The following is a 124,255-nucleotide window of genomic DNA, read 5'->3' as shown; positions in this document are numbered from 1 at the left end:
GTTTTTAAAGTGTCAGCAAACTATAGCAGTCTTTTACAGGCACAGTGTGATATATTGGTCGGTTTTTTTTTCAGAATCATCTGCAGAACCCCCATCTGAGATTTTGGAAGCAGGGCTGAGCTATGGAGAGCAGAGGAGACCACCCCTATCCCATTCTGCCATGTTTCCTTCAGTCATGTAAACCCTCTCTTCCAACTGTAATAGTCTATTTATAATTCAGAGCTAATTCTTTTCTTTGGAAATCTAAAATTAGGGGTGGAACTGCTTGCTTTGTAGACATTGCAAACAGTATATTAAAGTTTATAGAAGAAGTTTATAGAAGAAGGAAGGCATGGCTAACCCATTATGTAGAATGCTAGATGAAATTCGAGGGCTGCTATAGACCAATGCTCATTTTCTTAAGTTGATATAAATTTGCTCCAGAAGCTGGTGGAACAGTCATTTTTTCATATGTAGCACCCCCTTACTCCACTAAAGCCAGTTAGCCCTTGTACACACGGTCGGAGATTCCGACGGAATGTGTCTGATCGGACCGTTTTGTCGGATATTCCGCCTGCGTGTGGTCTACATCGGACTGTTTCCGTCGGAGTATCCGACGGACCAAGTTTTCCAACTTGTTGGTAAAATTTTCCGACAAAATGCTCCGATCGGACATACTGCGATCATGTGTAGAGAATTCCAATGGGACAAAGTGCCATGCATGCTCAGATCAAATTCCTACACCAAAGCTATTGGCTACTAGCCTGAACGTAGCCCCGTCGTAAAGAAATAACGTCATCACGTCGGATTTTCCGACAACTTTGTCCGACCGTGTGTATGCAACAGTTTTGGACAAAATCCGATGGACAAAATCCGACGGATTTGGTTGTCGGAATCTCCGACCGTGTGTACAAGGGCTTAGGGAAGCTCAATGGTCTGGCGGGCTGACAATTCTTCTCAGGGTTGGATCCTTGACCTGTTGTGTGGTGTGAAGAACTTGCACCAGCCAATTTTAAAAGGTTTTCTTATAGTTTACAAAGGGCAGTCTTTCTTCACTGCTGTTGGATAAATGGAGCACCAGGGTAGTGATAGAAAGGTAAGTATGTGCAGTTGTGGCGGAGGGCATTAAAATGAACTTGTTCATTTGCTCTACATGGATAACATATTGCTGCTGAGTGATTACCAGGCTGGATGTTGTACAACGTCATCACGACCCTTCCTCTGTGGCCTGGCTGTTGGGAGCACACCCTCTTATGGTCCTCTGGAAACCCTATCATATACTTATGTAGTGGTCTCCCCGACTTTCAAGGGCCTTCCCAGAGCCAGGGAGAACAGACATTCCTCCTCAGGGTGCAGGTTACTAGGCATAGTGGGTGTGGTGCAAGGTGAAAAGATTGGGCACCAGTCACTTTGTGTAAAAATCAACAGAGAATTTTATTTCTCTTAACATCAATGTTTAGAGAGGATTTAGGGCACAGGACACCCTTAGACTAATGCAATAGCAATTAAGGCAAACTCTGCAGGCAAAAATAGGACTAGGCAGACAGTAATGCAGAATAAGGGCCTTTAAGCTGAATGCAGCAATTTGTATCTTGCAGCATCCACTGTTTCCTATGGCAACAAATTCTCTCACAGTATCCTACGGTAGACCTCCCAGTTTAACTCACAGTAACCCACTGTAGATTTTCCTGTTTTAACTCACAGTATCACACTTTAGATCCTTAAGCTCAGCTTGCCATCTTCCACTAGACTTCTTGGACTCTCAGCCACCCGCTGGATTTCCAAGCTTCACCCACAGCTAAACACTGTTCTTTATCTTCAAGATTTATTTATAGCTACCCGCTGTACTCCTTCAAGCTACCCACTGGCTTCCTGGATGAGTCTCTACTGAAGCTTTTCCACCACTTCACTGTCCCTGGCTAGTGAAGTGTCTGCTCTTGTACTCCTTCAGAACTTCATCCTTTCCCAACTTGCCTCTGGTAACAGGAGTGGTCATCCCTTTGTGGCAACTGCTTCTCCTTTACCTCGAACAAGGAACAGGCTCCCTTCAAGCAGAGCCTCTAACACATGTGGTTCTGCCCCAAGCTTTGGGTGTAACCTTGGCTGCTCCTCATTTGCAGAAACCTGAACTGCTGGATAGACCTTAAGTGAACCTAGCAGCCAGCATGCCTCCTGGAGAGGCCTCAGGCTTCATGCTTAGCAATAAGTACTTCTCAACACACACCCACCAAGGCCACAGCCTTGGGCAGGAAGAACCCCAATCACCTGACTCCTCCCAAATAAATAGCCTATCCCAGCATACACAGCAGTCAAAGAAACTCCTGCTGATTGGCTGAGACAACCTAGTTATTACCTGAATTCATGATAATCCATCATTCTAATGCCAAAAGCAACAGTGCCACCTATTGACAGAAGAGAGTGACTACCCCAAACTCAGACTTAGGACAGAAATCCGTGGATCAACCTACCAATTAGCCAGGCTAGTTACCACCTAGCACAACTAGACTTATTAGCAGCCCTGTTTAGGACTAGGGTGCTACACTTATGCACAGGGTGTCACTGGAATAGAAAGCTTCTTTAACCACCTTAATACAGGGTACTTACACCCCCTTCCTGCCCAGACCAATTTTCAGCTTTCAGCGCTCTTACAATTTGAATAACAATTACTCAGTCATGCAACACTGTACCCATATGAAACTTGCATCCTTTTTTTCAGACAAATAGAGCTTTCTTTTGGTGGTATTTAATCACTAGTGAGTTTTTTATTTTTTATGCTATAAATAAAAAAAGACTAAATTGTGTGAAATAAGTGTTTTTTTCTTTCTTTTTGTCATAAAATTTTACTAATTAGTAATTTTTCTTCATACATTTTGGCCAAAATTTATACTGCTACATATCTTTGGTAAAAATAACCCAAATTAGTGTATATTATTTGGTCTTTGTGAAAGTTATAGAGTCTACATACTATGGTGCCAATCACTGAAAATTGATCACATCTGATCAGGCCTTCAGTACATCAGGTGTATCTCAATACTTGAGACACTAAGGCCCCTTTCACATGGGACGGATCCATGATGATCCGCCCCGTGAACATCCGCTTGCTCAGCGGGGATCGCTCCGTTGATCCCCGCTGAGCCGCGGATGACAGGGCGGTCCCTGCACACTGTGCTGGGACCGCTCTCTCAGATCTCTGCTCTCCTCTAAGGGGGATCGGATGAACAATTTTCTCCCACAATCCTTTGCATAGGTATACAACAAATTACACCCCAAAATACATTCTGCTTCTCTTCCCGAGTATGGCTCGTGTATGTGTGAGACTTTTACACAGGCGTTCTAGGAGCATAAATGACACATCTGTCAGGGCTGGCTTAGCCCTTCCTTCTCTGGGCTGGCTGCTCAGCTGTCAGCTAATTGCCAGCTCCCATCTCTCTCCACAGTTACCAGCTGTTCCTTATCCAGCTCGTCTGACCTGCCTACTTATAGCTGTCCAGCTCACTTCATATCTGCCTTCTCCTTGGTCACATCACAAGAAACCATCTCCTGCGGTTCTGTTCAAAGACTGGATTGCTGACATCCCTTCTGGCTCCTTATCCTGCTTGCTGTTGCTCTACTTGGATCCCTGACTTCTGGCCTGGCTGATTACCCGATCTGGTTATTGAACTCTAGACTGGCTGACTACTCGATCTGGTTACTGGACTATGCTTTGACTACGCTTTCTCTATTTACGTTTTTATTTTTATTTAATAAACAAGTGTGATTTAATTGTACTTCTGTCTCGGTCTGATTCATGGTTTCTGACAACATCTCATTTCTCAACCACCCATTACACTTTTGAAGGCCCTGGAGCACCAGGACAATGATATTGCCCCCAAAATTACCGCATTTTGGAAAGCTAACACCCCAACATACAAACACACATCCCTGTTCTGTGAGGAGAGACAGATCGTGAGTTCCTAATAGCTAGGACTCACAATCTGTCATTTCCTCTAGGTCAGTCCTTTCCCCCACAGTTAGAAACACACCTAGGGAACACAATTAACCCCTTGATCAACCCCTAATGCTAACCCCTTCCATGCCAGTGACATTTGTACAGTAATCAGTGCATTTTTATAGCACCGATCACTGTATAAATGCCAATGGTCCCAAAAATGTGTCAAAAGTGTCCGATGTGTCTGCCATAATGTCGCAGTCCTGATAAAAATCGCAGAGCAACACCAATACTAGGAAAAAAATAATAATAATAAAAATGCTATAAAACTATCCCCTATTTTGTAGACGCTATAACTTTTGCGCAAACCAATCAATATACGCTTATTGCGATTTTTATTACCAAAAATATGTAGAAGAATACGTATTGGCCTAAACTGAGAAAAGATTAGCTTTTTTGAGGATATTTATTATAGCAAAAAGTACAAAATACTGTGTATTTTTTCAAAAAATTTTGTTTATAGAGCAAAAAAATAAAAACCACAGAGATGATCAAATACCACCAAAAGAAAGCTCTATTTGTGGGGAAAAAACCCATCAATTTTGCTTGGTTACAACGTCGCATGACCGCGCAATTGTCAGTTAAAACAGCGCAGTGCCAAATCGCAAAAAATGGCCCAGTCATTCAGCAGCCAAATCTTCCGGGGCTGAAGTGGTTAAAAGATACGTACATTAATGAAAAACTGTTTTTGACATTTGCACAGCCACTAAAAAAAGGGAATTTTTTTAGTAGCGATATGCTTTCAAGTATATTTAGGGGCGATTCATACTATTGCATAGCAGTAACATGCACATTTTACCATGCATTACTGCGCTGCATGGTAACACATGAAATTAGGTGTGACAAACTATGATGCAATTCAATTAAAATGACACCACAATGCAGGCTTTAGTGCAACACAACCTGCAGATGTGAACATCTGTGCATTGTGGTGAGCTGTTACTTACCATAAAATAAAAGGTGTGGTAAGGTGCACACTTATTACCATAAGATACTATGGGCAGCAGCTTGCAGTAGCTCCCAGTTTTCTAATAATAATGATTTTGATGGCTTTAAAGCTACCTGATCACTGTTAGGCCACTCTCACACTGGGGCGGGAGCGGCGTCGGCGGTGGTAAAACTGAGCTATTTTTAGCGCCGCTTTACCATAGTTTTAGCGGCGGTATTCGTTGCTAGCGGGGCAGTTTTATCCTCCTGCTAGCGGCCGAGAAAGTGTTAAAACCACCGCAAGCAGCGCTTGGCTGGCAGTATAGCCATGCTGCCCCATTGATTTCAATGGGCAGTAGCGGTGTATACACCGCTCCTTCACCGCTCCAAAGATGCTGCTAGCAGGACTTTTTTACCGTTCTGCCAGCGCACCTCTCCGGTGTGAAAGCCCTCGGGACTTTCTTATTGGAGACACAGCAGCGGCTCTTTCAGGGCGCTTTGCATGCGCTATTTTAACGTGTTGCGCGGCGACCTATATAGGGACAATGGGCGGGGTCACCGGGTGATGTCCTCGCCCATTATGATGTCACAGCCGCAGGGCTCCCCTACCCCAAAGCACCCCCCCCCCCCCGAATGTTGAGGGCACGCGCCCTGGTACGGCTCGGGGGGGGGGGCGCTCGCTTGTCCCCACCCCCTTTCCTGACCGGCCGGGTAGCGTGCTCGGATAAGGGTCTGATATGGACTTTGGGGGGGACCCCCACGCCATTTTTTCGGCACAGGGCTTCCCCTTTAAGTTCATACCAGGTGGCGAGTCCAGTGACGTGTCAATCTCGCCGCCAAATGCGGCGACATTGACCTGCGCTAGTCTGGTCTACCTGGAGCCGCGTTCAAAATGAATGGACTTTTCTCCGTGTGCGGAAAAGTCAGTTCATTTCAAAAGTCCGGCGGACTAGCACACAAACGGCCGGATTGTCCGCCGGACTCGCAGTCTTTTTTGGGGAAAAAAAAGTCCGCCGGAGCCCACACACAGGCGGATTGTCTGGCGGACTCTGGTCCGCCGGACCAAGTGCGCCAGATAGTTTGATCGTGTGTACGCGGCATTAGTGTCAAAGTCAATATTGAAGAACTTGCTTACTTTGACTGCATCCAGAGAATAGCCATTCACAGCTGGATGTTCACTCAAAATAGACAGTCCCTCTCTCACAAGGCCTAGCAGCCAACAAGGTGTTTACTCAGGAACAAGTCTCTGCCACAGACATTGTTGTAGAACATAAAAGGATACGTCTCTGCCACAGACATTGTTGTAGAACACGTAGGAAAACTAAACTTGTAGAACACTCGTGTGCTACCTGGATCTTTCAGCCAGCTTTGCGATAGCCACGAGACCAGATTCTCTTGGGTACTTCAGCTCCTCCAGGCTCTTACTAAGAAACCAATCCATACGTGGTCTTCTTCTGAAGAGTCCTCCCCTGGATAGCGTGAAGTCACTGGGTCTCTCCCAAACCGGAGACAGCACCCAAACACCTAAGAATCCTCCTTTAGTTTCCTTGCCTCGGGCTAGCCAGCCCTGAGACAACAAGATAGGTGGATCCGCACCCCAGGCCATAGCCTTCCTGGGGGCTGGTCAGGAGGACCAGGACCATGAAGTCAGTACATCCTTCTGGACCAGAACCCCGAACCACTAGACATCCACATCTTAAATGCCCTCTCCCACAAAGCACAGCAAGAGCGCCACTCCCACTGGGCGGGCTCCGAGAGAGAGTAACTTAAGCACCCAACCAGACCATAGTTCCATGCCTGAAGAGACAGTGCACCCTGTGGCCAGGCTGAACATCCCATAGTCCAGTAAGACTGATGCTGAGGTCCCAATTTAGACAACTGTACTCAAACCAAACTGCAGTTCAGGTGTAACCTTAAATTTGAAAAACACATAGCGCATGCTCTTCAGGAGCCGGCGCTACAATACAATCACCTGACACTAGTTAGTTTCCACAATCCATGACTTAACTTCACAGTTCACATAAATACGTTTTGAATTCAAACTGTAGCACTGATGTAAGTAATTTTTTTTCCACAGTAGCGTGACAATCCCTCCACCTCCGGTCTAACTAATCACTCTCACCTTATGGCATGGTCCCCTGTGCAAACAGGTGGTAATGCAAGCGGGTATGAAAAGGGTTAACATGGACCTAAACTTCTTTCACGTCTCCTTAGATCTCAGCAAGGATGCCAGGTCATGGGTAGAAAGAAAAGATCTAAGTGCTCACCACTTAAGTATAAGATTAAATTTTTGTGTTCAAACAAACTACTCACATAAAGATGATAAAAGCACAGCATTTAAAGCCGACAATTGTGTTAGTTCCGTAGGGCAGCAGCGGGTGACGTCATGTGTAGCTCCTCCCCGTACGCGTTACGTTCAAGCAAAACGCCAAACGTCACCGGATTCCTCCGCCCTTCCCTTCGTTAGCAGATGGAGGCACTTGGAGAAGGGGGTAGGAGTCCAGTGACATCGAAGTCCGTGACATCACCGGCTCTCCAACGGAACTCCCTGAAGACCCAGAAGCTGGTCGGAGAGGTGAGTACCGATCAAAAGAATTTTGATTGATCAAAAAAATTTATCGATTAATCGAGGAATTAATCTTTAATTTCCACAGCCCTAGAAATTAATAAATTATATTGAGTTTGTATACAATAAAAATACCGCAGTTTGAATGTGTTTTCACTGAAAATAGATTTGATAACGCCTAACACAAATATGCAATGTAAACAAATGCAGCTACCATTTTATTCTTTGGGGGGGAAGAAAAGTGAATTTTAGCAAGTGGGCAAAAAAAAAAAAAAAAAAAAAAAAAAAAATGTAAAATAAAAATTGCTCCGACAGCGGTTCTGAGAAACCTGCCACACCTAAAACTGTCCCTAGACATCAGGAATAGCATGTCTACCCTCCATAGTTATGCTGTGTGCAAAGTTCAAATTCTTTTAGTAAACCAGTCAGCTACGAATAAGGCCTAATAGTACAAAATACACAAACATTCATTCTATAGAATAGAAGCATTTCTTATTCTGTTTTTTTTTTTTTTTTTTAAAGCTGCTGGGATTTGTATATCTCTGCTGGACTTTCTAATGACAGTCCCAGAGCAAGTTCTCCAGAGTCACAGGGAAGGGCTGTGCGCGTGTGCAGACAATGGTTGCCAGGCAACAGCTGTGTATCATGGTGTTAGTGTACCTCCAGGGATCTGTTCTGCTGTGATTTCCTGGGAGTGCAGCACCATGTACCAAACCATGGAGATCTATATGGCCAGGAAGAAGAAAGTGCCAGATCGCTTCTTGTAAGTGCCTGCTACAGACATGAGTCCTCCATGCTTCCCTTACATTGATCTATTGATTTTATCTCTGGGTGGGAGGGGGGCTTTTCAATATCTCATTAAGGGCTACATTGAAAAAAGAAGGCCTAAGCCTGGCCGTACACACATGACAACTGTTAGGGCTTATTTACATATGTGGAGGGTGTTGATGAATATGCGTTAACATGCGTTGTGTCCACTTAATGACCAGCCATTTTCTGGCACTTTTTGTTTACATGTGAAAATCTCTTTTTTTTGTTAGAAAACTAGTTAGAACCCCCAAACATTAGATATTTTTTAAAGCGGTAGTAAACCCGCAGATTTTTTCTTTTTTTTTCCTTTAAAGAGGAAGTAAACCCTGATGGGTTTACTTCCTCTTTGATTCTCTGCAAAGGTAAAGCATAATGGGGTACTATGCATCGCACAGTAGTCCATTATGTGTCACTTACCTGACACAGGAGCCAGCGAAGTCACCGCTGTCCCCTGTAGTTCTAAGCGTCCATCTCCTTGGTGGGTCTCGCTGCTCCAGCGCTGTGATTCGCCGGAGCAGCGATGACGTCACTCCTACGCATGCGCACTGGAGCCGACACTCGCGGCATATCACCGCGATCTGCGGCTTACCCAGCGCGCCTGCGCGCCGCTGTCTATGGCGTATGCGCCGTAGACAGCGGTGGATGTCTTCAGGTAAATATCTCCTAAACCGTATAGGTTTAGGAGATATTTCTTGGACCTAAAGGTAAGCCTTAATCTAGGCTTACCTGTAGGTCAAAGTGGTTTGTAAGGGTTTACAACCACTTTAAACCTGTAAGGCAAAAAGGCATAATGAGCTAGTATGCAGCGCATACTAGCTCATTATGAAATACTTACCTTAGAACGAGGCGTCGGCAGATGATCTCGGTCCACGCCGAGGGAGCTGACATTATACTTCAGCGCGTTTCGCAGCTCCGGCACTGTGAGTGGCCAGGGCTGCGATGTCGTCACTCCCGCACATGCATGCGGGAGACTTGTTCCCGGCAAGGTCCGGCGTCTGCCGGACCTTTCAGCCCGGGAAATTCAGAGCGTATGCGCCGCTGAAGTCAGCGGCTGCACGCAAGAGGAATATCTCCTAAACCGTACAGGTTTAGGAGATATTCTTTTTATCTACAGGTAAGCCTTATTATAGGCCTTATTATAGGCTTACCTGTAGGTCAAAGTAAAAAAAAAATGACTTTGCTTTAAAAGCAGAAGCCCTAGATCACGGGGTCTCAAACTGGCGGCCCTCCAGCTGTTGCAGAACTACAAGTCCCATTATGTCTCTGCCTTCGGAAAGTCATGCTTGTAACCGTCAGCCCTGCAATGCCTCATGGGACTTTTAGTTTTGCAACAGCTGGAGGGCCACCAGTTTGGAGACCCCTACCCTAGAGAATACATTGGTGGATTTTGCAAAAAAAAAATTATGTCACATGGTATTTGCGCAGCAGTTTTTCAAATGCAGTTTTTGGTTTAAAAAAAAGAATATATTTTTTTTTTCATTTTAATGCAAAAAAAACACAAAACATAACCCAATTTCTTTGTAAAATATAAAAGATGATTGTCATTATTGTCAAAAATAATTTCTGCACTACTTTTCTGCTTCTTCCTTTGCAACATGAGAACCATATAGACTGCGATTTTAAAATCACCAAAGTCGCAAGGAAGCCGTTTCTTTGCCTTATCTTTTGCAACTTTGGCTGTAACTTCAGAGGGTTTTTTTAAGTTCAATAACATGTGTTACACTCTGTATTGTTACAAGGCAAGGCCACATGAAAGTAGCATCTAGTAGCAAGCAAGTCGCAATGCAAAGTCGTACTGGAAGTTGCACGACTTTGGGGTCGCAGCAGTGTGAACTGAGCTGTGAAGTGATATTAAAGTCATTTTTTTTCTAAAACAACAAACATGTTATATTTACATTCCTCTTCTCAGGTCCCCCCCCCCCCCCACCCCCACCGGTGCCCCTGGCCCCTGCATTCTGCTGGGTGCCCCCACAGCAAGCAGCTTGCTGTGGGGACACTTAAGCAGGCGCACTTCTGAGCCACAGCTCTGTGTGTCCATTCACACACAGAGCTGCGGCTTGGTCCCCACCCCCTCCCATCTCATGATTAGCTTATTGGCTCCCGCTGCTGCCAAAAGCCAATCAGGATTGCGAGTCCCCAGAGAGGCAAGGCTCTCATGGACATTTTTGGATGGAGAGGGAGCTCAGGTAAGTATCTGGGGGGGGGGGGATGCATGAATGTAAATGACCTTGTGCCTTTACAACCACTTTAAAAAGGATCTGTAGTCAGCAGCTACAGATACTGCCAGTTCATTTCCAGTAACGTTGGCATGTTTACTTTGGCAAGCCGGGTGTGACTCCTTTGCGGCTTCACAGCCAGCTTCACAAAACATTCCAAGGAACGTGTACACTCTTCTCCCCATGCCAAGAAAAGTGTGCACTCTGCTTCCCCTATACAGACAAGTGTGCACCCTGCTTCCTCCTTTACAGACAAGTGTGCACTCTGCCTCCCCTATACAGACAAGTGTGCACTCTGCCTCCCCTATACAGACAAGTGTGCACTCTGCTTCCCCTATACAGACAAGTGTGCACTCTGCTTCCTCCTTTACAGACAAGTGTGCACTCTGCCTCCCCTATACAGACAAGTGTGCACTCTGCTTCCCCTATATGGACAAGTGTGCACCTTGCTTCCCCTATATGGACAAGTGTGCACCTTGCTTCCCCTATACGGACAAGTGTGCACTCTGCTTCCCCTATACAGACAAGTGTGCACCCTGCTTCCCCTATATGGACAAGTGTGCACCTTGCTTCCCCTATACGGACAAGTGTGCACTCTGCTTCCTCCTATATAGACAAGTGTGCACTGCTGTACTCTGCTCAACCGACAGAAACAAATGTGCACTGCCCTCCCCTATAGAGACAAGTGTGCACGCTGCTTCCCCTCCCAAGACAAGTGCGCACCCCCCCCCCCCCCCCCAGACAAGTGCACACACTGCTTTACCTCCCAAGACAGGTCTGTAGGGACAAGTATGCACTCTGCTTCCCCTGTAGAGACAAGTGTGCACTCTACTTCCCTTGTAGAGACAAGAGTGCTCTGCTCCCCCTCCCAAGACAAGTGTGCATGCTGCTTCCTCGCCCAAGACAAGTGTGCATCCCCTCCCAAGGCAAGTGTGCACGCTGCTTTCCCTCCCAAGGCAAGTGTGCATGCTGCTTCCCCTTCCAAGACAAGTGTGCACGCTACTTCCCCTCCCAAGACAAGTGTGCATGCTGCTTCCCCTCCCAAGACAAGTGTGCACGCTGCTTCCCCTCCCAAGACAAGTGTGCATGCTGCTTCCCCTCCCAAGACAAGTGTGCACGCTGCTTCCCCTCCCAAGACAAGTGTGCACGCTGCTTCCCCTCCCAAGACAAGTGTGCATGCTGCTTCCCCTCCCAAGACAAGTGTGCACACTGCTTCCCCTCCCAAGACAAGTGTGCACGCTGCTTCCCCTCCCAAGGCAAGTGTGCACACTGCTTCCCCTCCCAAGACAAGTGTGCACACTGCTTCCCCCCACCCAAGACAAGTATGAACGCTGCTTCCTTGCCCAAGACAACTGTGCATGCTGCTTTCCCTCCCAAGACAAGTGTGCTCGCTGCTTCCCCTTCCAAGACAAGTGTGCACGCTGCTTCCCCTCCCAAGACAAGTGTGCACACTGCTTCCCCTCCCAAGGCAAGTGTGCACACTGCTTCCCCCCCCACCCAAGACAAGTGTGAACGCTGCTTCCTTGCCCAAGACAAGTGTGCATGCTGCTTCCCCTTCCAAGACAAGTGTGCACGCTGCTTCCCCTCCCAAGGCAAGTGTGCACACTGCTTCCCCTCCCAAGACAAGTGTGCACACTTCTCCCCCCCCCCCCCCCCAAGACAAGTGTGTACGCTGCTTCCCCCTCCCAAGGCAAGTGTGCACACAGCTTCCCCTCCCAAGACAAGTGTGCACACTGCTCCCCCCCCAAGACAAGTGTGTACGCTGCTTCCTCTCCCAAGACAAGTGTGCACACTGCTTCCCCCTCTCCCAAGACAAGTGTGTAGGCTGCTTCCCCTCCTCCCAAGGCAAGTGTGCACGCTGTGTCCCCTCCTCCCAAGACAAGTGTGCACGCTGCTTCCTCCCCCCAAGACAAGTGTGCACGCTGCTTCCCCCCCCCCCCCAAGACAAGTGTGCACGCTGCTCCCCCCCCCAAGACAAGTGTGCACGCTGCTTCCCCTCCCAAGACAAGTGTGCGCTCTGCTTCCCCTCCCAAGACAAGTCTTAATGCTGCTTCCCCTCCCAAGACAAGTGTGCACTCCAAATCCGACTTTGAAATTGTGCAACTTCATTTGAAATGAAAGTTGCATGGCAGTCGGACTTCAGGTGCAACTTGGCTGACACCTGTGCAACTTTATGCACAGATGTCTATTCAAGTCACACCTGAAATCACCAAAAGTAGTGGAAGAACTTTTTTTTCGAATCGGTGCGGCGCCACAAAGTCGGCATCATGCCGATTGGAACAGTTCCGTTGCCAACAATAAGGTGCTACTTGTCATGCGATTTGGACTTGTCAAATTGAATGTCAAACCGCACCAGTGTGAACGGGAGCGAAATGTGTTTTTTATGTGGGTTCCCATAGCTCTATTAGTCCTTGATCTGCTTACATTTATTACGTATTTATTTCTTTTTCTCTGTTACGCCCCTACATGCTGAACTCTGAACTCTGTCACTCATGTCTGATATGTTCTATTTGTGACCAGGCCAAACACATGCAGGATATTAGATGAAAATCTTTTTGATGTCAGCTTGGATGAAAGCAGGATGAAGAATCCACCTTTATTTCAGAAGTCGAATAATCCCCCACCACATCCGAGATCTCCAAACCGCAACAACATGCCCCACCCATACTACGCCAAGTTCATCCGAGACAATGTCAGGTTTCTGAATGAGCCGATAACCTACATGGGAACCGCCAACACCAAACACAAACAGGTAAGACTGAGGTCTGTGTGGGGTAGAAGGGGGACTTAACCACCTAAGGACCGGAAGGATTTGCCCCCTTAATGACCAGGCCATTTTTTGTGTTACGGCACTGCGTTGCTTTAACTGAAAATTGCACGGTCATAAATAAATGTATGTCCTTTTTTTTCCCCACAAAGAGAGCTTTTTTTTGGTGGTTATTTGATCATCTCTGTGGTTTTTATTTTTTGGGCTATAAACAAAAAAAGAGCGACAATTTTGAAAAAAAAAAAAATATATATATTTTTTTACTTTTCTGCTATAATAAATATCCCAAAAAAAACAAAAACAAATTTCTTCATCGGTTAAGGCCAATGTGTATTCTTCTACATATTTTTGTTAAAAAAAATCATAGGAAACATATATTGATTGGTTTACGCAAAAGTTCTAGCGTCTACAAAATAAGGGATAGATTTATTGGCATTTTTAGTATTTATTTTTTACTAGTAATGGCGGCGATCTGCGATTTTTAGTGAGACTGCGACATTGTGTCAGACACATCGGAAGCGTTTGACACCTTTTTGGGACTAGTGACATTTATACAGCGGTCAGAGCTAAAAATAGCCACTGATTACTGTATAAATGTCACTGGCAGGCAAGGGGTTAACACTAGAGGGCGATCAAGGGGTTAAGTGTGTCCTAGGGAGGTGTTTCTAACTGTGAGGGGGAGGCGACTGACAGGGAGTAGACAGATTGCCTTTCCTGATCACTAGGAACAGCAGATCTCTCTTGACTTCCCTGACAGAATGGGGGTCGGTCTGTTTACATTGATCCCCGTTCTGGCTCTCTGAGGAGCAATCGCGGGTGGCCAGCGGACATCACGGCCGCCGGTCACGTGCATCGGCTCTGGCATCACACTGCGGGCGCGCACCCCCTATATCCCTTAAAGCGGTTGCAGGGGAGCCAACCTGCCACCGTATAACGACGCCGGCTGGACATGCAAATAGTTAAAGTGTAACTCCACTTTTGTTCAGAAGAAAACATTTCCCTCTGGGTGATCTCTGTACATTGCAGGGATTTTAGCAAACTTTGTTGCAGATTTATACTTTTTGTCATTCTAAAGAAATAGCTGTGTGTGTTGTCTTTGTCCATGTTCTGAGTGAATCAGTATGGAAGTGGTTTTATAATTATCATTCAGCTGCTGCACTCGCAGGACTTTAATGAGGAAAATGGCAGGGTCTGCATCATTATAGACGTGATTTCCTATTGGGACTAGCTCACCAAAAATAACATTTTTGTTGCAGGGAATACTCAAAATCTGATTTGTATCTTAGTGCAGACTTCTGAGAAAATTAGTGAGCCGATCACACAAGCAGGAAATGATGTTTCTGGGGGACGTTTTGTACACCATCTGTGTACAGAACACCTCCAGGTTGCCATATTGCAATTCATTTTACAGAAAATTACAATGGCTGCACATTGAAAAGGAAAGGTCATTTTAATACCATTCAATTACAATATGACTTGTATCGCAATTGTATATACCATATTATTATTTTTTTTTATTATTTGCTAATTTTTGTTTCCACGAAAGTGGAGTTACTATTTAAGGTAGTACTTAGGGCTTTGTTTCAGTAAAAAAATTGCAAATGATATTTCTTCATTCATTTATGCCAAAATGTATACTGCTACCTCTCGTTGGTGAAAATAACCAAAATCAGTATATTATTTAGTTCGTAGTAAAATTAGAGTCCACAAACTATGGTATATACTGTATACTTGAAAATCAATCAATCCTGATGTACTGAGGTTCTTGAGGCCTAAAAATGCCAGGAAAGTACAAATATCCCCAAATGACCCCTTTTTGGAAGGCAGACAGTCCAAGGTATTTGGTAGGAGGCATGGTGAGTTTTTTGAAGTTGGATTTTTATTTTTCAAAATTTTGGGGAAAATGAAAAAAAATAAAAAAAATTCTCACAATTTTATTTTATTTTTAAATTTTTTTACATACTGTCACCAGTGCAGTATAGCGTAATCATAAAACTGGTGAGACGGTGATCAAGGAAACTGACTGGTGACAGTATGTGAAAAAAATATTGTTATTTCTTTTTTTTTTTATTATTATTTTTTCTATTTCTATGTTTTTTGTGCATACTATGACCAGAGCAACACAGTATTACCATAGTACCACTGTACTACTCTGGGGACGTAATCAGGATTTTTTATTTTTTTTTTACAAACTATGATTGCTGTCAGTGTAGGTAGGTCAGTGTATGTAAATGTCAGTGTAGGTAGGTCAGTCTATGTTAATGTCAGTGTATGTAAATGTCAGTGTAGGTAGGTCAGTGTATGTTAATGTCAGTGTAGGTAGGTCAGTGTAGGTAGGTCAGTGTATGGTAATGTCAGTGTATGGTAATGTCACTGTAGGTAGGTCAGTGTATGTTAATGTCAGTGTAGGTAGGTCAGTGTATGGTAATGTCAGTGTAGGTAGGTCAGTGTATGGTAATGTCAGTGTAGGTAGGTCAGTGTATGTGTAGGTCAGTCAGTGTAGGTAGGTCAGGCAAGTCAGTGTAGGTAGGTCACTACCGTTAGTGTATGTAGATCAGTGTATGTATATGTCCAGTGCAGGTAGGTCAGGCAGGTGAGTGTAGGTAGGTCAGGTAGGTAGGCCACACCCAACCCCCTCCCCGTTTCCAGCCTTGGACTTCGGGCTGAAGCCCCTGGTCCTTTTGCCACCTAGCAACGCCCCTGCAAACAGGGTAGCTTATGGGTCCCCAGAGCAGTACAATGACAGTGAGCTCCACAAGTCTAGTAACGGTCCAGTTAAAATATATTAATCACTTGACCTCCAGAAGATTTACCCCCCCCCCCTTCATGACCAGGCTATTGTTTGCTATACGGCAATGTGTTACTTTAATTGACAATTGTGTGGTCATGCAACACTGTACATCCTGTGCTTCCCCACAAATGGAGCTTTCTTTTGGTGGTATGTGATCACCTCTGCATTTTTTATTTTTTGCACCATAAACAAAAAAAGACAGACAATTCTGAAAAAAAAAAAAAAAAACTTTCTGCTATAAAACACATCCAAAAAAAGTGAAACAATCTAAATTCTTCAGGAATTTAGAGCAATATGTATTCTGCTACATAATTAAAAAAAATAAAAAATAAACCCAACAAGTGTATAGTGATTAGTTTGCACAAAAGATATAGTGTCTACAAACTATGGGATATATACTGGAATTTTTATTTATTTTTATTTTTTTATACTAGGAATGGTGATGATCAGTGATTTATAGTGGGACTGTGATATCGCAGCGGACAATCGGACACTTTGTGTGAACCAGTGTCACTAATACAGTGATCGTTGCTAAAAATATGCACTGTCACTGAACTAATGCCACTGGCTGGGAAGGGGTCAAACATCTAGGGCAATCAAAGGGTTAAATGTGTGTCTAGCCAGTGTTTTGTGTGTACTGTGAGGTACTTTCACTAATCCACTTTCACACTGAGGCGGTTTTCAGGTGTTTTAGCGCTAGAAATAGCCTCTAAATAGCGCCTGATAACCGCCCCCCGTTCTTTTTAGTGTGCCTTTTCACATTGAGGCGGTTTTCAGGCGTTTTGGCGCTAGAAATAGCCTCTAAATAGCGGCTGATATTCTTTTTAGTGTGTCTTTTCACACTGGGGCGGTGCGCTTGCGGGACGTTAGGAAAAGTCCTGCAAGCAGCATGTTTGGGGTGGTTTGGGAGAGGTGTATTTAGCGCTCCCAAAACGCCCTGCCCATTGAAAAGTGACTGAAAAGCAATACGGGTGCTTTTAACCCCTTCTTTGGTGTTAAAAAGCAACCCGCTAGCGGCCGCGGCCCCAGTGTGAAAGGGGTCTTAGGGAAGTACTTTGCAGGGAAACAAAATCCAGCACATCCCCGCTGACAGGACAGAGCTCTGTATTGTTTACATATGAAGAGCTCCATTCTGTCTCCTCGCCGATCAGCAGGTGCTGGCGGTCATCCATTGGCCGGCACACACTGATCAGCTTCTGCTGTAAATAATCGCAGCAGAAGTGGCGTGATGCGCCCCTTCCCTGGAAAAGCAGAAACATATACACATATATATACATATATATATACACACATATATATATATATATATATATATATATATATATATATATATATATATATATATATACATACATACATACATACATACATACATGTGATTCTGCACTGGGCGGCCTCCCTGTAGCAGTTAAGCTACAATAGGGCGGTCGTAACGTGTAACCACTTGCCGACCGGCGCACGCTGATATACGTCAGCGCAATGGCAGCGGTGGGCAAATGGGCGTACCTGTACGTCCCCTTTAATTGGCTGGGCTAAGGGCCGCCGTGTACAGCGTGATCATGCCCGCGGGTCCTGCGGACTCCATGTCTGCCGGTGTCACCCGATCGTGTCGTGTAAATAAGGCATTTCCCCGTTCTGCCTAGTGATATGACAGAGATCACCGCTCCCTGTCATCAGAAGCCGTGATCGGTGTCATGTCAGTGGTAGCCCATCCCCCCCAGTTAGAATCACTCCCTAGGACACACTTAAATCCTTGATCGCCACCTAGTGTTTATCCCCTTCCCTGCAAGTAACATTTACACAGTAATCAGTGCATTTGTCTAGCACTGATCGCTGTATAAATGACAATGGTCCCAAAATAGTGTCAAAAGTGTCCGTGGTGTCCGCTGCAATGTCGCAATCACGATAAAAACTGCAGATCGTCGCCATTACTATTACAAAAAAAAATGCCATAAATCTCTCCCCTATTTTGTAGACGCTATAACTTTTGTGCAAACCAATCAATAAACGCTTATTGCAATTTTTTTTTTACCAAAAATATGTAGAAAAATACATTTCGGCCTAAACTGAGGAAAAAAATCATTTTTTTTAATATTTTTTGGGGATATTTATTATAGCAAAAAGTAAAAAATATTGCTTTTTTTTTCAAAATTGACATTTTGTTTTTCTGTTTATAGCGCAAAAAATAAAAAACGCAGAGGTGATCAAATACCACCAAAAGAAAGCTCTATTTGTGGGGGAAAAAAAGGACATCAATTTTGTTTGGCTGCAATGTCGCACGGCCGCGCAATTGTCAGTTAAAGCGACGCAAAAAAGTGCCCTGGTCAGAAAGGGGGTAAATTCTTCCAGGGCTGAAGCGGTTAATATTGATAAACAGTCAGTAGGTGCCCCCGAAGCGTTTTAGGGATCTGTGAGCCTCAAAACGCACTGGATATACCTACTGACTTGTTTTTTTACTCAAGATGAATACATTTTTACTGGCCCATTTCTAGACTTCTGGCACTCTCATCCTTCACACTTTCGTCAGCTAAATAATTTGGCAAAGTAGCTGAAAAAAGGCCGGTGACATCATTGTGGTTTCTTGCAGGTTTTTCGTGATTTTTGCTTATTCCAGCTGTGATTCTGCATATTCTTTCTTTGCCCACAATGTAGAAATCCACTCGAAGGCATGGTACACACAGGTGCTGAGAGCTCTACGGGTGAAATGATTGTAACGTTAAGCTCCAGTAATTATTGTGGTCTATATCATGCTGGGATTTTGCTTGGCACGTGTGCATATTATTGGACCGTAATGCAGATTGTATGATGATTTTGGCATGTGTGTGTGTTCCTGCATCCCTGGGGTTATAATCAAAAATACATTAACATTAGTGGCGCTTATTCAAAATGAACTGTTTGCCTTGAAAGCCACATCTATAGTATTGAAGCAGAGCTGCGGACAAAAAAGCTTTAATTTTATTATATCCCTCATTAGTCAATGAGGCTATAAATCCACTTTGCCCGCTGTGTGCACAAGATGCCTTTATGTCCCCAGATATTACCTTGTAAAAGTAGCAGTGACATCATCACTGTCCTGTACATAGTCTGTGCAGAGAGGATCTGTAGGAGGGGCCCAGTAGCTCCACCCACTACAGCCATCATGCAGAAAGCTAAAGGGGGGGGTCAGAGACAAGACCAGTAACCCTGAACAAGAAGGAGAAAGAGCAGAAGTATGCAGTCTTTATTACAGGAAGCCAACGTTTCTCCATAGGTTGTGTGCGCAGGGTGTGCTGGGTGTGCCTGAGCACACCCTAAGCACCCTGTGCAGTGATAATTTCCCCTGCTTCCTGGTGCCCCCTGTCTCCCCCCCCCCTTCCACTACAGTGCTGCCAGCTTCCCTCCTCTCCTGCCGGCTGGTACGGGGGATATTTCAAGATGGAGAGTGGGGGAAGGGACCAGTAAATATTTTATTTACCGCCCCTTCCTTTTCTGAATGAACACAGTGAATGATTTGTACCGGTCGCTCCTGTGTTCATTCTTTTTTTTTTTTTTTTAAATATAAGACCCCTTTCACACTGGATCATTTTTCGGGCATTTTTCAGGTGCTTTAGCGTTAAAAAAAAAGCACCTGTAAAACACCTGAAAGAAGCCGCAACTGCAATCCCATTGTAAAAGCCCAAGTGCTTTCACACTGAGGCGCTGCGCTGGCAGGGCGTCAAAAAAAGTCCTGCAAACAGCTTCTATGCAGCGCTTTTGGAGCAGTGAATACAACGCTCCTAAAGCGGCCCTTCCCATTGAAATCAATGGGAAGCGCCTGCAAAACGCCTGAAACGCGCTATTGGCAGCAGCGTTTTGTGGGCGCTTTTAACCCTTTATTTGGTCACTAGCAGGGGTTAAAAGCGCCCCAATAACGCTCGAAAAACGCTGGTAAAGCGCTGCTAGTTTAAGCGGCGCTTTACGAGCGTTTTTCGGGCGCTGACATTGTGAAAGGGCTCTTAAAGCACTTGGGCTTTCACATTGGGATTGCAGATGAGGCTTCTTTCAAGCGCTTCACATGTGCTTTTTTTAACGCTAAAGCGCCTGAAAAACGCCCCAGTGTGAAAGGGGTGTAAGACATACGAGCAAACAACAACAGTAAATCTGCCACATCATTGGGACTAGACCCATGCAGGAGTCAGTGGCAGATGGCCATTTGGCTGCTTCCAGCATTAGTGTCATACAGCTTTAGCATGTCTGAAAGAAAGAAAAAAAAACAGGCAAACAACCTAGTGCTGTATTGGCTCCTGCTCAATTAAGGTAGCTCAGGATCAAATCTATCAGTCGAGACCCAAAGGACAATAATCCTGTGTTCATTCTTAACAGAGACATAGTAAACTATGTTTCCCATGGTTCAATTTGTGAATGAACGGGAAGCCGTTCAGCACAGAGCACTTCCCATTCATTCACTGTCCAGTGCAGCTGAGGCTGCAGAGAAAAAGACGGTGGTAGCTCTGTCCTCGGTCCCTTTCTCTTTCTCAAAAGTGAGACATCGGATGTCTGTTTAGACACTTGATATTTTACCAAAGCCCCCAATGGGGCTCAAAATATAATAAAATATAACATTGTAACATTTTTTAAAAACATTAAAATAATAAAAACAAAAACTACTTACATCAATCTCTTCCCTACCATGTATATCTGCTGATATACATGCATGTGTGTTTGTGGGGTGCACATCCTAATGCAAAAGGCTGCGCACACCAATGAGTTCCACATTGGATTATTGCACAAATCTGAGATAAATACACAAAGCACAAGACAATAGACAATATTTGCTCTACCTGAAATTCAGCTTTAGACAATTAGATTTCTCTTGTTTATCCTGGAAGAGACAAAATCGCTTGATTCTCCCATCCACACTAAGCCTCCATTATATTTGGGCAGACACAACATCCACGACTGCCTGAATACCCAAACAGTGACTGCATCTTATAGAATGCGTTCAGTTTGAAGCAGAATTGTTCACCTAGCTCAGTCAATTTTGAAGCAGACTTGTTGGGTTTATAGTTCCACCCATGAATCGACTTTTAGCCAATTCAGCTGGAATTTGCCAAAATACCAGCTGCATACTGCATGCTTGTGTGTGCCCTGTGTGTGCCCTGTGTGTGCCCTGTGTGTGCCCTGTGTGTGGTCCATCTCTTTTTCTTTCTATGTATTCTCTGACTGCTAATGGCCTGACTGTGAATGTTCTGTCTGTGTGTCTTCCAAATGTATGTTGTCTGTCCGTGTATGCACATTGTGTATGCTCTGACTGTGTGTGCTTCACTGTGTACTCTGTGTGTTCTCTGATTGCATATAATCTCTGTGTACTGGTTCTGTACATATATATTCTGCATGTGTGTGCATAGTTTATGTGCTTTGCTGTGTGTGTTCTATGTCTGCTCTGGATATGTGCATTCTATGTGTGCTCTGGATGTGTGTGTTCTATGTGTGCTCTGGATGTGTGTGTTCTATGTGTGCTCTGGATGTGTGTGTTCTATGCATGCTCTCCCTTCTCTCGGATCATTGTAATCCCTCTCTCCCTTCTCTCAGACCATTGTTATTACTCTCTCCCTTCTCCTAGACCGTTGTTATCCCTCTCTCCCTTCTCTCAGACTGTTGTTATCCATCTCTCCCTTCTCCCAGACCGTTGTTATCCCTCTCTCCCTTCTCTCAGACCGTTGTTATCCATCTCTCCCTTCTCCCAGACCGTTGTTATCCCTCTCTCCCTTCTCTCAGACCGCTGTTATCCCTCTCTCCCTTCTCTCAGACCATTGTAATCCCTCTCTCCCTTCTCTCAGACCATTGTTATCCCTCCCTCCCTTCTCTTACACCGTTATTATCCCTCTGTCCCTTCTCCCAGATCATTAATATCCCTCTCTCCCTTCTCCCAGACCAGTGTCACCCCTCTCTGCCTTCTCCCAGACCAATGTTATCCCTCTCTACCTTCTCCCAGACCGTTGTTTTCCCTCTCTTCCTTCTGCCAGATCGTAGTTATCCCCCTCTCCATTCTTTCACATCGTTATCCCTCTCTCCCTTCTCCCAGATCGTTGTTATCCCTCTCTTCCTTCTGCCAGACCGTTGTTATCCCTCTCTCCCTTCTCTCTCATCATTGTTATCCCTCTCTCCCTTCTCCCAGACTGTTGTTATTCCTCTCTCCCTTCTCCCAGACCGTTGTTATCCCTCTCTCCCTGCTCCCAGACCTTTGATATCCCTCTCTCCCTTCTCCCAGACCATTGTTATCCCTCTCTCCCTTCTCCCAGACCATTGTTATCCCTCTCTCCCTTCTCCCAGACCATTGTTATCCCTCTCTCCCTGCTCCCAGACCATTGTTATCCCTCTCTCCCTTCTCTCAGATCATTGTTATCCCTCTCTCCCTTCTCTCAGACTGTTGTTATCCATCTCTCCCTTCTCCCAGACTGTTGTTATCCCTCTCTCCCTGCTCCCAGACCATTGTTATCCCTCTCTCCCTGCTCCCAGACCATTGTTATCCCTCTCTCCCTTCTCTCAGATCATTGTTATCCCTCTCTCCCTTCTCTCAGACTGTTGTTATCCCTCTCTCCCTGCTCCCAGACCATTGTTATCCCTCTCTCCCTGCTCCCAGACCATTGTTATCCCTCTCTCCCTTCTCTCAGATCATTGTTATCCCTCTCTCCCTTCTCTCAGACTGTTGTTATCCCTCTCTACCTTCTCCCAGACTGTTGTTATTCCTCTCTCCCTTCTCTCAGACCATTGTTATTCCTCTCTGCCTTCTCTCAGTTGGTTGTTATCCCTCTCTCCCGTCTCTCAGACCATTGTTATCCCTCTCTCCCTTCTCCCAGACCGTTGTTATCCCTCTCTCCCTTCTCCCAGACCATTGTTATCCCTCTCTATCTACCTTCTCCCAGACCATTGTTATCCCTCTCTCCCTGCTCCCAGACTGTTGTTATCCCTCTCTCCCTGCTCCCAGACCATTGTTATCCCTCTCTCCCTGCTCCCAGACTGTTGTTATCCCTCTCTCCCGTCTTTCAGACCATTGTTATCCCTCTCTCCCTTCTCTCAGACTGTTGTTATCCCTCTCTCCCTTCTCCCAGACCATTGTTATCCCTCTCTCCCTGCTCCCAGACTGTTGTTATCCCTCTCTCCCGTCTTTCAGACCATTGTTATCCCTCTCTCCCTTCTCTCAGACCATTGTTATCCCTCTCTTCCTTCTGCCAGACCTATGTTATCCCGCTCTCCCTTCTCCCAGATGGTTTGCAGACATCTAGCAGCTCTTCTGATATACAGCCTCTTCTACCCGGCTGTCTGGAATTCTTTTCCTGACACTTTTCCCAAAAATGAGTTCCTCCAGTTCACTTTCCCTCACTCCCCCCCCCCCCCCCGACTTCTTCTCTGTAGACACTTCACCTTCACACAGGTGTGTCCCCCGGGATACACAAACACTACACACCCCCAGCACTGTCTCTTCACTAGTCAATGGAGATCTCCCCCTCCCAGCCAGCCCATTTACTTTTATTATACTATGGCTGTTCCTCACCAGCCGATAGTATTTACCATGCCCATCTCTGACCATCCCTCTCTAGTCCCCTTGACTCTCATCTATTTGCCTTTCCTGCCCTTCCCTCATATCAGCACAAAACCTCTTCCTCATTTATCCCTATACAGAACAGGGTCCCCCAGTTTTACTCCAGTTCTTCTCTACCCATCCCCCATCTCATACCCACCCCCACTCCCCCCCTTCCTCCCTCTCCCCTACCCCATGGTTTTCTTCCCCACCCCCCATTTTTTTCAGGAGTTAAGGAAGAATCCCAAAGCTGCACATCTTACTACTGCTGCTGCTTGTGTGGCTGGGATATTTACTGTGCCAATCCCTGCTGACCCTCTTCTCCCATTCTTCCCATGTGATTGGCACAGTACACATCCCGCTCACACAAAAAGCAGCAGTAATAAGATGCTCCACCTCGGGGTTCTTCCTTAACCTCTGCAAAGCACCAGAAGAGAGCCATAAACCCTGGAGGGGAAGATAGAGGGGGAGATGTTATTCCAGTTGTAGATTTAGCCCATTGATGGCCTGCCAGAATAGGTAGGATCTGTGACATCAGCTTCCTTGCACAGCTCTACTTGAGGAGACCATATCTGTATAACACTGTACCCTTCTGCCCCTTTACTATGTCCATTTACCCTCCCCATGTACTGTGCCCTCCTGCTTCCCCCTGTACTGTACCCTCCTCACCACTCTACTGTGCCTTCCTGCCCCCCCCTCCATACTGTGCCTTCCTGAACCCCCCCCCCCCCCCCCCCCACACACATACTATACCTTCCTGTCTCCTTCCTGTCCTCCTCCTACTGTGCCCCCCTCTACTGTACCCTCCTAGCTGCTAAATTGTGCCCTCCTGCCCCCCTGTACTGTACCCTCCTGTCCCCCCATAAGTTTGTATGTTATGTTGTGTTTCTCTCTGCTAATAATGATTTTTGTGTATTCTTAGCAAAAATATTGTTATTGATATTTTTTTAGGGGGCCCTGTCAGGTAGGCTGTATGGGGTCCTGTGATTTTTAACAGAAGCCCTGTCTGGATGTGTGTGCTCTATATAATTTCTGGATGTGTGTGTTCTATGTGTGCTCTGAATGTGCAATTACTGTGGTCTGTGTACTCCAATTAAAAAAAGCATTTCAATGAAGAGGGAAAGAAGCAGCCACACAGGTGAATGTCATATTGCACAGTTAAAGGGGTGCACACAGAGTAGAGCAGAGAGAGGTAGGTGGTGCACACAGAGTAGAACAGAGAGAGGTAGGTGGTGCACACAAAGTAGAGCAGAGAGAGGTAGGTGGTATACACAGAGTATAGTAGAGAGAGGTAGGTGGTGCACACAGAGTATAGTAGAGAGAAGTAGGTGGTGCACACAGAGTAGAGCAGAGAGAGGTAGGTGGTTCACTCATAGTAGAGCAGAGAGAGGTAGGTGGCGCACACAGAGTAGAGCAGAGAGAGGTAGGTGGTGCACACAGAGTAGAGCAGAGAGGGGTAGGTGGCGCACACAGAGTAGAGCAGAGAGAGGTAGGTGGCGCACACAGAGTAGAGCAGAGAGAGGTAGGTGGTACACACAGGGTATAGTAGAGAGAGGTAGGTGGTGCACACAGAGTAGAGCAGAGAGAGGTAGGTCATATTGCACAGTTAAAGGGGTGCACACAGAGTAGAGCAGAGAGAGGTAGGTGGTGCACACAGAGTAGAACAGAGAGAGGTAGGTGGTGCACACAGAGTAGAGCAGAGAGAGGTAGGTGGTACACACAGAGTATAGTAGAGAGAGGTAGGTGGTGCACACAGAGTATAGTAGAGAGAAGTAGGTGGTGCACACAGAGTAGAGCAGAGAGAGGTAGGTGGTGTACTCATAGTAGAGAAGAGAGAGGTAGGTGGTGCACACAGAGTAGAGCAAAGAGAGGTAGGTGGCGCACACAGAGTAGAGCAGAGAGAGGTAGGTGGCGCACACAGAGTAGAGCAGAGAGAGGTAGGTGTGCACACAGAGTAGAGCAGAGAGAGGTAGGTGGCGCACACAGAGTAGAGCAGAGAGAGGTAGGTGGTGCACACAGAGTACAGCAGAGAGAGGTAGGAGGCACACACAGAGTATAGTAGAGAGAAGTAGGTGGTGCACACAGAGTAGAGCAAAGAGAGGTAGGTGGTGCACACAGAGTAGCGTAGAGAGAGGTAGGTGGTGCACACAGAGTAGAGCAGAGAGAGGTAGGAGGCACACACACAGAGTATAGTAGAGAGAAGTAGGTGGTGCACACAGAGTAGAGCAGAGAGAGGTAGGTGGTGCACACAGAGTAGCGTAGAGAGAGGTAGGTGGTGCACACAGAGTACCGTATAGAGAGGTAGGTGGTGCACACAGAGTAGAGCAGAGAGAGGTAGGTGGTGCACACAGAGTAGCGTAGAGAGAGGTAGGTGGTGCACACAGAGTAGCGTAGACAGAGGTAGGTGGTGCACACAGAGTAGCGGAGAGGTAGGTGGTGCACACAGAATAGCGTATAGAGAGGTAGGTGGTGCACACAGAGTAGCGTAGAGAGAGGTAGGTGGAGCACACAGAGTAGCGTAGAGATAGGTAGGTGGTGCACACAGAGTAGCGTAGAGATAGGTAGGTGGTGCACACAGAGTAGCGTAGAGATAGGTAGGTGGTGCACACAGAGTAGCGTAGAGATAGGTAGGTGGTGCACACAGAGTAGCGTAGAGATAGGTAGGTGGTGTATGGGCCCTTATTGGGTGTGAAGCTGAATATCTAGCAGAACTCTTCAGGACTGCTGGCAGGAAAGAGGAGATGCACTTCTGTGAAGGAGAAGATGGAGGGGGTGCAAAGAAGCTCATGGAGCATGCTGACGGAGGATGTAAAAGCGAATGGTGCAAGAAGCCTCCAGTGCAGTGATTCTCAACCAGGGTTCCTCCAGAGGTTGCTAGGGGTCCCTTCAGCATTGGGCCATTTCTGCCTCTCAGATAAGTTCCCACCAACACCATTGATCTTTTTATCTATCTGTAAGGAGGTAATTCTTCCCAATGACCACAAGTGTAAGGACCATTCTTCCCACCGACCATCACACTAATGTATTATGAGATTTCTATTTTTTAGCAGAGGTTCCCCAAGACTGGAGAACTATTTCAAGGGTTCCTCTGTGTTGAAAAGGTTGAGAAAGGCTGCTCCAGTGCTTGGGACAGGAAAGAGAATGTTCTCTTCTCTATTTATACTTTATATATACAGGATGCTTTATATACCTTCTGTATGTTCAGTATACAGTGAAGTTAATCAATTATTAACAATTAATGATATCAGACGTAAAAGGAATTATATATAATTGTAAATAATAAAAAATAAATATAACCTTCTTGTTAAAAAAATAAATAAATAAACATAACAGAAGTTTGCTAAAATGATTCAATGTAGGGCTGGAACAGATCTGTTTGTAATCAACCATTATCAAGTGATTACACATGACGATTGATACCAGATGTTGCATCTTTTTGGTCAGTTTGTTATAGATTTAAAGTGGACTGACAGTCCTAAATGAACCCTAACCTGTTTTAGGTACTGTGCTGCCCCATACCAACTGGAAATATCAGATGTTAACCTTTCTTGGATGTAGTGCTGCTCACATGACTACATGCCAGAGCATTGGTTATGTTATCTCAGCTGCTCGGTGTTTAGGCAAAGCTGCTGGTTGGCCGGGTCTGATTGAATGGATCATCCCTAATCCTGAGTTTACATGACTAGTGATCCAGCATTAAGGGCCCATTCATACCATTTGCATTGGGCAACGTTGCCCAGTGCAGTCCTGATGCACAGACAAGGTGATTTTCCTTCTTTCCTATGGTGTCAGTTCATGACTAAGGTACCTCAGATGCAATCCTGACCCTTAAATGCTATCTGCTACCCAATCCCCCTCTTTTACCCCAACTTAAGCTTACAAGAAAAAAACATTGACACCAATGTCGGAGTAAAACATGGCCGGCCGTCTTGGCCCCTTTATTAAAACAATAAAAAAAAAAAACAAAAAAAAAAACCCTTCCTTAAAACCAGGAAACCAAAAATAATAAACAATCCACCAGAAACCACGATCCTTGGAGATCCCAATTATACATACAATATACATTTCATATCTGCATAAGTACTTACGTGGTCCCTAGCCGCACCTCACACGGTCCCAATCCACCATAACTGGCATTCCACTGGGGACTCCATACTTTAGATGGGTCCCTAATCTGATAAGCACACAGTTTGTTTAAACTGCCTCCAAAGACCCCAACCGTAATAGCATGAAACAACATACATAAGCCAAACTACTCCGATGTAGGGCGGGTGGGCGGGAACATTCTTCCCCCACGTATCTTTACCGGATGTCTGAAGTTTTTTTTTCTTCCCTCCTAAAACTTCCCATGAAGCCCCTCCCAAATGACTATCCACACCAATCCCCTAAAAGGTCCCCTTACGGCACAATTGGTAACCCTGTCACCTCTAGATTCACCTGAGTCCCATGTCATGCTAGCTCTACGCTCATTTTTATTTTATTTATTTTTTGCTTCGGGCTGTACTCACCACTGAGTTGCGGTGGTGTGCACTATAAAAATTACTACATGCAGTACTTTTCCAGAGTAGCAGAGGCGGAAGCCACCGCATCACAACACCGCTGTGTGAGTAGAACTTGATGAAATGTCACTGTTGACATTTCAATAAAGTTCTAACCAGAAAAGAAAAAAGTGCACTGTTGAGATGGCTTGAGAAGTCCTTTCTATGTTTTTATCACTGCCCGTGTGACTTTTTTTCTCCTTGGGATTATACACTCACGTGAATAAGGGGGCGGTTCCACCAGGTGATGTAGCCAGGTGGCCCCGCCCCTTGCCTATATAAGAACTGTAAAGCGCAGAGTGGGCATTCGACGGGAGGCCTCCCAGGAGGCGATATTGTTTTTATTTTTTCTATTTCTCAGGTCCAGCGGGTGCCATGATTGACAATGGATTTACTTTGAGGGACACTTTTTCTTTTTTAATAATATGGCTCGGGGGGGGGGGCACTCGCTTGTCCCACCCCCCCTTTCCTGACCTGCTGGGCTGCATGCTCGGAAAAGGGTCTGGTATGGTTTTGGGGGGCCCTACGCCGTTTTTTTTTTTATTTTGGCATGGGGTTCCCCTTAAAATCCATACCAGACCTGAAGGGCCTGGTATGGACTGGGGGGGCACCCTACACCGTTTTATTTTTTAACATTTTTCTATTGCCGGGCAACGGGCAACAATGTCATTTGTTTAGCTTATATGCTTTACTTGTGGTATACTCGCCTTCCAGTTGCTGAAAAACTAAAAGTCTCAACATAATGAGACGTTTACTCTCTTTTCACCTGAGGAGCTGCACATTACCCATAGGTGACTTAGTTGAGTTCATCCAAAGGTTTGTATTGGATTATATTAATGCTGACATAATTATTACCACCATTACTTCCCCATCTTATACAGTATCTTTAACATAATGAACATAAATAATGGGGTTGGCATCCATCCAGTAAATACACGGGAAACAAAGAAAGAATCTCATTTCATGTTGTCTTCGGGATTTTTACCAGGGTTAGTTTACTTAGGCGACAGTCCAGCTTCCTGGATCAAACAAAATATGGAGGAACAAAGATTCCAGAGGTCTTATCCTACTAAAGTTCCAGCAGCTGAGATTAGACACATCCAACTGTATGATCAACCCTACATGCTCATTTGCAGTGTTAACTAAAAATCACCAAACTAAAAGCCACAGGGCCTGGGGCAAAATACAAAATAAACCAAGAGGCTCACCTTACATTAAAGTGGCCACGCATACCAGCTTAAACACCATATCACCTGATTATTCTCAAAATGTAGGCACTCCAATGCGAAAATCAACCGTACCTTCTGTGATTGATATATGGCTTGCCTCCTCCCTCCTCTGTAACTTATTATAGGCTGAAGTGGCACATTATATTTACTGGCCAATAGGAGGATATGGGCCATGTATACTGACCAACCATGAAAGTTTTGGCGATATTTACAAAAGAGAGCGTCTAGGTAGGATGGGCATCCAAGTGTTCTGAAGATAAATCCAGACTGTAGGAAAGATATGTTTTTTTACATTTTTCAGTAGATAATGTAGAGTGAACACAAAGTTGGTAAATAAACATCAAAATCATGGTTTGTCCCTCTGACCTCTTGAGATTGGTCATGGTTTCCTCCTCTCTAGTTTACAACAGGGAAATTATGAAAAACAGAGCAACCATAAATCACTAAACTAAAAGTCACAGGGCCTGCAGCAAAATATAAAGTAAACCAAGAGGCTCAACTTACATTAAAGTGGCCAGCGTAAACTTTATATCACCTGATTATTCCCAAAACATAGGCACTCCATGCGAAAATCAACCATAACTTCTGTGATCGATATATGGCTTGCCTCCTCCCTCCTCTGTAACTTCTTATTGGCTGAAGAGGCCCCACATTATATTTACTGGTCAATAGGTGGATATGGGCCATGTACAGTATACTGACCAACCGTGTAAGTTTTGGAGATATTTACAAAAGAGAGTTTCTAGGTTGGATGGGCATCCTAGTATTCTAAAGATAAATGCAGACTGTAGGAAAGATAAGTGTTACGTTTTTCAGTAGATAATGTAAAGTGAACACGTAAAGTTGGTAAATAAAGAAATGTAAAAATGATGGTTTATCCCTCTGACCTCCTGGAAGAGATCACGGTTTCCTCCTCCGTAGTTTACAACAGCAAGATTATGAAAAACAGAGCAACCAAAAACATGGCCGCTCTCCATAGCAAAAAGTTGAGCATTATATTAAATCAAAAGTTAGACCCAACCTTACATTACAATTATCCCCTCAGAGTTTTATTGTGAGGATTAGCGTCAAGAGTAGAGCTTTTAAGAACGCAATTCACTTGCCTATATCCTTTTATGGGCTTTCCTTGCCTACTTTTATTGAAAAGTAAAGTTCCATGCACTTGGATTTCCCATACAGGAGTTTCAGCATCACATAGTATCCAAATCAAGAACTATAGCCTCATGGCTGTCTAGCAGCCCAACTTTGGCTATAGCAGCTCTCAGCCTAAAAGAACATCTAGAACACGACAGCAGCAATTGTATCTCCAGGTCTTGGCCTAGGAAGTGAAGCCGGACACAGGCCCCTAATGTGTTCATGCACCTACTGCTCGCTAGCAGCACAACAGTCTCCTCAAGAAGGTGAAGACCTTATTTCATAATGTAAGGCCTGTGCACACCTGCACACAATCAGCTGGTGCTGGTCACTATTAAATTGTAGATCCAGGGTTGGAGGCTTCACCCCTCGCACCAAGACTCTACAAAGCCTCCAGGCTCCAGGAACCATACCAGGATTTGCCAATCCTGGAGAAAGCTGAAATGCCAGTTTTTTTGCTAATGATGCATACATTATGGAGTGCCTAGGCCTGCATGGGTGTGAACCCTGGTTGACACCAAATCCTTGCTACACTCTAAAGCAGGGGTCTCAAACTGGTGGCCCTCCAGCTGTTACAAAACTACAAGTCCCATCATGCCTCTACCTGAGGGAGTCATGCTTGTAACTATAGGCTTTGCAATGCCTCATGGGACTTGTAGTTTCACAACAGCTGGAGGGCCGCCAGTTTGAGACCCCTGCTCTAAAGCAATCATAGTTCATAGTTATTTATTTGTCATTGTTTTTTGCCCAGTAGCAATCATTTAGAATAAAATGTTCACTGCCTCCTTTAGATGCGATATGCTGATGAGTATGAATAACTGATCAATTCATCCATAGTGCTGGTCACCATCAAATTGTAGATCCAGGGTTGGAGGCTTCACCCCTTTACACCAATAATCTACAAAGCCTCCAGGATCCATACCAGGATTTGCCAGTCCTGGAAAAAGCTAAAATGCCAGTTTTATGCTAATGAGGCATACATCATGGGGTCCGTCAAACTGCATGGGTGTAATCCCTGGGTGACATAAAATCCTCTCTACATGCTAAAGCAATCATAGTTTTTTTTATTTCTCATTGTTTTTTGGCCAGTAGCATTCATTTAGATTAAATTAATATTCACTGTCTCTCCTCCTCTCCCCCTGTCCTGTTTAGATGTGATATGCTGATGCTTTGGAATAACAAATCAATTCATCCAAACCAACAGCCTTAATAAGAAAAAAAAATTCTTTTTTATTTGGGTAGTGCTCACACTGTTAATGCTCACACTGTGAATGGGGAATCCCACTTGATAATTCCACTTGATAATCCAACAATATGGATTGGAGTTCTGTAAGTAAGTGGCTCTGAGACTGGTCTCCAGGCTGGAACACGAGTTGCCCTATCAAAATTGTAAGATGGCCCAATGGGTACCATTACTATTTCACTAAAGGATAAGGGGAATGAAAAAATGGTGAATCTTACCATCGGTTGCTCAGTGTATAGTAGCTGGAGATCTTCTCATTGCTACTTACAAGATAGCGTGGGAACACAAGTGTTTTTTTGCATGGAAATATGATCGGTTTTATCAAATATTGCTTAATGTATTTTTTCAACAAGACATATGCCAAAGTTTAATATAAAAAGTAAGAATATGAATTAATTAACTAATGTTTCTTTACCTGTTCCTCAAACAATAATCCTTTTGCACAGACAGAGTGGTGGCCAAGGACAGAGGAAAATGTACCACTTCACAAACCATCCTATGACTGGACAACCACCCAAAGGAGTAACTTCTGTAAACTGACCAATTCCAGCCACCAGACACGCCATGGCTGCAACCCACACAAAACCCCGCTACAAGGAATAGGTGAGTTACCCATTACCTGCCTTTTTGGGAATGTAAGGCAAATTAGAGCCACCCCAGGACACAAATTGCTGTTCAGTTTTACTGCAAGAATAATAATGCATTGCATTTCAGTTTTATCAGTTGAACTAGCACAACAAGTTATGTATTATATGCAATTTTCTGTGTACATGGGCTAAAACCCCATACACTACATTTAGTGCAAAGCTATGCATATCAAAACCACTTGTGCCTGTTGCTAGAACATCCCCCTGGTCGTCCAACTCTATCAGATAAGTCTATTGGTATGGCAATTTTGAAAAACTGGTCTACATTGCTGCCTAATGCTGCAAACTCATATTGAGGGATCATCATATTTTGTGTTTTCTGTGAAGTGGACCTTATATTATAGGACAGTACGCAGGACATTACTGTAGCTCTGGCCAATTAATGAGTTCATTTGTTACCGAAACCTAGAGGTACTTGTATGTACTTTTGGAGCCTCTAAGCCCACCAACCACTCCAAAATTTCTGGTGGTCTAATTCCTGGTAGTATTGAAGCTCTTTAACCACTTGCCTACAAGGCCGATTTTCAGCTTTCAGTGCTGTCACATTTTGAATGACAATTCTGTGGTCATGCTACACTGCACCCATATGACATTTTTATAATTTTTTCACACAAATAGAGTTGCCTTTGGTGTTGAGTAAGTACTTGCTGACTAGCCTGCAGTTATACTGTGGCAGGTTGGCACGGTTGCGCCACTCGCCATCATTGTACATCAACTGCTACAGGGAGCTCGCACCGCCGGAGCCAATGTGCCTGGCCGGTGGCCGCGATGTCCGCTGGCCACCCGCGATCACTCCTCAGAGAGCCAGAATGGGGATCTGTCAATATAAACAGACAGATCCTGACAGGGGCATAGAGAGAGATCTTCTGTTCCTGCTGATCAGGAACAGCGATCTCTCTCCTCCTCTAGTCAGTACACTGCCCCCACAGTTAGAAACACCTCCCTAGGGAACACTTAATCCCTTGATCGCCCCCTAGTGTTAACTCCTCCCCTGCCAGTGACATTTATACAGTTCTCAGTGGCTATTTATAGCTCTGATCGCTGTATAAATGTCAATGGTCCCAAAAAAGTGTCCGATCTGTCCGCTGCAATGTCACAGTCACGCTAAAAATCGCAAATTGCTGCCATTACTAGTAAAAAAAAAAATACATAATAAAAATTACATAAATCTGTCCCCTATTTTGTAGTTACATAGTACGTGAGGTTGAAAAAAGACACAAGTCCATCAAGTCCAGTGTGTGTGATTATATGTCACTATTACATTGTATATCCCTGTAAGTTGCAGTCGATCAGGTGCTTATCTAATAGTTTTTTGAAACTATTGATGCCCCTCCGCTGAAGCCACTGCCTGTAGAAGGGAATTTCACATCCTTGCCGCTATTACAACAAAGAACCCTCTACGCAGTTTAAGTTTAAACCTCTTTTCTTCTAATTTTAATTCCCTTCCGTAAAAAAGTTTGATCCCTATTGTGGGGTCACCAGTACGGTATTTGCAAATTGAAATCATATCCCCTCTCAAGCGTCTCTTCTGCAGAGAGAATAAGTTCAGTGCTCACAACCTTTCCTCCTAACTAATATCCTCCAGACCCTTTAGCTTTGTTGCCCTTCTTTGTACTCGCTCCATTTCCAGTACATCCTTCCTGAGGACTGGTGCCCAGAACTGGACAGCATATTCCAGGTATGGCCAGACCAGAGTCTTGTAGAGTGGGAGAATTATTGCTTTATCCCTGGAGTTGATCCCCTTCTTCATGCATGCCAAAATTCTATTTGCTTTGTTAGCAGCAGCTTGGCATTGCTTGCCATAGCTGAGCCTATAATCTACTAGGACCCCCAGGTCCTTTTCCATTATAGATTCCTCCAGAGGTTCACCCCCCCCCCCCCTCCAGTGTATGGATTGCATTCATATTTTTGCAACCCAAATGCATTATTTTACATTTTTCAACATTAAACCTCATTTGCCATATAGTTGCCCACCCCATTAATTTGTTCAGATCTTCTTGCAAGGTTTCCACATCCTGCGGAGAAGTTATTGCCCTGCTTATCTTGTGTGTCGTCCGCAAATACAGAGATTGAACTGTTTACCCCATCCTCCAGGTCGTTTATGAACAAATTAAGCAGGATTGGTCCCATCACAGAACCCTGGGGGACCCCACTACCCACCCCTGACCATTCCGAGTACTCCCCATTTATCACCACCCTCTGAACTCGACCTTGTAGCCAGTTTTCAATCCATATACTCACCCTATGGTCCATGCCAAGGGACCTTATTTTGTACATTAAACGTTTATGGGGAACTGTGTCAAATGCTTTTGCAAAATCCAGATTCACCATGTCTAGGGGCCTTCCTATGTCTAGATGGCAACTCACCTCCTCATAGAAGGTTAATAGATTGGTTTGGCAAGAATGATTCTTCAGGAATCCATGCTGATTACTTCTAACGATACAGTTTTCATTACTAAAATCCTGTATATAGTCCCTTATCCCCTCCAAGAGCTTGCATATTATTGACGTTAGGCTAACTGGTCTGTAATTCCCAGGGATGTATTTTGACCCTTTTTTAAATATTGGTGCTACATTGGCTTTTCTCCAATAAGCTAGTACCATTCTAGTCAGTAGACTGTCAGTAAAAATTAGGAACAATGGTCTGGCAATTACTTGACTGAGTTCCCTAAGTACCCTCGGGTGCAAGCCATCTGGTCCCGGTAATTTATTAATGTTAAGTTTCCCAAGTCTATTTTTTTAATTCTGTCCTCTGTTGGCCATGAGGGTGCTTCCTGTGATGTGTCATGAGGACAAACACTGCAGTTTTGGTTACTGAAGCCCCCCGATTCCCTCGTGACGATACCTTTGCCATCTCTCCATCCTTTGTAACCAGATGTCCTTCCTCATTCTTTGTGGGGCCAATATGGTCTGTCCTCCTTTTTTACTGTTTATATACTTAAAGAATTTCTTGGGATTTTATTTTTTTGCTCTCCTCCGCTATGTGTCTTTTGTGTTCTGTCTTAGCCACCCTAATTGCACCCTTACATTTCTTGTTGCATTCTTTATAAACTCTGAATGCTGACAATGATCCCTCAGCCTTGTATTTTTTGAAGGCCTTCTCCTCAATGTGCTTTAGTCAACCTACCACTAATCCCCCCAATACTACCCTCTGGAATATGTTCATTGCTGACTATATCTGGACTCTCTCTCCCCCCCCCGTTGCCTAGTTTAAAAACCTCTCTAACTTTTCAGGCCATCTTCACCCTGAGCCGATCACTATAACTTTTGCGCAAACCAATCAATATGTGTGGGAAAAAAAGGACATCAAGTTTGTTTGGGTACCACGCCACACAACCGTGCAATTGTCAGTTAAAGCGACGCAGTGCCGTATCGCAAAAAAGGACAAATCCTTCCAATCCTTAAGTGGTTAATCAGCACTGGGTTTTTCATTTTTTGCTAAATAAAGGAAAAAAGAATAAAAATTTGGGGGGAAAAAAAGTTTTTCATAGTTTGTTATAAGATTTTGCAAGCAGGAAATTTTTCTTCTTCACTGATGTGTGCTGATGGCCACTGATAGGCTGCACTGATGAGGCGGCACTGGTGGGCACTGATGAGGAGGCACTGATGAGGCTGCACTGAGAGGTGGCACTGAAGGGCACTGATAGGTGGCACTTATGGGCACTGATAGGTGGCATGAAAATGTGATTGAGGGAGATTTACCCACCTGAACTTCCACCTTTCTTGGAGCTCTGCCTGTCTTTTAAAGCCCCGGCCCCCTCATAATGTTTGGATAATGATTGGCTGAGAGACGCAGCCTCCCTCTGTCTGCCTGCTGCCTAGCAGTTCAGGAACAATGCCCTGCAAACCACGTGGTGAGTGTTTCCCCTCCAAGCAAGGTAAAATAGCAGCCTCCTAAGACCAGTTCTCTGCCCTGTGCATGCCCTCACTTCTCTTTACTTCCCCATCCCTAATACATGTTATTAGATGTTTACTCCAGGAGTATATCTTCACCCTGAGCCAATCACTATAACTTTTGCGCAAACCAATCAATATTTGTGGGGAAAAAAAGGACATCAAGTTTGTTTGGGTACGTACTACGCCGATTGGAAGTTTGGAAATTCTGGAGAAATGCTAAAATAATGCATTAAAATTTAACTAAACCCACTAGATTTTAGTTCACTAATGTGTAACGGAAATTTTAGTTGACTAAAACGTACTGGAGATTTTAGTAGGCTAAAATATGAATAAAACTAAAACAATCCAGATGACTAAAATAAGACTAAAACTAAAATGGCATTTTAGTAAATAGACTATGAATAAAACTAAATCGAAATTTGAAGTGAAAATGAATACTGGTTGTTTAGGGCGGCACAGTGCTGTAGTGGGTAGAACTCTCACCTAGCAGTAAAAAGGGTCGCTGGTTTGAATCCCGACCACGACACTACCTGCCTGGAGTTTGCATGTTCTCCCTGTGCCTGCGTGGGTTTCCTCTGGGTACTCTGGTTTCCTCCCACCCTCCAAAGACATGCAGGTAGGTTAATTGGCTTCTGTCCCAAATTGGCCCTAGTATATGAATGGGGACCTTGGATTGTTGGATCCTTGAGGGTAGGGACCGATGTGAGTGTGCAATGTACAGGGATGGGGACAATTGTAGACACTCACTCAGGTTGAACTGGAGGAACTGGTGTCTTTATTCAACCTTACTAACTATGTTTAGATTTTCTTTCATAAAAATAATCTTTCCAACTCCTTGAATGAGCATTCTGTTAAATTTGTCTATTTCTTCAGACCCTGTCCAATGTCCATAGGTAGCCCAGTGCAGGCAGGTGGCATCCCTGGGTGTGGCTAGCCAAGGGGTGCTGCAGAGCAGGGAGTGATGTAGCATTTCAGGATAGTTTAGTTGCTTCCAGTTTGTTGCAAAGTACAGGATCCAGATGAGGAGGGATAGCTCAGACTTTGAACCAGGTCCCTGACAAGACAGGAAGGGTAGTAGAGGTTACAGATCTCATACCCAGTAGGTTGGAGCACTGAAGGTCATCCTGTATAGTGGCAGGAATAGGACAGCGCCCTCCCCTGGAATACCCTTGCATAGGCATTCCAATTGGATGAGGACCCCACAATTATCTGTTAGCATTAACTGCCTAATTGTTTGAATCTGATATTGGAGAAGATTTTATGTTGTTGTATTTACTGCTTTCTCTTCCCTTTAAGCTACCATGACATGGTAAACACCCGCTACAAAGAGGCCTTACATATTCTTTATATGGCCTCAATCAGAATAATTTGCGGCTTATATTTGTGTTTATTATTCCTGTTAAATCACTAAAGAAATTATTAAAGAGGAAGTAAACTCTCCCACTCTGATGCTTCTTTTCATTTAGTCCATTATAATAAGTAATTATCAGACTATAGCCACTGTAACCAGCCCAAATCCCATATTACTTACTGTTTAAAGAAACTTTAAAAAAACTTGTTTCCAGGGGTTAGGCAGCTCCATCTTAAGTATTGTTTTCTGAGTCCACAGTGGAGTGTATTTCCGCCCTTACATTGAGCACTTCCTGTACTGTTAACCAAGCCTTCTCAATACAACGTTTCTATGGCAACCCTGCTTCCCTGTTCATAGCTTACTTGTTTATTTCATAGTATTTACTTGTGCCGATGTCTAATGTTTGCCTTTGTCAGACTTATCAGCTTCAGCTGATAAGACTGCAGTAATGGCCAAGTTTAGACTGTATGTGAGGTCACATGGTCACATGGTGTGTAGGAGGAAGCTCTGAGTGATTATCAGAGTTCAGTGGTGTGCCATAGGAAGTCCTGATAACAGATAGATAAGACATAGAGAGTGTGCCGTAAATCAGGGGAGATCTGGGCATGCTCAGTGACTTCATTCTACAGAACAACAAGGATTACAACAATACTAAGCAAGTAAGGAGATATCTACAAGCAGTGTTCATTAGGGTTTTTTATGCTGATTTACATGGGACAAAGTTGTGGGGGAGGGTTTACAACCACTTTAAGGTTGTTGTAACTCCTTACATATACCCACGGAAGTGACTACACAGAAATGAAGCAAATCCTACTTCATAAATTGTTTATCTGCAGCCCTTGGTCCTTTCCAATAGTTTAAAGTCTAGAAAACCACATTTCTTAGTTTCAAAATGCAGGGGGCAGGGATCTCACATCGCACTGCAGAGCAGAGAGCTGAGTGTAATCTGAGACCTTAGTGGAGGAAATGGACACACCCCCTTTACACAGTTTCATAGGGAAACATGCACAGCTGAGGCTGAAAATCACCTGCTGTGTGCTGGAGGGGAGGAAAGGGAATTGTCTGGTGTCGGCATGGACTGTCAGGAGTGACTCATGCCGATAACAGAGGTAAGGTAGAGGAGACAGAAATCACACTATTTTCTTTTTATTGAGGAAAGTACACACTATAGAAGGATATACTTAGTTACATTTTAATTTCAGTGGTTTACAACCACTTTTTACCACAAACCACAAATTTTACAGAAATTGATATGTACAAAACCAAACACCTCTCTCTCATATTTATTTTTTTTGCAAATATTATTTTTATTGTTTTGAACATCAAAAACACACATTGGGAGAGCCCCAAAACAAACAATAATAAGTAAAACAAGAAAGACAGAAGAGGTCGCAGCCTCACAAACATGCTGTACAGGTATTGGCATGGGAACATATGGATTATCAGCAAAACATGTCCTACCCACTGGCCTTGGGGGCCAAACCCTCCAGGCCAGCTCTCTCTCATAGTTCAACTTGAAATATTTCTGCCATCCAGAACTCTGACACTGGATCTCCGCCCTCCACCGCAATTCTTCTTTCCCTTTTCAGATGACGCTCTTTGAACATATCTGTCTTCACTCGCCTGGAGCTTGGGACACTATCTCTTCTATTTACTCCTCCTTGAATGCAGGGGGTTCATCTCGCTCTCACCCATACATCTCCAAATGGGAGCGAGACATGGCAGTCTCCATAGATTTAGAGGATTGGAGCAAGGCCTGGTCATCCGTAGCCAAATGTTCTTTCAACAAGGTCACCATGGAGAAGACCTATACGTTTCTCCTCCGCTGGTATCGGGTCCGGGTCTGCCTAGCTCATTCTAACCCGTCATATAGTGATCGATGCTTCGGGGCTGTGGACAGTGTGGAGACAAGATCCAAATTTGTTGATCCTGGCTTCTGGTCCAGGGTCTACAGCCTCCTCTCAACACTTTTTATGTACACTTTCACAAGGTTGCCCAGGATGCAGTTCTCCACTGCCCTTTCCCAGGCCTCTTCTCTTACCAACAGAAGTTGGCCACCTACCTTTTCATTGCCGCAAAGCATGCTATTGCCAGGGCTTGGAGAAGGCACTCTGTTGGGTTTGCAGAGGTGAAGAGCATTCTGACTACCCTCGTAAAAATGACCACTATAATTCATGACTCTCAAGCTAAATCCCTTAAAGTGTGGAACCCATGGTGGTTGTATGCTCTCTCCACTCTGCCCCCAGCCAGCTTGGGTATTCTGGACCATTCTGGAACACCATCTAACCTGCAGGTTCTGTTCTATCTTCCTGCTTAAGTCTACATCTCTTTCCCTTCTTTCTTATTTCTTGTCTTGACTGTTTCCCACCTTTTCACCTTGCTTAGTTCTGAACTTTTCTTTTTCCTCCCTCATTCTGGCTGTCCCTCTCTTTTTTTTGCTTGGGGCACTTTTCATTTTTTGCTCAAGCTTTTATCTTCATATTGTTTTACTTAATAAAAACTATTGTATCTGAAATATTTCAGCCATAGGGATTATAGGCTGGATAGGGGAAAACAAATCTCTTATTGCAACTGACTTGAAATGAACACTTCGTTATTTTTAACCTAGGCTGAAAAATTCCACAGAGTAATTCATGTTATTATTACAATAAATATTTACTGTATATATATATATATTGTAACATTGGGGTGTTTAGCTCAATTGGTAGATGCATTTTTTAGTTCACATCAGGCAGGCATTTATGGTTAAGGGCCTGGTAGCCCACGTTTATTATAAGAAAACAAAATATTAGTCCATCCAGAAATCCCACGCAGGGGTCCAAGCTTACATTAAATACACAAAAAAAACAAATGAAAATGCTAGCCCACCTGGCTACTCTTCAGCAGTAGTGCTGCTATAGGTACTTGCTCCGTCCACCAAACTGCTTGGATGCACACAGTCTTAGGCTCCTTGGACACACACAGCATCAAGCCCTTTAACACACAGCTTTGGACTCCTTGGACGCACACAGCTTCAACCCTTCAACGCACACAGCTTTGGGCTCTTTGGACGCACACAGCTTCAAGCTACTCCACTCCACCATCCCTCTCACTCTACTCCCAACATCCTTTCTTTTTATGGCCTGTCTGCAGCTGGGCACACACCCTGCTCGTTATCATCCAGACCTGGACACAGGGTTGGAGATCCCTCTTTCCTCCAATTTCACAGGGACAGAGCCTCGCTCTGTCACATATCCCCCCCCCTTTGTTTCGATCCGGAGGGAGGAACACCAGCACCCATCATGATGGTTGGAACACCTCTGTGCTGGCTGTCAGCCACGTAGGCCCAACCTTTTTCCGGGTGTGCTTCCAGGAACATTCCCCCCCTTTGTTTCGACCCAGAGGGCGGAACCCCCAAGTTACTTTTGGCACCTCTGTGCCAGATACCATTTACAGAAGTACACTCCTGTCCGACCTCACTTCTCCTAACGGGGAACTCTACCCAATGCCTCCTTTGGTGTCTCCCTCTAAGCCTTACTGTCACTCTGCTATGAGCTTTGATGCAACCTTCCCAACTTTTCTTCCGAGTGCATTTCCATAAGCACTTCCTCTCCTGAAATCTTAATGGGTTCCCATTGGTCTTTCTACCAACCCTTCTGCCTCCACGCTTCAGGTTCCCAGGTTTCCCCAAAACTTTCTCAGCAGTACTGTTCTGAGACTGTAGGGGGCCTATTTCTATAGTGTTTAGAACGGAAACCCACCTCTTATTTCTGGTACCTGACTCAGCAGTCACTAATTGATTACCAGGTTTACCTGTACCTTTGGGCCCCACATTATCATGTACCATTAACACATTATTTGGTTCATCATTGACAGACATATTCAAACCAACATTAGACCTCTCAATGTTGCACATGTCACCAATGCCTTTTTTTTCAAAATTTGCTAGGGCAGAGTCTGCAGAGGGCACACATACCAGAGGGCCACCATCACCCACAGGAACCTCACAGGACGCCACCTCCCCTGGGTTCACCCACTCTGCAGGCAGCTGTCCTACCACTTGACCCGTTCTGATGCCATCTGTATTTTTATCCACCGGAACAGGCAAGCTCTCGTCTGATCCACATACAATTTTTACCACGCTCCTGTCCCGGGGAGCTTATTAGGTTTGTCACCTAAACCAAGCACTGGACTGGGGACCCCAGTCTCTTTAACCACCCTTGTTTGAGCCCTGGTCAGGATCTCTGCTGCTTTCAGGTCCACACATGGCCCTTCCACCTCATGTGGTTTTTCTACTGGTGCAGTATACACACCCTTCACCAACTGACCAGCACCAAACTGGACCATAGCAGCAGAAATGCTTCCCATCTGGCTGTTAGGGGGTGTAACCACAGACATTTTAGGCTTATTTTCAACTTCTCCAAAGTCTGTCTCAAATATTTCTTCTGCACGTAGTCCAGCAGCATACGTAGCAGCAACTTTTAACAAAAGTAGCAAATTTAGGAATAAACCATTCCTGTCCCGTTTTGCTTTGCTCTGTACAGCCTGCCATACAGTGCTCCACCTAGTGGTACTCCGCAATACCAGACCATCAGACTGTGGAGGAGACACACTAGTATAGATTGGCTGTACATCCCAAAGTTCAAGCATCTCTTTTAATGCTTCGGTTATAAACCAGGCCCTTGATTCCAGACCTAAGTCCTTCCTGGGGTCTTTCATGACACTGGGGATACAGAGAGACTCACTTGCTGAGACTTGAAAAGTTGCGACGGTTAACGGAACCTTCTCGCAGCTGGAGGTAAACACAGCCTGGTGCTCCACCAGAGCGCTGCCAATTGCTGGACTCATACCCAACTTCTCAGGCTCAGCATCAGTGAACTGCTCCAGAACATTACCAGTGACGTCACGTTGACACTCCATGCCAACCTCAGTTTTGTGGGTCACGGACAATGTCTCTGCTGTGCCCTTATTTGGTTCATCCTGCTCACGAGGGTTAATCCCTGCAGCAGCCACCGCACCCTCAGGTACAGGCTGTTCTGCAGCCCCTCCTGCTGGCCCAGCAGAAACTGTGTCCACCTTATTTTTGTGCATAAAAGCCTTATCTATCAGGGAGATAAGATTTTCACCCCAACTATTCCAATCTATTGTATGTGAGCTCCCTTCTGCGGTACTCCTCAGCACCGATCCTTCTGCCAAAGGAGACACATAAGAACAGACTGGCTTAGTTGCAGACTCATTACACCAGTCATTGTAAATCATGTCAGACTGTGGTAGCACAGGTTGCAATACACCATATTCACCACCTTTCTCTGCTTGCATTTCATAAACCTCACACACCTTTGCATTTTTCACAGGTTGTGTTAATTCACCATTTATCTGCACATTTTTAGTACTAGCAGCTTGCACTAACACATTACCATTACACAGTACAGTTCCATTCTGTCCCACCAGAGTGACATCGCAGTTGTCCAGGGCAACCTCTGACTCCAATACATGAAGTTCCCTGGAGATTCCTGTGGACAACTGTGCTGTCTTACCACCAGTTGCTACAGGCAATGGCCCATTTTTACTAACCCCAGGTTCTTTTAGAGCAAAAGTTTTCCCAACAGCATTAAACTTTTCATTAACAGTAACACTTATAGCATTTTTCACATTTGTAGGCTGTCCTAGCCCATGGTCAACTTGAGCCTGATAGTCATTAGACACAACACTTTTAGTCATCAACACAGGTTCTATTTGGATTTTAACCCTGGCATTCCCACTATATAGGGAAAAGTCATTCTCAAGTGCACATTCAGTGGCCCCACTAACTGGGGTCACTCTCACATCGTCATGGACTCGTAACCAGTCCTTTGCTGCACTTTTACTGGCCAACTCCTCCTGGTGGCCATGGGATGAAACTACAGTAGGCATCTCCCACCATTTAGCACCCCCTGCAGGCACAACAGGAAACTTCTTGTTGCTAGGGGTGACTGCAAACATATTTTCACCGGAATCTGGGCCTACAGACAAAACTTTCTCAGCAACATTATCTCCAGCCGTATTCCACAACCTAGGGCAAGAAAACATGCCATGCCCCAGCTGGCCACATTCCAGGCATGGTACTGCACGATTTTTTCCCAAAGCGATTCTCTCCTGGTGATTCCCAGCTGGCCGGAATGCACAGGCCTCTTTGTGGGGACGCTGAACAAACCTCTACTGCAGCTCCTTTCAGGCATAAATTTCACTCCGGTTGCCATGGGAGACCGCACTCTCCCAGCAGAACTTTGCTGGCTCTCTCCAACATGATAAATTGGCTCCTCCTTAAGCCACTTTCCACGATCCTTATTAGACATAGCCCATGGTACAGAGATAGCCCGACTGGCTTCCTCTGCGTTGCTATGGGCAACCACTCCCATCCTCAGCCTTTGATCAGCCTCACTCCTTGCATATAGCATGGGCTTCTCTCTGCTGGATCCCGTCTCATGTTGTGACACATTCACATCTTTCACATTAGCTGTTTTAACTGCATCAGCTTTGCCAGAGGCAACAACAGCCCTCTTCCAGTTATGGACATCCAGCGGCTTTCCCCTTGCACTGAGGGTTGGCTTCCTTTCCTCTGTAGCTTGGTTTAGTGCTGCTAAATGCCGCTTGCACCAATCCACTGCAGATTCAAATGCTGGTGGACTCTCCATAACAGCAGTCACCTGTGCACTCATTGCACCAGTGTTGCTAGGGACAACCGCAGCCCTTTTTCTCCTTGATACACTCTGATCAGGTATGTATGGGGCTCGTTCGGGCGGTAACAACCCCTCCAACCACAAAGCTCTGTCTCTCATTTCAGCAAACCTGGCCTTTTTTAGGAGCTTTGACCGCCCCATACTTAGAGACTCCAGAACAACTTTAAACAGTCCAGGAAAATGAAAGTGTCTCTTTTAAAGCAAGTTGCTTTTCTCTTCATGCAAGCTTCCCTCACCTGCACATTGCACACACTGATTGTGCTGTCTCATGCACACAAACACAGTTCATAGCAAGAAAAATTTTTTTTTGACTTTTCATTCACAGGTACCTCACCTGCAACACGCAATGCCTTTTGCCTGGCTGCACTTCCACACACAGCCAATAGTTCCTGACTTGAACTTACTGTAGAGCAAGGACCCGGATTCCACCGTCTTGTGCCCGTATTCTCCACCACTTGTAACATTGGGGTGTTTAGCTCAATTGGTAGATGCATTTTTTAGTTCACATCAGGCAGGCATTTATGGTTAAGGGCCTGGTAGCCCACGTTTATTATAAGAAAACAAAATATTAGTCCATCCAGAAATCCCAGGGGTCCAAGCTTACATTAAATACACAAAAAATCCAAATGAAAATGCTAGCCCACCTGGCTACTCTTCAGCAGTAGTGCTGCTATAGGTACTTGCTCCGTCCACCAAACTGCTTGGACGCACAAAGTCTTAGGCTCCTTGGACGCACACAGCTTCAAGCCCTTTAACACACAGCTTTGGACTCCTTGGACGCACACAGCTTCAACCCTTCAACGCACACAGCTTTGGGCTCTTTGGACGCACACAGCTTCAAGCTACTCCACTCCACCATCCCTCTCACTCTACTCCCAACATCCTTTCATTATATGGCCTGTCTGCAGCTGGGCACACACCCTGCTCGTTATCATCCAGACCTGGACACAGGGTTGGAGATCCCTCTTTCCTCCAATTTCACAGGGACAGAGCCTCGCTCTGTCACAATATATATATATATATATATATATATACAGTGGTGTGAAAAAGTGTTTGCCCCCTTCCTCATTTCCTGTTCCTTTGCATGTTTGTCACACTTAAGTGTTTCGGAACATCAAACCAATTTAAACAATAGTCAAGGACAACACAAGTAAACACAAAATGCAATTTGTAAATGAAGGTGTTTATTATTAAAGGTGAAAAAAAATCCAAACCATCATGGCCCTGTGTGAAAAAGTGATTGCCCCCCTTGTTAAAACATACTATAACTGTGGTTGTCCACACCTGAGTTCAATTTCTCTAGCCACACCCAGGCCTGATTATTGCCACACCTGTTCACAATCAAGGCATCACTTAAATAGGAGCTGCTTGACACAGTAAGGTCCACCAGAAGATCCTTAAAAGCTACACATCATGCCTAGACCCAAAGAAATTCAGGAACAATTGAGAAAGAAAGTAATTGAGATCTATCAGTCTGGAAAGGGTTATAAAGCCATTTCCAAAGCTTTGGGAATCCAGCGAACCACAGTGAGAGCCATTATCCACAAATGGCGAAGACATGGAACAGTGGTGAACCTTCCCAGGAGTGGCCGGCTGCCCAAAATCACCCCAAGAGCGCAGCGACGACTCATCCAAGAGGTCACAAAAGACCCCACAACAACGTCCAAGGAACTGCAGGCCTCACTTGCCTCAGTTAAGGTCAGCGTTCATGCCTCCACCATCAGGAAAAGACTGGGCAAAAATGGCCTGCATGGCAGAGTTCCAAGGAGAAAACCACTGCTGAGCAAAAAGAACATCAAAGCTCGTCTCAATTTCTCCACAACACATCTTGATGATCCCCAAGACTTTTGGGACAACATTCTGTGGACCGATGAGACAAAAGTGGAACTCTTTGGAAGGTGTGTGTCCAAGTATATCTGGCGTAGAAGGAACACTGCATTTCATAAAAAGAACATTATACCAACAGTAAAATATGGTGGTGGTAGTGTGATGGTCTGGGGCTGTTTTGCTGCTTCAGGACCTGGAAGACTTGCCGTGATAAAAGGAACTATGAATTCTGCTGTCTACCAAGAGATCCTGAAGGAGAATGTCCGACCATCTGTTCGTGTACTCAAGCTGAAACGAACTTGGGTTCTGCAGCAGGACAATGATCCTAAACACACCAGCAAGTCCACCCCTGAATGGCGGAAGAAAAACAAAATGAAGACTTTGGAGTGGCCTAGCCAAAGTCCTGACCTGAATCCTATTGAGATGTTGTGGTATGACCTTAAAAAGGCCGTTCATGCTCGAAAACCCTCTAATGTAACTGAATTAGGACAATTCTGCAAAGATGAGTGGGCCAAAATTCCTCCAGGATGCTGTAAAAGCCTCATTGCACGTTATCGCAAACGCTTGGTTGCAGTTGTTGCTGCTAAGGGTGGCCCAACCAGTTATTAGGTTTAGGGGGAAATCACTTTTTCACACAGGGCCATGATGGTTTGGATGTTTTTTCACCTTTAATAATAAACACCTTCATTTACAAATTGCATTTTGTGTTTACTTGTGTTGTCCTTAACTATTGTTTAAATTGGTTTGATGTTCCGAAACACTTAAGTGTGACAAACATGCAAAGGAACAGGAAATGAGGAAGGGGGCAAACACTTTTTCACACCACTGTATATATATATAAATAATTTTCACTCTGGAGTGTGTTCTGTCTCCTTTATATCAACAGCTGTCAAGTAAAAGGCTCCATGTTTTTTTTGTTTTTTTTTCTTTAACACCTGAAATGCCTTGAAGAACCTAAAATATTGAGGAGAAGGGAAGCTGACATCTCTCTGTAGCAGTGAGGGGGTTAAATTGAGGAACTCGGCAGAAGGAAATAAAAAAAAAATCTGCCTTCCAAACTTAAATCTCATCTGACATCTGATACGTGGGTGTCTCTCTATTGGACAAAATAACAGACTTCATTCCTAAATTCTGACAATTTCTTTCGTGCATTTTGCATATTTTATAAGCCATGAGTAAAATGTTACTTGTATTGTATTGTAAAGGATAGATTGTTAATCTTATGCTGGCCATACACATAACAATAAACAAAAGATCGAGCATACTGCATATTCGCCCACTTCAAGCTGTCTTTTGCTTGAAAACAATATCAAAGTCAAAGAAAAGACCAATTTTAGTGAAAACAATTGTTTATTGATTAAATGGCTCATATATTGCATTATCTTTGAAGGTCCTCATTTATGCCATATCTTATCTTTGAAGGTCAGCATTTGTCAACCTTGGTACCCTGTAAAAGTGTGCAAAAATCTGGAGGTACCCCGTTCTAAAATGTAAAAAATGTAAATGTTATTTATTGATGGAAAAGCCGATCCTTGAATAATGCACACAACCACCTTGATTTCACATTAAAAGCCCCCCCAACACATCTTCTATTACATCAGAGGTCATCCATCATGTCAGGCTCCCCCAATCACATCAGAGTCTGCCCGTCGTGTTGGTTTCCCTTCACCAAATCAGAGACCTTTATCCATACCTCCCAAATTTTTGAGATGGGAATGAGGGACACCTAACTAGCAAACATATGTAGGCATAAGACACGCCCCGTGCCACACCCCCTTAAAGGAGAATTACCCAAAAAAAGGTTTATGAAATCTACAAGGGCTTTTTTTTTACCACTACTATTCCTTTATATTGGCTCTTAGAATTTACAAATGCAGCAATTTAGAAATTGGATGAAAGGTTTAGCTCTGGGAAACACTTTTTGAAAAATAAAAAGTACATTTTATATACAACTATATGGATTAGACCAAAATGAGGGACAAATGAGGAAGAATGAGGGACAGAGGGACATTGCTTCAAATCAGGGACAGTTGGGAGCTATGTTTATCACAGATCCCTACAGTCACCCAGCCACCCAATCACACAGTCCCCTCTTCACCTCACAGCCCTACACCTTTTGGCAGAGGCTGGGAGGTGGAGGACGTCTGGCGGAGGTGGACATCATCACCATATCAACAAATGAAGCAATGGGTCCCTAGAGTGTTATTGGTTGTACTGGTGGCCAACCCACTCCTACCTTGGCAACTCACAACCTGATCCAGGGCAAACTAGGCCCTGTGCCTGAAACACCCTAGGGGAACCCAGAAGACACCCCAGGGGGCAATAGCACCGTGGCTGAAAACAGTCACTTTTATAATCTTAAAACCACTTCAGCCCCGGGAAAGAATTTACTCCCTTCCTGACCAGGCCATTTTTGCGATACGCCACTGTGTCGCTTTAGCTGACAATTGCGCGGTCGTGCAACATTGTGCCCAAACAAAATTGATGTCCCTTTTTTCACCACAAATAGAGCTTTCTTTTGGTGGTATTGGATCATCTCTGCGTTTTTTATTTTTTGCGTTATAAACAAAAAAGGAGCGACAATTTTGAAAAATAAATATCCCAAATTTTTTTTTAAAAAATAATAATTTTCCTCAATACATATTTTTGGTAAAAAAAATCGCAATAAGCGTATATTGATTGTTTTTTTTACAAGTAATGGCGGTGATCAGCGATTTTTATCGTGACTGTGACATTGCAGTGGAACAGATCGGACACTTTTGACACTTTTTTGGGACGAGTGACATTTATACAGCGATCAGACCTAAAAATTGCCATGGATTACTGTATAAATGTCATTGGCAGGGAAGGGGGCGATCAAGGGGTTAACTGTGTTCCTTAGGTGTGTTCTAACTGTGGTGCGGGGGGGGGGATGGGACTGACTAGGGGAGGAGACCGATTGGTGTTCCTACTTAGTAGGAACACATGATCTGTCTCTACTCCCCTGAGAGAACTGGGGGTTTGTGCGGGTTCTTGCTCTGTCACGAGTGATCACGGGTGCCCAACGGTCATCACACCCGCCGGGCACACGCATCGGCTCCAGGCACACGCTGCAGGCACGCATGCCTGCTAAAGCGTCTTGAAAAGCAGACATGCAGCTACGACGGCTCGCGCAGGGGAGCCAACCTGCCGCAGTATACCTGTGGCGGCTGGTCCGGAAGCAGTTAAAGATATTTTGTAGCTTCTCCAAGCCAGTTCTTCAGTTCCAATAAGTGCCATGAAGATACCCCAGCATTTATACCACCACAGGTAGGCCAGACACCTTATTTCAGTCACCATGAAATGGGTCAAGACAGATGTTGATTGTCCAAGAACAAGATGGGGGTTGGAAATATTGAGGAACCATACCTGTACTAGCTACATAATGCCTTCCTTGGTGTGAGGAAGTCTCCACGGGTGTTAATTCCACAATTTAGATGGCTAAAGCTGTGAATTGTTGTCAAATCACTGGGATATTTAAAGAGGAAGTAAACCATGATGGGTTTACTTCCTCTTTGATTCCCTGCAAAGGTAAAACATAATGGACTACTATGCATCGCATAGTAGTCCATTATGTGTCACTTACCTGGCACAGGAGCCAGCAAAGTCACCGCTGTCCCCTTGTGTACGGAGCCTCCATCTTCTTGGTGGGTCTCGCTGCTCCGGTGCTGTCATTTGACGCCACTCACGGCACATCGCCGTTAACAGCGGCGCGATCAGTGCGCCTGCGCGTTGCTGTCTACGGCGCATGCACTGTAGACAGCGGTGCCTGTCTTTTGGCAAATATCTCCTAAACCGTGTAGGTGTAGGTTTAGGAGATATTTCTTGGACCTACACGTAAGCCTTAATCTAGGTCAAAGTGGTTTGTAAGGGTTTACAACCACTTTAAGTTATGACTGCATTATATGTGAAAGACAGGGTGTTGAAGGCCCTCAACCCATTTATTGCAATTAAGCATGAGCTTAGCTTCAGTCCAAACTCATGTTCATCCAAATACTATACCAGAGTCTCCCACGCTACCACACAAATTGTGAACAAAATTCAATAAATAATATAAATGATTGCTGCGTCTGTTGTCATGTGTTCCCACACCTAAAAATGCAATAAAAATAAATAAAACTCTGTGCAATCGAGCAAAACGAAACCATATACATAGCATAGAAATCTCTTTCAAATGCATGAATAATAAATCTGTTTTGTTTAATTGCGTGGAGATTTATTTATTTTAATTTCATGTCCATCCAAACTTGGAAGGAAACTGTCAGTACCAGGCCAGTCAGCATGGGGGATTCCCCACCCTACAGCTGCACATGCTCAAAGGGACAAGAATGATTGTGACATCACTGACCTAATTTGGTCACATGGCCATACCTAGCCAATGTTATTGGCAACATGCAAACGCAGTGGCTTGTTGTTCTTATCAAGTTTCATTGTATGCTTTTTTTACAATGACAATAAAGACTTTCTATTCCATGAGGCCTTATTGAGTCAATGATGTTACGAGCATCCCTTCCCCTTAGTGTACATGCAGCAAGGAATCCCCTACCCACAGCTGATTGGCCCAACACTGACAGCTTCCTTCTAGATTTGGACTGAACCCAAGCTCATCTCTAATTGAAAACAATTTATTAAAGATTTGATTATTATATTAACTGGAATTGCTATTTGTGTGGCCAGTAAAAAGTATTGAATGTCCCCTGATTGCAGACATCTCAAGTCTCCCGCGAGGTGCAGGAGACTCCTTCATTTCTGCGGCGGCTCCTGCACACCCGCAAGTACCTCCTGATCTCCCGGGAATGATCGGTGTGGCGGGGAACAGCTGTGATCACCGATCTCCTTTGTATCGATTTTTAGATGACAGCTGCTTCTCCTTCTCTCCCTCCTGCAGCTGTCAGCTAAAAATCGATACACAGGAGATCGGTGATCACAGCTGTCCCTCCTGCTGCACCAATCATTCACAGCTGCTCTGTGTGCTCCTCTCCCGGCCCCCTCCGTGTCCTTCTCCACCTCCCTTCTCCTCTGGCCCCCTCCATGTCCCCCCCCGTTCTCCTCTTGCCCCCCTCATCCCCCCCAGCCGGCGGGAAAGGAGGGGAGCCGGCTGCGGGGGGGACTAGTAATTGGAGACAGCGAGCGAGTTCGCTCCAGTGTCCTGTGATTACTGAGCAGAGTAAACTATGTCTCCTGTTCATTCATCTTTAGTGCTGAGAAAGGGACTGGGGAATCTGTGTCCTCAGTCCCTTTGTCTGTCTCAAATGGGAGATGTCAGGGGTCTATTTAGACCCCTGACTTCTCACCAAAGCCCCCCAAAAAATATGAAAAAAAATATTGTAAACAAATTAAAAAAAATGTAAAAATGTAAAAAAATAAAATAAAAAAACTACTGACACCACTCTCCCCTGCCCTACCATCACTGTCCACTGCCCCAACCCCCTCCCCCTTCAAAAGCATTGTGAAAAAAACAATTAAAAACTAATTAAATTGTAAAAAAATAAATTATTAAAAATAAAAAAAATACTGACACCCTCCACATACAACCCACCTCCCCACCCCCTTCCCCAGAAGCACTGCGAAAAAATATTGAAAAAGTGATCTCGCATTTGCAGACACGAAGCTCCACCTGCCTGAAATTAGTTTCTGCAGGTTGGGATGTCTTTGATTGGGTATTTAAACAATCACAGACATCTTTCTTTTTATCCTATGGTAGTCAGGCATTTTTATAGCACTGATCAATGTAATAATATCACTGGTCTCCAAAAAGTGTCATTAGGGGTCATATTTGTCCTTCGCAATGTCGCAGTCCTGCTAAAAATCGCAGTTCGCCACCATTACCAGTAAAAAGAATTAAAAAAATAAAAGTCACTAAATCTATCCCGTAGTTTGTAGACACGATAACTTTTGCGCAAACCAATCAATATACGCCTATTGCAATTTTTTTTACCAAAAATATGTAGAAGAATATATATATATATATATATATATTGGCCTAAACTGATGAATAGATTTTTTTTTTTTGGATATGTATTATAGCAGAAAGTAAAAAAAAAAAATATTTTTAGAAATTGTCTGGCATTTTTTGTTTATAGCGCAAAAAAATAAAATAACTTAGAGGTGATCAAATTCCATCAAAAGAAAGCTCTATTTCTGGGTAAAAAAGACATCAATTTTGTTTGGCTGCAGCGTCGCACGACCGCGCAATTTACAGTTAAAGCAACGCAGTGCCGTATCACAAAAAAGGGCCTGGTCATTAAGGGGGCAAATCCTTCCGGGTCTGAAGTGGTTAAAGGGGAGGGCCACCCTGAAAAACAAAAAATTTTTAAAAATTACAAAAAATCTAAAAAAAAAAAAATGAAAAAAATTTTTTTTTTTACTTACCAGAAATGCCTGTTGCTAGGCACTTTATCCTAATCTTCCTCTTCCTCCTCCGCGGAGATCTTCTGTCTTCTCTCTTCGTCGCGGCGTCTTCTGGGTAATGAGTCGCGCTGTGTTCTGGGAACTGTGTGTTCCAGAACACAGCGCGTCCCATTCAGAAAGCGCTGCGGGACTCGCGCATGCGCAGTAGCTGCGGGACTCGCGCATGCGCAGTAGGAAACGGGCAGTGAAGCCGTAAGGCTCCGCTGCCTGTTTCCCTTACAAGGGATGGCGGCGCCGGGACCCGAGAGCCGAGGGACGGGTCGGCCTCGGGCAGCCGACATCGCGGGCGCCCTGGACAGGTGAGTGTGTTTATTAAGTCAGCAGCTGCAGTGTTTGCAGCTGCTGACTTTTTTTTTTTTTTTTTTATAACCGGCCCTCCGCTTTAATGTAACTGTTAAATCTGTTAAATCGATGGGTTTTCTTCTGCTTTAGCACAAGAATAAAGATTTTTAATTCAGCCATGTTACTAGTTTTCAAAACGCATTTAAATTTAACTGTTGCCTGTTTAAAAATATGGATTCTATGCCAAACCCCAAAAAATGTTTTGGCTGAAGTTCCACCTTAAAGAGGAGGTCCAGCCTCCTACAGAAAAAATTTAAAGTCAGCAGCTACAAATACTGTAGGAGAAGGGGGTCCAAACTTCAGAGGGGCCACGACGAGGTCTCCCGGAAGTGGGAATGGGTACCTGCCAGAAACAGGTACCCGCTCCCCCTTCCCCCTCAAAAGTTGCCAAATGTGGCACCGGAGGGGGGAGGAGGCAAATAAGTGGAGCTTCCACTTTTGGGTGGAACTCCGCTTTAAGGGACCATTCACATGGGTACAGAATTCTGTACACTGTAAAAAAACTGACATATTTCTACACCCGGAGTTTTGCAGATATTGCATACAGCTGCCTGTACAAATAATGACAGGCTTTAAGCTGCTAACCGCACATCTGACATTTACATGCATACGGGGATGGATGAGCACCCCTGGACGCAAACTGCCTGGAGAGCACATTTATCCCTGTACCCAACTAAATGATTGGATGTGTGGTTTCTAGTGTATAACCAGTCTCCACATACAGACCAGTCAAGGTATCTGTCTCTCAATCCAAATCAGCTCTGGAGTATATGAGTGCATTAGACTGTAAGCTCAGGGGCAAGGACTGATGGGCTTAACATGCTTTGCAAAGTGCTAACTAGTACATTGACAATAACTTTGCCTTTCGCTTTCCACAAATAGTTTTAGTAGACATGAACTGCCAGGAATTTGTAGTATACATTAGAATATACTGTATAGTGTGGTGGCTGCTAGATAAGATATAAATAAGTGGGTGACAAGTTCAGGAACTTGTTGGCTGCTGTAGATATTATATGTTCCATAATACTAAACCCACAATCTATATATAGAAAGAGCTTTGCAGGGGCTAACATCTAGGAAACATCGCCCATGGGTCCAATGTGTTGGACATTTCTGTACTAGCATTAATAAACTTTGAAATTCTGTATTTTGAATTTTGAATTGGAAACCATGTGACCCCCCCCCCCCCCCCCCCCATTACTATATTGTGTAGCATGGCTGAAATCTTTACATACGCTGTGCACATGCATATTGACAGTAATGACACCCGTCGTAAGTTTTGGCTGCCTTTGGTGAACTTCATCTCAGACTGCTGGTTGCTTATTGTAAATCATCCCAACCATTCAGCTACAAGCCTTCCCTCACCGCTCCACTGACCAAAGGATGCAGGCTCCAGGACAGTCCATGATCTACCAAGCCTTCCCTCACCGCTCCACTGACCAAAGGATGCAGGCTCCAGGACAGTCCATGATCTACCAAGCCTTCCCTCACGGCTCCACAGACCAAAGGATGCAGGCTCCAGGACAGTCCATGATCTACCAAGCCTTCCCTCACCGCTCTACTGACCAAAGGATGAATAAGCTCTTGATTGAATGAAATGCATAACAGGAGCAGGTGGACTTTCGCTGCATTGGATGACATCAATAAACTTATTTTAGGCTTTTGAAAATTAGGCAGCCCCATCTTTGTATGTTTGCTATTGCTGTTTGTAGATCATGGACTTTCCTGGAGCCTGCATCCTTTGGTCGGTGGAGCGGTGAGGGAAGGCTTGGTAGATCATGGACTGTCCAAAGGATGGCCAAAGGATGCAGGCTCCAGGACAGTCCATGATCTACCCAGCCTTCCCTCACCGCTCTACTGACCAAAGGATGCAGGCTCCAGGACAGTCCATGATCTACCAAGCCTTTCTTCACCGCTCTACTGACCAAAGGATGCAGGCTCCAGGACAGTCCATGATCTACCAAGCCTTCCCTCACCGCTCCACCGACCAAAGGATGCAGGCTCCAGGAAAGTCCATGATCTACAAACAGCAATAGCAAACATACAAAGATGGGGCTGCCTAATTTTCAAAAGCCTGAAATAAGTTTATTAATGTCATCCAATGCAGCGAACGTCCACCTGCTCCGGTTATGCGTTTCATTCAATCAAGAGCTTATTCATAGGTGTTTATTTACTAAAGGCAAATAGACTGTGCACTCTGCAGTTGCTCCAGAGCTTAAGGTGGAGTTCCGCCTAATTTTTATTTTTTTACATACAGTCAGCAGCTACTGCAGCTGCTGACTTTTAAAATATGGACACTTACCTGTCCAGGGTGTCCGTGATGTCGGCACCCGAAGCCAATCTGTCCCTCGGCTCTCAGGTGGAGACGCCACCATTTTTGGTAAGGGAATCAGGAAGTTAAGCCTTGCAGCTTCACAGTCTGGTTCCATACTGCGCATGAGCGTGTCATGCTGCACGATCCCACTGGTCCCTGCTGTCCCCTGGGATCTGTGTGTCTCCCAGAAGACGGGGGGGGAGGGAGTGGAGGAGGCGCGGGATATGGTATAGATATCCGCGGATACTGCGGCTATCTATGCCCAGAAGTGGGAGCAAATACCTGGATTAGACAGGTATCTGCTCCCCCCTGAAAGGTGCCAAATGTGACACTGGAGGGGCGGAGGATTCCGAAAAGCCGAAGCTTCCGTTATTGGGTGGAACGCCACTTTAATAAATGAGCAGAAGCTCTGCTGACTTCCATCATCCAATCATGTGCAAGCAAATATGCTGTTTTTTATTTTTCATGCACTTGATTGGATATTCTTTGCAAAGTGAAATTTTACCTAATTTATTAAGCTCTGGAGCAGCTGCACTTGCGAAGTGCACAGTCTATTTATCTTTAGTAAATCAACCCCAATGCTTCTTCTGACACATGCGTTGTTTTGCTTTACAACGCAATGGTTGCATTAGGGCCGGTTCACACAGCGGGCGATGCGAGGCGACACGACTCACCTCGCCTCGCTCCCGCAAGTCGCCCCCGTTCTGTACAATGGAACCGTTCTGAGAGGAGCGACTCGAGTCGCTCCGACTCAGAAAAAGAAAAAAGGTTCCTGTACTACTTCTGGGCGACTTGCATTGACTTCTATACAGAAGTCCTCTGCAAGTCGCCGCTGAGGCATCTCCGACTTGCCTCGCCGCGCCTGCAGTGTGAACCGGCCCTTACTGAACTTCGTTTTTTTTATGTTGTTTTTTTATCTGGCTGTTTTAATACTAAATGCTCTTAGTAAACATCCTTATTTTGTGTCCGTTTTTTAGCTCCACTTGCATCTCCTAGAGGTAGAAACCGGTTGCCCAAACTCTTCCAGGAAGGGATTTCTTTCTTACATCAATATGATTCAAGATTAACACCCAATGAACCTATTCGAGGCAAGGTAAGTCTGTGCAAAGGTCTTCTAATGCCCCGTACACACGAGAGGACTTATGTCCGACAGACTTCCAAAGGAGTTCCGCCGGAGTTCCGACGGAGTTCTGACAGACTTTTCGGCCGAACGGACTTGGCCACACACGATCACACTAAACTCCGACGGATTCGAACGTGATGACGTACGACCCGACTCGAATAAGGAAGTTCATAGCCAGTAGCCAATAGCTGCCCTAGCGTCGGTTTTAGTCCGTCGGAGTAGCATACACACGAGCGGATTTTTCGAAGGGGACCGGGTCCGGCGGAGTTCCGTCGGGAAAATTTGAAGCATGCTTCATTTCTAAAGTCCGTCAGACTTTTGCGAAGCTAAAGTCCGTTGCAGCCCACACACGATCGGATAGTCTGACGGACTCGGTCTGACGGACTTTGGATGTTGAAAAGTCCGCTCGTGTGTACGGGGCATTATACTATAATACTTAGCCCTTTGGTCTTCCATTGCAGTAAGTTGTTAATGGGTTTTTTTTTTTTTTTTTTACTAATGGGAATTTTTGTGTGTGTGAAAATTGTGTTAATCCATCTGACCACTGTTTATTGCCCCCCCCCCCCCCCCCCCAGAACACATGGTGGGAGTTAGGTATAAGCACAGCTTTACAAGGGAACACAACAGGCTACGTCAGCCCCTTGTTGTTTTTAGCAGCATAAGCTCTTGCGTTAAAATTGTGTTTGCACAGCAAGAGTGCATTCACGTAAAATGTAGGAGCTCTGGCTGTTTTATAGAGAAGGCAGGCTCGTAATCTTGTGTCAGCTTTAAGTGACTTGCATGAGGTCAAGCTCTACCCCTCAGACACTATAAAATGAAGATTTGGGCAATTGGTGCAGCACAGGCACAGTAGTGTGTCTAATGAGTGACCTTTGATACTGGGTAAACTTTAGTCACTGCGCTGCCATACTATTAGGCCCCTTGTACACGGAGCCATTCAGTGCATCCCTCCCAGCGCTTTAGTGTGCTCAGGAGAGACAGGTGTAGTGTCTTGTCCCACTGCAGACGGCCTGTCAAAGTCTATGGCAGGCTTCAGCTGGACAGGGCTGAAAGCTGTACTGAGTGGTTTGGCTTGCAGGACACCATTGCATCTTCTACCTAGGGCCACCCCTTCAATACATTGGGAATTCCATTGAAGTGACAAGTCTGGATTACATTTTAAGGTCTGTAGGTGACTCAGTTATGGTGTAGCACCCTCCTTGATAGGTTGCTAGGATGTTTGGTAAATTTTGTTCTTTTTGGCTCCTCTGTAATTATTGGAGCAGTTCTTGATTTTTTGGTGGTTCTGGGTTTCAAAAGCTGAGTTTTTTTGCTCTCCCCTGCCTTCCAGAAAGTTCTGGAACATAGGACTGGAACAAGGCAACATTCATTTTTATGATTCTGCAGCCAGTCCCTGGGGAGGTGCACCCAGAAGATGGCTGATGAGCACATAAATAGTCTAAGCTGTAGAACAGTAGGGTGTTCCTGTCCAAGAGATTTCACTTGATCGGGAGGGAGGGGGCCAATCTGTTATTTCAAGTTGCTGTTCACCGAGGTTCTGGCTGTGGCAGAGCCAGGGGGACAACATCTGGGAGGGTATCGAACACCCTGAGATTTTAACTAAAGATCCGGTCCACACAGTTTTACTGGAAGGCACCTAGAGAAAGCTGAGTGGGCACAGCTGCTTCACTGGCCTCCTGAGTACTGCTTTGCAGCAAGATCCTAGTAACTGAGTACTATTGAGATTGCTGGTCCTCATAGTTCCTCTCCTGAGAGGTACTTACTGACCAGTCCACTTTAGTTTTGTGAAAAGACTTTGAGCTAAATAGTTCCTCTCCTGAGAGGTACATACGTTAGTCTCCTCTAGTTTCTCGAGGGAGGATTGTCTTTTAAAGCAAGCAGGGTCAAGTAGCTCCCCTCTTGAGGAGTACAGAACGATATCATATATCATATAAAAGCAAAACGTAAAGAATGAGAAGGGGTGATAAAAAAAGGGGGGGACACCAACTAAGGACAGGGCGAATATCCAAACAAAAGAACTCGCTGCTCCAGGTGAGACAGGAAGCCTAATGATATCACAGGTGCCCGCCTCGGCTCGCCTCCGCATACGATCAACACTGAAGAAATGGCTGCACTCCAAGATCCATCAAAATTCTTGTTTAATAAAGAACATCCCAAGTGTTACAGACAGTGCAAATGGTAGATGCGTTTCACACACTAACAGGTGCGCTTATTCATTACCAAATGAATAATGAACCAGTAATGAATAAGCGCACCTGTTACAGTGTGAAACACGCCTACCATTTGTACTGTCTGTAACACTTGGGATGTTCTTTATTAAACAAGAATTTTGATGGATCTTGGAGTGCAGCCATTTCTTCAGTGTTAAGGACAGGGAGCCTTTAGGTAACATCACACATTCCCCAAGGGGAAAGGGCAGAACTTAGGAGGCTCACTCTACTTAGAGATCCATGGTTTCCAGACTTTGTCTAATTTCCAAGGACACCCACGATTGATATACGTTAACTTGTAAAGGGACAGCACAGCATTAATCATGGCTTCCCAGGACAATATAGTAGGGAGGGTGGGGGATGACCATTTGCAGAGAATTTCCTTCTAGGCAAAAAAAAAAAGTAAGAGATGAAAAATTTACTATGATGGGATCTTTGCGCATCATCGGGGATCCCAAGCAGGGCCTGCTCCGGAGACACTGGGACCGATAACTGAAGCCTAAGGTTAATCAGATCAAAAATTGTCCAACCAAAAGGCATGGATCTCAGGGCACTCCCAGAACATGTGAAATAAGGAACCAAATTGAGTCTCACAGCTAACACAGTGAGGGTCTCTAACTGGGCCATTTTTGTGCTATCTCACAGGAGTATAGAATAATATACTCAATACAAAAATTTGGTCTGAATCAATTTATCTCTGGAGGAGATCACCAACTTAGGGCATTGCTCAAGACAGTCCTCTCTCCATAAATTCTGCAGTTTCTCAATCTTATGTAGCAGAATCTCTGACTTCTTCTAATGGGTCTAATGGGAATCTTCAAGGCCAAAGATAACTGACATCCTTCTTTAAGTGGTCGGTTGTGAGGTATAGTGGGTGCAAAGGTGGTAAAAGTCATTGGGCACCAGACACTTCTTGCATGTAAAGAGGTTTTATTTTTTTGACAGTCCTTTTTATATTTTGTAGGGGAAAGAGGGTTAGGGCCAGGACACCCTTAAGTAGTTGCAATTTCAAATGGCAGACTCTGAGACAATAGGAGAACAGCTGTACAGGGAAAGTCACCCTGCTGTCTCCTATGGTAACAGTACCTGCTGTCTCCTATGGTAACAGTACTTAAACAGTTCCTAACTCAAAGTAACAGTTTTCTCAGCTGTACTACAACTTCTCCTTGTAGTTCTTAAGCCCCTTGAGCTCCTGGTCTCTCACTGGACCCTCTGATTCACTAACTCTGAATCCCATGAGCTCCTCAAGGCTCCTGCAGGGAAGCGTCACCCACGCTTCCCTGCTGGTTCCCTAGCTTGGCATTTTGGATACCTTCAAGCTTCACCCCTGCTGACCGGCTAGGTCCCTAGCTTGACACACAAGGCTGCTCTGCAAGCATCACCTCCATTGGTTAGGTCCCTGACTTGATCACCGCCTGAAGTTTCCAGATTCTCTGGGAGAAAAATACTGCTCCGGTACTTGCTTCAGTTAATCACTGTGGTCCCTGGTAAAGGCGATTGGTCCCTTCGCGGCGACAGCTTCCCTTCTACCTCTGACCACTGACAGATTCTCCAGGCTGCCAGACCTGTCACTTTTGGTTTCGACTGCAAGCCGCATCCCAACCCTGCGCTGTCCTCTTACTTTTGGATAGGACCTCACACAGCCTGGCAGCCTGATGCCCCCGGGATAGGCCCAGTCTCCGGCCTAGCAGCCTGGGGCATACGACACATCCACCCACACGGCGGTCAAGGTGGCACACAAGAACCTGGATCAACTGATCCATATATATGCTCTCCCAGCAGGTCAAGGGATTCAACAAAATCCCTGCCTATTGGCTGAGATACCCCATATACCCATAACCTGACCTTGAGTTGTCCTTCTCAATCTAATACCTCCAAGTGCCCGGGCATCTGGTGGTAGAAGAGAAAAATACAACCAGGCCAAACTTAGGGAGAAGTCAATGGATCCCTAGTAATTAACTATAGTAGCTACAGTAGCTACTCCGTACAAGAAATTTGGTGAGGAGCACCCTGACTAAACCTCAGGGCCCTACACTTAGGAGAATCAGTATTGAGCAGGGTTCTTTACGTTTTTTTTCTGTTCAGCCCCCTGAATTTCCATGTGTACCCAGCAAAGGTGACCTCTAGACTGTTCTTTGTGTCAGTTTGCCTGGATTTTGATTTGTGTATATTGGCAGCCTCTGGTCACTATCATTATCTGTGCTTCTGCTATCCATAGGACAACAGTGACTGTGTTTTAATCATCATCAACCAACAGACCTCTCGAGGGTAGCACTATATTGGCAAGATGCAATGCCCTGGTAAACAGTTTTTCATAATTTCCTGTACAAACATTCAAGCAAAATTACACTGGTGTATGGCCATCTTTTCCCACCTAGAAATAAGCAGTATCCCATTTTACGTAGCTGTGGGAAGCGGTCTCAACATTCACCGAACCTAAGTCCAATATAAATAGGCCCCTAAGTCCCAGAGGTCCCTAGTGCATAGTGCAGCTGCACAGTCTGCATAAATGATATGTCCGTCCCTGCCTGAGAAAGTAGAATGCGGATTGTACTAGAGCGAATAAACATATTCTGAAGATCACAGTTTAGTTACAAGTTCAGAATTTCTCTCAATTTAGGCTGCATTCACACCTGAGCGCTTCAAATGCGTACGTTTTTACCGCGTTTTTGCCGCAATTTTGTTCAGGTCACCAATGTAAAAGGCAGAAAAACGCCTGTAATCTGCCCCAAAGAAGCTTGTGTTCCTTTTTGAGCTTAGGGCATTTTTTAGGCGTTTTGCTTGCTGCTAGGTTACAAAATGCTCAGATGTGAACAGGTGCCATTGAAATGAATGTGATTTTGCTTGTTGGGTGTTTTTCAGACGTTTTTTCGGGCGTTTACAAACATTTTATGAGCTGAAAACGCTCAGGTGTGAATGCAGCCTTAATGGCACAACTGGACACAGAAAAGTCATTATATCCCCACTTTCAGCTCTCAGACCTCGGCCTAGTGGCAGCCAATGAGGCACACAAACAGTTGGATATCTTCCAGCCCACAGCGGCACTGTCTACATGCTTGCTTTCCTCCTGGTTAATATCAGCTCTGTTTCTCTTTTTTCAGCGTCATGGAGGCTTTGTGTGGAGAGAGATAAAAACAGAGAGTGGTCCAGGCATTCCTCAGGGAACAAGGCCAGTCCTAAATGCCATAGGGTCGCATGCAGTCCAACAGCCACAAACAGAAAGAGGAAATGCAGTGGAAAGCAGTATGACCTCACCCAGTCCCGGCCTGCTTGGTTCCCAACAGATGTTGAATTCTGAAGCTCACTTATCAAAAACAGAACTGAGGGAGGCAGCCAAGACCAATCCCAACATGACAGCCAGAGAACAGAACAGCTCAAGCAGTTCTCAGACATCCAGAAGAAAGGCGCTCGCTCCCATTGGTGGATTCGTGTCCAATCAGCCAAGTGTGAACCCCAAGTGAGCGGGCCAGGGAGTTTTAATGCTGCTCTTCCAGACGCCTTCCGATTATTTCCAACTTATAACCTCAACTCTTGTGTGGATTGCTGACAGTAAATATCATCTGGTGCCAAATATTTTTTAACAGAATTACGTAATTGCTGATTCTTTGATTTTATTTTTGAACTTTAATTCTTATAAAAAAATTTTAAAAAAAATGTTAAAAGGTTAGGAGAAATTTAAAATAAGAGCAAAACACATTGCTATAGCAAAAATCTTTGAAATGGCATATATTACATCTGCGGAATAAGCCACATTGATTATTGAATATTGATCTTTTACCTTTAAACTTTCATATATTGTTCAATACTAGGACATGCTGGTAGGTTAATTGGATCCTGTCTAAGTTGGCCCTAGTATGTGTATGTATTAATGTGAGTTAGGGACCTTAGATTGTAAGCTCCTTACGGGTAGGGACTAATATGAATGTACAATGTAAATGTAAAGCGCTGTGCAAATTGACAGGGCTTTATAAGTACCTGAAATAAATAAATGGAACATGGCAGGATGATAAGCCGACTGTTTCCATTACTATAGTTTTACTTTGAAGGCCCATGCTTCAGGGCTGTCATGATTATCCTTCCTTTTGCATCCTTATCCTTGAATCCTTACCCTTTCTCTTGCATCCTTATCCTTGAATCCTTATCCTTCCTCTTGCATCCTTATCCTTGAATCTTTACCCTTCCTCTTGCATCCTTATCCTTGAATCCTTATCCTTGCTCTTGCATCCTTATCTTTAAATCCTTATTAGTGGTGGCCGCTCCATTAGGGCCGCAGGGGCGCCGCCCCCCTAATTCATGCTCCTGGCCCAAAATCTACATGCAGAGTGCTGGACGCATGGATTTCAATGGGTTTTTTTTTTCTTAAAGCACGTGATTAGAGCCTGAGGCTCTAATTGGCTTTAAAAAGGCTGGTGCGGGGCACAGTGACAATGACAATTTATTGTCTTCCCGATCTTCCTCTCAGCCAATCAGGAAGCGGGTCCTGAGACCCGATTGGGCGATAGGAGAAGAGACCGTATTCGCCGCCGAGAAGGAGATGCAGGGGGAAGCTGCCAAAGTTGCCTGGGACCTAGATGGGTAAATGCGGCGCTGGTGAGTGGACAAGCGAGTGACGGGGGGGGTTATTTGTTGTATTGGCGAGCAACGGGGGGGGGGGGATTTTGACTGACAGACCGGCCAGCTGACCGAACAAATGGGGGGGTTGAGCTTCAGCTGACGGACTAATCGAACGGGTGGGGGGGGGAGTGGTAGGTAGTTTAGGTCCAAAAAAAATGGAGCACCACTGACCCTTTCATTGCTCTTGCATCCCTATCCTTATCATTGCTCTTGTATATTTATCCTATCCCTGCATCCTCATCCTTCTTCTTATCTTTGCATTCTAACCTTTTTTCTAGTTTGTAATCACTGGCCTATTACATATATGCAGACACTGAAGTGGCAGGACACTTGGCCTGCATAGTGGTTCCAGGTCAGCAACTCAGTAAGGAGTAATCCAAGGATAAAGATGACAACTCAGGAAGTTTCTGTCATCTTTCTAGAAATGCTAGTTGCCTGGATATGCTAATGTTTATCTAATGCCAAACCTTTTTTAATTTTGAATCGGACAGGGAATGGTTAAAACACCTGGAGTTGCAATATTTTGCATGTTAACATAGAGCTGGGCGATTTTCTCCCCCAAAAAAATCTGCGATTAAAAAAAAAAAACTAGATTCACAATTCAAATAGAGTTTTTTTGATGGACAGCACACCGGTCCTGAATAGCTGCGGTCAGGAGTTTTTAGGTGAGGCCACGGCTTCGGCCTAGTCTGTGGCGTCCAGCCTCGCGGACTTGGCCGAAGCCACAGCCTTGCCTAAAAACTCCTGCCCGCAGCTCCTCAGGACTGGCACGGTGTCAGCGCCTGTCCTGGTGAAAAAAAAAAGATCTTCAAGATTCAAGATTCAAATCGATATTTTCCCCAGCCCTATGTTAACAGGTTGCATTAAAGCGACACTGTTTAATGTACATCGTCCCTTCTATTTCTGTATGTGGATGATGGCACTGTATTTATTTCAATAAAAAAAAAAAAACTAAGTACCTTTTTCCTAATCGATATACAGCTGGCACAGGACCCAGCTCTCTCACAGCCTGTCTGCAGGGAAACATAAGCAGGAGGAGCTTCTAGTCTTCTGCCGCTGGTCACATATTTAAAATAAATAAAAACAGCCTTTGGAATAGTGAGCAAAAAAAAAAAAAGTAATTAATATCAATAAACTGTTATAAATTGTTATACAAATATATATTTGAAATCAAATTGTTATGATTTTTTGGCAGTAACATGGTGTGGGCAGATTTCTGCCAGTCACAGTCTGTGTCATGCCCCTCGAGCCTGTGTCTTGGAATAAAAGGGAGGTGAAACCTCTATCAATCTACATGTAATATCCCACCCCCATTGTATTTAGCTGATTAGTTAGTGGGCATGGAGAAGGAGGGAGGGAGTTGGCTGTCATTTACCACTGTGTATACACCCACATATGTGACTCTATAGTCACATGAGCTGCTTAGATGTAATAGGGAGGAAATATGCAGCATAGAAACTAATTGAAAACTGAGCATGTGCAGAGCTGCCAACATTGCTCTGAAAAATACCCAACTGCAGTGTGGACATTGACAGAAGGGGGAGATGGAGAACAGCAGGATCAACCAGTTTTTTTTCAAACTGATATACAGCTGTCAGAATGCAGAAAACTAATTTCATAGTGACTGTGTGAGTATGCACGGCATGAAATACAGCATTTATTCATAGTTTTTTTTTCTGACACTTTTTATTTTATTATATTTTTTTATTAGAAGCAAACTTTATTGAGTTTTATGCAAAAATATACAGGGTAACTGTGAATCTCAATGCATGTCTGATAAACATAACCCAATAAAGAAAACAAATACAAAGAAAAATAAACCAAAAAAAGGAGACAAAGAAAAATACTGGTGGTAATTATTTCTCATATACAGTTCAGACCATATGTTGCATATAAATCACACAATAAATAAGAGGCTAGCTGATATTAACCAATAGTGCGTGTTCTGATATTAACCAATAGTGCTTGTTCTGATATTAACCAATAGTGCTTGTTCTGATATTAACCAATAGTGCTTGTTGCGGATTTAGGAGACAAAGGTTGACGAGGACTGGAGCCATCTGTCCCAGGCTTTATTATATTTGCCTGGGCACCCTCTATTGATGTAAATAATCTTTTTGTAAGGTATTTTTCTGACACTTTAAAGAAAAAGTTTACCTTTGGGAATTTAGGGTGGAAAATGCAACATGTTCCCAGTGCTTCAGCGGCCCCAATTTTCTTCTTTTGGGATGCCCTACCGGTGCCCTTGGCTCCTCCTCTTCATTGGGTGCCCCCACGTAACGTTGCTTACCCAGGGGGCACCCGTGCAGGCTCGCTGCTGCATCCATTGACACAGACAGTGGGGCTTGGCCCCGCTCCCGTGTCACTAGATTTGATTGAAAGCAGTGGGAGCCAATGGCCCCTGCTGCTATCAATCTGCCCAATGTGGAGAGAGACAGAGGCTGGAGCCACTACACTCGTGCCCATCGATGGATCGGACCGGGCTCAGGTATCAAAAAGGGGGGGTCTGGGGGGAGCTGCAGCACAGAAGATTTTTTACCTTAATGCATAGATTGCATTAAGGTTAAAAACGTTGAGGCTTTACAACCACTTTAACCACTTCAATACAGGGCATTTTCACCCACTTCCTGCCAAGACCTATTTTTAGTTTTCAGCGCTGTTGCAATTTAAATAACAATTGCGTGGTCATGCAACACTGTACCCAAATTAATTTCTTTTGTTTTTTTCTCCACAAATAGAGCTTTCTTTTGGTGGTATTTTATTTTTTTGCGCTATAAACAAAAGAAGAGCAACAATGTTGAAAAAAAATATATATTTTTTACTTTTTGCTATAATAAGTTTAGGCCGATATGTATTCTTCTAAATATTTTTGGTAAAAAAAAATCACAATAAGCTTATATTGATTGGTTTGCGCAAAAGTTATTGCGTCTACAAAATATAGGAAAGATTTATGGCATTTTTATATTTTTTTTTTAGTAGTAATGGTGTCGATCTGCAATTTTTTTCATGACTGTGACGTTGCAACGGACATATCGGACACTTTTGGCACATTTTTGGGACCATTCACATTTATACAGCGATCAGTGCTATAAAATTGCACTGATTACTGTGTAAATGTGACTGGCAGGGAAGGGGTTAACACTAGGGTGCGATCAAGGGGTTAATTGTGTTCCCTAGGTGTGTTTCTAACTGTGGGGGAAGGGACTGACCTAGAGGAAATGACAGATCGTGAGTCCCTCCTCACAGAACAGGGATGTGTATTTGTACGTTGGGGTGTAAGCTTTCCAAAATGCGGTAATTTTGGGGGCAATATCATTGTCCTGGTGCTCAAGGGCCTTAAAAAGTGTAATAGGTGGTTGAGAAATGAGATGTTGTCAGAAACCATGAATCAGACCGAGACAATTATGTTTCCGAGGGAGTGATTCTAACTGTAGGGAGGAGACAAAAGGGGAGGAGGCTGAACGGTGTTCCTTTGTACTGAGACCACACCATCGGTCTCCTCTCACCTGACAGGACGTGGATGTGTGTGTTTACACACACAGATCCACGGTTCTGCTGTGTTCACTGGCAATCGCGGGTGCCCAGCGCCGGGAAGCCGGGGACTTCATATGACGCCCGCCCAGGATGGGAGATCTCTCCTGCGGATGTCATATGACTATGGGTGGGTAATGAAGTGGTTAATGAGAACGTATAGCGAGAGAAATTTTAATATATAATATGTTACATATTTGGTAAGGTCGAATAAAGACATAAGTCCATCAAGTTTAACCTGTGTGGGTGTGTGCTCATGTAAAAAATCATAGCCCAGATCTCTGTATACTGTGCTTATTAAGATGCCCATCTATAAGATTTTTAAAGCTAACAAAACCTGCTGACACCACCAATTGTGGAAGTGAGTTCCACATCCTTACTGCCCTGATAGTGAAAAACCTGCTACGCAGTTTAACCAGTTGCCGACCGCCGCACGCCGATGTACGTCGGTAGAATGGCACGGGCAGGCATAATGACATACATGTACGTCCCTTGCCTCCCGCGGGTCGGGGGCCCGATCGGGCCCCCGCCCGGTGCCTGCGGCGGTCGGTATTCGTTCGGGAGCGATCCCGGACGAGGGGACGGCCATTCATTCATGGCCACCCCCTCGCGATCGCTCCCGACGAATAGAAATCCCCGGTGACATCACTTCCTCTCCTGTAATGTAAACACAGGAGAGGAAGTGATGTATTCTCTCCTCCGTGTCGGTATTTTTTGTTCCGACACGGAGGAGAGCGGATCGGTGAGTTGCACCAACACTCTACACACACAGTAGAACATGCCAGGCACACTCACACCCCCCCTTTACCCCCCGATCACCCCCCCAATTACCCCTGCCCCCCAGTCACAGTGACACCAATGTCATTTTTTTTTTTTTTTTTTTTTGCATTGGTGTCATTTGTGACTGTAATAACTGTTAGGGCAGTTAGAGTTAGCCCCCTTTAGTTCTAATGTACCCCCCTAACCCCCCCAATAAAGGTTTAACCCCGTGATCACCCCCCGTCGCCAGTGTCACTAAGGCTGGGTTCACATTGCAGCGGTTTATGAGAACGAATGTGATTCGCACCGCACTGCAGTGCAAATCACATCCGATCTCTGTGCGATTCGAGTTCAGCCATTCGCCGCACCCGCCGCACCCGCCACACCCGCGCACCCGCCGCAAATTCGCACGGGACCCTTTTTTTGGCCCGCAGCAGAATCGGATCGCATGGGTGTTCACACCATGCGATCCGAGTTTGCAGATCGCACTGCGATATGCGAACTGATCTGGGGGTGTCAGTAACATTTCACTGACACTCCCAGCAGTTCGCATAGGGCAGTGTGAACTGCCGCCGGGAGGCATGCGATGCGGGAACCCGCCGCGGATTCGCGGCGTTTCCGCATCGCTCCAGTGTGAACCCAGCCTAATAAGCGATCATTTTTCTGATCGCCGTATTAGTGTCACAGGTGACGCTAGTTAGGCAGGTAGGTATTTAGGTTCGCCGCAGCTTTTTATAGCGCCAGGGACCCCCATATACTACCGCATAAAGCCCCCTGATTGCCCCCTAGTTAACCCTTTCACCAGTGATCACCATATAACTGTTACAGGTGACGCTGGTTGGTTAGTTATTTTTTTATAGTTTCAGGGCACCCGCCATTTATTACCTAATAAAGGTTTAACCCCCTGATCACCCGGCGGGTGTCATTTGTGACTAATAACTGTTAGGGCAGTTAGGGTTAGCCCCCTTTAGTTCTAAGGTACCCCCCTAACCCCCCCAATAAAGGTTTAACCCCGTGATCACCCCCCGTCGCCAGTGTCACTAAGGCTGGGTTCACATTGCAGCGGTTTATGAGAACGGATGTGATTCGCACCGCACTGCAGTGCAAATCACATCCGATCTCTGTGCGATTCGAGTTCAGCCATTCGCCGCACCCGCCGCAAATTCGCACGGGACCCTTTTTTTGTCCCGCAGCAGAATCGGATCGCATGGGTGTTCACACCATGCGATCCGAGTTTGCAGATCGCACTGCGATATGCGAACTGATCTGGGGGTGTCAGTAACATTTCACTGACACTCCCAGCAGTTCGCATAGGGCAGTGTGAACTGCCGCCGGGAGGCATGCGATGCGGGAACCCGCCGCGCATTCGTGGCGTTCCCGCATCGCTCCAGTGTGAACCCAGCCTAATAAGCGATCGTTTTTCTGATCGCTGTATTAGTGTCACAGGTGACGCTAGTTAGGCAGGTAGGTATTTAGGTTCGCTGCAGCTTTTTATAGCGCCAGGGACCCCCATATACTACCGCATAAAGCCCCCTAATTGCCCCCTAGTTAACCCTTTCACCAGTGATCACCATATAACTGTTACAGGTGACGCTGGTTGGTTAGTTATTTTTTTATAGTTTCAGGGCACCCGCCATTTATTACCTAGTCTCACTAGTGTACCCCTAAATTTAGGGGTGTCTACTTTCCAAAATGGGGTCATTTGGGGGGGTTTGTGCCATCTTGGCATTTTATGGCCTTCAAAACTGTAACGCCCTTAGAAAGCCTGAAGGCGGTGCTTGGTTTTCGGGGCCCCGTACGCGGCTAGGCTCCCAAAAAGTCCCACATATGTGGTATCCCCATACTCAGGAGAAGCAGCAGAATTTATTTTGGGGTGTCATTTCACATATGCCCATGGCATGCGTGAGCAATATATCATTTAGTGACAACTTTGTGAAAAAAAAAAAAAAAAAAAAAGTTTGTAATTTTCCCGCAACTTGTGGCAAAATATAAAATATTCCATGGACTCAACATGCCTCTCAGCAAATAGCTTGGGGTGTCTACTTTCTAAAATGGGGTCATTTGTGGGGGTTTTGTGCCATCTTGGCATCTTATGGCCTTCAAAACTGTAATAGGTAGTGAGAAGTGAACTCAAAAATTTACGCCCTTAGAAAGCCTGAAGGCGGTGCTTGGTTTTCGGGGCCCCGTACGCGGCTAGGCTCCCAAAAAGTCCCACATATGTGGTATCCCCGTACTCAGGAGAAGCAGCAGAATTTATTTTGGGGTGTCATTTCACATATGCCCATGGCATGCATGAGCAATATATCATTTAGTGACAACTTTGTTAAAAAAAAAAAAAAAAAAAAAAAGTTTGTAATTTTCCCGCAACTTGTGGCAAAATATAAAATATTCCATGAACTCAACATGCCTCTCAGCAAATAGCTTGGGGTGTCTACTTTCTAAAATGGGGTCATTTGTGGGGGTTTTGTGCCATCTTGGCATTTTATGGCCTTCAAAACTGTAATAGGTAGTGAGAAGTGAACTCAAAAATTTACGCCCTTAGAAAGCCTGAAGGCGGTGCTTGGTTTTCGGGGCCCCGTACGCGGCTAGGCTCCCAAAAAGTCTCACATATGTGGTATCCCCATACTCAGGAGAAGCAGCAGAATTTATTTTGGGGTGTCATTTCACATACGCCCATAGCATGTGTGAGCAATATATCATTTAGTGACAACTTTGTGTAAAAAAATTTGTCATTATTCAATCGCTTGAGGCAAAAAAATAAAATATTCAATGGGCTCAACATGCCTCTTATCAATTTCCTTAGGGGGTCTACTTTCCAAAATGGGGTCATTTGGGGGGGTTTTGTACTGCCCTGCCATTTTAGCACCTCAAGAAATGAGATAGGCAGTCGTAAACTAAAAGCTGCGTAAATTCCAGAAAACGTACCTTAGTTTGTAGATGTGACAACTTTTGCGCAAACCAATAAATATACAATTATTGACTTTTTTTTTACCAAAGACATGTGGCTGAATACATTTTGGCCTAAATGTATGACTAAAATTGAGTTTATTGGATTTTTCTAATAACAAAAAGTAGAAAATATCATTTTTTTTCAAAATTTGCGGTCTTTTTACGTTTATATCGCAAAAAATAAAAATCGCAGAGGCAATCAAATACCATCAAAAGAAAGCTCTATTTGTGGGAAGAAAAGGACGCAAATTTTGTTTGGGTACAACATTGCATGACCGCGCAATTACCAGTTAAAGCAGCGCAGTGCCAAAGTGTAAAAAGACCTCTGGTCATTTACCAGCAAAATGGTCCGGTCTGAAAGTGGTTAAGGTTAAATCACTTCTCCTCCAATTTCATTGAGTGGCCCCGTGTCCTCTTATACTCCCTGAGGCTGAATAGTTTACTTCCTATGATAGAATCACCCCAGAAGTATTTGTATATCGCTATCATGTCTCCTCTCAAGCGTCTCTTCTCCAGGGAGAAGTTTAATGTTTGTAGTAGTTTCCCGTAACATGTACAAAGCCGTTGTTTTTATTATATATAACTTACATTTTATCTTACTGATTTATGTTCTCTAAGATTATTTCATGATTTGCATTTACATCCTTGAAGTAGCAGAATTTCCTCCAAGAAACGCGTTGTACCACAATTAACATACGCAAAATGCTCATGATAACGTTTCTAGAAAAAAAATGCTGTTGTCATGAATATCTAGTGTTTTTACATTTGTTTTCTTGTGATGGATTTTATTACGATCAAAATAAAATATTGAAATACTTTTATGTTAGAATCCAGATTTACTTTTTTAAATTTTTTTCTTTTGAATATCAGTTGGGAATATAGGTATTTGACAATAAATATTTCAACTGAAAACCCCATAACCAGGGGTGGACTGACCATTCGGGCACTCGGGCAGTGCCCGAGGGCCCCATGCCACTCAGGGGCCCCATCAGGGTTGCCAGCCTCAATAAAACCAGGGACAGTATGTAAAAATCTGTGTTTTTTTAAAAATCCCAAGATTATAGCTGCCCCGCCTCTCCAGTACCTTTTCAATGTGTGTATGTGTATTCTGTGTCTGTATACTGTGTATGTATATTGTGTGTCTGTGTGTGTATACTGTGTGGCCCCATAATCTATTGCCTGGGGGCCCTATAATCTCCTATTGCCTGGGGGGCCCCATAATCTCCTATTGCCCGGGGGCCCCATGAGTTGTCAGTCCGCCCCTGCCCATAACAGTCTCCTTGGTACTGTGCTGAACCTTAAATCATTGCCTGTGTCTCTGTGGAGCCCCGTTGGATTATGACCACAGGCTGCAGAGAGGACTTGATACCTTTCCAAGGCAAGTTAAAGGCTCTCCCCTTCCCTAAGCTAAGTCTGTCCTTGTCATGTCACGTGTATATTATCAAATGTTAGGACCTCCATTCTGTACTGAAAGAAAACCCCCAGATATAGTAAAATGTACTAGAAATGTAAAATCTAGAAATATATTTTTACAGTTTTCATTATTTGTATAGTGGTCCCGCTTAAAACAATCTTGGCAATTTGGATGTCTCTTGGAGAGCAGAAAAAGAGATGAACTTACATCAGCCTGTAAACCACCTAATAAGCTTTACTTTTATTCCTACAAGAGAACATTTCATTTTTTTTCATTAGGAACACAAATTTGTGTCTAAGCCAGCTGTGACCAAATCCTCCAGCTTATACAGAAAGTATCTGGCACAAATTAAAAAGTGATTTAAACTGTACCATGTGTTGACAAAAGCGTATCAAAAGTCCATGCATGATGGCTAGCCTTAAGCCTCGTACACACGGGCGGACTGTATGGCCTACTTAGTCCGTCATACAATCCGACGGACAGTCCGTCCTACTTTCGAATGAACGGACTTGACCACACACGGATGCACAAACAGTCCGTTGAAAGCTTGCGCGATGACGTGTACAGCACGTACGACGGGACTAGAAATAGGAAGTCCAATACACAGCAATGCAACCTTTCGCCGTGTAAATCCTTTCTGAGCATGCGCCATTCTTAGTCCGTCGAACTAGCCTACTGACGAGCGGATTGTCCGCTGAAACCAAAGTATGACGGACAGTATTTCGAAAAATCCGAAATACTTAGTACGCCAGACTGCACGCTGAAAAAGTCCGCTGAAGCCCACACACGAGCGGACTGTCCGCTGAAATGTGTTTTTCGACGGACTAAGTACGCCATACAGTCCTCCCGTGTGTACGCGGCCTTAAGCCTCGTACACACTATCAGATTTTCCGATGGGAAATGTGTGATGACAGGCTGTTGGTGGAAAATCAGACCGCGTGTACGCTCCATCAAAAACAATTGTCGGATTTTCTGCGGACAAATGTTTGTTGGATAGCAGGTTTTTAAATTTTCCACGGACAAATGTGTGTTGTCGGATTTTCCAAGCTTGTGTACACAAGTCTGTCGGACAAAAGTCGAAAAGTACAAACATGCATGCTCGAAAGCAAGGACAAGCCAGAAGCGGTCGGTCTTGTAAACTAGCGTTTGTAATGGAGCATTAACATTCATGACGCGGCAAATTATTAAATCTCCAAATGCAGCGCACAATTCTCTTCTTCTTTAATGGGATAATAATGAAGCTGCTTTGCTGGTGATACTGATGGAGTTATTGCAAACAAATCTTCAAAGGCTTTTTTTTCTAGTGATATCAAGAATAATATTATTATGCTTTTTTTTTTTTTTTTTTTTGGGCAAGTTACCACAACACCATTATCTCGTAGTTTTTAAGATCAAAAATACAACTATGTTGGTGTCCCTTGTCAATTTTATATTGTATTTTTTAAATGTAACTGCCTACTCCAAAACTGTAATTTGAAATAAAACATATAGCCAAGTATTATTCTCTACAATTTTTTTATTGTGCATTAAAAAAAGAAAACAAATAAAATTAGACATGCTATCTGCCAATAGAACTTAACCAAAAAGTGCATTCTATGCATCCAAAAATATAGAAAATATACCAAATCAAATCATTATTCAACCAAAAAAATAATGTCAAAGCAATAACTCCAAGGCCAATAATAAATAACACATTATCTCCTCCGATTCCACAACATGACTGGTTGACGTACGGCCGTTCAGAAACAAACTGAAAAGCATGAACTGAGAAGCACAAAATGAAAAGGGCGAACAGAAAAGCGTGAAATGAAAAGTGTGAAATGAAAAGTGCGAAATGAAAAGCGCAAATCAACACTCACCAAAGTTCTACTAACACAAAATTAGCAGAAGGAGCCCAAAGGGTGGCACTAAAGGGCTGAAAAACAACGTAGTATGTCACTACGTTCGTATTTGTTGGCTGACAATTCCTTGCTGTTTGTATGCAAGACAAGTTTGGGCCAACGCCCTTCGGAAAAAAGTCAAGGGTTTTGTTGGCCAACAATCTGATCATTTGTACGAGGCGTAAAAGAAAAGGTCCACCAAAAATAAAGGAGTCTGATGGGCTGGATATAATCAGCTGCTCCTCCATTTAGGAGGTGTCCCCTCAATTTCCATACCCAGCTCCACCCATGAAGTGTAGAATTCTCAGGTAGGGATGCAGATCATAGAGAAAACCTCATAGAGGTTTTAACATATCTAATGTACACAAAAAATAGTCTGATAAATGCTAAAAGCAAAATAAATGTGTGCCTTCGAAGGAGCCATGGGGTGGTGATGTAGTCAAAGTCAGGGGAGAGAATAGTTGTTTTGTACTGGTGGAAAAGGAGGGTCCCTTCTGGAAAGAAGCGTAAGACCCATGAAGACCCACCATGAAGCTTCCACTTCTAAGGAAAGCCAGAACTTTTCTCCCCAGGAAAGCAGAGCCAGGATAGCTGAAGAACTGGCTGATTTCTTATGTGGGCAGTAGAACCAATCTGGCCAGCCAAAGAGTACAAAGTGATATGTGAATTAAATTTGTTATACAAGAAGAGCTATTGTGAGAAGTTGCAAGTTACGCAAGAGCATTTAAAGATAAAGTCAAACTGAATATTCTTTCTGTGGTTAGAGAGTGTTAGCCCATACCTGAGGCACAGAAACTTTGGGGCTGGCTGTAATTGGGAGACAGGGGGTTGGCTTAGTAAATGAAATCCAGCCGATATGGCTGTGGGTCAAAAGTCTCAAGGCTAAACCATGCACATTGTTACCTGGGATCACAATGTTTTCTGGGTCTGATTGCTCAGTAGGATCCTTACAGACTAGACCAGGAACCACAGAAATCTGATGGCCCCTCGTGTGTGAGTGATATTTCTCAGTATAGCCTGGAGACTGTGAGCTTGTGAGGTGAGCTTGTGGGTAGGGTGCAGCGTGGTATGTCTGTGGCAAAGAATTCACTCAGAGGCAGAGATGGATGAGAACGGTATATTGTGAGATTTACAACAATGTACAAACAGGCCCAACAGGTAGACACAGCTGACTGGAGCCACTTACAAACAGTAGCAGAGGGTCGAGATCTTGGAATGATGCCGACAGCTTCTGTAGCAAGGAACAGTAATGCAGTCTGGCTGGTCCACACCCAAACAGGAGACTTCCTACAAGGAGATGGTGTAGTCCCTCTTCCCACTCCTTAAGAACCTTTCCCTGCACTAGCCACTCACATAAAGTGTGCCAAACCCAGGAGTCGGAGTCTTAAATAGCCTCTGCCCTCACCGAAGTTGGCTGTTGAGGTCACATGGGAAGCCAGCATCCAATCGGCAGCTGTCTCCCTAGTGACTGCAGGAAGTTATAGAGCAGGGGTGCCCAACCAGTGGCCCGGGGGCCACATGTGGCCAGCGGAGCCCTCTAATGTGGCCCTCGACCTCCTGCTCTAAGATGGCAGGTTGGCAAGCCCAGATCACGGGTTACTGACCTGCCATCCCAGAGCAGCAGTTTTTTGAATGAAGCCACTGGTAGCGCAAGCAAGTGGCTGTGGAGCAGAGCCACATAAGCGAATGCTTTCTGTATAGTGCCCTCTCCTGTCACAGGCAGAGTAGTACCAAATGCACTCAGCAACAGCCAGCAATACCAGAATGGAAGATGGTTATTAAAGGTAAGTTTACTACTAAATTTACAGTATATATGGATATATCTGTTTTGCAGTGGTTACTGGGCTGCTTTCAAACTGATCTGCAGGTGCAGTGCAGCTGCGGGTTACCTGCATTGAGCCATAGACTTCTGTTATAACCTGCGGGTTTGTTGCGCCTTCAGAAAGTGCACCAAACTTGCAGGATATAATAGAAGTTTACAGAAAAGTGCAGCTAACCTGCAGAAAATCCACAGGTTCACTGCGCTGCACCTGCGATTTGGGCAAATCACAGCGCATCAGTGTGAAAGCAGCCATTGGCCCCTTTCACATGACTGGTCCGACCCAATCAGACTTACTATTCACCTCTATGGAGCAACAGATGTAAACGGACTTGTATCTGTTTACACTCGCCTACCTAAAAAAAATAGAAAGGGATCTTCCCCTTCCATCTGGGCGAATCAGATTGGATCAGAGGGCCCACAGAGTAGAGTGAACTGTGTTAGTGGACATGGACCTGTCATCCTCCCGCTCCACTCATTGTGGCCCGCGACCAGCTACCAATTCACTTAAGTGGCCCTCGCTCTCCAAAAGGTTGGGCACCCCTGTTATAGAGGAACCAAGTTTCTCACAGCTTCCTTCCCATTCTTCATCCTACAAGCTGAAGTGGTGGCTCTAGGGTCTAAGACCCCGCTTTACCTGGAACTATGAAATACTGTAGGTCTTTGAGGTTTCTGATGCTTAGAGAAACTCACAGTAAGGAGGTGCTAAAGTGGATGCACACGCAGGAAATGCTTGCATTTTATTTAGTGGTGGGTGTCTGTCTCCTTCAGTTCTCCCCCATCGTCTCGGTGTGACTTGTGTGGTTATGTCATCTGAAGTTGTTAGTGTGAAACCAGCAGTAGCAGAGGGTGGCACAGGACAGTTGGCCTGGGCAGTAGGAAGTAAGTGAGGGGGAACTTCTCAACTCTACTGATAACAATGGTTTTACAGTCTTTTCTCTATTCCTACTGGAGATATATCACTTTTTGTGTTGGAGACAAGATAGTCATGTGCAGAAATCTCCCCCCAATGCTGATATGGACAGCAATAAAAACCTTGTAGGGCAGTTGTCAAATCAATGTCATTGCGGGGCTGCATCAGCATTACGATTGTTCTCAAAGGGACGGTTGTATCTGTAAGATTATATAAAATGAAGGGCTTTTTTTTTCTCAGGCCGCGTACACACGCGGGGACTGTTCGGCCAACTTTGTCCGCTGAACAGTGTTTCGGCGGACAGTCCGCCCGTGTGTGGGCTTTCAGCGGACAGTTTCTGCGAACAGTCCGCTGAACAAGGTTTTTCGGAAATTCCGAAAAACTGTCCGCTGAAACTTTGTTTCAGCGAACAGTCCCCTCGTGTGTAGGCTTGTTCGTCAAACTAAGTTCCGCGCATGCTCAGAAAGGATTTACACGCCGAAAGTTATAATGCAGTGTATAGGACGTCGTATTTTTCGTCCCGTCGTACGTGCCGTTCACGTCATCACGCACGGTTTCAGCAAACTGTTCGTTCGTCGTGTGTGGCCATGTCCGTCCATGCTAATTTTGAGCGGACTGTTTGCTGAAACTGTTTGACGGACAAAGTTGGGCGAACAGTCCCCGCGTGTGTACGCGGCCTCAGAGTATAAGTGCAGGAACTTAACCACACCCACCACACAACCGCATTGAATGGCGAGTGTGTCCAAATTGTACTAGCAGTGAGAGGATCTTAAAGGGGAAATAAATAGCAGTAGTGAGTTATGTGCGGAGTTCAGCGATGAGCTATGTACAGAATGCAGCGTTCATGGGTGCGCTACATACAGAGTTCAGAGGTGCGCTATGTACAAAGTGCAGAGATCATGGGTGCGATATGTACAAAGTGTGGAGTTCAGAGGTGCACTATGTACTGTGTGCAGGGTTTAGGGATGGACTATGTACACACTGCAATATTTCGGGGTGTGCTATGTACAGAGTGCAGTCCTGAGGAGTGCATTATGCACAGACTGCAGGGTTTAGGGATATGTTATGCACAGTGTGTAGGGTTCAGCTCCCCTTTACAGGCTGTCCACATCTCACTTCCAACTCTCCTCCCTAGGTGCGAGGGCCACATGAAATGGCCTGCTGGGTTGGATTCTGCCCTCGGGCCTTCTGTTTGTCACATGTTGTAGAGCAGTGGTTCTTAACCCTGTCCTCAAGTACCCCCAACAGGCCGTGTTTTGGGAATTTTTCCTAGATAAAATAGCTTTCCAAAATACCAAGCCATTGACTCTAATTTAAAGCAGGTAAAGTAAAATCTGCAAACATGGCCTGTTGGGGGTATTTAAGGACAGGGTTGAGAACCACTGTTGTAGAGGATCTATCGTGCCCACACTCTATCCAAAAGCTAAATAAAAAAAATTGGCTGGACTTTCACTTTAAAACCTTGCATCATCGACTTTTGCATAAGCTGACATGCTGAAAAGTGAAAGTAATATAAATAATTTTCCAAGTATGTGTGTTAGGGACGTTTATTGCATGTTCATAGTTTTTGGATATATTTTTAACCAAGTCTTTATTTCCATCACTGTCCACTTAATGTTAATGTATCTGAGTGAACACAAGCCTACAAGGTGCCGCTTTGGCAGTGATGAAAGAGTGAGGTTAAACTCACACGCTTAAACATAATTGTTGCAGAGCTTTGTAAGGAACCACAAAAGATGAAGTTATGGGGTCTGGCCTTCCTCCAGTCCTTCGCTATTACACAGAACGCCGCATACAATACAAGCCAAAAGTAAATCTAACCTACCATGAAAAGTTCAGCTAATATCAACGATTTCATAACTAAAGTGGAAGGGGGCTGGTAATTCTGTTTGCATAGAAAAAGGCACATAAATGATCTCACTTTGGAATGAAAGGAATGTTATTCACCTTATAACTCTAAACATACTGTATATTGAAGAACTTCAAATGTAGTGCTTTCTGTATGCACAACCTACAACTGTTGGCGCTTGCAGTTGGGCGCAGATAGTATTCAGTGCAAGACCTGCATAGTTGCTGCAAGCGTGGTATACTGTTTTTTTTTGTTTTTGTATTTTTTTTAATACATTTCTGTAGCGCCGCCTCCTGAAGAGCACGCGCTATGTTTTTGCAATTTAATATTACCCTTAAAAACGCAGTTTGGTTTGGGTCTAATTTTTCACATTTTTGACCACAGTATCAATCTGACTGGACTGCAGGGTGTTCTGCATGGCCATGGGGGGGCGCTGTCACTTTTGGCAGGCATTGAAACAGAGTTTAGTTGAGTGCATTAAGGTTACTCTCTCTCGGAACCAGCCCAGTGGGAGTGTCTCTCTTGCTGTGTCTTCTGGGAGGGGGTACTTAAGGTGCGGATGTCACGTGTTTCGGGGTTCCGGTCCAGAAGTATGTTCTGACTGCATGGTCTTGGTCCTCCTGACCAGCCCCCAGGACATCCATGGCCTGGGGTGCGGATCCACCCGACTTTACGTCCTGGGGCTGGCTAGAGCCTGGACAAGTTGAAGGACCTAATTGAATCCAATCTCGTGCGGTATCTCCGGACCGGCTGCAAGATACTAGTACAACACGAGTGTCCTACAAGCTTTCAAGTTTCCCTCTCAAGTTCTATAGAAAAGTCTGTGGCAGAGACTTGTTCCTGACTCAAACACCCTGTTGGCTGCTAGGCCTAGTGAGAGAAGGACTATCCAATTAGGGTGAGGATCCAGTTGTGAATGGCTATTCTCTGGATTTATTCAAAGTGAGATACTTCATACTGAATTTAACATTAAGAGTACATTTTCGCAAATAAAAATCCCTTTAAGTGGATCTGTCTCTGCAGTTTTTGGGCCATCTACCTCGGGAAACCCCTAGACGCATACGAGGTGAAGAAGGTAACGGTAAGCCCAATAAATTCAGCCGCTCCTTCAGGGGTCAGTGCTACATTTCTTTTTATTGCTTTTGTAAAAATACAAAATGAAATACAAAAATTAAACATAGACAAGTTACAAAAATAGAAGAACCCCGAGATTACAATAATCAAAATAGTAAGTGAGAGGCCAAAAAACAAACAAATATGGTCTCTAGTTGACTATGCAGGGTCATGGAATAAGAGTTCTTCATAATAGGTAGCCTCACAGGACTCCAGCCAAGGTACATACAGACATAGCACAACAGTATATCATCCAAAAACTTAAAACATAAAACAGAAGCCAAAACCTGATAAAACAAAACAAAACTCCCCTCATTTCACTGCGACTCCCAATGGGAATCAAGAAGGTCTGTTGGTAATCAATCAAAATCAGACCATTGCATTCCTATGGCTAGAGTATGACAAACATTCAGGATCCTGAAGCTATAGGCAGTGTCGGTACAAGATCATCTAGAGCCCAGGGCGAACATGCCAAATTGCGCCCCACCCAAGATGTATGATTATGTGTCAGCAAACCCACCCCCCCCCAAAAAAAAATTATCACTAATCTGCATGCTTATCATCAAAGTATAAATCCCCCCTTCCAGTACAAATCCACCCTCTACTGAAATCCCCCCATCCTGGCACAACTCCCCCCCCAACTAAAACCTTTCTCTCCCCATATGCCCCAGCACAAATCCCCCCCCCCCCACCAAAAAAAACTTTCCCCTTCTAGCACAAATGCTCTACCCCTCATGCCCCTCAAGATTATCCTCCAAGCAGAAATCCTCTACCCCCACTCCAAATCCTTCCTACTAGCACAAATCCCTTCCCACCATATTATCTTTTCTAGCACAACGCCCCCCCCCCCCCCAATCCCCTCTCCTAGCATAAATTCTCTTAATCCATTCCCTCAAAACACCCCTCCCCAAATGTCCCCTCCTTGAACAATTCTTATCTCCTGCAACTCCCCCCCGCCCCAAATTCCCCCTCCCAAAACAAATTCCCTCCCCCTAATCTCTTTGTGGTGCCCCCCTCCCCAACTCACATGATATCACAGTGCCTAGAACAGCTGTCCCTCCTGCCCACCCCTTGTCCCGACCCTGGCTATAGGGTCAGAGTATAAAGGACATATAAAAAGCCTTACAGCAAGAGCATCATGGCTCAGCACTGGGCAATGTCTCACCAGGTCAAAATAAAATATGTGGAAATATCTAGGGGCCATAAAATCATTGTACAGATGAATAAGACTGAAGTGATAGGGAATAACATTATAAGTGAAGGCACTGGTTGGGGGTCTGGCTAGCCAAGGTTGCCAAACCTTGTCAAATGTTGTGGGGCATCCTCTGCTTAGATACATGCCCTTATAATATAGAATCATTTTATTAACTAGACCTTTATATTGTGTGAATGCTGCATCAAAACATTTTTCTCTACTCAGCTCTCTTCTACTTGGGAGGAAAGTTTTTGAAGTTGTGGTTTAAACTTTTGGCCACAGCAATTATAGTTATGGAGAACTATTTGCCAAATTTTACAACCCCGTATATATGTAGAACCTAATATTCTGCAGGGAAATAATGTAATTAGTCCAGAATATTGTCAGAAATATACCAGTATATGGGCATCACTAGGCCTCTGGTACATGACTCAGGTCTCCTGCTGGATGCCCCAGGTCTTGTGACACTCCTGCCCTAAAGTACCTGCATAGTTCTGCCACTGATGTCACTAACCAGAGAAAGCTGGGTGAGCAAAAGAGCATCTCCTTTCTTGGCAGACAGCTTCTGCATCGAGGAGTGGGAACGCAGCTTGGCCGGTCCACATCCAATCAGGAGGTTACTCCAAATACAGGATAACCATAGTCCCCAAGCCTACTCCTCTGGAACCTCTCCTTAGCTCTAACACATTCCCTAACATATACTCAACTCGCAAAATCCCTGCCAAATCCGGGAACCAGTGTCTTATATAGACATTGGGTCAGTCAGGGCACTAGCGTCCAATTGGACACCTGATCCCTTGATGACAGCAGGAAGTCATGGAGGAATAAACTTTCTCACCCCTTCCTTCTCCTTCTGCAACAACACTAAATCCTAGCACCACCTACAGAAGGGAGTATAGGCTGCACCTGTCTACACACTGACCACCAATCTAAGAGGGGGAGGGGACCTTCTCCACTGACTACCAAGATAAGAGGGAACTTTTCCACTGGCCAGCAATTTTAGGGGGAGTATTCCCTTGCATTAATAGTCATTGGACTATCGATGTAGGGGGGTCCTCCCTGCTGACACCCAATGTAAAAGGATCCTACTTTACTGACCGCCAATGAAGGGGGTACTTCACTATAGCCAATGAAGTAAGGGGGTGCTTCATTACTGACCACCAATATAAAGGAGCACTGTACTACTATTAATGTAAGGGGGAACTTCACCAATAAATATTGATGTGTGAGGGTACGCTCTCCAAAATAACCAATGTAAAAAGGTTCTTCTTGCCTGACAATCGATGAAGTAGACACTTCACTACTGCCCACCAATTTAAGGGGGTGCTTTGCTACTGACCACCAGTTTAAAGGAGTGCTTCACTACTGACCACCAATGTAAAAGAGTGCTTCACTACTGGCCTCTAATTTCAAGAATATACTTCATCACTGACTATCAAGGGTACTTTCTCCCTGACAATCTGTGCAAGAGGATCCTCCTCAACTGACCACCAATGAAGAGGACACTTCACTCCAGACAATCCATGTAAGCGGACGCTTCACTAATGACCGCCAGTGTAAGGCAGCACTTTACTACTGATAACTAATGTCCACTAACCATCAATGTAAGAATGTAAGAAGTACTATACCACTAACCACCAATGTATGGAGCATTTTACTACTGACTACCAATGCAAGGGGGCATTTCTGCACTTTTTCAGATAATCTTTTGTCCAGGAGGTGTGTGTGTTTCTGTGAGACTTTCATTTGCGGAGCAGTAACTATGGTACATTTCTTTGGCATATGGGCAAAGTGTATATAGCAATTAGGCTCAAGTTCTATTTACCCACTCCACTGTCAGACATGCCTAATGCTCGGTGCAAAATGGTCACTTGTTCTATTTGCTAGGTGCGCCACAGATTTTCTGTTGGCTTTACCAAGGGTGCCCTGGGTCACGTATAATGATAGCAATACCCACGTTTCAGTAGTCTGAGCATAACTATAACTACTACAAATACTGAATAACATTTTTCTAGTTTTTCTGCACATAATATGATAGCTTACATATAAATCTTGAGTCTCTTGTGTCACATGCAAATTTAGGGGAAAAAATCCCTAGATGGGGATATATGCTTGTTATCTCTCGCCTTGACTATTGCAACTCCTTTCTCTGTGGCCTACCTCTCCATAGACTATCCCCCTCTTCAGTCTATCATGAATGCTGCTGCCAGACTTATCCACCTTACCAACCGCTCAGTGTCTGGCAACCCTCTCCTCCAATCCCTACACTGGATTCCAATCACCCAGCAAATTAAATTTAAAATACTAACCACAACATACAAAGCCATTCACAACTCTGCCCCGAGCTACATCACCAATCTTGTCTCCAAATATCACCCAAATCGTCCTCTCTGCTCTTCTCAAGACTTCCTACTCTCAAGCTCTCTTGTCTTCTCCTCGCACACTCCTGGACTTCTCCGGAGCCTCTCCTATCCTCTGGAACTCGCTACCTTCACCGGCCTGGCTCCTACTCTTGCTACCTTCAGACGATCCCTGAAAACTCATCTCTTCGGGAAAGCCTATCATGTCTCCAACTAATTTTCTTCCACTTCCATCAGCTCATTCCCCACAGATACAACCTTTTGTACCACCTGCCCCAGGTGGTAAGGTCTTCTGAGCAGGACCCTCTTATGCCCTGTACACACGACCGGTTATCCCTTAAGAATAAACTCTGAAGGTTTTCCCGACGGAGTTCCAACCGGAATTCCGCTGAAACTGTCTTGCGTACACAGGATAACACCAAAGTCTGACCATCAAGAACGCGGTGACGTGCAACATGTACGACGGGACTAGAAAAAGGAAGTTCAATAGTCAGTAGCCAATATCTTCCGTCTCGTACTTGCTTCAGAGCATGCGTCGTTGAACAGCATACAGACAAGCGTTTTTGCCAGTAGGAATTGTTTCCGTCGGAAATATTTAGAACATGTTCTATTTCTAGGTCCGTCATCATTTTCGACGTAAAAAGTCCAATGTGGCATACACACGATCGGCATATACGATGAAAAGCTTCCGTCTGACTTTTTCTTTTGGACATTCCGCTCGTGTGTACGCGGCATTAATCCTTTTGTATTTTATTGTATTATAACTGTATTGTCTCCTTTTTATATTGTAAAGAGCTGCATAAACTGTTGGCACTATATAAATCCTGTATAATAACAATAACAATAATAATAATAATAATTTGCTATGCAGCAGAACAAGCACCCATAGTTAACATGCTTTGACCCGTAGTAACTCCGAAGCTGCCCAAATCTATTACAGTGGTGTGAAAAAGTGTTTGCCCCCTTCCTCATTTCCTGTTCCTTTGCATGTTTGTCACACTTAAGTGTTTCGGAACATCAAACCAATTTAAACAATAGTCAAGGACAACACAAGTAAACACAAAATGCAATTTGTAAATGAAGTAGTTTATTATTAAAGGTGAAAAAAAATCCAAACCATCATGGCCCTGTGTGAAAAAGTGATTGCCCCCCTTGTTAAAACATACTATAACTGTGGTTGTCCACACCTGAGTTCAATTTCTCTAGCCACACCCAGGCCTGATTATTGCCACACCTGTTCACAATCAAGGCATCACTTAAATAGGAGCTGCTTGACACAGTAAGGTCCACCAGAAGATCCTTAAAAGCTACACATCATGCCGAGACCCAAAGAAATTCAGGAACAATTGAGAAAGAAAGTAATTGAGATCTATCAGTCTGGAAAGGATTATAAAGCCATTTCCAAAGCTTTGGGAATCCAGCGAACCACAGTGAGAGCCATTATCCACAAATGGCGAAGACATGGAACAGTGGTGAACCTTCCCAGGAGTGGCCGGCCGCCCAAAATTACCCCAAGAGCGCAGCGGCGACTCATCCAAGAGGTCACAAAAGACCCCACAACAATGTCCAAGGAACTGCAGGCCTCACTTGCCTCAGTTAAGGTCAGCGTTCATGCCTCCACCATCAGGAAAAGACTGGGCAAAAATGGCCTGCATGGCAGAGTTCCAAGGAGAAAACCACTGCTGAGCAAAAAGAACATCAAAGCTCGTCTCAATTTCTCCACAACACATCTTGATGATCCCCAAGACTTTTGGGACAACATTCTGTGGACCGATGAGACAAAAGTGGAACTCTTTGGAAGGTGTGTGTCCAAGTATATCTGGCGTAGAAGAAACACTGCATTTCATAAAAAGAACATTATACCAACAGTAAAATATGGTGGTGGTAGTGTGATGGTCTGGGGCTGTTTTGCTGCTTCAGGACCTGGAAGACTTACCGTGATAAAAGGAACTATGAATTCTGCTGTCTACCAAGAGATCCTGAAGGAGAATGTCCGACCATCTGTTCGTGTACTCAAGCTGAAACAAACTTGGGTTCTGCAGCAGGACAATGATCCTAAACACACCAGCAAGTCCACCACCGAATGGCTGAAGAAAAACAAAATGAAGACTTTGGAGTGGCCTAGCCAAAGTCCTGACCTGAATCCTATTGAGATGTTGTGGTATGACCTTAAAAAGGCCGTTCATGCTCGAAAACCCTCTAATGTAACTGAATTAGGACAATTCTGCAAAGATGAGTGGGCCAAAATTCCTCCAGGACGCTGTAAAAGCCTCATTGCACGTTATCGCAAACGCTTGGTTGCAGTTGTTGCTGCTAAGGGTGGCCCAACCAGTTATTAGGTTTAGGGGGCAATCACTTTTTCACACAGGGCCATGATGGTTTGGATTTTTTTTTCACCTTTAATAATAAACACCTTCATTTACATATTGCATTTTGTGTTTACTTGTGTTGTCCTTGACTATTGTTTAAATTGGTTTGATGTTCCGAAACACTTAAGTGGGACAAACATGCAAAGGAACAGGAAATGAGGAAGGGGGCAAACACTTTTTCACACCACTGTATGTGTATTATAGTGTGGCATCAGGTCTGCCATGTATCTAATATTTAATGCAGAAACCTTTGTTTTTTTTTTTTTTTCGCAGACGGCTTATTCCTTAAGAGCCTCTATTCAGCAATAAGCTGCCTTAAAACAGAGTCTTACAATGGTATCATTATGCACCGCTGCCATAGGAACCAATACCCATCTCTCGCTCTCATCTTCATATTTTAATTTATTCCCACTCACTGCTGGTGCTAAGCCAGTGCTCACTGGCATAGCCATTTTTGGAACATGACTCATACTCCGAGTGACATCACCAGTAATATTCGGAAAGCAGACAGGGTGCAGAAAGGACCTGAGCCGGCGAGTGGAAAGGCTGCCTAATGTGCCACATTAGAAAAAAACAAAAATAGTAAGGACATTGCTGGGCACAATGCTATAATGTTTACGGCACAGCCCTCTTCATCTCATTCACAACATATCCAGCATTGTATACAGCTGAGGTTCTTCTCGGTCAATGGTCCTGGATGGAGGGTTATAGATGTCACAGCTGCTACTATGCCAGTCCCAGCTGGAAAGGAACGAGCGTCTTTAGGCCCTTAGTTAAAACGCAGAGACTCCAATCCTTATGATAGACCCCGAGGCCTCTTTCGCATCTGCATTGTGAAAGCTAAAGATCAACAAGACCTGCAGTTCCAAAAGTACGGAAATGTTGTCCCTAAAAAAGGACTTAGCATCAGAAATACACTATATTACCGAAAGTATTTGGTCGCTTGTCTATACACTAGGGGTGCAACGGATCAAAAAACCCAGGGATCGGATCGGATCGTTCCTTGGATCAGAGTCAGGGATCGGATCATTTTTCGGATCAGCAAATAATAATTTAATTAGCAAAACCCTTTGAAAATTCCACCATCATATAGTCCCCACTGTAATATCCACAATCTCCCCCACTATAATATTGGCTGAGTATGGCTGGGTAGGGCTGAGCATGGCTGAGTATTGCAGAGTATGGCTGGGTATCGCAGAGTATTGCAGAGTATGGCTGGGTATGGCAGAGTATGGCAGAGTATGGCAGAGTATGGCTGGGTATGGCTGGGTATGGCTGGGTATGGCAGAGTATGGGCAGGTATTGCAGAGTATTGGCAGGGTATGACAGAGTATTGGCAGGGTATTGGCAGGGTATTGCAGAGTATTGGCAGGGTATTGCAGAGTATTGCAGGGCATTGCAGAGTATTGGCAATGTATTGCAGAGTATTGGCAGGGTATTGCAGAGTATTGGCAGGGTATTGCAGAGTATTGGCAGGGTATTGGCTGGGTATTGCAGAGTATTGCAGGCTATTGCAGGGTATTGGCAGGGTATGGAGGGATGGCTGCTTCCATCCGATCTCTCCCCTCCACTGTACAGATTAGTACAGAGAGGGGAGAGAGGAACCGTCGGAGCGATCACATTGTAAACGGCCGCCGCTTCGGAGCTAGGCTGAAGCTGCGGCCTTTCCTAAGGCCGAGACAGCGGAGCGCTTCACGGAGCGCGGCATGTGCCGATCCGAGCGGGGTTACCCGCTCGGATCACGGATCGGTGACGATTCGTTGCATCCCTACTATACACGCACATGAACTTTAATGGCATCACAGTCTTATGCCGCTTACACACGATCGGACATTCCGACAACAAAATCCATGGGATTTTTTTTCAGACGGATGTTGGCTCAAACTTGTCTAGCATACACACGGTCACACGATGTTGTCGGAAATTCTGAACATCAAGAACGCGGTGACGTACCACGAGCCGAGAAAATTGAAGTTCAATAGCCAGTGCGGCTCTTTTGCTTGATTCCGAGCATGCGTAGAACTTTGTGCATCGGAATTGTGTACACGCAAATGGGATTTCCGACAACAGATTTTGTTGTCAGAAAATTTGAGATCCGAATTTCAAATTTTACATGTCGGAAATTCCTATGGAAAATGTCTGATGGAGCCTACACACGGTCAGAATTTCTGACAAAAAGCTCCCATCGAACATTGTCCATAGGGTTCAATATTGAGTTGGCCCATCCTTTGCAACTAGAACAGCAACAGCTTCAACTCTTCTGGGAAGGCTGTCCATGAGGTTTGGGAGTGTCTATGGGAACGTTTCACCATTCTTCCAGAAAAGCATTTTTGAGGTCAGGCGCTGATGTTGGATGAGAAGGCCTGGCTCACAGTCTCCGCTCTAATTTATTCCAAGGGTGTTCTATCAGGTTGAGGTCAGGACTCTGTGCAGGCCAGTCAAATTCCTCCACCCCAAACTCTTCATCCGTGTCTTTATGGAGCTTGCTTTGTGCACTGGTGTGCAGTCATGTTGGAACTGTTCTCATAAAGTTGGGAGCATGAAATTGTCCAAAATGTCTTGGTATTCTGACGCCTTAAGAGTTCCCTTCACTGGAACTAAGGGGCCAAGCCCAACCCCTAAAAAAAAACCCCACCATGATCACCCTACACCAAAGCACAAAGCAATGACCAAAGACATGGATGGTGGAGGAACTGTCGGTGGCTCTTGAGGGTCTGGGGGGGTTACCTTGGGCCTGGGGCTTGGGTTCTGGAGAGATCCTCTTAAGAGACACAGATGGGTACTGTCCAGAGGCACGGAAGCAAGAGTGAGGACAGCAGGAGGTAGTGAGCACGTTTGGGAGATCTCCAGGAAGGAGACAGCCAGGTGGCTGGTGAGTGTGGCAGTCTGGGAGGACTGTGGGAAGTAGCTGGGAGGGTTAGTGAAAGGGGCAGCAGGAACCAGGTAGGCTGGCAGTGCCTGAAGAGGTGGCGCTGGGATCAGTAGCCACAGGAATGTAGCTGAATATTGGACTTTTTGTCAACACAACCAAAAAGGAGGGTCCCTACCTGTAATGGGCTTTTGCTTGATCTGGTTCCTTGCCAGATTCATCAAGCAGTGTTCCAGATGGGCCTCCTGTGTTGTTTCTGCAAGCAAGGCTTGTGTCGGAGGAAGAGGAGTGTATGCAGAGAGTGTATAATATAGTTGAAGTGTCCCTGTGGAAGTTTGTTCCAGTCAAGTGGGAATCCCATAATTATCCCATCCTCTTCCAAGTTTATCAACCCCTAATAAAACTCAAAAACAAAGTTGCTGGACTGTTTTCCCGTTCCAAGTGAGCCTGTGGAAATTCATTGTGCCTGGCTGTGCAGGGTGGGGGATCCCTATTCATCGGCGGCTCCTATGGGGGGATGCACTACACTAACAAAGGGTAGGCATCTGCAACAAATCGTGTTAAAATCCTTGCAATGTACATAGATCACCCAGAGGGGAGAGTTTTTTTTCTCAACGAAAGTTTATTATCTGCCCTTATTAAAAATGGTCCAATCGCCATTGAGCATTATAATGTTCCAAATGAAGTCCATTGAGAATTCCTACCAAAATAATGAAGAATCTGAGATGACTGCGATGAGAATGAAGTGGAATAAACAAACTGGTGTGGCTGTGATTCAGAGCTTCGGGGGTGGTTGTATGTGGGAACAACACAGCAAATTAATAACACATGCAAAAACCTACAGACAGACCCGACTGCACTGCCTGGGGATAAATAATAGTTGTGTGATTTAAAGTAAATCTATTTCAATCATAGGCAGTTCAAGTTACTATGCTGAGCAAATTTACTTACTGCTGAGAAAAAAAATAGAAATAATATCACATGCAAACTTAAAGAGGAATCAGGTCCAGGGCTCCAAAATTCAACTTTGCTTTTATATTCATTTTATTAGATTCCAAATTGTCTAGAGAAGTACGCATACAAAGTGGTGAGGAGCAATCAAGATTAATTGCATAAAGGCTTATGCCCTGTACACACAGTCGAACTTTCCGACGGAAGATGTGCGATCGGATCGCGTTGTTGGGAAATCCGATCGTGTGTGGGCTCCATCTGACTTTTGATCTGACTTTTGATCTAAAATTTTCCGACAACAAAATCCGATCGTTTAAATTCCGATCGTGTGTAGACAATTCCAAAGGACAAAGTGCCACGCATGCTCAGAATAAATTACGAGACAAAAGCTATTGGCTACTGGCCTCTTTATAGTCCCGTCGTATGTGGTTTACGTCACCTCCTTCTGAACGATCGGATTTTCCGACAACTTTGTGCGACCGTGTGCGTGCAAGACAAGTTTGGGACAAAATCCGTCGGAAAAAATCAGACGAATTTTGACGTCAGAATGTCCGACTGTATGTACAGGGCATTAAAGTGGCTCTAAAGGTACAAGGTTTTTACCTAAGGTAAAAAAAACTTTTGCATGTAGCTTTGGTATATGATGTGCTGCCCGCTGACCTGGGCATTTGTAGCGGGAAAATTTATTAGGGTAAAAGCATTGATCTGTACTAGCCTCATGTTCCTAGTTTTGTATTGTCTTCTGTAGCATATTCCCAGCCAAAAAATGTCCACACTTTCTGGCCTTCATTTCCTCTGTTAGGTCTGCAGTTTCTGACACTCCTCTCAAACATTTCATGTAGTGAAGTAGGCTTCATTTGAGGCCACCTTTAGTTCATAGGTTGACAACCACTACTTTATAGGTTTGATCAGGGCTTTTTTTCTTGGAGAATAGGTGCAGGTACCCCCCCTTCTAAGTCACAGATTTTCTCTGCCCCCTACCCACCCCTGAGCACCGTCCCTTGGTTACATCCCTTACTCACCTTGGAGCACCACCCCTTGGTTCCGCCCTCTACCCACCTCTGAGCACTGCCCCTTGGTTCCACATTCTACCCACCTCTGAGCACCATCCCTTGGTTCTACCCCCTACCCACCTCTGAACACCATACCTTAGTTCCAGACCTTACCCACCTCTGAGCATCATCCATTGGTTCCAAAATCTACCCACCTCTGAGCACCGCCCCTTGGTTCCGCCTTCTACCCCCCTCTGAGCACCATCCCTTGGTTCCGCCCTCTACCCAACTCTGAGCACCGCCCCTTGATTCCACACTCTACCCACCTCTGAGCACCATCCCTTGGTTCCACCTCCTACCCACCTCTGAGCACCATACCTTGGTTCCATACCCTACCCACCTCTGAGCACCATCCCTTGGTTCCAGAATCTACCCACCTCTGAGCACCGTACCTTGGTTCTGCCCCCTGCTCACCTCCAAGCACTGTCCCTTGGTTCCACCCCCTACTCACCTCCAAGCACCATCCCTTGGTTATACCCCTTCCCAGTTTCACCCCTTTTGGAAAATACAGAACCAAATATCATCTTGTGATGCTACGTTATTTGTATGGAATTTGTTAATGATAACAAGGAAAGCAGTAAAAATAGATTCCCTGCAGCCAGCAGCAATAGACCCCCCCCCCCCCCCCACAAACAATAAATCTCCCCCCAGCAACAATAGACCTCCAACTAAAAACAATACCTCCCCCCAGCAAAATAGATCCACCCTAGCAACAATTGATCTCCCAGCAGCCAGCATCAATAGACTCCTCCCTCAATAGCCCAGATAGCAAGCAATTGTGCTAAGTCTGAAAATTACTTGCTAAGCTATTACTAGACTTACCTGGCTTCACAAGTTTGTTGCACAGTTGCATACCCCCCAACATTTTGAGATGGGAATGAGGGACACCTACTAACAAATGTATGTAGGCTTAGGACCCGCCCCCTGCCACACCCCCTTAAAGGACAATTAACCCCCAAAAAGTTAATTAAATCCACAAGGGCTTTCTTTTTACCACGACTATTCCTTTATATTGACTTTTAAAATGTACAAATGCAGCAATTTAGAAACTGGATGAAAGGTTTAGCACTGGGAAACCCTTTTTGAAAGATAAAAAGTGCATTTTATATACAACTATATAGACCAGACCAAAATGAGGGACAAATGAGGAGAAATGAGGGACAGAGGGACATTGTGCCAAATCAGGGACAGTCCCTCCAAATCAGGGACAGTCCCTCCAAATAAGGGACAGTTGGGAGCTGTGCAGTTGCAGCAATTTCCGCATTGCATGACTCCAAACATTCTGCAAGTTCTGGTTCAGTTATGTTGTGCAATAGTCATCCCAACACAGGGGGCACTGTGGCTGAATTTCCATGCTGTAGACTTGCAGAGCTCTTGTTGCAGACTCACCACTGCAACTTTGCTCTTGCTAGAGCCTTGCCATGCAAATTTGCTACAAATTGGAAAAGCGTCAACTAGAACTTGTGCTTCAAGTGCTCTGCAAGTGTACAATTTGCCAGTGAAAATGTGCAGCAAGTTAACAAATTTACAATTCATCACTGCCACAAATTTTTGGCAAGTTATCCTTGCTATCTGAGAGTAGCAACAATAGGTCCTTCCCAGCAACAATAGATCCCCACCAGCAACAATAGTCCCTCTGCAACAATAGATCCCCTCCAGAGATAACCGATCCCCAGCAGCCAGCAATAGACCCTCCAGCAACTCCCAGCCATTGCATATATTCAGTGAAAGAGGTTATCCGGAACTGCATTCCCGCTGAAGAAACTCCTGCCCTTGATGCACCCTGGATTTATTAAGATCTCTGGGGTCACGGAGTGTGCCAGGGTCCTAAGATCAGCATGCTTTTCAATAAATCGAATACTATCCTAATTATCTTCAATCCAGAGAAGCCTAAACATTAGTGCTCATGCACACGGACGTTTTAAAAAACTGGCTGCAAAGCTAGCTCCGATGCCTGGAAAAATCGTTGTTAAAAACTTGATTTTTACCACGTTTTGCATTGGCGTTTTTGCGCGTTTTTTAGCGTTAGCGTTAAGTAGCGTTTTTTAAGAAACACATCTCTTGGCTATAGCACTCAGAAAACAAAGAAAATATGTTGCGCGTTTATGCGCGTTTTTGCGCGTTTTCCCGCGATTCGCGTTTTTACAGCTCTAGCTCCACGCCACGGAACGCACTGGTCCTGGGTTTTTTTTACAGCTTAAAAACGCCTATGCCATTTGCAGCTCAAAAACGCCTAGGTGGGCATGAAGCCATAGACTAACATGGACAGCCTTTTTAAGCTGCAAAAAAAGCTCAAAAAAGTGGCTGTAAAAACGTCCGTGTGCATGAGGCCTTAGAGGAACAATCGCCCTTCTGGCCATTATTTAGTTCCTTGTTTACCTTAGGATTTAGGCTCATCGCATGCTTTGGCCTAGCTATGGCTTTTAAATGTGATCCGTGCTAACAGCACTTCAAAGAGAACAGTACAAGCATGATGATGCCAGTAGTACAATCTATGGCAACCTTCATTTAAAACGGCATTTGTTTGCCTTTCATTTCAACACGGCATTTTTTTTTTTTTTGTTTTTTTTTTTGATGGAGCTATTGAAATAAGTACTTGAACGTGCCAACGCACTGACTCACAGCAATTATTTCGGCAATGTAATGAGTTTAATGATCTTAACTATTTACTGAGGTTAGGCATTGTACTTTGAAAAGAGGCATGTTATATGGTGAACAGAGAAATTACAAAGCACAGATCACACAAAAAGGCTCTCAAACACTGGATTATTATTTTTCTTTTTTTTTCTTTTTTTTTTTACAGTATCGGTTTATTAATTGGAGTTTATTAATGGGAGTTTCTCAAAGGAAAGCAGCATTTTTGTTGAAAAGATTCATATAATATACCGGCCTACGCTGTGTGTGATGTTAGGAGCTTAAATTCTATTATATGTGCATTATTTGAACCAACTTTATTTTTTAATAGAGTAATCAAACTACCACCTGTACTTGGCCATCTGTTCTCTGATACCGCTATACAATCCTAACATCAATACATAAATCATAAATACTTTTTAATCCAACTTCAAATTAATATTAAGTCACAGCTGAATGTGATTCTATAGGCATTTACCACCTCTGCATCAAAACAGAAACAAATATCCATGTGCGAATTAGTACTAATTAGTTATAAATGTGTAAATGTGTCTGTTTCATTATACAAATAAGCATTACCTTTTTTGTACAGTTTGCAATTATGACAATTTGACTGATACCAGAATCACCACTTATAGTGGAACTTCACTCTCTCACTTCACATTGATTGATTTTAATCCTCAAGCTGCAAGCATTAGTAAATAGATAGGAAGGTATAATATATTTACTTGCTTTAACTACTTAAAGCGGGGTTCCACCCTAAAGTGGAACTTCCGCTGATCGGAACCCTCCCCCCCCTCCGGTGTCACAATTGGCACCATTCAGGGGGGAGGGGGGTGGAGATACCTGTCAAAGACAGGTATTTACACCCACTTCCGGGCATAGACTCCCATGGGAGTCTACGCCATTTCCTGTCCTGCCGTGATGTCTGCTGGGACACACACGGGTCCCAGTGACAGCGCGGAGAATTCCTATTGCGCTGCACGACTCGCGCATGCACAGTAGGGAACCGAGAAGTGAAGCCGATTCGCTTCACTTCCTGATTCCCTCACCTAGAATGGTGGCGGCAGCAGCCGAGAGCCAAGCGATCGATCGGCCTCGGCTGCCGGCATCGCTGGAACCCGGGACAGGTGAGTGTCCGTTTATTAAAAGTCAGCAGCTGTAGTATTTATAGCTGCTGGCTTTTAATATTTTTTTTGTAGGTGGAATCCCTCTTTAACCACTACAATACAGGGCACTTTCGCCCCCTTCCTTCCCAGCCCAATTTTCAGATTTCAGAGCTCTCGCAATTTCAGTGACAATTGCGCGGTCATGCTACGCTGTACCCAAATGAAATTTGTATCATTTTGTTCGCACAAATAGAGATTTATTTTGGTGGTATTTATTCACGACTCCGTTTTTTATTTTTTGCGATATAAGCGAGAAAAGAGCGGAAATTTTGGAAAAAAAACAATATTTTCTTCTTTCTATTTTAAAAGAAATCCAATAAAATCGAATTTTGCCATAAATTTAAGACAAAATGTATTCCGCTACATGTGTTTGGTAAAAAAAATGTATATAATAATTGGTTTGTGTGATCACGGACATATGTACGCAAATGATCATGTACATATGTGTGCAGGTGATCGCGGACATATGTGTGCAGATAATCATTGGGACATGTGATTTTAGTGGGACATATGTGAGGGATATGTGTTTTTATTATTGGGGACATGTGTTTTAATTATTTGGAGACGTGTGTTTTGGGGACATGTGTGGGGACATTGTGTTTATATTGTGTGGTGTGTTGTGTGTTTTCATTAGACTGGTGATCAGTGAGTAAAAAGCTGTAAAAAACAGCTCATACTCACTGATCACCAGCTGGCTGCAGCGATCGGCTCTCCTCTCCTCAGCGACGACTTCCTTGTGAGGAGAGGAGAGCCGATTACCTAGCAACCGGCTGTTTGTTTACATCACATGACGGCCGTGATTGGACACGGCCGTCATGTGATCAGGAGGGCCAATCACAGAGCCCTCCTGCCGATCTGAGATGCGCCGTGTCCGGGTGACACGAGCGCATCGGGATCGCGCTGCTGCGTGGGCACGCACGTGCGATCCCCCTACTTCTGAAGGACGTTCAGGAACGTCCAGTCAGAAGTAGAGAGCTCCCACTCAGCCGTATATATACATTGGCCGGGTGGGAAGTAGTTAAGGACCGGGCCTATTTTTCCGACTTACAAGTCAAAATATTTTTTTTTATTTTGCTAGAAAATTACTTAGAACCCCCAAACTTTTTTTTTTTTTTCAGACACCCTAGAGCAGTGATGGTGAACCTTGGCACCCCAGATGTTTTGGAACTACATTTCCCATGATGCTCATGCACTCGGCAGTGTAGTGAAGCAAATGTAGTTCCAAAACATCTGGGGTGCCATGGTTCGCTATCACTGCCCTAGAGAATAAAATGGCGGTTGTTGCAATACTTTATGTCACACCCTATTTGCGCAGTGGTTTTACAAGAGCAATTTTTGGGGAAAAAAATACACTTTTTTTAATTAAAAAATAAGACAAGTTAGCCCAATTTATTTTTATATTGTGAAAGATAATGTTGCATCGAGTAAATTGATACCCAACATGTCACGCTGCACCTGCATGGCTCTAATGAGGAAAACTGCAGGGTCTGCATTTTAGATGTGATTTCCTTTGAGAATATCTTACCAAAAATGACTTTTTTCTTTTGGAATCATTTTTTATTAAGATTATAAACCGTACAGATATAAAACTATACAGTACAGTGTAGAAAAGTACCGGTACTTAACATCAATGACATGCATCAGTAACACTAATTTGGACTATGATTGTAATTCTTAAGGGCAGAAGATACATCCACCGAAGAGGACCTGCATGACCGAGGGACGCTCTGACCGAAGACGAGGGGTCATCAATCACTGTAGCTGGTCTTGGTGTTTGCATACACAGCCCTCAAGCCAGGAGTGTTGACCAATGGCGGCCGACCAGAGGTCCTACACTGCTCCCCAAACTACAAAAATGTTTAATAAGTAGGAAGAAGATAAACAGGGAAGAAAAGAAGAATAAAGGGGAAAAGAGACAGCGAGCTTCTCCTAAGGCACTAAGAGGCTAGCCTAAGATCTGACGAGGTTGTCCCAATCAGGTAGGTGATCCGGGGGTCCCAGGTTTTTTCGAATCGGTGAAGTTTGTCCTGCAGAATGGCAGAGAGGCGTTTGTTTAGCATTATTCAGGACAATTTGTTCTTTAACCGCTTGCTGACCGTATACAGTAAATACAGCCATTCACAACTCTGCCCCGAGCTACATCACCAATCTTGTCTCCAAATATCACCCAAATCGTCCTCTCCGCTCTTCTCAAGACCTCCTACTCTCAAGCTTTCTTGTCTCCACCTCCCACACTCGTCTCCAAGATTTCTCCAGAGCCTCTCCCATCCTCTGGTACTCGCTACCTCCACCGGTCCGGCTATCCCCTACTCCTGCTACCTTCAGGCAATCCTTGAAAACTCATCTCTTCAGGGAAGCCTATCATGTCTCCAACTAATCTTCTACCACTTCCATCAGCTCATTCCCCACAGTTACAACCTTTTGTACCACCTGCCCCACCCTATTAGATTGTAAGCTCTTCTGAGCAGGGCCCTCTTAATCCTCTTGTATTTTATTGTATTTTATTGTATTATAACTGTATTGTCTCCTTTTTATATTGTAAAGCGCTGCATAAACATGTTGGCGCTATATAAATCCTGTATAATAATAATATAATATAATATAATAATATAAATAATATATGGCAGCAAGGTGGCTCTCCTGTGCTGGATCACGTACCTAGTAGAAAAGTGAAATATTCCTTTAAATATGGTGCCTGGGGGGTGTCTATAGTATGCCTGTGAAGTGCCACGTGTTTCCCGTGTTTAGAACAGTCCCTGCACAAAATGACATTAAACGGAAATAACACCATTTAAAACTGCTTGCGGTTTTAATGTTATATCTGGTTCCTGCAATATGGTTGAAAATCATTGAGAAACATGGCATGGGTAGCCCCCCCTGCCCATTACCAGCCTATTTGGGTCTTGTACACATATTAAGGGGAACCCCGTACCCATATTAAAAAAAGGAAATGCGTGTGGCCCCCAGGCCCTATATACTCAGAACAGCAGTATACAGGCGGTGCAAACAAGACAGGGACTGTGTAGGTTTGTTGTGTTAAGTTGAATCTGTTTGTCATTTTCAACGGTACATTTTTAAAGTGTAGCTCCAGTCAAAAAAACTATCTTTAAGCTTTTTGGAAAACATAGGGAAGGGTTATCACCCCTGTATAATTTGTTTTGTCGTCCATCTTTTTTCATCTCACTTGCTGCTGTCTCCTTGCGTTTGCAAGTAGGAGATGTTTGTAAGTTGGATGTTTGAAAGTAGGGGCCTGCCCTATATTATAGCGTTATGTACTGGGTACAGAGCACGCAGACAGCACGCACTATCTCCTAACACTACTGACTGCAAGCTCTATTATTAACCACTTGTTAGCCCAATGTTTGCATAAAGTGAAAGATGAAGTTATGCTGAGTAAATAGATATCAAACATGTCACTCTTCAAAATTGCACATGCCCGTGGAATGGCGCCAAACGTCGCTACTTAAAAAATCCCCATAGGCGACGCTTTAAATATTTTTTTACTGGTTACATGTTTTGAGTTGCAGAGGAGGTCTAGGACTAGAATTATTGCTCTCGCTCTAACATTCTCGGCGATACCTCACATGTGTGGCACATGCGAGCACATGGGGACATGGGCGCTTTCATTTTTATTTTATTTTTTTATTGTTCATTTTACTTTATTTTAGTTTGACATTTTTTTTCCCAAAAATATATTTTTGATCACTTTTATTCCTATTACAAGAAATGTAAACATCCCTTGTAATAGGAATATGGGGTGACAGGTCCTCTTTACAGTGAAATCTGGGGGGTCAATATGACCCCACATCTCACCTCTAGGCTGGGAAGCCTGAAATAAAAAATAAAAAAAAAGATTCTGGCTTTGATCATACTGGCGAGTTGGTAGAAGCACCGGAGGGCGGTGAGGGGTGGGGGGCGTCTATGGCTGGGTACTTCAGGGTATCACCGAGTATGGCTGGGTATCTCTGAGTATGGCTAGGTATGGCAATTTATGGCAGGGTATTACAGAGTATTGGCGGGGTATTGGCGGGGTACTACAGAGTAATAGCAGGGTACTGCAGAGTATTGGGGGTACTGCAGAGTAATGGCGGGTACTGCAGAGTAATGGGGGTTACTGCAGAGTAATGGGGGTTACTGCAGAGTAATGGGGGGTACTGCAGAGTAATGGCAGGGTACTGCAGAGTATTGGGGGGTACTGCAGAGTAATGGGGGTTACTGCAGAGTAATGGGGGGTACTGCAGAGTAATGGGGGGTACTGCAGAGTAATGGCGGGGTACTGCAGAGTAATGGCAGGGTACTGCAGAGTAATGGCAGGGTACTGCACTGCAGAGTAATGGCGGGGTACTGCACTGCAGAGTAATGGCGGGGTACTGCACTGCAGAGTAATGGCGGGGTACTGCAGAGTAATGGCGGGGTACTGCAGAGTAATGGCAGGGTACTGCAGAGTAATGGCAGGGTACTGCAGAGTAATGGCAGGGTACTGCACTGCAGAGTAATGGCAGGGTACTGCACTGCAGAGTAATGGCGGGGTACTGCACTGCAGAGTAATGGCGGGGTACTGCACTGCAGAGTAATGGCGGGGTACTGCACTGCAGAGTAATGGCGGGGTACTGCACTGCAGAGTAATGGCGGGGTACTGCAGAGTAATGGCGGGGTACTGCAGAGTAATGACAGGGTACTGCACTGCAGAGTAATGGCGGGGTACTGCACTGCAGAGTAATGGCGGGGTACTGCAGAGTAATGGCGGGGTACTGCAGAGTAATGGCAGGGTACTGCAGAGTATGCACTGGTATTGCAGAGTATTGGCAGGGAATTGAGGGGTTAAATTTGGTGAGCAGCGATGTGGGCACTGCAGATGCAGCCCACATCGCTGCTGACACCGATCTCTTTCCCCTCCGCTGTACCGATCGGTACAGAAAGGGGAGGGAGGAACAGGCGTCATAACATGACGCCGGTTTGTTTCCAAGTGATCACTCCGTCATTTGACGGAGCAATCACGTGGTAAACGGCCGCTATGAGCGGCCGTTTACCGTGATGCGCCGGGTCCTATGGACCCGGCGGTCACGGATGCTCTCGAGTGCGCACACCTCGGGGCACGCGAGAGCAGAATTCTGGGAGGCCGTTAATTAACGGCCTCTCTGAGTTAAACAACCGCCCTGAAGCCGTTAATCGGCAATGGGCAGTTGTTAAGTGGTTAAAGCTAGATCACTAGCTATATAGGTGAGGTGAATATAGTGGTGTATACTGCAGTCAGGGCACAGACAACAACCACTACACAGCAGCAAGATAGGAAATCAGCCAAAAACGATTGGTGTGTACTGTGTTGAAGGTACACAGAACACCCACTGCTTCAGATGCAAAGTAACACACTACAGGAGGCCGCCTTAAAGGCGGCCTTATATAGTGTGGGGCGTGCACTACACAGTCTGAGCTATGATTGGCCACAGGCAGGATGCCTGTGGCCAATCATGGCTCTCCTCGCTGCCGGCGCTGCGATTGGCCAAGCATGCGGGGTCACAGTGCATGCTTGGCCAATCATCGGACAGCAATGCACTGCGCCAACGCAGTGCATTGTGGTCCGCGCGCGCGTCACTCGAATTTTGACGCGAACGGCCAAAACGTTCGGAATTCGCCGAACGCACGAACAGCCAATGTTCGAGTCGAACATACGTTCGACTCGAACACGAAGCTCATCCCTAATTACCACCAAACGAAAGCTCTATTTGTGGGAGAAAAAAAGACATTCATTTTATTTGGTTACAGCGTCGCACGACCGCGCAATTGTCAGTTAAAGTAACGCAGTGCCGTGTCACCAAAAAAATGGCCTGGTCATGAAGGGGGATAAATCTTCCGGAGGTCAAAAGACAGCACCAGAGATTTACAAAATCTTGTGATCATTATTCTGTCTGCCCTAAAGATCAAAGATATTAGCAAAACTTAAAGTTTTGTTGCAGGGGATACACAAAACATAATTTGTATCTTAGTGCAGACTTGCAGGAAATTACATCCGGGGGGGGGGGGAGGTGGTTCTGTACACATTCTGTGTACAGAACGCATCCAGGTTGCCATATTGGATTTTTCTGAGAATTACAGAGCTGCAGTTTGAAAGGAAAGGTCATTTTTAATAACATTCAATCACAATATGACTTGTGTCACACTTGTATGCACTATGTTATTTTTTTATTTGCTATTTTTGTTTCCCACAAAAGTGGAATTACCCTTTGAAACAAGTAAATATAATATGCCTTCCTATCTATTTACTAATGCTAGTAGCATAAGGTTTAAAAATAATTTATATTATATAATCCTGTTATATGTGCATGATGTAAACTGCCGTTATTTTTAATAGATGAATCAAATTGCCACCTGTACTTGGCCATCTGTTCTCCAATACCTCCAATAGAATCCTAACATCAATACATAAATTATAATTACTTTAGTCCAACCTTTTAGAAGTCACTGCAGACTATGATTCTATAGATATTTACAACCACTGCATCAAAACCGATACAAATATCCATGTGTGAATTGGGAGTAATTCGGTATAAATAAGTTAACCGCTTCAGCCCCGGACCATTTGGTTGGCCAAAGACCAGAGCACTTTTTGCGATTCGGCACTGCGTCACTTTAACTGACAATTGCGCGGTCATGCGACATGGCTCCCAAACAAAATTTACCTCCTTTTTTTCCCACAAATAGAGCTTTCTTTTGGTGGTATTTGATCACCTCTGCGGTTTTTATTTTTTGCACTATAAACAAAAAAGAGTGATAATTTTGAAAAAAACGCATTCTTTTTTACTTTTTGCTATAATAAATATCCCCAAAAAAATATAAAAAAAATTTTTTTTCCCTCAGTTTAGGCCGATACGTATTCTTCTACATATTTTTGGTAAAAAAATCAAAAAAAATCGCAATAAGCGTATATTGATTGGTTTGGGCAAAAGTTATAGGGTCTACAAAACACAGGCATACCCCACTTTTATGTACACAATGGGGTTTATTTACTAAAGCTGGAAAGTGCAAAATCAGGCTCACTTCTGCATAGAAACCAATGAGCTTCTAACCCTAGCTTGTTCAATTAAGCTTTGGTAATAAAACCTGGAAGCTCATTGGTTTCTATGCAGAAGTGAGCCTGATTTTGCACTTTCCTGCTTTAGTAAATAAACCCCATTGCATACTTAAAAGTGGGGTATGCCTCTAGGGGATAGTTTTATGGCATTTTTATTATAAATTTTATTAGTAATGGCATTTTTTTTTTATTTTTTAATTCATGAAACTGTTTTCTTTCCAAAAAAAACGCTTTTATAAATTGTTGCACAAATACCACGTGACATAAAAAGTTGCAACGACTGCCAATTTATTCCCTAGGGTGTCTGCTAAAAAACATATATAATGTTTGGGGCTTCTGAGCAATTTTATAGCAAAAAAAATGATGATTTTTACATGTAGGAGAGGAGTGCCAGAATAGGCCCGGTAGGGAAGTGTATGTACGAAAAATCCAAATATTGCGGAGGGGTGAAAGACAGGTTACCCATTAGGAGGTTTAGGGCGGCCTGTCACTGATTCGATTTTCTTTCCTTCCACCACGGGTGGAAGAAAAGAAAATTGCACGATTCTGTCATCATCATGATGGGGTAATGCCTCCTGCAATGCTATTGTGTTCTGCTAGTGGTGGGGGCGCTGGGAGCCTTCCCTGCTGGCAGGACTCAATGATTTCTGCTAATGGCTATAGCATCTGGCAGTAATCATATGTACAAAATCTGACAGGCTGCTTATACCCAATATGATCTATGGATCGACTTGGGTACAATCAGCCTGCCCTGCTGAACCAGCCAAATTTCGAACCATGTATGGCTGGCTTTAGCTTTTGGAGACAAGTGGTTAAAATCACTTAGCTATCACCGCTGAGAATAACAGGACAAACACTTTAAGACTTGGTGAATAACTTACAGCAGAGCTTGCTGGTATAGCCTTTATTGACTGATGCACAATAAAGTGGATGCATTTGTTTCCTCTATGATATTCAGCCTCAGCATCTACTTGGCTGCTAGAGCTGAGGATAAGGAAATATATTTTTCATGTTTGGAATTGTTTTTGAACATTGACAAAATATTTAATTAAGGGGGGTCCTTGGTTCAGGAGCTGATGATCACGAAGAGAAGAACCTGCACACTAAACAGACATGGAAGGTAGTAAATGCTCCAGGGACCATGGAGACCTAATCCATCCGACCTGGCGGTGTCCCACGTTGCATACCTTTTTGGCAGGAGTAATGCAAATGATAAACACGGGGGGTTATTTATGAAAGGCAAATCCACTTTGCACTGCAAGTGCACTTGGAAGTGCAGTCGCTCTAAATCTAAGTGGTAGATCTGAAATGAGAGGAAGCTCTGCTGATTTTATCATCCAATCATGTGCAAGCTAAAATTAGGTTTTTGATTTTCCTTGCATGGCCCCCTCGGATCTACAGTGACTTTACGTCCAAGTGCACTTGCAGTGGAAAGTGGATTTTCCTTTAGTAAATAAACCCCATGGCATTTCAGATCTCTATACCACTTGACCCTCTAAGCCCTGTCTTTTGGGTATTTTGGACGATTTCCAACATGCTCTCCATATTAGAGAAGCTTTGGGTAGGGCTCTCTTCCAAGCTAGAAGGGTCATATGTAGATACTGGAAGCCTACTGACTGCCCATCTCACAAAAAATGGGTGCAATGTATGGGTGAAAATCTAAGACTGGAAAAATATATCTATCAGCAAAGGGGATTTCCTTATAGCTCAGCTGACATCCATCTTCAGCTGGATAGTACTGTTGCAAATCTGGTAACTAATAGTGGTAGGATAGCAAATAACAGGCTGTCAGTACAAAAATATTTAAGAGTGCCACAGTAGAAGATGTGGTTTTACCTGAGGCACAAAATCTAAGGAGACCCTTGTCTTCAGCGGCATGCTAGAAGGTGGGGATGCGATTGTTCCACATGGCATCTTGTCACGTAGCTGGTTGGAGGCTGAAGTGACGAGAGGGCTTCCCTTGCAGCTAAGCGCTGAACGCCCCTGGAGGTCTTGACAGGGAGTGCTGGGCTCTAAAAAGCACGGGTTGCCTCCTGGAGTCTGCTTTTGGAGACGAGTGGTTGGAGGCAGCAGGAGGTTGGTGGTACCTGTGACAGGCAGAATATCAGAGTGGCAGAGCAGAACTGAAGTGGCATAGTCAGGATCAGAGACAGGGTCATGCACAAAGGATCCAACAGAGGAAAAACACAAAAGAGTAGTCAAGAGGTCATGCAGAGGAGCCAGGTGGATGGTTAGGAGTGTGGTTGGAGAGCAAGCCAGAGTCATACAAGGTTGATCAGAGGAAGCTAGGTATGTTAGCGTAAGCCAAGGTCAGAACCAGGAATCAGGCAGAAGACAAGTCCAGAAGCAAGCCAGGTCAGTAAAGGAAAGTCGAAAGAACACAGGAAACACAGGATCAAGGAGCTTGGAGTGAGGTGATGATCAACCAGCAATCTCCAAACGCTGCTGTCATCCTTATAAAGGGTGTTTTGCACCCATCCTGAATGAGGGCATGTGCCAGTGCGCATTCCCACACGTTCCTGCGCATACAATCCTGCGCACGGCCATGCAGGGTACTGGCTACGGGGCCAGGTCTTTACTCAGGACACACTTTTATCCACGTAGTGCCCCTGATGCATTTTCCAAATGGCCCCTTTTAGGCTCATTTTGATAAGGAGTGATAAGCTGGTGATTTAGAATCCAGAAGAAACAAGCTAATTAGAGTCAGGTCAAAGTCAGCAACATAGAAGCAGCACACCAGGCATTGTGCCAGAACTAGGGAAAAATAGTAGTCAGTAGCTTGGTCAAAACATGGAAAGAATTTAAGAAACTAAACGCAGAAGCAACAAGATTAAATTCAAGGTCAGAGTCAGATTCAAGGTCAAATTAAAAAAATCTGAAGAGCAAGAAGGGTTCTGAGATTATTCAGAACATGTTTTTAAACCCTTTAAGGCCTTGTTCACATGAGTGCCAACGGCAGGTAGCCTGTTGAAGACTATTTAGGATGCAGCAACTGAACAGACAGACACTTGTATGCACACTACACACGGTCTACATTCAGGGTCACTTACCTGTCATGTAAGGAAGAGGCCTGAGCCACTGCATCCTAATAGACTTAATAGGCTCAATGCACGTGACGCTGCACTCGGAGGCTAGAGATGCTTTAAAAAACCTCCTGTTCACAGTTCATAGCAGACATTGTTGCTGGTTTTTTTTTTTGCAATAGATTTTTATTCAAAAGTTTAAAAAATGTCTTAGTATACAAATAATATATCGATACAGATGGATCCATGCACCCTCAAAGGTGACCAAGTGTCCGATCCATGACTGTAATATAAAAACAGTTATAAAGGTAAATACAGTTGAATTAGGCGACTGCCTGATTGGGCATGTATGGAATAATTATAACTGGTATGAACTATTCAGGAATGTTATTGAAAACACCTCTGTAACATTTGATCAAACTGTAGTGCCTTTAGCATATCCTGAGGCCGGGGCCCTTATCACCAAGATTGATCAGGTACTTGGAGTCACTTTACGTAGCTCCCACATAGGCATTGAAAAATGAGAGGCTCCAGGACTCTCCACTTGCATCCATAAGCATTGAACTTAAAAGAGAAAAGAAGAAAAGAAAAGAGAAGAAGGGAAGGAGTAAAAAGAAGAATAAAGGCCAGAAATAAGAAGCAGAAGTCATTGCCCTCGGCCTAGGCTCCATACTATCCAGTTCCGGGAACTATGGAGCTTGGAGGTATTTAATCCAGGGGGACCACACCTTATCAAATCTGGCTTGTCTGTCTCTAAGAATGCTGGTCAATTTTTCATTGACCATGAGCCATGAAAGTTTGTGTTTTACTAGTGCAGGACTGACCACTGAAGTTTCCCATGCTCATGCTATTGTAATTTTAGCTGCTCAAAAAATAAAGATGATGATGGATCAGTCATGTCTATGGATCTCATCCAGCAGGTCCAACAAACCACTGTTTTAGTATTTTTAGGTACATTTTGTCCTGTCACTGAATAGACCAGAGTTAACATTCTGATCCAAAAGCACTGGACCTTGCGACAGGACCACCAGACATGGTACCAGGCCTGGACTGGCCATAGGGCAGACTGGGAGTTTGCCTGGTGTGCCAAGGGCCGCTGGACTACCAGGCAGCATGTCTTAAAAAGAGCTGGCAGGGCTGGCCACGGGACGATATGCATGCATATTACTGGTGATGGTGGAAGGAACAGAAAGTCTCTCCATTCCCCCGCCCACTATGGCAACTGAAAGCCACAGTTCGCGCATGTGCCCCGCAACCACCAGTCACCTAGCGACCAGGTAGCAAGGAGAGGAGGAGGGACAGAGAAGCTGAGGCCACCACCTTCCCTATATGCGGCCGCAGCACCTTGCTGGCTTTCAAGTGCGGGAGGCGGGTCTCATACCCACCTTCTGCACATGAAAGCCGACGATGTGCTGCGGCCGCATATAGGCAAAGCAGTGCATGCCCACTCCTCTTCCCACCTATGAAGAGGTTAGATCTGATGCTCCAGGGCAAAAGAGTGCTCCTTTCCTTAATGGGAGTGGCGTCACTAGGGGGTGGCTTCGGGGGATTTAGCCCCGAATCTAGGGCCAATAGACCCGAGTCTCCAAGCACTGGTTTGCGGCCTCCCTGCAGCCGGGCCGCGAGTGTGGTGGGCTGCATGACAGAGCTGGAGAGCCAGCGGGCAGAACAGGAGAGCCGGAGAGCAGGTAGGCAGAGCTGGAGAGTGGGCGGGCAGCATGACAGAGCCATAGACCCAGATGGCGGGCAGCACGGAAGAGCTGGAGAGCGGGTGGGTGGGTGAGAAAGCAGAGAGATGACATCATCTCTCACTCCCTGGCCTGCATTACCACTGTTCCCCCCTCATTGTGCAGTTGCGGGCAGCAGGAAGATTACATCATCTCTCACTGTCCACCCTCTCTCTAAGGACCCTGATGTAAGGGGAAGGCTCTCTGGGGACCCTGATGTAATGTGGCTGGCTCTTGAGACACTGATGTAAGGGGGAGGCTCTCTGGGGACCCTGATGTAAGGGGCAGGCTCTCTGGGGATCCTGATGTAATGAGGGTGGGTTTTGGGGACCCTGATATAAGTGGGGGGCTCTCTGAGGACCCTGATGCAAGGGAGGCTCTCTGTGGACCCTAATGTAATGAGGGGGTCTCTGGGGATCCTGATGTAAGTGTAGGCCTCTCTGGGGACTCTGATGTAAGGGAGGGTTTAGGGAACCTGATGTAAGGGGGCTCTCTGGGGACCCTGATGAAAGGGGGAGCCTCTCTGGGGACCCTTAAGTAAGGGGGGCTCTCTGGGGACCCTGATGTAATGAGGGGGGCTGAGGGGACCCTGATTTAAGAGGGGAGCTCTCTGGGGACCCTGATGTAATGATAATATAGAATATATATATAATATATATACATACACACACACACACACACACACACGTATATTATATACATGTGTATACTGCTGTATGACCTTCTTTACTTCGCTGCTATGGGCTCTAGCCCCAGATCTTTTGTAGACCTAGCAACACCCCTGCTTAATGGTAACTATGATCTTTTTTATACCTGGCTCTGTGAGTAATAATTTATAACTGGCTCTGTCAGTAATAATTTATACCTGGCTCTGTCAGTAATAGTTTATACTGTACTTGGCTTCAACACACAAATCAGCACATCCTGAAATCCCGCCAGCCTCCCTGGAACCAGGTACCATCTGAACAGCACCTTGTAATACACCTCCACCAAGGAAGTATGGAGTTTTCCTCTGTGCACTATGGTCAACCACTGCCCCCAAACCTCCTCCTCTATAGTCTCCCCTAGATCTGATGCCCATGCCGTTTGGTATGAGGGTATAGTCCTTTGAGTGTTGAAGGGGGCATAGAGCTCCGAGATCCCCCACGTGACTCAGGTCATTGCATGTGTTTTTTAATTTGCAATCCATGTGTGACCAAGCACATATTATTTTGGCCATGTCTCTGCTTCTGACTATCCAGGATTTTCTGCATTTTGTGAGCAATCAAAAAAAAAATTAACATTTGGGTTTACCTGTTCTTTTACCCCTGAGCCTGGGTTCACACTGGTGCGATGTAGGCACTGCATGTGATTCATGCAGGAATCGCACCGCATTCTTGTGCATTGTCTGTGCGGTGCCATTTCAGCCATACATTTTGCATGGCTGACATCGCATCGCATCCGCACCAAAATGGTGCAGGACCCTTTTTTTTTCCCCGCACCTGAATTGCATTGCATGGGTGTTCACACCCATGCATTGCGATTCTGGCAATCGCACTGCATTTTGCAATCTGTTTTGAGGTGTCGCTAGGATAACATTGACACCAGCAGCAGCTCACATGGACCCTGTGCGATTGCAATGCGGTGCAGGAAATGCACAGGATTCACTATGTTTCCCGCATTACATAAGTGTGAACCAGAGCTTATACCTCTTCTCCCTTCTCTCCCTCTGGTTATTTCTTCCCTTTCATTCCTCTCCTAACTCTGTTTATCCCCATTTTTACTACTAAATGCCCAATTTGTTCTGCTAATTCATAGGCCAGGGTACCACATCCGTAACGAAACATCAAGAAGTTTCTTTACCAAAGTATGACAGACTTTAAAATGGTTATAAAGTTAGAAGGGTCTTTATTTTAATGCATTCTATGCAGTAAGACATTAAACCTTCTGTGTGCAGAAGCCCCCCCCCCCCCCCGATACTTACCTGAGCCCCATCTCAATCCAAGATGTTGCATGAGAGTCTTGTCTGTCTGGGACTCTGCTTCCTCATTGGCTGAGACAGCATCTGGGCGCCATGTGCTGCCTTCATTCTTAAAGTGGAAGTTCACACCCTCAACATTGGCTTTTTTTAAATTCTCATGCTGCTAGTATTAGCAAATAGATAAGAAAATATATCATATTTACTTGTTTTGTTTTGCATTTCTTCAGTTTCTTCCTAGTTTCCATGCCTAGGCAAATTATGTCATAGATCCCAGGAGTCTTCAGAAGGGGAGGAGGGACTTTCTCAACTAAGCACTCCCTCCAGATTAGGCGACCCGTCAGATTTCGTAACGGAAGTGACGTTCCGTCACCGCCATCTTGGTACACCCGACAGTCGGCCACACTAAGCCTACAGTCTGAAGTTGCCAAGAGGACATCTTTTTACACCTACCAAAATCTTGCATTTCACACTTATTTTTACCACTAAACTGAGCTTATATCTTGAACTACAGTAATTAGAAGTCCATGTGACTGTTTTGATGTTGAATTTTAAAAGCATCGTCAAGCCTTCTGATCTCAAACCTTTGCTAATCTGACAGAAGACCGCTGCTTTTAAAATGAAACATCAAAACAGTATCACGGGTGACTTCAGACTGTAGGCTTACTGTGGCTGAGTGTGGGTGTACCAAGATGGGTGTGACAGAAAGTCACTTCCGTTACAAGGTTCTCACAGGTCGTCTAATCTGAGGGAATTCCTGCATGCCTGAGCCAAGGCCAGATGGATTCCAGGAAGTAAATGCTACACGCACCATCTGCCCTTACTCAAGATGGCCATGGCCAGAAATGTTGGGGGGAGGGGGCGCTTTTATAGTGATTTCTTAGAAAAATAAAAGCATAGAGATATGGATGGATGGGGTAGTTTTCTTTGAGTAATAAAAACAAATTACATAGTGTTTTTGATTTGTGGTGCTCAGATGTAGTGTAGTTTCGCTCTAACTATATATTTGTATGTTGGAATAAATTAAATACCATTCAAACAAATATGTTTTTTGTGGGTTTTAACATTTCCAAATAAATATTGAATTTTATACTACCATTAAGTAGTATGGTACCATTAAGGCGATATTAAACAATATCCTTATTCTTCAAAAATAATCCATACTGTTTAATGGCCCTGTAATCAAATTTTTCATTAAATTGTTTCTTACTGTGTTTTTTATCCTGTGAGCTCCCAAATGAGCAGCGCATATTAGTTGGGATCATGTGCACTGTTCTATGCGCACTACAGATCTAATAGTTCATAGAACAGTAAGAGGCATGATGAGTTTTTTGAAGTTGTCATTTTTTCCCACAATTCTTTGCAAAATCAAGATTTTTTTTTTACCTTTTTTTTTTTTTCACAAAATTGTCATATTATCAGTTTATTTCTCACACACAGCATATGCATACCACAAATTACACCCCAAAACACATTCTGCTATTACTCCCGAGTACGGCGATACCACATGTGTGAGACTTTTACACAGTGTGGCCACATACAGAGGCCCAACATGCAGGGAGCGCCATCAGGCGTTCTGGAGCACCCAGGACAATTCTGACATTTCTCTCCTACATGTAAAAATCATCATTTATTTGCTAGAAAATTACATAGAATCCCAAAACATTATATATGTTTTTTTAGCAAACACCTTGGAGAATACAATGGTGATCGTTGCAACTTTTTATCTCGCACGGTATTTGCGCAGCAATTTTTCGAATGCTTTTTTTTGGAAAAAAAACTGTTTTGTGCTTAAAATAAAAAAATAAATAAAAAAACACAGTAAAGTTAGCCAAATTTTTGCATAATGTGAAAGATGAAGTTACGCTGAGTAAATAGATACCTAACATGTCACTCTTCAAAATTGCACACGCTCGTGGAATGGCGCCAAACGTCGCTACTTAAAAATCCCCATAGGCGATGCATTACATTTTTTTTACTGGTTATATGTTTTGAGTTACAGAGGAGGTCTAGGGCTAAAATTATTGCTGTCGCTCTAACGTTCGCAGCGATACCTCACATGTGTGGTTTAAACGCCATTTTCATATGTGGGCGGGACTTACGTATGCGTTCGCTTCTGCATGCGAGCACATGGGGACAGGGGCGCTTTAAAAAAAAAAAATGTTATTGTTCATTTTACTTTATTTATTTTAGTTTGACATTTTTTTCCCCAAAAATAAATTTTTTGATCACTTTTATTCCTATTACAAGGAATGTAAACATCCATTGTAATAGGAATAGGCATGACAGGTCCTCTTTACAGTGAGATATTGGGTCAATAAGACCCCGCATCTCACCTCTAAGCTGGGAAGCCTGAAAAAAAAAAAAAAAGATTCTGGCTTTGATCGTATTGGCGAGTCGGTAGAAGCACCGGAGGGCGGGGTATTGCAGAGTAATGGCGGGGTATTGCAGAGCAATGGTGGGGTATTGCAGAGTATTGGCGGGGTATTCCAGAGTAATGGCAGGGTATTGCAGAGTATTGCAGAGTAATGGCAGGGTATTGCAGAGTACTGCAGAGTATTGCTGGGTATTGCAGAGTAATGGCAGGGAATTAAGGGGTTAAATTTTGGTGAGCAGTGATGTGGGCACTGCAGATGCAGCCCACAGCGCTGCTGACACCGATCTCTTCCCCCTCCGCTGTACCGATCGGATGTTATCGGGGGGCATGGAGGTCATGCTCATCACACACATATTATATATATATATATATATATATATATATATACACATTTGTGTGTTTGTTTGTCATATACATATGGTGAGGGACTCCAAAGTTTATAAATAGCGTGGCGAAGACAAACTTTTTTGTTTCTAGCAAGTCCGAGTCCTGGAGCTTGGAGGCTTTGTAGAGCATCTTACACATCTTACGTGGTAGTCAGACGTCACTATGAGTTTATGTTTAAAAGCCTTTATATATTGCAAGCTGACTTATATTGAGGGATCTCTTTGCTATGGAAGCCTGCTGCTGGGTGAAAAGGCTGAGTGCTGACAGGACACTAAAAAGCTACTGCCTGTTTGTTTTGAGAAATCTGTTAGGGGACACCCTGTTAGATAAAACCTGCACTTAGTCAGTGGCTCAGATGAGCAGAATTTTTCTTTTTTTTTTCAATCACGCACTTGCTGTTCAAAGCCCTCCTAACAATGAAACTGTGTTTACTGCCTTGCTGAATAAAAGGGCAAAACAAACCTGCTTGGTGCTCGGTGTCTCTGTAACATGCATAGCTTATTGCTGCCAATACCAATTGCACCTCTCCCTCTTACAATATATATGCTCTCTATATTCTCCCTTCAATCATTTTATTGAATGCCAGCACACTGCAGACAATAGTTTTTCTTTTTTTAGTACTGACAAAGACGGATCCTAATGCTTTTATAGCAAAGCTGTATGACTCCCCAAGGTGCTGCCACTTTTGACTTGAGAATCTTCAGATGGCGCTGCGCTGCTTAGCAACCACTGGCCGCCACAATTCTTAGCAACCTAAAAAAAAAAAAAAAAAGCTAAAGACGGTGGCAAAGGTCTTCCTCTACATTATTAAAAAAATCATTAACACTGACAGCCTGTCAAAATTCTTTTTTTTTTTCCTTTATATAGTCCTATTGTTTCCCATCAATGTTTATTTAACCCTTCGAAGAGCAAACATGTTCTGAGTACATTTTATGCGGGAGCGAGTTTTTATGATAGAATGCTTCAACCTGCCTATGGAGAAATGGCATGGGTTTTGTGTCTTTCACATAGTAATCCCTCCTCATAGTGTTACCATGGGTATTGTTCATAGGTAATACCATTGATAACATTATGAACACCCACCTAATGTTGAGTAGGTTTCCATTTTGCCACCCTGACTTATTGAGTCATGGATTCCACTGGACAAAGCATTGCAATGCCTCCACCCGCTTACCTTCTTCCCATAGTGCATCCTGGTGCCCAGGGCCGGTGCAAGATTTTTGTCTACTTAGGTCAAGGTGCATTTTGCTGCCCCCCACCCACACACACACCGACATCCACACCATCCTCCCACCACCCCCCTCGCCCATATGCATACCTCCCAACTTTAGAACTTGACAATGAGGGTCAGGGAGAAAGTGACCAGCGGCACGCCTAGACTATAATAATTGTCAGTATGGGGGTGAGACATGTTTGAGTTGAGCTCCGCCAGTGGTCCCTTATTTCTTTGATCCTGATCCCATGACTTCGAAACCACTAGCCCAGTAATATACCACCAGAGCCTCGGTACCCAGTGGAGATATATTACCACACTGTAGAACGACAGATCCGGCCGCCAAACTCGAGAAATTCCACCACCAGGACAGGCACAGGCCAAAGATGGTGGCTCCCCGTCCTCCTCGTCTGCCGCTCATGCAGCCGTCAAGAGCAAGATCCTGGAAGCGATCGCTGCATGTCAAACATCCCTCACCACCAGAATAGAGGAGGTGAAGATTGACATATCCTTGCTTAGACAAGACATGCAGCAGCTGAGGGACAGAGTCGGGGAATAGGAACAGCACTTGGGCCAGGTGGAGGATGCCATCCCCCCACTGCAAGAATCGTCTGACCAATCGAGTCGCCTCATTGTCCAACACTAACAGAAGCAGGATGACCCTGAAAATCACATAAGGAGGAACAACTTGCGATTCATAGTTCTCCCTGAGAGGGCAGAGGGTAACAACCCAGCTACCTTTTTGGAGGAGCTATTAATTACAGCATATGGGCGCGAGGCCTTTTCACAATCGTTTGTTGTGGAGCACACACACCAGATGCCTGCCAAAAAAGCCACCCCAGGGAGCACCTCCGAGGGTCTTCTTTGCTAAATTCCTCAACTATTCCTCAACTATAAGGGCTTTGATGCCATACTCCATTTATCCAGAGAGAAGAGTAACATACCCCTACACAATCATCAGATCATGGCCTTTCCTGATTTCTCTGCAGAGGTCCAGCGGCAACGCAGCCAATTTACAGACATCAAGAAGAATTGTCAGTATGCCCCTCGTGACTGTGCTCCCATCACTGTGTCCTCCTTTCACTTTGCCCCCCCCCCCCCATCATTGTGTTCTTACTGGGCAGGAGCCACCCAGGAGCCAGGAAGCTGGTGTTGGAGTGGGGGGGGGGGGCTCCCACATCAACTTCCTGGTTCCCACACAGCAAAAGGAAACCACTGCTTTGCCAGAAGCCAGGAAGCTAAAGCTAGAGCTGGAGTAAGCGGGGGGTGGAGTTGGTAGGCGCAGCTGCTCTGCAAAGCAGTGGGTTCCTTTTGCTGTGCTGGGAACCAGGAAGTTGATGTGGGAGCCAAAGTGGACAAGCGTAGTGTGTTGCGATTGCAGCTGCAAAATCGCAGCGAGATTGGGGTGCCATTAAGAAGTAAATGGCATCGCAAATGCATCCCTCGTTTTGCACCGATTTAATCACTTAAGGACCGAGCCTCTTTCTGAGATTTGTTGTTTACAAATTAAAAACAGATTTTTTTGCTAGAAAATTACTTAGAACCCCCAACATTATACATTTTTTTTCTAACACCCTAGAGAATAAAATGGCGGTCATGGCAATACTTTATGTCACACCGTATCTGCGCAGCAGTCTTACAAGCACACTTCTTTATATTTCAATATTTACATTTTTTAGAAATAACAAAGTCAGCAAGTACATTTAGATCAGTCTCCAGATATTCACAATGACAAAATTGGAGATATCTATAGTATAATTAACCAAGGTTTTGCATAATCTATTAATATATCACAAACAGTAATCACAGGGTAATTTCAGGTAAATCTACTATTTAACAAAAGGTGATTCCAGTATTCGTTTTCCACCAATTTTAAGTGTGCAGTTAACTAACTAAACCCCCTTTAATTATAACCAATGTTCGGCACCACGCCCATATAGAGTGGTGTCCCAAGCTTACGCTTGGTATATTCAGGTAGCTATAGAGAAAAGATAGTCGAAGGGGGTAATGGATGGAACATAGTGGAAAGCCTTGGTATCATATCATTACAAAATCAGTTTCAGAAACTTGGTGGAGTTCTGAGTCCGCCCAATAAATATTGGGTTTAATCTATAACTAAACAAGAATGGAGATAAAAGAAAAGCAGAGATAGGAAGATGAAAGAAGAAGGAAGAGGAATTCAAGAGGGTCAATCCAGAGCTCATTAGGGAACTGAGATGTAGCGGATCCACGGGTCCCAAATTTTGTCAAATTTTTTTGGATGTATTATGGAGTGTGTGAGTAAGTTTGTCGTTTACCATAATCCAGTTAAGTTTATTTCTGACATAATCTAACTGGATACTTGTTTGTTTCCAATGCCTAGCCACTGTAATCCTTGCCGCTAATAATATATATGTAATTTATTTAGTCAATTTCCTGGTTATCTCTTCGGGTAGTCTGTGGAACAAGGCTGCTCCTGGAGATCTACGGATATTTATTCCTGTCATTGAGTTTATTAAATTAAATATCCTAATCCAAAATCTAATCACTAGGGGACACTGCCACCAAATATGGTGCATTGTCCCAGGTTGGAAAGCAATTGGGTGATGCGGATGGATGCATTTTAGCTATTCGAGTTGGGACCAAATACCAACGTAAGAATGCCTTATAATTGGCTTTGATTAATGCAAGCGCACTTTTTTGGAAAAAAATATTGAATGAAATATTGAACATTTGAATTAAAAAATAAGACAACGGGAAAGTTAGGCCAATTTTGTTTTATTTATATTGTGAAAATGAATGTTACGCCGAGTAAATTGATACCCAACATGTCACGCTTCAAAATTGTGCCCGCTCGTGGAATGGCGACAAACTTTTACCCTTAAAAATCTCCATAGGCGACGTTTAAAAAATTCTACAGGTTGCACGTTTTGAGTTGCAGAGCAGGTCTAGTGCTAGAATTATTGCTCTCGCTCTACCAATCACGGCTATACCTCACATGTGTGATTTGAACCGTTTTCATATGCGGGCGTTACTCACTTATTCGTTCGCTACTGGATGTGAACTCGTCGGCACGGGGTGTGTTAAAAAAAAAATATTTTTTCCTTATTTATGTTACCTTTTGTTTTTTATTTTTGCACTGTTCATTAAAAAAAAAATTATCTCACTTTTATTCCTATTGCAAGGAATGTAAACACCCCTTGTAATATAAAAAAAAGCATGATAAGACCTCTTAAATATGAGAACTGTGGTCAAAAAGACCTCAGATCTCATATTTACACTAAAATTACAATAAAAAAAAAAAAAACATTGTTATTTAAAAAAATCCAAAAAAAAATGTCCCTTTAAGAGCTATGGGCGGAAGTGACGTTTTGATGTCGCTTCCGCCCTGCAATGATATGGAGAAGGGTGGGGGCCCATCTTCCCCTCACTTGTCTTCATGTCAGGCTATGGAACGGATTTGATCGCCTCCGCCTCTGCTGACGGCTCCGGTAAGCGGCAAAGGGCACCGGAGCACAATAAAAGTGATCTTGCGGTGAATCCACCGCAGAGACCACTTTTATCTTGAAGCGGACTGCCCGCTGAAGGAAAGGATACCGGGTTTATGGTAGCTAGCTGCTGCCATAACAACGATATTCCTCTTCAAATTACCGACGTATAACGATGGTGGGCGGTCCGGAAGTGGTTAAAGTCACATTGAGGTAAATAGTTCTGATCAGTGGCTTGTTAGCCGCTAATCAGAGATATCTGTTCACTAGCATCTGCTGAACAGTTTTGCTAAAAGCTTATGGCATAGCTTCCAACTGTCCCTGATTTCGAGGGACTGTCCCTGATTTTGAGCAATGTCCCTCTGTCCTTCATTTCTCCTCATTTGTCCCTCATTTTGGTCTGATCTATATAGATGTATGTAAAATGCACTTTTTATCTATCAAAAGGGGTTTCCCAGCGCTAAACCTTTCATCTGATTTCTAAATTGCTACATTTGTAAATTCCAAAAGCCAAAATAAAAGAATATTAGTGGTAAAAAAAGCACTTGTGGGTTTAACCAATCTTGTTTTTTTGTACAATTCTCCTTTAATGGGGCATGGCAAGGGGTGTGTCCTATGCCTGCATACTTTTGCTGATAGGTGTCCCTCATTCCCATCTCAACAAGTTGGGAGGTATGCTTATGGTCAGTGAAGTGACCATGAGCTTATAGCTGGAGGAAGAATGCAGGTCCATATGGCGTACGGACCTGACCAGCTGGAAGCAGTGCTGTAGGTCTGTACAGCATACGGACCTGGCAGTGAAATGTTTAAAGAATAATTCCAGGCATGGCTATATTATACATAGTTACATTGGTCCAGCTTGGACCAATTGATTTGTTGTTTCTGTTTATCCACCTTAGTAGGTTACAGTCTACGACAAGCAAAAAGTGCGGGGAAAACGTGCGTAAAAGAACATATAAACAACGACTCCATAAATTCCCTCCACTGGAATATCCACCAATCCAAGTTTGAATGTAATAAATCCTTGTTGGATTCCTCTGCAACAGCCAGTCCCCAATATCATCTTTCCAACAACAATGGGTTCTGCCAACCCAAACAGAAAAAGAAATCATGAACAGAAAAAGGGGGTACAATCACAACGCAGTAGCTGCTCCTAACACAATAATTCACTTTTATTTATTTTGTTTAGCCCCCAGCATTCCCATGGGGCCACCATTTTACTGCTCTTACATACCGCACAAGAAGAATGTAATGTAGATTATAGACTACAAGAATCTCCTTATTTTGGACAACTTTCACTCAAATGTTAAAGTAGAACTATATTGCTACAAAGATACTTAATTAAACTGGCCCACCTACAGAAGCACCGTTCTGCGCCATGGACGGTAGTACTTATGATACCTGTGCAGTCATATATAAATGCAACAATATAATCACGCTCTAAAAGCAGCCATTTGAAATTATGAACTATAGAAAAACAATACTAAAAGAACACACTGTTAGCCCTTGTACACGCGGTTGGACATTCCGACGGAAAATGTCCGATCGGACCGTGTTGTCGGATAATCCGACTGTGTGTGGGCTCCATCGGACTGTTTTCGTCTGAATATCCGACGGACAACGTTTTAGAGCTGGGCTATAAAACTTTCCGACAACATGATCCGATCGGACTTTGTCCGATTGTGTGTAGTTCATAGTTAGTAAGGTTGAATAAAGACACCAGTCCATCCAGTTGTCTGAGTGTCTACAATTGTCCATATCCCTGTACATTGCACACTCACATTGGTCCCTATCCTCAAGGAGCCCACAATCCAAGGTCCCCATTCATATACTAGGGCCAATTTTGGACAGAAGCCAATTAACCTACCTGCATGTCTTTGGAGTGTGTAGAGAATTCCGATCGGACAAAGTGCCACGTATGCTCAGATCAAATTCCTAGACCAAAGCTATTGGCTACTACCCTGAACGTAGTCCCGTCGTAACGAAATAACATCATCACGTTACATACGATCGGATTTTCCCGACAACTTTGTCCGACCGTGTGTATGCAACACAAGTTTCGGACAAAATCCGTCGGACAAAATCCGACGGATTTTGTTGTCGGAATTTCCGACCGCGTGTACAAGGACTAAAACATGTAGTCCTTTAAAATACTGTAGCAGCGCTCTTGTCAAATAAAATCCAATGACAAGCTTCCATATATAGTTCATATATGAGTCAATAGGAGCGAAGGAGATCTGTTATAACTTGTGTTGTGATATGTTGAAAACACCTTCTACCATACCCTTCACCACGTGAGAAGATTCTCCCCTTTGGGGGTACACTCACCAGAAGTACGGTAGTAAAGCACCTTTAGTTATAAAAGCTTCTCCACCGCTCCAACCAAAGCTTCCACCAAATACCAGGCATGCAGTATAGGGCTACGGTAAAACCATGTGAAGGAAATAAATTATCCACATAGTGTAATACTTATTAACCACCTTCAGACCGGACCATTTTGCTGGTAAATGACCAGAGGTCTTTTTACAATTTGGCACTGCGCTGCTTTAACTGGTAATTGCGCAGTCATGCAATGTTGTACCCAAACAAAATTTGCGTCCTTTTCTTCCCACAAATAGAGCTTTCTTTTGATGGTATTTGATTGCCTCTGCGATTTTTATTTTTTGCGATATAAACGTAAAAAGACCGCAAATTTTGAAAAAAAATGATATTTTCTAATTTTTGTTATTAGAAAAATCCAATAAACTCAATTTTAGTCATACATTTAGGCCAAAATGTATTCAGCCACATGTCTTTGGTAAAAAAAAAGTCAATAATTGTATATTTATTGGTTTGCGCAAAAGTTGTCACATCTACAAACTAAGGTACGTTTTCTGGAATTTACGCAGCTTTTAGTTTACGACTGCCTATCTCATTTCTTGAGGTGCTAAAATGGCAGGGCAGTACAAAACCCCCCCAAATGACCCCATTTTGGAAAGTAGACACCCTAAGGAAATTGATAAGTGGCATGTTGAGCCCATTGAATATTTTATTTTTTTGCCTCAAGCGATTGAATAATGACAAAAAATAAATTTTTTTTTTTTTTACACAAAGTTGTCACTAAATGATATATTGCTCACACATGCTATGGGCATATGTGAAATGACACCCCAAAATAAATTCTACTGCTTCTCCTGAGTACGGGGATACCACATATGTGGGACTTTTTGGGAGCCTAGCCGCGTACGGGGCCCCGAAAACCAAGCACCGCCTTCAGGCTTTCTAAGGGCGTAAATTTTTGATTTCACTTCTCACTACCTATTACAGTTTTGAAGGCCATAAAATGTCAAGATGGCACAAAACCCCCACAAATGACCCCATTTTAGAAAGTAGACACCCCAAGCTATTTGCTGAGAGGCATTTTGAGTCCATGGAATATTTTATATTTTGCCACAAGTTGCGGGAAAATTACAAACTTTAATTTTTTTTTATTTTTTTTTCACAAAGTTGTCACTAAATTATATATTGCTCACACATGCTATGGGCATATGTGAAATGACACCCCAAAATAAATTCTGCTGCTTCTCCTGAGTACGGGGATACCACATATGTGGGACTTTTTGGGAGCCTAGCCACGTACGGGGCCCCGAAAACCAAGAACCGCCTTCAGGTTTTCTAAGGGCGTAAATATTTGACTTCACTCCTCACTACCTATTAGGCCGCGTACACACGCGGGGACTGTTCGCCCAACTTTGTCCGCTGAACAGTGTTTCGGCGGACAGTCCGCCCGTGTGTGGGCTTTCAGCGGACAGTTTCAGCGAACAGTCTGCTGAACAAAGTTTTTCGGAAATTCCGAAAAACTGTCCGCTGAAACTTGGTTTCAGCGAACAGTCCCCTCGTGTGTAGGCTTGTTCGTCAAACTAAGTTCCGCGCATGCTCAGAAAGGATTTACACGCCGAAAGTTGTAATGCAGTGTATAGGACGTCGTATTTTCCGTCCCGTCGTACGTGCCGTTCACGTCATCGCGCACGGTTTCAGCAAACTGTTCGTTCGTCGTGTGTGGGCAAGTCCGTCCATGCTAATTTTGAGCGGACTGTTCGCTGAAACTGTTTGACGGACAAAGTTGAGTGAACAGTCCCCGCGTGTGTACACGGCCTTACAGTTTTGAAAGCCATAAAATGCCAAGATGGCACAAACCCCCCCCCAAATGACCCCATTTTGGAAAGTAGACACCCCTAAATTTAGGGGTACACTAGTGAGACTAGGTAATAAATGGCGGGTGCCCTGAAACTATAAAAAAAAATAACTAACCAACCAGCGTCACCTGTAACAGTTATATGGTGATCACTGGTGAAAGGGTTAACTAGGGGGCAATCAGGGGGCTTTATGCGGTAGTATATGGGGGTCCCTGGCGCTATAAAAAGCTGCGGCGAACCTAAATACCTACCTGCCTAACTAGCGTCACCTGTGACACTAATACAGTGATCAGAAAAACGATCGCTTATTAGGCTGGGTTCACACTGGAGCGATGCGGGAACGCCACAAATCCGCGGCGGGTTCCCGCATCACATGCCTCCCGGCGGCAGTTCACACTGCCCTATGCGAACTGCTGGGAGTGTCAGTGAAATGTTAATGACACCCCCAGATCAGTTCGCATATCGCAGTGCGATCTGCAAACTCGGATCGCATGGTGTGAACACCCATGCGATCCGATTCTGCTGCGGACCAAAAAAAGGGTCCCGTGCGAGTTTGCGGCGGGTGCGGCGGGTGCGACACGAATTCAGCCATACTATCTGTATGGCTGAACTCGAATCGCACAGAGATCGGATGTGATTTGCACTGCAGTGCGGTGCGAATCACATCCGTTCTCATAAACCGCTGCAATGTGAACCCAGCCTTAGTGACACTGGCGACGGGGGGTGATCACGGGGTTAAACCTTTATTGGGGGGGTTAGGGGGGTACCTTAGAACTAAAGGGGGCTAACACTAACTGCCCTAACAGTTATTACAGTCACAAATGACACCCGCCGGGTGATCAGGGGGTTAAACCTTTATTAGGTAATAAATGGCGGGTGCCCTGAAACTATAAAAAAATAACTAACCAACCGGCGTCACCTGTAACAGTTATATGGTGATCACTGGTGAAAGGGTTAACTAGGGGGCAATCAGGGGGCTTTATGCGGTAGTATATGGGGGTCCCTGGCGCTATAAAAAGCTGCGGCGAACCTAAATACCTACCTGCCTAACTAGCGTCACCTGTGACACTAATACAGCGATCAGAAAAATGATCGCTTATTAGGCTGGGTTCACACTGGAGCGATGCGGGAACGCCATGAATCCGCAGCGGGTTCCCGCATCGCATGCCTCCCGGCGGCAGTTCACACTGCCCTATGCGAACTGCTGGGAGTGTCAGTGAAATGTTAATGACACCCCCAGATCAGTTCGCATATCGCAGTGCGATCTGCAAACTCGGATCGCATGGTGTGAACACCCATGCGATCCGATTCTGCTGCGGGCCAAAAAAAGGGTCCCGTGCGAACTTGCGGCGGGTGCGACACGAATTCAGCCATACTATCTGTATGGCTGAACTCGAATCGCACAGAGATCGGATGTGATTTGCACTGCAGTGCGGTGCGAATCACATTCGTTCTCATAAACCGCTGCAATGTGAACCCAGCCTTAGTGACACTGGCGAGGGGGGGTGATCACGGGGTTAAACCTTTATTGGGGGGTTAGGGGGGCACATTAGAACTAAAGGGGGCTAACCCTAACTGCCCTAACAGTTATTACAGTCACAAATGACACCAATGCAAAAAAAAAAAAAAAAAAGCAATTGGTGTCACTGTGACTGGGGGGGCAGGGGTAATTGGGGGGTGATCGGGGGGTAAAGGGGGGGTGTGAGTGTGCCTGGCATGTTCTACTGTGTAGTGTAGTGCATGTGCAACTCACCGATGCTCTCTCCTCGGTGCCGGAACGAAAAATACCGACACGGAGGAGAGAATACATCACTTCCTCTCCTGTGTTTACATTACAGGAGAGGAAATGATGTCACGGGACATTTTCATTCGTCGGGAGCGATCGCGAGGGGGTGGCCATGAATGAATGGCCGTCCCCTCGTCCGGGATCGCTCCCGAACGAATACCGACCGCCGCAGGCACCGGGCGGGGGCCCGATCAGGCCCCCGACCGGCGGGCAGGCAAGGACGTACATGTAAGCCCTTATGCCTGCCCGTGCCATTCTGTCGACGTACATCGTCGTGCGGCGGTCGGCAAGTGGTTAAGACCCCAAAAAAAAACCTTTACAAGCTATGCATACAGAATTCAAGTTATCTTGGAGCGATAATAAAGTGCAATGTGCCTGTTTATTCACCCGGTTGCCGGTAATGAAAGGAGAGAGACACTCAGATGAAGTCAGGAAGTGACAAAACGCGCCAGGATGCAATCTATGACATTGACCAACGTGACGCGTGTGCTCCACGGGCCGAGTAACCAGGAAGTGAATCATTGGTGTACACAGCGGTTTCTCTCCTTTCATTACTGGCGATCGGGTGAATATGCAGGCACTTTGCACTGTTCCACCAATTGCACTGATGGGGCACTATTCCTCCCATTGATACCAATGATGGAGCACTATTCCTCCCATCGATACCAATGATGAAGCACTATTCCTACTATTCCTTCTACTGATACCAATGAGGGAGCACTTTTCCTCCTATTGATACCAATGACGGAGCACTATTCCTCCCATTGATACCAATGATGGAGCATTATTCCTCCCACTTATACCAATGGCGGAGCACTATTCCTCCTACTGATACCAATGAGGGAGCACTATTCCTCCTATTGATACCAATGACGGAGCACTATTCCTCCCATTGATACCAATGATGGGGCACTATTCCTCTCATTGATACCAAATGATGGAGCACTATTCCTCCCATTGATACCAATGACGGAGCACTATTCCTCCTACTGATACCAATGAGGGAGCACTATTCCTCCTATTGATACCAATGACGGAGCACTATTCCTCCCATTGATACCAATGATGGAGCACTATTCCTACCATTGATACCAATGATGAAGCACTATTCTTCCCATTGATACCAATGATGGAGCACTATTCTTCTCACTGATACCAATGATGGAGCACTATTCCTCCCATTGATACCAATGATGGAGCACTATTCCTCCCACTGATACCAATGATGGAGCACTATTACTCCCACTGATACCAATGATGTAGCACTAATCCTCCCATTGATACCAATGATGGGGCACTATTCCTTCCACTGATACCAATGATGGAGCACTATTCCTCCCACTAATACCAATGATGTAGCACTATTCCTCCCATTGATACCAATGATGGGGCACTATTCCTTCCACTGATACCAATGATGGAGCACTATTCCTTCCACTGATACCAATGATGGAGCACTATTCCTCCCACTGATACCAATGATGGAGCACTATTCCTCCCATTGATACCAATGATGGAGCACTATTCTTCCCACTGATACCAATGATGGAGCACTATTCCTCCTATTGATACCAATGAGGGAGTACTATTCCTCCTATTAATACCAATGACAGAGCACTATTCCTCCCATTGATACCAATGATGGAGCACTATTCTTCTTACTGATACCAATGATGGAGCACTATTCCTTCCATTGATACCAATGATGGAGCACTATTCCTCCCACTGATACCAATGATGGAGCACTATTCTTCCCACTGATACCAATGATGGAGCACTATTCCTCCCACTGATACCAATGGCGGAGCACTATTCCTCCTACTGATACCAATGAGGGAGCACTATTCCTCCTATTGATACCAATGACGGAGCACTATTCCTCCCATTGATACCAATGATGGGGCACTATTCCTCTCATTGATACCAAATGATGGAGCACTATTCCTCCCATTGATACCAATGACGGAGCACTATTCCTCCTACTGATACCAATGAGGGAGCACTATTCCTCCTATTGATACCAATGACGGAGCACTATTCCTCCCATTGATACCAATGATGGAGCACTATTCCTACCATTGATACCAATGATGAAGCACTATTCTTCCCATTGATACCAATGATGGAGCACTATTCTTCTCACTGATACCAATGATGGAGCACTATTCCTCCCATTGATACCAATGATGGAGCACTATTCCTCCCACTGATACCAATGATGGAGCACTATTACTCCCACTGATACCAATGATGTAGCACTATTCCTCCCATTGATACCAATGATGGGGCACTATTCCTTCCACTGATACCAATGATGGAGCACTATTCCTCCCACTGATACCAATGATGGAGAACTATTCCTCCCATTGATACCAATGATGGAGCACTATTCTTCTCACTGATACCAATGATGGAGCACTATTCCTCCCACTGATACCAATGAGGGAGCACTATTCCTCCTATTGATACCAATGACAGAGCACTATTCCTCCCATTGATACCAATGATGGAGCACTATTCTTCTTACTGATACCAATGATGGAGCACTATTCTTCCCACTGATACCAATGATGGAGCACTATTCCTCCTATTGATACCAATGATGGAGCACTATTCTTCCCACTGATACCAATGATGGAGCACTATTCCTCCCACTGATACCAATAATGGAGCACTATTCCTCCTCCTACTGACCACAGGCGCTATGTAACTGATCACCAACCCTGAGGCAATGTTTATTCTCACTAATGCTGAGGCCAGGACATTTTTTTACCCCCACTGGCCACAATCCAGCTCCCCTAAAGTCTGAAGGATGGTAAACTGGCCCTTTATTTGAAAAGTTTGAAGTAGAGGATTAGTGAATGTGAATTTTAAACCTTTCCTTCAGTGGAAATCGTGAATCGTTGGTGTACACAGCGGTTTCTCTCCTTTCATCACTGGCGATCGGGTGAATATACAGGCACTTTGCACTGTTCCACCAATTGCACTGATGGGGCACTATTCCGCCCATTGATACCAATGATGGAGCACTATTCCTCCCATCGATACCAATGATGGAGCACTATTCC

The 124,255-nt window shown here is 44.5% G+C and overlaps 1 protein-coding gene across 1 annotated transcript; it reads left to right on the top strand.

Moving 5' to 3' along the window:
* Positions 1-8,079: 8,079 nt before the first annotated feature.
* On the top strand, positions 8,080-62,576 carry CIMIP6 (ciliary microtubule inner protein 6). The gene is made up of 5 exons (XM_077485549.1): positions 8,080-8,223; positions 13,007-13,238; positions 32,175-32,331; positions 56,211-56,326; positions 61,668-62,576. Exons 1-5 carry the CDS (start codon positions 8,165-8,167, stop codon positions 62,025-62,027), a joined length of 924 nt encoding a protein of 307 aa, XP_077341675.1. The 5' UTR covers positions 8,080-8,164; the 3' UTR covers positions 62,028-62,576.
* The last annotated feature ends 61,679 nt before the right edge of the window (positions 62,577-124,255 follow it).

The sequence above is a fragment of the Lithobates pipiens genome, unplaced genomic scaffold (genome assembly GCF_037356315.1).
Source record: "Lithobates pipiens isolate NorthernLeopardFrog02 unplaced genomic scaffold, aLitPip1_a1.2 Scaffold_18, whole genome shotgun sequence".
Taxonomy (NCBI): Eukaryota; Metazoa; Chordata; class Amphibia; order Anura; family Ranidae; genus Lithobates; species Lithobates pipiens.
This window is presented reverse-complemented; position numbering and strand designations above follow the sequence as displayed.

Bases quoted from the DNA above. Each gene is read 5' to 3' on its own strand.
- CIMIP6 (XM_077485549.1), top strand. From the start codon at position 8,165: ATGTACCAAACCATGGAGATCTATATGGCCAGGAAGAAGAAAGTGCCA. The intron at 8,224-13,006 runs GTAAGTGCCTGC...ATTTGTGACCAG, and splicing joins AAAGTGCCAGATCGCTTCTT to GCCAAACACATGCAGGATAT. The intron at 13,239-32,174 runs GTAAGACTGAGG...CCTTTTGCACAG, and splicing joins CCAACACCAAACACAAACAG to ACAGAGTGGTGGCCAAGGAC.